Genomic DNA, 144,179 nt, shown 5'->3' on the forward strand with positions numbered 1-144,179 from the left:
AGATGCTTAAGATGTTGGTCGACTCCCATGGGCGTGACTGGGAGCGGTATCTCCCACACCTGTTATTTGCTTACCGGGAGGTTCCACAGGCCTCAACAGGATTCTCACCGTTTGAGCTCCTGTACGGGCGACGTGTGCGGGGCCCCCTGGCTCTGGTGAAAGAGGCTTGGGAAGGGGATTTGGCCACCCCTGGAGTGTCGGTTATCGAGTATGTCATGCGCTTCCGGGACAAAATGCAGGCCTTGACGCAACTGGTACACGACAATATGGCTCAAGCCCAGGCCGATCAGAAGCGTTGGTACGACCAGAACGCTTGTGAGAGGACCTACCAAGTGGGTCAAAAGGTGTGGGTACTGGTCCCCGTACCACAGGACAAGCTTCAGGCAGCCTGGGAAGGCCCATACCTCGTGTACCAGCAGCTCAACCCTGTGACGTACCTGGTCACCCTGGACCCTGCCCGTGGAAGGCGGAAGCCCTTCCATGTGAACATGATGAAGGCACATCATGAGCGGGAGGCATGTGCGCTCCCCGTGTGCAACCTGCCCGAGGAGGGAGAAGCGGAAACCCTCTTGGATATGCTAGCCCAGGTTAGGGCAGGCGGATCCATTGAGGATGTGGAGGTTGGCCACCAGCTCTTGGAGGACCAACGGTCCCAGCTGTGGGCCACCCTACACCCCTTCCGGGGGTTGTTTACCAACCAGCCCGGAAGGACTGACTTGGCTGTCCATCACGTGGACACTGGGGATCATCCCCCGATCCGGCGTTCAGCATATCGGGTCTCCCTGGAGGTGCAGCAACACATGCGCCAGGAGATTGACGAGATGCTGAAGCTGGGGGTGATCCAGGCATCCAACAGCGCTTGGGCCTCGCCTGTAGTCCTCGTCCCTAAGAAGGACCGAACCACTCGGTTCTGCGTGGACTACAGGGGGCTCAATGCTGTCACGGTCGCCGATGCGTACCCAATGCCACGCATCGATGACCTGCTCGATCAGTTGGCCGGGGCTCAGTACCTGACCATCATGGATCTGAGCCGGGGATATTGGCAGATCCCCCTGACTCGCAAGGCCAGGGAACGCTCTGCCTTTATTACCCCATTTGGACTGTACGAGTCCACGGTGATGCCATTCGGGATGAGGAATGCCCCTGCCACTTTCCAGCGGATGGTCAACACCCTGCTCAAGGGACTTGAAGGGTACGCGGCCGCGTACCTGGATGACATTGCCGTCTTCAGTCCCACCTGGGAGGACCACCTAGAGCACCTAGCACAGGTGCTCCGGCGGATCCACAGGGCAGGTTTGACCATCAAGCCGGGAAAGTGTCAGCTGGCCATGAGCGAGGTCCAGTACCTCGGTCACCGGGTAGGCGGGGGAACACTGAAGCCCGAGCCTGAGAAAGTGGAGGCCATCGCATCCTGGCCCACCCCCAGGACCAAGAAGCAGGTGATGTCCTTCTTGGGGACCGCTGGGTACTATAGGAGGTTTGTTCCATGCTATAGTAGCCTGGCAAAGCCCCTGACGGACCTCACCAAGAAGAAGCTGCCCTCTGCAGTCGATTGGACAATGGACTGCGAGACAGCCTTCCGGGCCCTAAAGGACGCCCTGTCCAGCCCGCCCGTGCTACAGGCAGCCGACTTCACGCGGCCGTTTGTAGTACAGACCGACGCCAGTGACTTCGGCCTCGGTGCGGTGCTCAGCCAGGTGGACTCTGCGAGCCAAGAGCACCCAGTCTTGTACCTGAGCAGGAAGCTGTTACCAAGGGAAGTGGCCTATTCCACAATGGAGAAGGAGTGCCTGGCCATAGTGTGGGCCCTGCAGCGTCTGCAACCCTATCTATACGGGCGCCACTTCATCGTGGAGACGGACCACAACCCCCTCAGCTGGTTGCACACCGTCTCTGGGACGAATGGGCGACTGTTGCGATGGAGCCTTGCGCTCCAGCAATACAACTTCACCATTCGCCACAAAAGGGGCCGTGACCACGGTAACGCAGACGGGCTGTCCCGACAAGGAGAGGTCGCGGACGGGCGCACGGGGGAACACCGGAGTGTGCTGCCCCCTAGCGCCCTCAAAAGGGGGGAGGTGTGAGGTAAATCCGGAGATATGACGATAAATCATGATATTCAAGTTATGTCAGGAAGCCCTCTCCTGGTGTCACCCCCCCTTTCCTTCACACAACTTGTTTAGCAACCCATCCCATGGCCATCTCCTGTGATATGGAAATTAGGTGATGTGGGAACAAAGGACACAGGATGACTCCCTGCCGTCACCCTGTAACAAGAGTTGTATCTCATTATAAGGCTCTGGAACTAGCCAGACAGAACGACTCCAGTAAAAAATGGTTCATATCTCGCAAGCCATATTTCCGATAAATATGGCAACCATAAAAATGGTGTCTCCGCATGCGGACGATGCCGGCACACCCTTTTTATGGGAGCAGGACATTGGGAAATGCCCCAGGCGTGATATCAGCCAATGGGGAACTGGCAGACAGGTCATGAGTCCCCTCGTTCTGTAGCTAAATTCATAACTGTCACAATGAGAGCATTGGCGTCCGCCTACGACGCTCCCAGGCAAAGTTATGGCCCATATTCCATGTTGTGGATTGTCCATAACTCAAGCCAGGGGTGGAGCAGTGCTCCCTCTGAGGTCACTAAGGTAGGAGGGGACCTGGATTTGCCCAGGTTGATAACCCTACTTCGGCCATTTTCCAGTGTTCTTTTCGCTGGGGGCACGTGTAGGAAACATCTGTGGGAAGGATCCTAGAAACCTGGGTACAGCGCCCCCCTGTGGCCAGACGCAACAAGGTAACTGCTGGAACTGTGTATGCCTGTTTGTAACCCATGCTTTGATTGTAACTGTACTCTGACATATGTATATTCTGTAGATTCCCTATTGTATATATTGTAGTTTCTAGTGTGCTTTAGGCTGATTAAATTATATAATTAATCTTGGGCTGTTCTGTTATCTCGATCTTGAATCCCACGTCTGTGTGTTCGGCTAATAGTTACCGTGAAGCGGTTGGTGGCAGCGAGTTTGTGCCAAGGATTATTGTGGGGAGGCCAGTGAGATTCGGGGAGATTTTATATATTCCGCCCGCGGAGGTCGGGGGGATATATACCCTACTCTCACCGGGGACCCTTCAATAATCGGCATAAGTAGTATAGCGGCCTCCTTGCTTATTGTCGGGCAATTCCATAATTGGCCTGACTATAAGAGGGGCGCTAGAGAGCGCATCACGTGCTCTGTCGGTCGGGAGGTATAAAGGAGGGGTGACCCCCACTTGTTACCCCCCGATTGTGACGTACTGGTAGCCAGCGCGGGGGATTTCTGAGTGACCCCCCCGGTGGTTTGTGACATTCCCCATAACGTGATGCTCCCCATCCTGAGAATACCAGCCTTCAGCTGTGTGGCTTTATCTTCGCTGGTATCAAAATTGGGGGGGGGGGGCATGTCGTTTTTTTTTTTTTTAAATTATTTATTTATTTTACTGCAAGATATAGACCCGCCCACCGGCAGCTGTGATTGGTTGCAGTGAGACAGCTGTCACTCAGCTTGGGGGCGTGTCTAACTGCAACCAATCATAGGCGCCGGTGGCGGGGAAAGCAGTGAATACGAGATTGAATAATGGGCGGCCGGCATTTTCAAATCAGGAGAAGTCGCTAGAGCAGTGTCACAGCCGTGCAGTGCCGCGCCCGTGATCGGTGAGTTGGTGAGAGTGAGTGAATGGGTCAGTGAGAGAGAGAGAGAGTGAGTGAGTGATTGATTTTCTGACAAGCAATGAATTTATATCACTTCTGGGCATGCTCAGAAGTAGAAACCGGATACGGTACATGCTTCCGGCGTTTGAAGCATGCCACCGTATCCGGCGCGCAAAGACTTTCATTATGCACTATGCCGCACAGAGCCGCACCCGGCGCCATGCAGTTTTTTTGCCGCTGGCAAAAAAAGTTCCTCTCTGCGTCCTGTGCGGCCGCCGGAGTGACGATTTTTGCCGCATCCAGCAAAAAACGGATTAAACACAAGTACATGCGGCACAATCCGGCGCTAATAAAAGTCTATGAGGAAAACCGCACCCGGCGGCAAAGAAACCGGATGCATTTTTCCCGCAAAGCGCCGCATTGTGCCGCACAGCAAAAACCTGATGTGTGAGCATACCCTTATTGACCTTGGTATGGTGGGTGCTGTTCAGTAACACTATGTAGTAGCATGTGTTGTTTCTGACTATAAGCCGCCCTCAGTAACATGTATAATGATTATTATGTTGATATTTTATTGTAATTTTTTTTTATTAGAGGAGGGGTGGGGCCCATTCAGACTTTTGATATGGAGCCCCATGATTTCTATGTACGTCCCTGCTTCAACCCTAACTTAATTTAGTAGGAGGGGTTATTGTCTCAATCTTAGACTTAGATCACTGGGTTTATCCCTGCTGCGATTGGTCCCACCACCATCCTCAGTTTCAACAACTTTTTTCTTTAGGCCTCATGGTATTTGGTGTTGACTGAGTGGAGTGTCCCTGTAAACATACTGTATATAGCATATGTGGCATCCCTGAGGCTTCAGGGGCCACAGGGTACTGCACCTCCATTAGGGTGTAGTACTTACCCTGGGTCCAAGGAAGGTTGGTACTGGTTTCCACTCACACATACATACAGTAACACTGGTTAAATGAAAAAAATTGATCCAGCACAGTTCCAGTAGATAAAATTAAAAGTCCTTTATTGGAAAAACATTAAAAGTCCATTATACCATGCTGTGAGGACGCGTTTCGGATTAACCGTCCTTACTCAGTTTCAACACATCTCACAATGAATCCAGACTAAAAACATATGGCACAGGACATGAGGTCAGCAATCAGTACAAAATTTGAATATGCAAATATACAAATTAATTCAACATTACACATGCAACCAAGCAAGGAAACGAACAAATACATTTTCAATAGAAATACATTACTTTTTTTATATTTAATCCAGATGGGACCCTCATTTGCATCTCAAAAATCCATTTTACTTCTTTATATTGTAACATTCTTTTTATGTCTCCTCCCCTCCTAGGTAGCAGAACCGTCTCTATGCCGCTAACCTGCAGGCTACTCAAATCACCTCCATGGACACTGAGAAAATGCTGGGAGGCTCCCGAAGGGCTCCTTGTTGAATTATTTAGGACATCGTACACATGTTCCGATATTCTTTTTCTCAGTGTCCTGATGGTGTGACCTATGTACTGCAGTCGGCACATAGTGCAAGAAATCACATAAACGACATCCATAGAACTACAGTTTATCATTGTTCTGATGCTATATTGCTTGCCATTGGTATATGATGAAACATTCTTTGTGTTAGTAACATATTTACACAAACCGCACGTTTTTCCACCGCACTTATATGAACCGTTTACTGACAACCAATTTAATTTATCTGGTTTTCTTGGATTTGTTCATATGATCACTGGGGGACAATAATGCGCCCAATGTAGCGTTCTTTTTTAACAAATTTAACACCTCCCTCCAGTATGCGGTTTAAAGTTTCATCAGCCAACAAAACCGGTAAGAATTTTCTCACAATGTGCATATGTCATAGTAGTTCTTACGGAATTTAGTTGAAAAAACTGGTTGCACATTGTGAGAATTTCCCTTTTTGTTATGTTCAAGGTACTGCTCTCTAGATTTGGAGCTCACTTTTGTTTTAGATCTTTCCAAATTTTTTTGGGAGTAACCCCTAGCAACAAACCGTCTGTCTATTTCCCTATACTCTTGCTCCAAATCAGACATCTTTGTACAGCAGTGTTTAGCCCTTAAGCCCGCTTTACATGCTGCAATGTATCTTACAATGTGTCGGCAGGGTCACGTCGTAAGTGACGCACATCCGGCATCGTAAGGTACATTGCAGTGTGTAACAGCTACGTACGATTGCGATTGAACGGTAAAACGTTTATCGCACGCACGTTTTCCTTTCCTCATGAATTGCACGTCAGATTGTTCATCGTACCCGGGGTAGCACACATCGCAGTCTGTGACTCCCCGGGAACGATGAACAGATCGGTAATGCGGAAGGAAGGAAGTGGGCGGGATGTTTTCGTCCCGCTCAGCTCCGCCCCTCCGCTTCTATTGGCCGGCTGCTGCGTTACGTCGCTGTGATGCTGAACATCCCTCCCACTCCAGGAAGTGGACATTCACCGCCCACATCGAGGTCATATGGACGGGTAAGTACGTGTGACGGGGGGGTTACTCGTATGTGCGGCACATTCAACAAATTGAACGTGCCGCACATACGATGGGGGCGGTTACGATCGCATACGATATCGTATGCTGGATCGTAAGGTGTAAAGCAGGCTTTACATATTCCCCAGTAGGGATATTTTCCACTACAAACCTTGGATGGCAACTAGTCGCATGTAGGATTGAATTTCCTGCTGAGGGCTTGCGCTATAATTTACAATCAATAATATCCTTCTCCATGTTTCCCATCAGTACCATGTCCAAAAATTGGATTTGCAGTGGATCACTCTGATATGTGAATCCCAGGTTGTTATTAATTAATTAAATAAAATACAGTAACACTGGGTTGCCCTCCACAAAGGGGACCGGGCCAGGGTCGGGTCACAGTAGGGGGACACTACAGCGGTTGGGTTTACAGGATGTCACTGCACCAGGGGCTCCCTGATCCACTGGAACCGGGGACTCAGGGTCAGGGAGAAGCAACCACCAGGGGGGGAGCCAGGAGCACACAGTGGGAAGAGGTTGACCTAGTGAGAGTAGTGAACCAGCCGGTGGCAGCGGCTGGGTGCAACAGCTTGGAACACACAACACAACTACAACAAAATGAGAAGAGAACAGCTTCAGACACATAGCAGAGCGGAAGTGCCGTGAGCAGCTCTATAGGCCAAGGCATTCGACACGGTCGTTGGGGCGAAGCAGGTGGCTACTATCACAGGACCAGCATTGTCGGGGTACAGAACCTTAGGGCTTCCAACTCTGAAAGGGCCGCGGGAACTGCTAGAAAAATCACCGGACCTGTCCCACTGAGTCTGCAGCCAAATAGCATATAGGATCTAGAGCTGAGGTCCTCGACCAGCCCCATATCGGAACTGCGCTATCAGCATACAGAACGGGACACTTTACTGACACCGGGATCCCCAAGTGCTTCACGCCACGGGGATCCGATACTTAGCGCATAAAAGGAGGATGGGCCCATAGACTGACACACACCGGATCTGACCTACAGGATTCGGGATCAGCTGGAGCCCATCGTGGCGAGACCGGTACTCTGGGGCAGCGCCTGAACTGCTTGTGAGTAAAAGACCTGGAAACGCAGCCCCTGTCTCTGCCTCTCCTTTATTGTCGCCCAACACTGTGGCGCCAACGAAGACTACCACCACCCTCGCACGTGCTCCATCATCCTCTCCAGGGTAACCCCGCTCCACCTGTGGGAAGCAACACCATCCCGGCTGCGACCCTCACCATCAGCCCCGGAGAGCAGCACCCGCAGCGGCGGCCCATCCCTGGCCGCTTACCACAGGTGGGGTCACGATTCTAAAAGACTTTCGTAGTCATCACTACCACCCCTATCCTCCATCCTGCCTCCCGTCCACCACGTTCCCTCCCTCCTGTAAGTCTCAGGGTCACGAAACTGGGCCTGGCCAGCCTGTGATGACGAAGAGGATCTGCACCCCTGGCCCGGCGATGTGTTGGGTGAAAACCCCTTGACCCTGGGGTGTTACACATACAGTGGCCATTGGTAATGTTGCAGTTTCTACATACCTCCCAACTTTTGAAGAACAGAAAGAGGGACAAATGATTAGTCAAGTAGACCAGCTGCCTTCTCTCCTGACAGGAGCAGCTTAGATGCATGTATTTTTATGCACTGAGCCGTTCCTCTCACGAGAGCAGGTGGACGGTCCGGGCAGTGTGATCCGATAATCATGCAAGTCACACTGCAGCCTTATGTAGCTTCACTTTGACATGTTGCTTTTTGTGTGAACTGGGTGTTCCTGATGTAAAAAGAGAACAAAACTATGGATAACATGTTCCAGAGTACTGAGAGACAGACAATTGACCAAAGTATAGAGTGATCAACTGAATACGGGTCCTGGGAGAGAACATCTAGCAGTACGGACCCGAGTTTACAACTCAGAGAGGTAACGGGCCAAGATGGAACAGAGAACATGAGATGAAGTGAGTGCCCCGGATGGGAGTTCCCTAAGTGTCAGCAAGCGAAGTTTGGTTGCACTGTAATCAGTTCCTTTAAGAGGAAGATAGGACATGGAACTGCAGGTTAAAAATATAACTTTCACAAACAGGACTGTTGTACTAATCTGGGTTGTGGTGAAGGAAGCGAGACTGGTGGAAGCAGGAAAAAGTGAAGTTGGAGAAGTAAAGAGACTGTGTGTAGAGATGCTCTGTGTTAAAGAGGAAACGTATGAGAAGTTATGCATGCGCTATCTACTGTAGATAGTTGTCTTCAAGTAGCTGTCGAGTATCGCTATGTGCACACATTAAGTATTTGGTGCAGAAACGTCTGCACCATTTCTGCAGCTGTTAGCAGGAAAAATTTAGCGGCAAAAACGTGCAGTTTTGCTACATTTTTCACTTTGTTTTTGATGCGTTTTACATGTTTGTGGGACAGATTTTTCCCACTATTTAGGCCTCGCTCACACGAGCGTATGAATCGGCCCGAGAGCAGAGAGAAGATCTCGCATTGCACTCGGACCAATGTTAGTCAATGGCAGAGCCGATGGTCAGTTTTTTCTCATCCAGATTCTGGATTAGAAAAAAGTTGCAGCATGTTGCGAGTGGATGAGTAAATTGTGCGAGACTTCCCAATACAAGTCAATGGATGTGGAAAAAAAAGGACACCACAGAGGCCGTCCTCGTGACACTACATTACCATGCTGTAGCATAGAACACTATGAATGGTCCAGGAAATGAATAATAGTTGCTGAGTAAAAAAAGATTGCACACAGACAGCACATAGATGACAATGGAGGAAAAAAAACAATCTACTGTTCTGGATGGAAATTGGACTGACTTTTAATCTGCATCAAAAATGCTGAAAGAATTAACCTCCTACAGATTGAAATCTGCAAGGACAAAATAAGCAACGTGTACGTGAGACTTCTGGATTCTCATTCGCTTTTCTGGCATCAGGAAATTATGATAAATCTAATATATAAAGCTCAGTGTATGTATGTGTGTGTGTGTGTATGTCCGCTGAAGTAAATCGCACCGTCGCATTTACAATCATGAAATTTTGCACAGACACTCCATGTGACCCAGGGAACGTCCCAGACTATCTTTTGATGGGAAATGTTAACCCCGCGCTTTACAGTTACTCTCAAAAATCCTGCCTCCATTAATCTGAATGGAGCTGGGAGATACGGGCTATTAATAGCAACTGCCAGTGGTTGCTAGCTATAGGAACAAAATAAACTGGTAGTATAAGAAGCTTATGTGTGAGTGACAGACAGAAAAAGACAGACAGACAGAGACAGACAAGGAAAGAGACAGAGAGATTGAGACAAAGACAGCCCGGGCAAAGAGACAGCCCAGGCAAAGAGACAGCCCTGGAAAGAGACAGACGGACAAAGAGACAGACGGGCAAAGAGACAGACTGGGCAAAGAGACAGACGGAGAAAGAGACAGACGGGCAAAGAGACAGCCGGGTAAAGAGACAGACTGGCAAAGAGACAGACTGGCAAAGAGACAGACGGGGAACGAGACAGACCGATAGAGAGAGACACAGACACAGACAGACACAGAGATAGAGACACAGAGATAGAGAGAGACAGACAGAGAGACTGATACAGACAGATAAAACGGATACAGACAGAGACAGACACTCAGAGACAGACACTCAGAGACAGACACTCAGAGACAGAGAGAAACTCAAACAGAGATAGTTACTATCCCGGGCAACTCCCGGGTACTACAGCTAGTCTGATATAAAAACAAAAAAACACAAAAAGAAACTAGACAAATCTGCAATGTGTGCACAAGCCCTAAAGCACTGTTTATTTGGTACTGGTGGTCTCACTCACTGATTTCCACAATATCTGGTCCTCATAAGCCGAAGTCATTGGCATCATGTGGCCTGCAAAGGCGTAACGCCCTCATATCACAAGTCCACACGCCCAGACAGGACCCATTCTTTCATGTAACGTGCCGGGGTGCCAGAGACGACTACCTCGCCTACAGCTACCATCCTGACACCTGCAGAAAAAAATCAGTAAGAAAAACGCAACATTTACACTACATGTGAACACAGCCTCAGGGTTACATTTTTATTACTTTTTTTTATGCATTTAATAGAGAAAAATAATGACGTCATGTTTTTCCTGATCACCATGAATAATCTGTGTGGCTTGTTACGATTACAGTGACATGAAATGTCTCCATGTTAGTCGCTGATTTGTGATATTCACTTTTTAGTTTCTTTTTTAAACAAGCGTATTTGCATTGTCATTATTGTTTTTAATTTTTTTTTTTGTTAGGATTTTATAGGAAGAAGAAAAAATTCTCTATATTATTCTCCCTTCAGAATAGAGACATATAAATACATTGCAATGTACTATGTATCTCTATGTACCAGTAGACTGTATCTGTGGAGTCAGAGGCTGCATTGCAGCTTCAGGTATAGAGAAGTGTCTGAGTGATGTCACTAGAGCCTGGCGCTTATGTCTTTAGCTTTTGCTTCAAATTATAGAGGCTGTGGGTTCAAGTCCTACGGAGACTCAAATAAAAAAGAGAAAATTATATTTTTGCAATTTTTTTTTATTACTTTTTTAAGTAATTTTATACAAACAAATAAATCTGACTTTTTTTCATCTCTAGAATACAGTGACAGAGAAATACAATACTGTGTACAGATGTATCACTATGTATAATCCCCTTTCAGGTTTATTGTCTGCAATACAGCTCAAGTATAGCAAATTCTCTTATCTTCTTCATTGTGGGCAGAGGCTCATAGTTGCCTGCAAAACTGAAGAAAATTTGTTTTTATTAATTTATGTGTGTAGAGATGCCAAACCACCCCCCAAGGAGAAGGATCTATGGAGCGTGTTATGGTACAGTGATGGAGGGAAAAAGAGGGATATAGCACCAGACTTACTCTGGGAGTGGCGTGACTAAGTGCCTACCCAGTCTTCACCAGAGCCTCTGATGGTGAGGTTGGACTTCTCTGATGATACCGTGTTTCCCCGAAAATAAGACAGTGTCTTATATTAATTTTTGTTCCCAAAGATGCACTAGGTCTTATTTTCAGGGGATGTCTTTTTTTTCCATGAAGAAGAATTCATATTTATTGTTGAACAAAAAAAAATGAACATTTTTTATTTACTGTACAGTAGTTTTCATCACAAACCAGCATAAACAGACAAACTGTGAATCCTATCAAGAATTTCTTGTTACTACCATTATTTCCATGTACAGCATGCCCTGGTGTTCTGTTTGGCGGGCATGCTTCCAAACAAAAACTTTGCTAGGTCTTACTTTCAGGGGAGGCCTTATATTTAGCAATTCAGCAAAACCTCTACTAGGTTTTATTTTTAGGGGATGTCTTATTTTAGGGGAAACAGGGTAGGTACGAGGTACCACTCCAGGGCAGCTTCTGGTTGTCGTGCTCCACCAAGGCAGCTGGTCAGTGCAAGGCAAGACAGGAAAAGGGATACATTGCCAGTAGGGAAGGAAATGGACGGACATCCCCTGACACTCTAAGAAACCTTGAGATCCCTAACATGCAGGGGTGGGATTCAAATTTTTAACAACAGGTTCTCTGTAAACCCCGCCCATTTGAAAACCACACCCACTTTGTTAGCCACACCCATTTTCACGCACTTTCCTCAACCAAAAATCCAAGCAATTTAAAGTATAATCTCTTTCCCCTTCTTCCCCTCCTCTACCGTCACTCTCCTGTCCAGTACCAGTTGTTCCTGTCACTGTCACTCTTATTGTATTATATGGTTTTTCTACAGTTTTTAAAAATTATTACTAAAATTTATTGCTAAATTGGAACGGACGACCTTCCCCATACAGATCCCGTCCCATGTGGTCTCTCCCCCCCTGCAGATCCCATCCCATTATGGCCTCTTTCCCCTGCAGATCCCATCCCATTATGGCCCCTTTTCCCCTGCAGATCCCATCCCATTATGGCCCCTTTTCCCCTGCAGATCCCATCCCATTATGGCCCCTTTTCCCCTGCAGATCCCATCCCATTATGGCCCCTTTTCCCCTGCAGATCCCATCCTATTATGGCCTCTTTCCCCTGCAGATCCCATCCTATTATGGCCCCTTTTTCCCCTGCAGATCCCATCCTATTATAGCCTCCTCACCCCCTGCAGATTCCATCCCATTATGGCCCCTTTTTCACCTGCAGATTCCATCCCATTATGGCCCCTTTCTCCCCTGCAGATCCCATCCCATTATGGCCCCTTTTCCCCTGCAGATCCCATCCCATTATGGCCCCTTTTCCCCTGCAGATCCCATCCTATTATGGCTCCTTTTCCCCTGCAGATCCCATCCTATTATGGCCTCTTTCCCCTGCAGATCCCATCCTATTATGGCCCCTTTTTCCCCTGCAGATCCCATCCTATTATGGCCCCTTTCTCCCTGCAGATCCCATCCTATTATGGCCCCTTTCTCCCTGCAGATCCCATCCTATTATGGCCCCTTTCTCCCTGCAGATCCCATCCTATTATGGCCCCTTTCTCCCTGCAGATCCCATCCTATTATGGCCTCCTCTCCCCATATAGCCACATATAGTAACAGTGCCCATCTTATGCGGCCCCTCTCCCTGCAGCTTCGGCTCACTGAGCGGCTTACCTGATCCAAGCAGCACCGGCTTCTCCTGTGTCTCCCGTCCTCCTCCGCGGCTCTCTGCAGTCACAGTGACGCTGACAGATGGCAGGAGGAGGAGCTCCCTCCTCACACTGCCGTGACCTCTGTAGCGTCATCGCGTCTCTGCACGCCGGGTCAGAGAGCCGGGGCTGTACTGAACCAGGAAGTGCGGCACGGAGGTATGCAGATTCATTTGTGCTAGAGTCTTAAAGAGACACTAACACAAATGAATACAGGGAACCGGATCGCCAGAGCTGTTTCTTGCCGGTTCTGGGAATCGGCTGCTATTTTAACAACCGGTTCTCCAGAACCGGACAGAACCAGCTGAATCCCACCCCTGCTAACATGCCTAGATGGGTTCTTTCACCCGGGCGGCAATCACATTCCTATCCCTGTCTTTCCCTAAGCATGGCCCTGTCTAGTGTGCAGGGCAGCGGGTACACTAGTCCCGCTCTAGGTTAGAAATAGAAAGGGGATAAGACAGATAGGCGTAAATGAAACAACAATCGTATGGGGCACACTAAACTACAGGAAGGAGTAAAGGGATCTACAGTTACAACTCCAAAAACAACTCTTAGGGCCATTTCACACATACGGTTTTTCGCCGGATTGCCAGATCCGGCGCACTCCAGTACAGTGTGATACAGTACAATGGCAGCGCGGCAACTTCACATGCTCCGGTCACATGACAACATGTGACCGGAGCTTGTCGCGCTGCCATTGTACTGTATCACACTGTACTGGTGTGCGCCGGATCCGGCAAAAAGCCGGATGTGTAAAACGGCCCTTAGTCAACAATTCCGCTTCTGAGGCCTAGGAACAAGAAAGGTATCACTGGCAACTCCTTGACCTGACCTAAGAGGGGAATATTTATAGCAGAGGAGAATTGGAAACTCAGAACAGCTGATTCCCGGCCTTTCATCCTGAGTTAGGAGACCAGAAAAACTGCTTAACCCTTGCAGCTTCAGATCAAGGAGAATCTGCACAGCCAGCACTATTAGGCCTCCTTCACACGTGCATGTCTTCGGTATGTGCGACATCCGTTTTCACGCATACCAGAGACACAGACACACGTAGACCCATTAAAACCAATGGGTAGGCACACACGTGCATGTTTTCACATGGACCGTGTGGAGCATATTTGTGTCCGTGTGCTCCAAATGAAGATGTGACGCCCCAGGGCAATGGCATACTCGGTCCCGAGCGTATTGTGAACAGGGGAGTCGTGGTTATGGCAGATGCCCGGTTCCGTGACCCCGGGGGTCGATCCGGAAAAGGGTGAAAAAGTAGGAAAATAAAAGTAAAATAAATAAAAGTTCCTGGGGCGATTCTAGCCACACTGGGACTGCAGTTTAAACTGTTTTTTACTCACTGTTCTGGTACCGCCACCCGGGTGGTGCTGGTTTTCAAGTGTTCCCTCACCCTTTGTTACCAGTGCCAGTTAGTGACCTGGTGAGCTGCCCTCCATGCACACCTTGTTTTTTTGGTGGGTCCCCGTGGCCTAAGGCTTCCTAGGATCCCCTCCGTTTCACAGTCTTTGCCTGTATAGCAGGCAGCCTGGACAATTTAATGGGCTGGACTCCTGTCCCTGTCCCCAGGTCCCCTCTTTGTTACTTTGCTCCGGACACTCAGGTTGGTGAGGGATCCTGATGATCCCCTCACCTGGCAGATTTAACAGGTAGCTTGAAGTGTACTCCCGTTCAATAGTTTTGCACCCCGCCTGTGCTGGATGCTGTGGTCCTGGTCCCACACTCCTCTGGCAACCCTGGGTTCCTTGCACACTGGTTCCTTACTCCACAGCAACTCTCCTCCTTTTTAGCTCCAGTTCTTTCTTCAGGTTTTAACACCTCTCTCCTCACTTTCGCTCACGTCCTCCTCACTCTTAACTGACATCTTCCTCGCTCTCAACTGACTTCAGTTCCCGCTCTCTGTTCAGGTTCAGACCCTCCCGGGTTTCTAACTTACCGATTGGATGAGCGCCCTTCCAATAGGCGGCTTCCATCAGGCCCGTCTCTAAGTTGTCTCCAGGCAGGGAAAAGGGGTTGTGTGTTTGTGTGTTGTGTTGTCACCGGCACTGGTACACCAGGGTTTGGGTTGTCCAGAGTTGGTTACATATTTTGTGCCACCTGATACTTCAGGGGTGCTAGATAGACATGTCTGTTTTTCTCCGGTAGCGTGGATGTCACATGGCCGGCGCACTGATGTGCTCTGTGTGACATGTAGCTGAGAAAGCACACGCCTGTGAAATAAAATGCTTCTCTATACTCACCTGTCTCCACCGCTGATATCTTCAGCACTGCTGTCACTTGCTTCCGACCCCTGCTCATTATGCTTATTGCATAATCACTGCACCCCTTGGAAGCAGCAGCGTCAGACACAACAGCACCATGGACAGGTAAGTATAGAAGTATATGCTGTCAGTGTGCTATGCAGATGTCACACGGATAGCACACTGACAGCACACACTGAACACACACACGGACACATACACACACATATAGGCACCTACACCACGAGTGTGTTTTGCATGTAGATGTGAAAGAGGTCTTAACATGTGTATGTGTGTGTGTAATCCTGCGCTGCTATCTGAAATAGAGGGGATTACTTGTGGTACCCATGTGATAGAGCCAGTCTAAAGCTGGGTTTACACACTGCAACATCTCAAACGACATCGCTGTAACGTCACCGGTTTTGTGACGCAATAGCGATGTTGTTTGCGATGTTGCAGTGTGTGAAACCTATCAGCGACCTGGCCCCTGCTGTGAAGTTGCTGATCGCTACAAATCGTTCAGGACCATTCCTAGGTCCTTTGTTTCCAGCTGTGCAGCATGCATCGCTACAAAGTTTCAGTGTGTGAAGACTTTGCAGCGACTTTGTAAGCAACTTCCCTTTCAAAAAGCTGCTTATCAACGTCCCCAACAACCAGCTAGGTCGCTCTGCAGGTCCGGATCGCTGTTGAGTTGTTGGCCAGGTTTGCCTGTTTGACAGCTCACCAGCGACTTATCAGAGACTTAGGGAGGTCGCTGTTACGTCACAAAACCGGTGACGTTACAGCGATGTCCTTTGCGATGTTGCAGTGTGTAAACCCAGCTTAAGGGAGTGAGAGTAAATTGGGACAAAAGCCCTGATGTGCTATCACAGTGGGACTGAGCCCTCAAATCGGAACAGGCCCGCTGTCCCAGCACGGTTGGGAGTTATGTAATGGTATATTATCACTATGGTATATGTTAGTAATATGTTATGGTCTTGTGACATTTGTCTGTTATATTGTAATATTAAATCTTAGTTAGTGGTATTATTGGAAATATAGGTCTCATAGTAAATCTTCTCTCCAGACAGGGTAATAATAATAGAGAACCCCATCTGGGGCTCAGGGGTGAGAATAGCATGAGCCTGTGTTTTCCAATGTCAGTGCTGACTTTCAGTCAGTCTTTCACTGATTGCAGATTAGATTCAGTTTTGAACATGACAAGAAAAGAGTGCACAGCCTCATACCAGTGAATTATCGAAATATGAAGCATTAAAGAAAGAAGGCCCCAAGTGTCCCTAACGTCCTCCTAAAAAACAGACTCTACCAAAAGTCAGGCCTGAATTTCTGGGTTATGGGATGCCAGAATTCTCCGCAGCCCCTCTCCCTGTGAGGGAGTGAGAGCTCTGCTGGGTACTGTACTAAGCTGTTTTGAATGTTGATATCATCAGATTGTTGACCGTCCAATTACATCATTGTAAATTGCGGCGGTGCTGGGTTAGTGCAAAGAGTGAAACCTCACCCTCGCACAGTGAGAGGTACTGCGGAGGGGTGAGGGATCCCATGCTTCATGCCGGGTTGTCCTGGAGACTTATCAGCACTTTTGACAATAACTTATATTTGGTAAAATTACTAGTCTGGGGCTGTCAACTCTCTATTATTAAATTAAATGGCAGCGTCAAATGGGTGATCAGTACTCTTTAAGTCATATAATAAGAATGCTAGCAGTAGGATCAGTGACCCAAAGGTGGATATAATTATAGGTGCAGGGGTTGCAATCCGTGGCGTAACTAGAGTTTGATGGGCCCCGATGCAAAGTTCAGACCTGGGCCCCCCCTCTCCACGTACACCGACACTTTGGGTATGGGATAATGACGCTGACACTTGGCTCTTACCCTCAGCACCCAGGTTTCCCATGATCTGAAATCCCTCTATTAGCACCCAGCTTTCCTATGTTCTGATATCCACCTTGTCCTTGGCACCCAGCTTCCCCATGCTCTGTTATACATCTTTCCCGCAGCACCCAACTTTCCCATATCAGAGCATGGGAAAGCTGGGTGCCGAGAGAAGGTGCTGAGAGATGTATAGCAGAGTATGGGAAAACTGGGTAGTGAGGGAAAGAGCCTTTTTTCCTCAGCACAAAACGTTCCCATCCCCTGCTTGTATCTTTGTCCCCCCCCCTTGTATATAGTTCTCCAAATACTATAATGGCCCCCACATAGACTTCCATATAGTATAAAGGGTCCCACATAACCCTTCATATATTAGAATGCACCTTCATAGTCTTCTATGTATTATAATGCATTTCCCATAGTTCTCCATGCATTATAATTCACCCCATAGTCCTCCATATATTATACTGCCTCACATAGTCCTCCATATATTATAATGCACCCCCACAGTCCTCCATGTATAAAGTAACCCTCATAGCCCTCCAATTATTATAATGAATTTCTCATAGTTCTCCATGTCTTATAAATCACCTCATAATTCTCCATATATTATACTGCACCACATAGTCCTCCATAATTCATCCCCATAGTCCATGTGCAAGGTAGGCTCCATAGTCCTTCATATATTATAATGTAGCCCCATAGTCCTATATATATTATAACACAACCCCATAAAACTTAGTATTGTATTATGCAGCCCCATACTCCATGTATAATGCACCCCTGTATTCCATGAATAAGGTGTCCTTCATTTTGTATTATGCAGCACCATACTCCTTCATGTATAATGCACCCCTAGTCCATGTATAAGGTGTCCTTCATGTTGTATAATGCATCCCCATAAACTTCCATATATAATGCAGCCTACTAGACCTCCATGTATAATACACCCCTATAGTCCATGTATAAGGTGTTCTTCATGTTTATTATGCAGACTCATAGACCTCCATATATAATTCAGCCCCCAAGGCCTCCATGTAGAATAATGCAGTCAGCCTCCCCAGGCCTCCATGTAGAATAATGCAGCCAGCCTCCCCAGGCCTCCATGTATAATGATGCAGCCAGCCTCCCCAGGCCTCCATGTATAATGATGCAGCCAGCCTCCCCAGACCTCCATGTATAATGATGCAGCCAGCCTCCCCAGGCCTCCATGTATAATGATGCAGCAAGCCTCCCCAGGCCTCCATGTAAAATGATGCAGAAAGCCTCCCCAGGCCTCCATGTATAATAATGCAGCCAGCCTCCTCAGGCCTCCATGTATAATAATGCAGCCAGCCTCCTCAGGCCTCCATGTATAATAATGCAGCCAGCCTCCCCAGGCCTCCATGTATAATAATGCAGCCCTCCCAGGCCTCTGGCCACCGTGTACTCACTAATTTATATATATAAAAAAAACGCCAACAAATACTCACCTCTCTCCTCGTTCCCCCACTGCTCTGTCCTCACCTATCTCCTCCTTCCACCGCTGCTCCGTCCTCGCCTCTCCTTGTTCCCCCACTGCTCCAGTCAGCGTCCTCCCATCCTGCGCTCTGTGCTCTCAGCACAGCAGTCGCAGAGGAGTGACATCACCTCGCAGGCACAGGGTGAGAATGATGATACATAGAGCGGCGCCGGCCACTCTATGCTTCATCTTTGCTGTGCGCGATGATGGGGGAGGGTGGCCCTGTGCCGCCGCTGACACCAGGCAAGGGGGCCCGGTGTCAGTGGCGGGACTGGGTCATATAGCGGCCACGTGGTCTGCGACAGAATAGCGCAGCTCCTCTCTCACTGAAAGGAGCTGGCTGCTAATCTGCCAGGCGGCGTGGGCCTCTAACCTGCTGGGCCCGGTCGCAATGGCGACCCCTGTGACCGCGTTAGTTACTCCCCTGGATGCAATCGCACCCAGGCACTCGAGTCTAAGGGGACCAAACTGTCCTTTTAGCTCATATTAAAAGATCTGCCCTATTACAGACCCATGATAGTTAGGTGCTGTCACGATCCCAGGGTCCTGGCGCCGTCTGTCACTCACCGCTCCGGTTCCCGTTCCTTCTGCCCGCGGCTGCCCCCCTCACTCTCCCTCCTCTGCATCCTCCGTGCCTCCTGCCCGCCGGTCCCGGCGTCTCCCTGCGACCCAGGACACTCTGTCTGGTCCCCCTGCATCTCCTGCACCGCTTCCTGCTCTGGTCTCCGGCACACGAGCTTCACGCATGCGCATTAGGGCGCGCGCGCGTTCACTCACCTCTTCTTAAAGGTTCAGCGTCCCAGAAACAGGATATGGTCAATTACAGGTACAGGGTACATTAGGACTTCCTTTCCATGTGGGCGGTGCCTGATTAACGTGTTCCCATAGCTAGGTGTTCAGGTCCCTCTGTGTCTTGTACCCAGATTAACCCTGTCTCTTCCGCAGAGCCCGTCTGCTGTCCTGACCTGGTCCCAGAGTGCCGATTACCCAGGAGGTGTCCCGGTGACTGTTTGCTGAGGATCCTTCCATCTCCCGTCAGCCTGAACCCGTCACCTGGACTTTACCTGGAAGCTCCAGCCTGCATGTCCTGGATCCGGACCCCGTCGGCTGTGACTACTCGGCACCTGTACCCGGTTCCCGTCATCTGTCCTGCCTCCGGTTCCTGTTGGACTATTAGTCATCTCCCGTGCCGATCTCTGAAGTACCCGTACCCCGTACTCCCTGTGTTCCGGCTGCCATGCATTTAGGCCCTCTGGTGGGGTGACCAGACAGTCCCTGTATAGGGGTTAGCTCTTGGTTGCCTCTCTGGGGGAGTCCGCTGCACGGTCCCGTGAATCCACCTCCAGGACGTTACAGTTTGATCAGGCCATGGATTCCACCGGAGCACAAGCATCCTAGCTGGCCGGATTACAACAAGAACTGGTACGACAACGCGAGACCCAATCTCGCATGCTGGCCTTTATGTCGTCAGTGGACACTAGCCTGACTAATCTCCAAGCAACAGCCACATCCCTGTCAGATCAGAATGCGGCAGCGGCTTCCATAGTGGCTTCTTCTTCAACCTCGAGACTCCGCCTAGCTTCTCCGCCCTTGTAGGCCGGGGATCCCAAGACCTATAGAGGTTTTTTAAATCAATGCTCCCTGCATTTCAAGTTGCTTCCGCATTTCTTTGCCTCTGATCAAGCAAAGGTGGCCTTTCTGATGTGCCATTTGGAGGATGAAGCATTGGCCTGGATAAATCCCTTATGGGAGAAGGAAGATTCGGTGACTACCAACATCCGGGAATTCCTTGAGGCTTTCCATAACACCTTTGATGAACCGGGACGCACCACCACGGCCACCTCTTCCCTCCTCCGACTACACCAAGGAACCCTAACAGTTGGCTAGTATGCCATCAAGTTCCGCACGCTTGCCTCTGAGTTAGGGTGGAATAATGAGGCATTGACAGCAACCTTCTGGGAGGGCCTCTCCGGTCGCATCAAGGACGAGTTGGCCGGTCGTGATGTTCCTCCTACCTTGGATGGTCTGGTCTCTCTAGCAACCCGGATTGATCTCCATTTTCTGGAACGGTCCAAGGAAGTATCCCGGGAGAGACAACCGACACGTCATGCCTCCACGTCGCAGAGGTCCACCGCACCTCAATCAGTGCCACCCGGCAACTCTACTCCTGAACCTATGCAAATAGATCGTCTAGGACAAGCTGAACAATGCCGAGCGGAGCGGCTCGTCAAGTGTCTGTGCTTCTACTGTGGAAGTGATACATACCTGCTTCGTTCCTGCCCCGAGAAGCCGGGAAACTCCAAAGCCTAGGGTTGGTGGGAGAGGCCACCCTAGGTACCGGAACCCTTTCGGACCCGGTTACGCTGACCGTCCAAGTGACAGCGGAGGAGACTCGGTTCACGGCAGAGGCGTACCTTGATTCAGGGGCAGCGGGCAATTTCATCCAACAGGCTACGGTGGACAAATACCGGGTACCTGTCATCCCGCTTTCAAAACCCCTTGTGATCGCTTCCGTGGATGGGAAACCCCTATCTGAAGCCGTGTTGCTTATTACCAAAACCGTGGAACTCCGTATTGGCGCTCTGCATACCGAAAGGATTGCTCTATATGTCCTCCCGAAACTGGCTTCATGAACCCGTCGTCAGTTGGCATTCTGGAGAAATTACCCGTTGGGGCCTGTTTTTTCACGAGAACTGTCTGCAGGCTGTACGGCCCGTCCATCAGTCTCCAGCACTGGAGTCCCTACCGGGACTGCCTTCTGCATATTGGTCGTTTGCGGACGTTTTTGAAAAGAAGGAGGCAGAGGTGTTACCGCCACATCGACCCTACGACTGTGCCATTGACTTGCTGCCAGGCACTACCCCTCCTCGCGGACGGATCTATCCCTTGTCCCCTGCCGAGGCTCATGCCATGTCGGACTACATTGCAGACAACCTGGCAAGGGGGTTCATCAGGAGATGCTCGTCTCCTGCAGGAGCAGGGTTTTTCTTAGTCAAGAAGAAAGAAGGTGACTTACGCCCTTGCATCGACTACCGGGGCTTGAACCAGATCACCGTAAAGAATAAATATCCTCTACCTCTGATCCCGGAGCTATTCGACCGGCTCAGGGGGGCCCGTATCTTCACCAAGATAGACCTTCGCGGAGCTTACAACCTGGTCCGTATTCGCCCAGGAGACGAATGGAAAACGGCATTCAACACCCGTGACAGGCACTACGAATACTCTGTGATGCCCTTCGGCCTCTCTAACGCCCCGGCTGCCTTCCAGGAACTGGTGAACAATGTTTTCAGGGATATTCTCTATGTCTGTGTGGTCATATATCTGGACGATATCCTAGTTTATTCCCCACACTTGCTGACCCACAGAAAAAAACGTACGACTCGTTCTGCAAAGGCTCAGGGAGAACCGTCTGTACGCAAAGTGCGAAAAGGGTGTCTTTGAACGGTCGTCCCTTCCCTTTCTGGGCTACGTGATTACCGACACGGGTCTGCAGATTGATCCCGAGAAGGTGTCTTCTATCCTCAAGTTGCCTCCTCCCTCCGGACTGAAAGCCATCCAACGCTTCCTAGGCTTCGCCAATTATTATCGCCAGTTCATTCCCCACTTCACTGCTCTGACGGCGCCTCTCTCCGCCTTGACCAAGAAGGGGACCAATCCGAAAGACTGGTCACCTGAGGCCAACGCCGCTTTCTGTTCCTTGAAATGGGCGTTTGCCTCCTCTCCCGTTCTCCACAGACCAGAGTTGAACTGCCAATTTGCCTTGGAGGTGGATGCTTCCTCCTCAGGAGCCGGGGCCGTGCTCATGCAGAAGTCGTCCACCGGGAAGATGGTCACCTGCGACTTCTTCTCCAAAATATTCTTGTCACCGGAACGCAACTACACCATTGGCAATCGGGAGCTCCTAGCTGTCAAATTGGCTCTGGAAGAATGGCGGTATCTGTTGGAGGGTGCTGTATACTCGGTTATTATCTACACCGACCATAAAAACCTGGAGTACCTGCGATCCGCTCGGAGACTCAACCCGAGACTAACCCGTTGGTCTCTGTTCTTTGCCCAGTTTGACTTCCAACTGCATTTCCGGCCTGCGGACAAGAAGGTCCTTCGTTCCGGTAGAGCAAGAGGATGAGACAAACCAGTCCATCATTTGTCCTAATAAAGTCATCCCGATGGCTCCCGTCACTCTGGCACAGTTACCCCCTGGGAAGACTCTCGTCACGGAGAATGACAGACTAAAAGTCCTTCAGTGGGGGCATTCTTCGAAAGTGGCCGGACATACCGGTCAGAAGAAAACTTGGAGCGCTATTGTCCGTCACTATTGGTGGCCGTCTCTCCGTAAGGATGTCATCTCTTTTCTCTCCGCTTGTCCATCCTGTGCCCGGAACAAGACGCCAAAGCACTTGCCCTATGACCGTCTCCTGCCTCTGCCGATTCCCTCCGTTCCATGGCAACACATTGCCATAGATTTTATCACGGACTTACCTTTGTCCTCCGGACATACGGTCATCAGGGTCATGGTGGATCGTTTCTCGAAGATGGCTCATTTCGTCCCCATGGTCGGACTGCCCTCTGCCCAGGAGCTCGCTGATGCCTTCATTCAGCATATCTTCCAGCTGCACGGCTATCCCTTGCATATAGTGTCCGACAGGGGAACTCAGTTAACCTTGCGCTTCTGGAGGGCGCTCTGTGAACATCTGGGAGTATCTCTGGACTTTTCCTCGGCCTACCATCCCCAGTCGAATGGCCAAGTGGAACGTGTCAACCAGGTCCTGACTTCCTTCGACACTACGTCAACGTCCATCATGACGACTGGTCCACGCTTCTTCCTTGGGCTGAGTTCTCCCATAATCATCACGTCAGTGAATCCTCCTCCAGCTCTCCCTTCTATGTTGTCTACGGTCTTCAGCCTTCTGTTCCATTACCGGTATCCTCGACTTCTGATGTTCCCACTGCAGATGCCCTGTCCAAAGACGTCTCCAATATATGGAGTACCGTTAAAACTTCCCTTGAACGTGCTTCCGCCCAGATGAAAAAACATGCGGACAAGAGATGCCTTGACCCTCCTTACTTCTCTCCTGGGGATTTGGTATGGCTTTCCTCCAAATTGTAATACTATTGTATGTACTGAGGATTCCGATTGCGTTAGGGCAATGACAACCAGAGACGAGTTCTTGGTGCAAGAACGTTTATAATATGCAACCGACAATATGTACATAAACAGAACAAAAACACAGTAGAACATAAACACAGGAAATACCTTCCAGGATCGGAGCGAAGGTGAATTCCCGGGGCCACGCACCGGACTCCCCCAGGGAGACCACCAAGAGCGAACCCCTATACAGGGACTGTCTGGCAATCACCCCAGAAGGTCTAAATGCGCAGCAGCCGGGACACAAAGGGCAATAGGTATAGTCCAAAAATGTCCGTACGTGATGAGAGTCCAGAGTGGTTACGAAACGGAAGGAACCGGGCAGAAGTGCCGACCAAAGACGGGAGACGGAGTCCGGGCACAGCTTGATGAGACCAGGTGAAGTCCAGAGTCGGTGTCGGTTGTTTTTCAAGAGGATCCAAATATCAATCAGGAACCAAGAGCAGCAGGGCAGGAGTACACAGGAAGCAGTATAATCAGGCAACTGGACTAAGCTTAGGGGCGGCTTTTAAACAGATGAACAGGAAGTAGGGCAACAGAACAGAAAACTCCATGTTAAAAAAGGGCAAGCTCCTTTAAAAGAAAACTGGAAATCCCGGAACTCTGACAGTACTCCCCCCCCCCCCCAGAAATGGCCTCAGGACGGATCAGGGCCCGGCTTGTCTGGGTACCTCCGATGAAACTGAGCAACCTTCCGGGGCGCTCGAATGTTACCCACAGGTTCCCAGGAATCGTCCTCGGGGGAGTACCCCTGCCAACGTACCAGATACTGAAGCTGATGCTGATGGAGCCGGGAGTCAATAATGTCCTCAACCACGAACTGCTCCTGGCCATCAACCATCACAGGCGGAGGAGGAGGCATGATACGACCATGAAACGTATTAGGGGACACAGGTTTGAGTAGAGAAACATGAAAGACCGGGTGTACCTTTAAATGGTGCGGCAACCTCAGCCGACAGGCCACAGAGCTCACGATCCCGGTGATCTTAAACGGACCGATGAATTTCTGCCCCAGCTTCTGCGAAGGAACACCCAATTTCAGATTTTTGGTGGATAACCACACCGAGTCCCCTACCTTATACATGGGTGCCTGTTTCCGGTGAGTGTCTGCCGACTTCTTGTAACGCTCCTGAGCCGAAGCCAAAGAGTCCTTTAAAACATCCAGATTCTGTCGTAGCTCCATCATTCTGTCCTCCACCGCTGGCACCGAAACCGCCACCGGTGACCTAGGCAAAACATTCGGATGGTAACCCAAGTTAGCGAAAAAGGGCGTTACCTTAGTGGAGCTGCTCTGAGTGTTGTTATACGAGAACTCCGCCAAAGGAAGCAGCTTCAACCAATCATCCTGCAGATGGCTGACATAACATCGTAGGTACTGCTCCAGGGTTTGATTAGTCCGTTCGGTTTGCCCATTTGTCTGAGGATGGTATGCAGAAGACAAACAGACATCAATACGGAGTGCCGAACAAAACCCCTTCCAGAATTTAGACGTGAACTGCACGCCCCGGTCAGAGATGATCTCATCTGGTACCCCATGCAATCGAAATATATTCTGGATAACCAAATCCACTGTCTCTGCGGCTGAGGGAAGACCGGTACATGGAATAAAGTGAGCAGCTTTGGTCAACCGATCCACCACCACTAAAATGGTATTGTTACCGCCTGAGACTGGCAACTCCACAATAAAATCCATTGAGATGGATCCCCAAGGGCGAGATGGAACGGGTAACGGTTGAAGGAGTCCCGTAGGAGCCACACGAGGGACCTTGCACCGGGCACAAACCACACATGAGTGGACATAGTCTTTCACATCCTTTAAACAGGTTGGCCACCAGAAAAAACGACTCAAATTCCTGCGTCTTCTGTACCCCCCTGTGACCTGCCAACACGGAGTCATGGACCAATTTAAGAACCCGAAGTCTTACAGCCTCCGGGACATAAATACGTCGCTCTCTCAACCACACACCATTCCGAAGGACAAGAGTCACATCATTCGGGGGGGCAGCAAGAAATACATCACCATCATAGACCAGCTTGATGTCCTTCCACAAGTCCTGGTCCTGGATTACTCCAACGAAATTGGCATCTGATAACACGGTCTGAGACGGGGTTCCAGGCACGGAGTCCATGGCGTGGATTCGGGACAAGGCATCGGCTTTCCCATTACGTGACCCTGGACGGTATGTAACGATAAAATTGAACTGGTTAAGGAACAAGCTCCAACGGGCTTGCCGTGGAGACAGGCACCTGGCAGATTTAAGAAATTCCAGGTTACGATGATCTGTGAGAACTATCACTTGCTGCGCTGCTCCCTGTAAGTGGTGTCTCCATTCCTTAAAAGCTGAAATAATCGCCAACAATTCCTTGTCCGCAATGTCATAGTTCTTTTCTGCAGGGGACAACCGGCGAGAAAAGAAAGCACACGGGTGCAAGAGACTCTTGTCCCCAGTCCTTTGGGAAAGGATAGCCCCTAATGCATAATCGGAAGCGTCGACTTCCACAATAAAGGGGAGTGCGGGATTCGGGTGTATTAGTATGGGTGCTGAGGTAAAACAAACCTTGAGACGATTGAAAGCTTCCTGGGCCTGGGCAGACCACACAAACGTCTGTCCTTTCTTGGTTAACAGAGTGATAGGACGGACGATCTCTGAAAAGTTACGGATAAAGCGTCTGTAAAAGTTAGCAAAACCGACAAAGCGTTGTACCTCCTTGATGTTTCCCGGTTCCGGCCAGTCTAGAATTGCTTGTACCTTGCCAGACTCCATGTTCAGTCCCTGAGGAGAGATGACATATCCTAAAAATTCTATTTTTGAGCAATGGAATTCGCACTTCTCCAGTTTAATATACAGGTGGTTATCCCTCAGACGGGTAAGTACTGTCTTGACGTGCTCCTGGTGTTCCTGTAGGGAATCAGAAAAGATCAAGATATCATCCAGGTAAATCACCATGAATTGGTCCATTATATCCCTAAAAATATCGTTGACTAGGTGTTGGAAAGCCGCAGGTGCGTTACAAAGTCCAAAAGGCATAACTAGATACTCATAATGTCCATACTGACATCTGAACGCTGTTTTCCACTCATCCCCGAGACGTATGCGGAGTAGATTATATGCCCCACGGAGATCCAATTTAGTGAATATCTTTGCCTGTTGAACTCTCTCCAATAGTTCAGGAATCAACGGTAACGGATACCGGTTCCGGATGGTTATCTTATTTAGTTCCCGGTAGTCGATACAAGGTCTCAGAGTCCCCTCTTTCTTTTTCACAAAAAAGATGGGTGCCCCTGCTGGTGAGGTAGAAGGGCGAATAAATCCCTTGGCTAGACTTTCATCGATGTAATCTTTTAGTGCTTGTAACTCAGGTGCCGCCAACGGGTAGACATGACCAAACGGGATCTCTGCCCCTGGGAGTAAGGGGCACTTTGCACAATGCGACATCGCAGGTGCGATGTCGGTGGGGTCAAATTGAAAATGACGCACTTCCGGCATCGCATGCGACATCGCAGTGTGTAAAGCCTAGATGATACGATTAACGAGCGCAAAAGCGTCGTAATCGTATCATCGGTGCAGCGTCGGCGTAATCCATGATTACGCTGACGCGACGGTCCGATGTTGTTCCTCGCTCCTGCGGCAGCACACATCGCTGTGTGTGAAGTCGCAGGAGCGAGGAACGTCTCCTACCGGCCTCACTGCGGCTTCCGTAGGATATGCGGAAGGAAGGAGGTGGGCGGGATGTTGACATCCTGCTCATCTCCGCCCCTCCGCTCTGATTGGCCGCCTGCCGTGTGACGTCGCAGTGACGCCGCACGACCCGCCCCCTTAACAAGGAGGCGGGTCGCCGGCCACAGGGACGTCGCACGGCAGGTGAGTGTGTGTGTGAAGCTGGCGTAGCGATAACTTTCGCTACGCCAGCTATCACCACATATCGCTGCTGCGACGGGGGCGGGCACTATCGCACTCGGCATCGCAGCATCGGGCTGCGATGTCGTAGTGTGCAAAGCCCGCCTTAGTCTATGGGACAATCATACGGTCTATGCGGGGGAAGCCGATCTGCTTTTCTTTTGTCGCATATATCAGCGAAGTCATGATAAACCGGGGGTAGAACAGGTACCTGTACAGTGCCCTCCGCCTTCGGTGTTACTGGAACCGGTACAGTTGGACTAATGGTCGGACCACTCTGGGGTGGGAAGGATATTTCTTTAGTCTCCCAATCGATGACTGGATTTGTAGACTGCAGCCAAGGAATTCCTAAAATTATCGGAAAATGGGGAGAAGAAATTAACATGAAAACAAAGGTCTCCTGCTGACCTGGTTTCATCACGCATTCTAGGGGTACTGTCTCCCGATCAACTGGTCCAGAAACTAATGGAGAACAGTCTACCGTCTCCATGGTAACCGGTGAGGATCTTTGTTGAGTCCGGATACCGTGTTTCCTGGCAAAAGAAGAGTCCATGAAATTTCCCCCTGCCCCAGAGTCTATCATAGCAGATGTAGGAATTAACTGTCCCTCCCACCGTATCTGAATGGGAAGCGAGCAATGGGTGTTTTTCCCTTCTGAGTCCTTAGGTGAAGTTGACATTACAGTCAAGGGAAATACCGCATCCAGGTGTCCACTTGCCTCAGAGATATCTGACTCTGCGTCCGTGTTGTCACACTCTGCCATTGCTGCCAGTACCTTATTTGGGCGATTTGGACGTTTTGGGCAGTCAATCAGGAAATGGTCTGATTGACCACAATAGAAACACAAACGCTCACGGAGCCGGTGTTCACGACGTTCGTTGGTCTCTCGCTTTTGTAGAGAGTCCACTTGCATAGGAACATCCTCGGCCTCCCGTGGCGTCTTGAGAGCGGGTTCTCTAGAAGGAAACGCAAAGTTGGTTACCCGGTTTACAGCTGCCCATTTTTCTTGTCTACGTTCCGTCAAGCGGGTATCGATACGCACACAGTGTTGGAGAAACAGTTCAAAATCCCGTGGAGATTCGGAACGAGTTAACTCGTCCTTGATGGTACCGGACAAACTCTTTCTGAAAACTGACAATAACGCATTGTTTCCCCAGTCGGTGTCTACCACTAACCTTTTGAACTCGGTGGCGTATTCGACGACAGACCGCTTTCCCTGACGTAAGGAAAGGAGAGCCTATTCAGCGGTAGCACGGCGATTAGGATCATCAAACATTTGCGCCATTGCTGTTAAAAAGTCATCCAGGTGATTTAAACGGATATCACGGTTCTCTATCATCGGATTAGCCCAAGCCAGTGCTCGGGAGGTTAACAACATGATTATACAGTTAGGTCCAGAAATATTTGGACAGTGACACAATTTTCGCGAGTTGGGCTCTGCATGCCACCACATTGGATTTGAAATGAAACCTCTACAACAGAATTCAAGTGCAGATTGTAACGTTTAATTTGAAGGTTTGAATAAAAATATCTGATAGAAATTGTAGGAATTGTACACATTTCTTTACAAACACTCCACATTTTAGGAGGTCAAAAGTAATTGGACAAATAAACCAAACCCAAACAAAATATTTTTATTTTCAATATTTTGTTGCGAATCCTTTGGAGGCAATCACTGCCTTAAGTCTGGAACCCATGGACATCACCAAACGCTGGGTTTCCTCCTTCTTAATGCTTTGCCAGGCCTTTACAGCTGCAGCCTTCAGGTCTTGCTTGTTTGTGGGTCTTTCCGTCTTAAGTCTGGATTTGAGCAAGTGAAATGCATGCTCAATTGGGTTAAGATCTGGTGATTGACTTGGCCATTGCAGAATGTTCCACTTTTTTGCACTCATGAACTCCTGGGTAGCTTTGGCTGTATGCTTGGGGTCATTGTCCATCTGTACTATGAAGCGCCGTCCGATCAACTTTGCGGCATTTGGCTGAATCTGGGCTGAAAGTATATCCCGGTACACTTCAGAATTCATCCGGCTACTCTTGTCTGCTGTTATGTCATCAATAAACACAAGTGACCCAGTGCCATTGAAAGCCATGCATGCCCATGCCATCACGTTGCCTCCACCATGTTTTACAGAGGATGTGGTGTGCCTTGGATCATGTGCCGTTCCCTTTCTTCTCCAAACTTTTTTCTTCCCATCATTCTGGTACAGGTTGATCTTGGTCTCATCTGTCCATAGAATACTTTTTCCAGAACTGAGCTGGCTTCATGAGGTGTTTTTCAGCAAATTTAACTCTGGCCTGTCTATTTTTGGAATTGATGAATGGTTTGCATCTAGATGTGAACCCTTTGTATTTACTTTCATGGAGTCTTCTCTTTACTGTTGACTTAGAGACAGATACACCTACTTCACTGAGAGTGTTCTGGACTTCAGTTGATGTTGTGAACGGGTTCTTCTTCACCAAAGAAAGTATGCGGCGATCATCCACCACTGTTGTCATCCGTGGACGCCCAGGCCTTTTTGAGTTCCCAAGCTCACCAGTCAATTCCTTTTTTCTCAGAATGTACCCGACTGTTGCTTTTGCTACTCCAAGCATGTCTGCTATCTCTCTGATGGATTTTTTCTTTTTTTTCAGCCTCAGGATGTTCTGCTTCACCTCAATTGAGAGTTCCTTAGACCGCATGTTGTCTGGTCACAGCAACAGCTTCCAAATGCAAAACCACACACCTGTAATCAACCCCAGACCTTTTATCTACTTCATTGATTACAGGTTAACGAGGGAGACGCCTTCAGAGTTAATTGCAGCCCTTAGAGTCCCTTGTCCAATTACTTTTGGTCCCTTGAAAAAGAGGAGGCTATGCATTACAGAGCTATGATTTCTAAACCCTTTCTCCGATTTGGATGTGAAAACTCTCATATTGCAGCTGGGAGTGTGCACTTTCAGCCCATATTATATATATAATTGTATTTCTGAACATGTTTTTGTAAACAGCTAAAATAACAAAACTTGTGTCACTGTCCAAATATTTCTGGACCTAACTGTACATAACACTTTTGACCGGTCAGAACGGTAATCAGCATGTACATCAAAAAATAGTATACACTGGTTAACAAATCCACGAAATTGACTACGATCACCACTGAAACGAAATGGGGGTAACCTAGGCATACCGGCAGCTGATACGGACGTAGTGGGGGCGGCTTCCTGAGCCTCCACTCTGGTTTGCAAATCCTGAATAGCCGGACCCAGTACCTGATGATCATGGCCCAGCTGTACCTCCACATCTCTAAGCTTAGTTTGCACCGCCTCCATCTCCTGCTGCAAGGAGTTAATCATGGAAAAAAGCTGATCTACTCGTGTCTCAGTCATTGCCCCAGCGAAATCCTCTTAGTGGCCTGAGTATAATGTAATACTATTGTATGTACTGAGGATTCCGATTGCGTTAGGGCAATGACAACCAGAGACGAGTTCTTGGTGCAAGAACGTTTATAATATGCAACCGACAATATGTACATAAACAGAACAAAAACACAGTAGAACATAAACACAGGAAATACCTTCCAGGATCGGAGCGAAGGGGAATTCCCGGGGCCACGCACCGGACTCCCCCAGGGAGACCACCAAGAGCGAACCCCTATACAGGGACTGTCTGGCAATCACCCCAGAAGGCCTAAATGTGCAGCAGCCGGGACACAAAGGGCAATAGGTATAGTCCAAAAATGTCCGTACGTGATGAGAGTCCAGAGTGGTTATGAAACGGAAGGAACCGGGCAGAAGTGCCGACCAAAGACGGCAGACGGAGTCCGGGCACAGCTTGATGAGACCAGGTGAAGTCCAGAGTCGGTGTCGGTTGTTTTTCAAGAGGATCCAAATATCAATCAGGAACCAAGAGCAGCAGGGCAGGAGTACACAGGAAGCAGTATACTCAGGCAACTGGACTAAGCTTAGGGGTGGCTTTTAAACAGATGAACAGGAAGTAGGGCAACAGAACAGAAAACTCCATGTTAACAAAGGGCAAGCTCCTTTAAAAGAAAACTGGAAATCCCGGAACTCTGACACAAATACATCCTGTTGAAGATTCCATCTTACAAGTTGGGTCCGCGGTACATCGGTCCTTTCAAGGTCGTCAAGCGGATCAATGAGGTCTCATACAAACTGCAGCTCCCAGCCACAATGCGGATCCTGCACTCCTTCCACGTCTCCGTGCTCAAGCCAGTCGTCCTTGGCCCCTTCTCCTCTGATGCCGGTACTCCTCCTCCTCCTATTGCTGACGGTGATGTGTACGCGGTAATAGATATAGTGGCCATGAAGACCGTGCGGGGTAAGCAGTTCTTCCTTGTTAATTGGGAGGGCTACGGCCCCGAGGACCGGTCCTGGATACCCAGGGAGAACGTTGGCACTCCTCTTATACGTGACTTCTTGTCCTGGTTGCGGAGAGGGGGCGTGAGGGAGGGGGTACTGTCACGCTTCCCGGGTCCCAGCGCCGTCTGTCACTCACCGCTCCGGTTCCCAGTCCTTCTGCCCGCGGCTGCCCCCCTCACTCTTCCTCCTCTGTGTCCTCCGTGCCTCCTGCCCACCGGTCCCGGCGTCTCCCTGCGACCCAGGACACTCTGTCTGGTCCCCTTGCATCTCCTGCACCGCTTCCTGCTCTGGTCTCCGGCACACGAGCCTCGCGCATGCGCATTAGGGCGTGCGCGCGTTCACTCACCTCTTCTTAAAGGGCCAGCGTCCCGGAAACAGGATATGATCAATTACAGGTACAGGGTATATTACGACTTCCTTTCCATGTGGGTGGTGCCTGATCAACGTGTTCCCATAGCTAGGTGTTCAGGTCCCTCTGTGTCTTGTACCCAGATTAACCCTGTCTCTTCCGCAGAGCCAGTCTGCCGTCCTGACCTGGTCCCAGAGTGCCGATTACCCAGGAGGTGTCCCGGTGACGGTTTGCTGAGGATCCTGCCATCTCCCGTCAGCCTGAACCCGTCACCTGGACTTTACCTGGAAGCTCCAGCCTGCATGTCCCGCTGGATCCGGACCCCGTCGGCTGTGACTACTCGGCACTACTCGGCACCCCATCATCTGTCCTACCTCCGGTTCCCGTTGGACTATTAGTCATCTCCCGTGCCGATCTCTGAAGGACCCGTACTCCGTACTCTTTGTTTTCCGGCTGCCGTGCATTTAGGCCCTCTGGTGGGGTGACCAGACAGTCCCTGTATAGGGGATAGCTCTTGGTTGCTTCTCTGGGGGAGTCCGGTGCACGGTCCAGTGAATCCACCTCCAGGATGTTACAGGTGACCACAAGCTCCAAGTTACTACCTGTGCTCGAAAAATAAAGGTGCAGCCACTGCCACACAATCGAGGTTGTCAACTATCCAGTAATTCATGAACAGTCCATAAAAATATGAAACATTTTTTCCCGTTCAAAGAAAAAAATGTACATTGTTTTTGAATGTGAAGGATCTTGTACAATTATCTAGGATTATCCTTTCATAGCAGACAATGAATACATCGGAGTCTCCATAGCAAAATTATGGGCTGCAGACATAGATCAGCAGAAATCCTCACCATTTATTAGAGGTCTCTAACATATCCACATCAGCGGTATTTTGCCGCAGGCCAGATACAGTACAAATGCGTTTCAGCTCAATTTACCTCCAATGGAGTCCAAAAAAATATTTTCTGGCAGAGAATATTTGTAAAAACAGTGGGGAAAAAAGAAAAAAAATGAAACTGGCAACCCTGTGTTCGAGTCATGCATGGCTCTCCATCAGTGCCAGCCTTTATAGTGCCCAGGGCATTGCTCTCCATCAGTGCCAGCTTTTACAGTGCCCAGGGCATTGCTCTCCATCAGTGCCAGCCTTTATAATGCCCAGGGCATTGCTCTCCATCAGTGCCAGTCTTTATAGTGCCCAGGGCATTGCTCTCCATCAGTGCCAGTCTTTATAGTGCCCAGGGCATTGCTCGCCATCAGTGCCAGCCTTTGTACTGCCCAGGGTTTACAATCTGACGAATTTTTATGGACCGTTTATCAAAAAAATAACAATGATTTTTATGGACACAATGGAAAACTATGATAAATCTTTATGATTATAAGTAATCGATGTCTACAGCCCATAATTCTGATATGAAGACACCAGCTGCGCTCACTGGAGACAGTACGAGATGATAATTATGTCGAGGGTGGGGGCCAGCTTTCCCCGTCGCGGTGGCTGCTCGGGGAGATCGCGCTCGGATCCGGTGCCTTCTCCTCGGTGGCTCGAGCGGGCCGGACTTGGGGCTCGAGCAGCGCTCCTTGCCCACGAGTGAAAAGGGAGGAGAGTTGGATTTTTGGGATGGATGGAGTGTTCGTGACGCCACCCACGGGTTGTGGTGATGGTGGGCACCACCGCTGCTGGTGACAGGGTTCCCGGGAGCAATGGCGGGAGAGCAGCTAGTTGTTAGCCCTCCGTGGGTAGGGGCGGTTGGTCCCGGGGCCCGGTAGGCGGTTGGATTCCTCGGGATGGGTTCTGGCAGGGTGCAGGGTCGCGGTGCAGCGCAGCGCGGTGCCGGATGGCACTGGTGTACTCACTCAGACACAGATGGACAGAGTCTCTGGTAAACCAAACGGCTGGATGGACAGGGCCCGCAGCTGGCTGCGGTGTTCTCCCTGGACGGGTTGATGGTGGCTGTCGTTCCCTGCACCTGTGTTTTGTGTTTTGACTCTAATGCCTAGGCACCGGGAGTCCGCTCCCCGACGTATGTGTGCCAGAGGAGCCCGTTTGCCCGCAGATGCTGGCCCTTTGGATCTCTGGCCCTTGGCGTTGGCACTTATCCGGAACGGTTGGGCTGTTGCTTTCAATCGGGACTTGGGTGGGAATGGACCCCTGAGGTCCAGACCGCAATCAGAGAATTTGACTAAAGGTTGGCTTTAAGCCTAGTCGGGGTCTGAGTACCCTGCCTGGTGCTTGGCTCCAATCTGCTCCCCGATTCGGTACCGGCGGGCCACCGCCCAACCTCGGTCCTACGGTTCCGCTGACCTTCGCCAACTCCTGCAGACGGCCACCACCGTCTGCCGACCTTACTGAATGTGCCTGGGTTCCCAGACACCAACAGTTTTCACTCCTCACTCACTACAGACCACAACTGGACTGACTACTGTGTTTTTCCCGCCTCCAGGCTGTGAACTCCTCGGTGGGTGGGGCCAACCACCTGGCTCCGCCCCACCTGGTGTGGACATCAACCCTGGAGGGTGGCAACAAGGGTTTAATGTTTGACTGGTGTGACCTGTCCAGGGAAGGGGGGTGTCTGGTGTTGTGTAGTGACCTGTGACCCCTGGGCTCCAGGGCATCACAACTACATTCAGAATAATCTGCAAGCTTCTTCAGCTTAAAAAAAAAATCTCATTTTTTTTACATACGGGGCAAAAAAGTGCCATATTTTTACGGACTGTCCTGGAATTTCTGGGTGGTTGGCCTCCCAGGTAATGCCCTCATAACTGTGCCAGCTACTAGTGCTCCCATAACCGTGCCAGACGTCTAGTGCCCCCATGACCGTGCTAGCCACTGATGCCCCCATAACCGTTCCAGCCACTAGTGCCCCATAACGGTGCCAACCACTGGTGCCCCCTAACTGTGCCCACCACTGGTACCCCCCTAACTGTGCCAACCACTGGTGCCCCCTAACTGTGCCAACCACTGGTGTCCCCATAACTGTGCCAACCACTGGTGTCCCCATAACTGTGCCAACCACTGGTGTCCCCATAACTGTGCCAACCACTGGTGCCCCCCTAACTGTGCCCACCACTGGTACCCCGCTAACTGTGCCAACCACTGGTGCCCCCCTAACTGTGCCAACCACTGGTGTCCCCATAACTGTCCCAACCACCCTTGTCCCCTGTGCCAACCACTGGTACCCCCCTAACTGTGCCAAACACTGGTGTCCCCATAACTGTGCCAACCACCCTTACCCCCTAACTGTGCCAACCACTGGTACCCCCTTTGGAGACACGGGGCTCAGTGGGTGCTCTCGTCCACTAAAACCCGCCGCCTTTAGAAAGACAGCGTGGCTCAGGGCTCATCCCAACTGAACGCCGGCCTCCTTAACCGTGGGCATAACACTACTCAGACAACTCAGGGTGAGGGAACCACAATAATTAGACTTTATTGGATCCCCAATCAATTAACGGCACATAACACATAACCAGCAAAACACACAAATGTAACAGGCAACAGAGTCTCACCCTTCCGCTGGCTCACCAGGGATTTAGAATGTCCATGCCTCAGAGCTTCCAGGGCCGCTTACTCCAGTCAAACAGCACCCCGCTTTTGGCGGGCACCCACCGAGAAAGGAATAATGCCAGATTCAGGAAGCTGTGTGAGGTCTGCAAAGTCTGTAACAGGTGACTGAACTGTCCCAACCTGAGTGTCCTCCTTAGGTAGTCCTGGTTTGATGTTCCAATCCTGGCAGCCGGAGTCGAAATCCCTAGGCTGTGGATATGGTCTCCAACCGGAACCGGAGTCCCTAGATTGAAGCCATAAGATATCCTGATCCTCTAGTCAGCTCCGAAGAGCTTAGACTGGATCCATCAGCATCCAACAACCTTCATCAACCCTGGTGGCTTAAAGAAGTCCCTTTTATAGCCATAACTTTCCCTTAAGATACACTGCGTCCTCATCGATTGGTTGGACAAGATTGCTTCTCCCATTGGATGAATTTCAAGCTGCATGGATAATGTTCATTTAAATGATGTGCATAGAAAGACTCAGTGTATCTACATGGAGTCGGCAAGTCACCGACTAGACAATGGCTACTAAGGTAATTACATTATCAATACACAACTACAATACAATGATTACTGGAAAAGTCTGGAGAGCAATAGCTAAGCAAACATGACTTAGCACACATAAGAACAATAGTCTGGCTGAATGTTAAGAAACTTTAACCCATGAGAGTCCATGTCGTCACCCCCCCCTAACTGTGCCAACCACTGGTGCCCCCCTAACTGTGCCAACCACTAGTGCCCCCATAACTGTGCATTGTACCTTACTAATTTTCCATGCTATTTTTTCTGCATTACTTTTATGGTGAGGTTGGGGCAATGGAAACCAGAAGTAAAATACAACATTTTAAGACCTTTATTCTTCCCACCTTCCCAGGACATTGAGGTGACATTCCTGGGGCTCCGGTACGTGCCGCCGCCACCGCGCAGGAATGCTGCAGGACCGTACTAGTCCCCCGTACAGAAAATAGTCCTGACCCCAGTCACGGGGGGCGTGGTCACAGGCGCCGCCTCTCGCCTCACCTGCGTGACGTCAGCAGGGTTGTCCATCAGGAAGTGCGGGAGACAGTATGGAGCTGATTTCTTCGTGGTCTCCAGACACGGTCAGCGGCTACTTAGAGGGTGAGTACAGAAGGAGTTGACACTGTATACAGTGCTGTGGAAGGCGTGTGTGGACGGTGTCCTGGGGTAACAGCAGGGAGGGTGTGCCTGATATTGGAGTGCTAGGAAAGCCCTGGTGGTCGGGAGGTGACTGATCGCTGCAGTATGTGTGTTATCCGCAGGTCTGGACCCCACAGTACAGCATTACTCCTTCCAGGGCTGGAGTATCTCTGGGCAGAACCTGCTGGACCTCTCCCCTCAGCATCTGGATGCCCTCGGAGTCAGGAGCATTGGACACCAGGAGATATTTCTGGAAGCTGTGGAACAGCTGTGCGCCTTGGTAAGGATGTAATAATGCTGAAGGGTGTGTGACGACATGGACTCTCATAGGTTAAAGTTTCTTAACATTCAGCCAGACTATTGTTCTTATGTGTGCTAAGTCATGTTTGCTTAGCTATTGTATCTCCAGTCTCTTCCAGTAATCATTGTATTGTAGTTGTGTATTGCTAATGTGATTACCTTAGTTGCCATTGTCTAGTCGGAGACTTGCAGGCTCCATGTAGATATCCTCAGTCTTTCTACCTACATCATTTAAATGAACATTATCCATGCAGCTTGAAATTCCTCCAATGGGAGAAGCAATCTTGTCCAACCAATCGATGATGACGCAGTGTATCTAAGTGGAAGGCTGTGGCTATAAAAAGGGACTTCTTTAAGCCACAAGGTTGTTGATGAAGGTTGATGGATCCAGTCTAAGCTCTTTGGAGCTGACTAGAGGATCAGGACATCTTATGGCTTCAATCTAGGGACTCCGGTCCCGGTTGGAGACCATATCCACAGCCTAGGGATTTTGACTCCGGCTGCCAGGATTTTAACATCAAACCAGAACTACCTAAGGAGGACACTCAGGTTGGGACAGTTCAGTCACCTGTTACAGACTTTGCAGACCTCACACAGCTTCCTAAATCTGGAGTTATTCCTTTCTCAGTGGGTGCCCGCCAAAAGCGGGGTGCTGCTGGACTGGAGTAAGCGGCCCTGGAACCTCTGAGGCATGGACATTCTAAATCCCTGGTGAGCCAGCGGAAGGGTGAGACTCGGTTGCCTGTTACATTTGTGTGTTTTGCTGGTTGTGTTATGTGCCGTTAATTGTTTGGGGATCCAATAAAGTCTAATTATTGTGGTTCCCTCACCCTGTGTTGTCTGAGTAGTGTTACGCCCACGGTTAAGGAGGCCGGCGTTCAGTTGGGATGAGCCCTGAGCCACGCTGTCTTTCTAAAGGCGGCGGGTTTTAGTGGACGAGAGCACCCACTGAGCCCCGTGTCTCCACAGGGTGCATGGACGTATCCGCCCAGCCGATGGGGTGCAGCGGTATCCGACACACCTGGGCCCTGGTTTCCGAGTGGGTAGGAGCACCTACCGTCACACCTGGGCCCCGGTGGCAGGTGCTTGTACCCACTCGGACACCGGGGCCCAGGTGTGACGGCAGGTGCTTGTACCCACTCGGACACCGGGGCCCAGGTGTGACGGCAGGTGCTTGTACCCACTCGGACACCGGGGCCCAGGTGTGACGGCAGGTGCTTGTACCCACTCGGACACCGGGGCCCAGGTGTGACGGCAGGTGCTTGTACCCACTCGGGCACCGGGGCCCAGGTGTGACGGCAGGTGCTTGTACCCACTCGGACACCGGGGCCCAGGTGTGACGGCAGGTGCTTGTACCCACTCGGACACCGGGGCCCAGGTGTGACGGCAGGTGCTTGTACCCACTCGGACACCGGGGCCCAGGTGTGACGGCAGGTGCTTGTACCCACTTGGACACCGGGGCCCAGGTGTGACGGCAGGTGCTTGTACCCACTCGGACACCGGGGCCCAGGTGTGACGGCAGGTGCTTGTACCCACTCGGACACCGGGGCCCAGGTGTGACGGCAGGTGCTTGTACCCACTCGGACACCGGGGCCCAGGTGTGACGGCAGGTGCTTGTACCCACTCGGACACCGGGGCCCAGGTGTGACGGCAGGTGCATGTACCCACTCGGACACCGGGGCCCAGGTGTGACGGCAGGTGCTTGTACCCACTCGGACACCGGGGCCCAGGTGTGACGGCAGGTGCTTGTACCCACTCGGACACCGGGGCCCAGGTGTGACGGCAGGTGCTTGTACCCACTCGGACACCGGGGCCCAGGTGTGACGGCAGGTGCTTGTACCCACTCGGACACCGGGGCCCAGGTGTGACGGCAGGTGCTTGTACCCACTCGGACACCGGGGCCCAGGTGTGACGGCAGGTGCTTGTACCCACTCGGACACCGGGGCCCAGGTGTGACGGCAGGTGCTTGTACCCACTCGGACACCGGGGCCCAGGTGTGACGGCAGGTGCATGTACCCACTCGGACACCGGGGCCCAGGTGTGACGGCAGGTGCTTGTACCCACTCGGACACCGGGGCCCAGGTGTGACGGCAGGTGCTTGTACCCACTCGGACACCGGGGCCCAGGTGTGACGGCAGGTGCTTGTACCCACTCGGACACCGGGGCCCAGGTGTGACGGCAGGTGCTTGTACCCACTTGGACACCGGGGCCCAGGTGTGACGGCAGGTGCTTGTACCCACTCGGACATCGGGGCCCAGGTGTGACGGCAGGTGCTTGTACCCACTCGGACACCGGGGCCCAGGTGTGACGGCAGGTGCTTGTACCCACTTGGACACCGGGGCCCAGGTGTGACGGCAGGTGCTTGTACCCACTCGGACACCGGGGCCCAGGTGTGACGGCAGGTGCTTGTACCCACTCGGACACCGGGGCCCAGGTGTGACGGCAGGTGCTTGTACCCACTCGGAAACCGGGGCCCAGGTGTGACGGCAGGTGCTTGTACCCACTCGGACACCGGGGCCCAGGTGTGACGGCAGGTGCTTGTACCCACTCGGACACCGGGGCCCAGGTGTGACGGCAGGTGCTTGTACCCACTCGGACACCGGGGCCCAGGTGTGACGGCAGGTGCTTGTACCCACTCGGACACTGGGGCCCAGGTGTGACGGCAAGTGCTTGTACCCACTCGGACACCGGGGCCCAGATGTGATGGCAGGTGCTTGTACACACTCGGACACCGGGGCCCAGGTGTGACGGCAGGTGCTTGTACCCACTCGGACACCGGGGCCCAGGTGTGACGGCAGGTGCTTGTACCCACTCAGACACCGGGGCCCAGGTGTGACGGCAGGTGCTTGTACCCACTCGGGCACCGGACCCAGGTGTGACGGCAGGTGCTTGTACCCACTCGGACACCGGGGCCCAGGAGTGACGGCAGGTGCTTGTACCCACTCGGACACCGGGGCCCAGGTGTGACGGCAGGTGCTTGTACCCACTCGGACACCGGGGCCCAGGTGTGACGGCAGGTGCTTGTACCCACTTGGACACTGGGGCCCAGGTGTGACGGCAGGTGCTTGTACCCACTCGGACACCGGGGCCCAGGTGTGACGGCAGGTGCTTCTATCCACTCGGACGCCGTGGTGCACACAATGAGTATAGACTCTGGTGTGTATTATTCATTGCTGGTGCCTATGCACACTGATAGTCTTATTTCCCCTTTCTATCTACAGTCATGGCCAAAAGTTTTGAGAATGACACCAAAATTATATTTTCACATGATCTGTTGCCCTCTGGTTTTTATTTGTGTTTGTCTGATGTTTACATCACATACAGAAATATAATTGCAATCATATTATGAGTACCAAAAGGTTATATTGACAGTTAGAATGAGTTAATGCAGTAAGTCAATATTTGCAGTGTTCACTCTTCTTCTTCAGGACCTCTGCAATTCTCCCTAGCATGCTCTCGATCAACTACTGGATCAAATCCTGACTGATAGCTGTCCATTCTTGCATAAGCAATGCTTGCATTTTGCCAGAATTTGTTGTTTTTTGTTTGTCCACCCGTCTCTTGATGATTGCCCACAAGTTCTCAATTAAGATCTGGGGAGTTTCCAGGCCATGGACCCAAAATCTCTATGTTTTGTTCCATGAGCCATTTAGTGATCACCTTTGCTTTATGGCAAGGTGCTCTATGCTGGAAAAGGCATTGTTGGGCGCCAAACTGCTCTTGGACAGTTGGGAGAAATTGCTCTTGGAGGACATTCAGGTACCATTCTTTATTCATGGCTGTGTTTATAGGCAAGACTGTGAGTGAGCCGATTCCCTTGGCTGAGAAGCAACCCCACACATGAATCGTTTCAGGATGCTTAACAGTTGGCATGAGACAAGACTGGTGGTAGCGCTCACCTCTTCTTCTCCTAATAAGCTGTTTTCCAGATGTCCAAAACAATCGAAAAGGGGATTCATCTGAGAAAATGACTTTACCCCAGTCCTCAGCAGTCCACTCCCTGTACCTTTTGCAGAATATCAGTCGGTCCCTGATGTTTTGCTGTTAAGCTGATCACTCTTTATGACATTCTGGAGTATATGCAAATTACCATTAGAAAAACTTAAGCAGTAGACTTTGTAAAAATTAATATTTGTAGCATTCTCAAAACTTTTGGCCATGACTGTAGTTGTTTCTTTCTTTTCTAGCACTATGAGCTGCACAGTGAGACGCTGAGGTCCCTCACTGACAAGCTGTATGGAGTCTCGCAGTCCTTGTCCTCGCACATCCTCCTCCTCAGGAAGGCTTCTTCACTGTCCCAGGCCCTGGCTCTGTCTCCCACCCAGAAGCAGCTGGCTTGTATCATAGACATCGTCTCTGCAGCACGAGGCCTCTTCTCCTGGCTTAACAGGTATTTGGGGGGGTGAGGAATCCTAAGAATGAGGGGACTGCACTGGCTCCGCACTGCTTTCCCTGTTCTGCCGTGGTCCTTGGCTACCGCTGATTAGAAAGCCATGGCACAGAACTGTGGAGGATTTTATACATTACTTCCCATATACCTGCGCTTTAAGAGGTCACTCAGTGATACCATACTACACTATATATATAATGAGGACCTAATGTGATATTATTATCTAAAATATTTGTAAGGTTCTGCAGAATATGTTGGTGCCATAGAAATGAAATCAATGTTATGCGTGGCCTAAAAACAATCCATATACTAAGCAGAAAGGAAAAACCATGCCCATAAAATCAACCTGATCTTCTGTTTCTGGGGAGGGGGCTGGCTTTTCATCTACCAGTTATAAAGTGGTTGTCCACTACTCGTACAACCCCCTTCTAATTTTGGGTTGCTGGTGAGAGTGGCATAAAACTGTAAAAAAAAAAGTCATCTAGAATAAAAGCCTCAACCTGTTATATACCTGTGTCTGCCATCTTTTCCTCCCTATTGTTAGTCTCTCATTGTGCTCTATGATACTGATGTGTTGTAGAATCTTTTTTATTTCTTTAGTAACTCCTGCTAATTTACCAGATTGGTTACCGGAGTCCGGAGAGTTTGGCATCCCAGAGGTCACCGTAGTAACCTGCCAGATGTAATACTCGGCTGCATTCTTGCACAGATTATCTCAGCACTAGAAATTTCAGGCACAGCTAGATTTTGTCATCCATAGCCAATGCAAGGTAGTATGGACTGTCCTACATTATCGGGTGTCGACGGGACCCTGACAGTTTATTAACTCCTTACTGCCTTGTGGTGCCATAGTACATTGATTGCAGGTCGGGAGCGAAACTCCGTTCATCTGAACATAGCTTTATATTCAAAAAAACTGTTCCTTTTCATCTATACACAAAGTACTGCAGCCATATACAGGCTATGTATACACACTGCTGCTTTTTATTCTATTCCGTTGCTTCTGAAATGTCTTTTTTCTTTTTAATTTCTTGGTTTGGCAATGGCCGTGTTCAATTAGCTGCCCAAGTCCTACAACACAGTAGCAATGCGGGACAGGAGCGATGCCACTAGCATTAATTGTGGATCCTGGCTGTATGATACAGCCAACACCTAGGACAGAGCCTAGTACACTGCTGCTGGAGTTGGCCAGGGCAGAAGTAGGTTAAGAAAACACATGTAAGGGAATATATTTCACCCATTCCTGCCTGTTTGTTTCCTTTCTTCAAAAATATCTACTTTTAGCTTTGAAAGGGCTCATGTATTATAGAATGAATTGTAGATTTGAGTGACGCCAGATCAAATCAGTGGCACCTTTATCAGTGATTGTGTAAGGGCCCATATGTTCCCTGCTATCCACCCCCACACAGTATCCACAGCTGATGGACAGTCCACAGACATGGTCTTGGGGATAACAGTTGCTTTAATATAGCAGGAACAAAGCAAATCAATACGGAATATATGTTTCACAGTCTCTCGTGGGTAGGCCATGGCAAATACAGCTTGGAGTTGAGTGCTGAAGTGCAATTAGGGTACTGAAGCTTTAAGTGCACGATTTGTTTCAGAATTAATACTTTAAGGTGGCTTTACACACTGCAACATCGCAAACGACATCGCTGTAACGTCACCGGTTTTGTGACGTAATAGCGACCTCCCCAGCGACATTGCAGTGTGTGAAACACATCAGCGACCTGGCCCCTGCTGTGAAGTTGCTGATCGCTACAAATCAATCAGGACCATTCTTTGGTCCTTTGTTTCCCACTGTGCAGCATGATCGCTAGAAAGTTTCAGTGTGTAAAGGGGACTTTACAGCGACTTTGTTAGCGACTTCTCTTTCAAAAAGCTGCTTTACAACGTCCCCAATGACTAGCTAGGTCGTTCTGCAGGTCCGGATCGCTGTTGCGTCGTTGGCCAGGTTTGCCTGTTTGACAGCTCACCAGCGACTCACCAGAGACTTTAGGGAGATCGCTATTACGTCACAAAACCAGTGACGTTACAGCGATATCGCAGTGTGTAAAGGGGCCTTTAGGTTCAGAGTCTCTTGAGTTTAGAGGGTAGATATAAGATTGTACAGACCTGGAGTCCTGGGGTTAATTTCACTGCTAGTTCAGACACGTGCAGTACTTGTAAGAAAATGAAGACAGTTGCCCAGCGTGCTACGGGGAGCGGACGGCTGGTGCGTGGACAATGGCATGAAAGCCACTAATATTGCAGTGGGGCGGGAGACCCTCAAACTTCCCCAATATGCATGCAGTAGGGTCTGGTATATACTCAGTATGCCCTACTGTCTGAAGAGATGCACAATGTCAGGATAGGAAGCCTTCAGCATATTGGCTGCAAAAATCAGGAAATGATGAAATTCTAGGCCTCGGGCCTAGGAGGAGTCTTGTGGTGAAGAGATTCTCCACATAATGTCTTCCCTCAGAGGAGACTCAGCCAGAACCAGCTCATTCCAGTTGTTTCTAGACAGAGGCTGGAGAATAGCTCCACCTATTGAGCCATGTGACCAAGAACTAGCCAATAGGATAACACCCAATGAACACTTCAGATTCTTACAGTTTTCACCAGTAGATGGTGCTAGAACACAACAAATGAAAAATGCTTTACTTATAACATATAGCATAATATTACATATAAGTAAATGTACTTAAAGAAACAGACACAATCTGGACCGGGCCACTACAATTGCTGCAGTTTAGACCAGGGTGGATTTGATTTAAATCTAACTGATTTTAATCACGATTTAAATCACGATTTAAATCACTAGTCAGTAAGGCTTGATTTAAATCAGTGATTTAAATCAAACTTTCTACCTAAACTAGTTCTTGCTACTTTAACATGCAAGTAGATGAAGATTTTTAGAATCACTTTTTATATTACTTTTATCTCCCCAGTTTAATGGGTTAATCATTCATATTTGGACACCACTGTTCTGTTGTACTTAGGAAGGAGAAAAATAATCCTGACCTTAATAACAATTTAAATAGATTTATTCAACTGAAACAATAACAACATTACAGCATAAGTTATTTGCTTAAACAAACATCCATGTTTGTTAACTAATTTGGCTAAACAAAATATATATATATTTTAAGAAACTTAGACTGTCAGCCCAGCCGACACATGAAAAACTTAAATACTACTGTCCCTGCTGTCCTCTGTAGCTCACTTGTCGTCATCTCCGCACTGGAGGATAATGGGTTCCTGGTCACTTGGTTTGATTTTTCCCAAATGTTTAGCAGTTTAAAGGGATTTCCCCATCCAAATCCACAAGTCGACAGTTGCTGTGAGGTTTCTACGATGTCGGGAACCACGGTTAGTTATTCCAAGTATGTGATATGTATACTCCCGGCCGAATCTGACTATATGAGTGCAGCCTCACTCAATACGCTTGCATTTAGTGAGGCTGAGCCCATCTAGTTGGATTCTTGCATATCGCGTAGTCGAGAATCCAGCCAGTGCACAATAGCTGAAGAGTTGTGGATTTGGATCTGACAACCCTTTTAATGTGTGTTGCTTTTTCTGATCCACCTTTTTATGGATCTGTAATCACGCTTCAATATCATAGCAATGTCAAGACTGCTGCATCCTTTTTAAGACTTTTGACAATTTTGAACTTTTTCGAGTCAGTTACAGCTCTTTGGCCCATTTTGTATAAAGGGTGTATATATCCTTAGGCCATATTCTCCCTCATTACATAAATACACATCACAGGATCCGCTTCATGCAATTTGCATTCAACTATATTCAGCTTAAAGTTGGAAAATGTGTATAAAAATGATATGGTCAAAATCCTCACTAGTCCAATAATTCTGCAGTGTGTTATTGTATACTTTGTGTATAATTACATTGTGAATTCTATCTCCAGGTATCTGTTCACACGCCTGAATGACTACTCCGCTAGTCGGGATGTTATTGCTCTGTGTGTAGAGCTGGCAGAGCTGCTTCATAAGGTATGGAATGGGAATATTTTCTATATATTTCACCTTCACTCAATGTTTTTGAGCTGTTTATAAGGAGACACAGACTCCCTTTTATAGTGCCAGCCTGTAGTGGCGTTACGTATTCAGATGTGACCCTTGCAGGATCTAATTGTTTGACCAATGTCTTTCCTGAGTATGAACATATATCTGTAAATATTATCTTTTAATATACAGTATTGTTTTTTATAATGGAGACAAAATAATCCAGGTTTCATGTTACAGTAATTATTAAAAGGAATTTTTCACACCTTTTTTGAAGGTCAGAATGCAGCTGGAGCGGACAGCAATTTTTGTGTTGTCTTTTGTGTCTCTGTGGTGTAGTTTTTGGGAACGTTACATTTTAAAGGGAACTTGTCACCAGATTTGACAACTATAATCTGTGGCCACCATCACGCTCTTATATTCAGCATTCTAATTGTCTGTATATAAGAGACCAGGCTGCTGTATAGAATGTAAAAGTCACTTTATAATACTCGCCTAACGGGCGCTGCAGTGCAGACCGGTCGGATGGATGTCTCCATTCTCTGTTCCATTCCGGCGCCGCCTCTTTTGGCCATCTTTGTACTCATTCTTCTGAAGCCTGGGTGCATGACTCATCCTACGTCATGCACGCTATCCGGCACTGAGGTCCTGCGCAGGCGCACTACAATACTTTGATCTGCCCTGCTCAGGGCCAATTCTGACGCTTTGCCTCAGTGCCTCAGCTCTTTTTGATTGCCCTCGTGTGGTGGCATTTGGGTTGATGGTAGTTTTGGATGGTGTCACCTGTGTAGTGTTAGCTGGTATCAAGCCCTGGTGTTAGTAAACGAGAGGTGTCTATGAGACACCCCCAGTACTAACCCAGTAAGTGAAAATACTTACACTTTCCCTGGTTCACCATTTTATTTAAAAAAAAAAAAATCCATGCAGGTCCGACATAGTCCAGGGAAGGATACATAAAAGAGAAACATAAGACACTATCTTTCCTTTATAACTTTATTAGCAAGCAAAGTTGCCTGCTCTGACCTAGTCCAGCGGTTCCCACGACTTTGCTCAATTACGTGGATGAAATGCCTAGAACCTCAGATTACCAAAGATTACTTGGAACTGCAGAACAAGGCTCCATACGCTTTGAGCAGCAGCTAATCCTGAATCAAGTAACATACCATGAGATCCAGGACACTGATGACCGGTGACATCAGGATCATCACCGTTAATCACTGTGATGAGCGTTGATATTCCTGACGTCATCAGTGTCCTGGGTCTCGGTGCGTAGCATGAGCTGGGACTGGCTGCTGCTCAAAGCCTATGGCGCCTCATTCTGAGGTTTCATTACCTTTGATCCAGGTAATTAGAGAAATATTGTGGGAACGCTAGACTACATGGAAGCGTGGAACTTTGCTTTCTAATAAATTTGTGAATGAGTCTTTAATTTCTCTCTTGGGTCTTTCAGGTTTCCATTTGTGGACTACATCGGAATCCTTGGTCTAATACACAGCTCTCAATTACGAACACTAGGGCTTGATGACAGCTGACACTACACAGCTGACATCAACCCCCACTAACATTACCTCGATTGCAATCGGAAAGAGCCGAGGCGAAGCGCCAGAATTAGTGCTTCTATTGTGATGTGCCACTTCTGGGGCACCTGCGAGTTGGTATTTTTAGGCTGGGAAGGGCCCAATAACCATGGACCTTCTCACCCTGATAATATCAGCCTGCAGCTGTCTGCTTTACCTTTGCTAGTTATCAGAAAAAGGGTGGGGGAACCCCACTTTGAATGAATGAATTAAAAAATCATTCATTCATTCATGCATCAAAAACGGTCCACTCTCTCCATCTATTATTTGTAGATCTGACAGATAAAGATACTCACTTCTCCAACGATTGATGTAAAATTCCTTTATTTGTACATCAATTCAATGGCATATACATATTAATACCATTTAAATGGGTGAATGTGTAGAATGCCAAAAACAGACCCAGGACACAATGTAAAAAACATTATTTTCTGAATCACACCATCACAGTGGTTGTATAAATAATATTTAACGCAATATAATAGCAATATAAAGCGAAAAGAAAGTCAACAGGGTGTGTGTGAATAATTGCTCTTAAGTGTGAAAGTATTGGAGTCTCACAAAGGGAGAACTTAGCCAGTGCAAACAAATGAGCAGACCAAGGTGCATAATCAAGTAATAACCACACAACCATTATAATATGTTTAATACAACTGTAACCAGTGCAGGAGAATAGTTACCACAGGAATGTGCCCCGGGGATGCCCAGGGGCAATTTGACACTAATATTGAAACGGATGCCAAATAGGTTTTTATTATCCATATCTATAGCATTCGCTGCTGTCTAAAAACCATGGAAAATGTGTACAAAAATGCAGCAAATCCGCAATCCTCTTTAGGCCCTGTGCGCACTGGAAAATGGAATTTTCTCAAGAAAATTCCGCAGGCACTGAAAGATTACCACGCCCGCGGTAAAAAACCGCGGCAAACCACACCCAAAAACCGCATGCGGTTTGCCACGGTTTCACCGCGGTATTGTTCGCGGTATTGCCGCGGTTTTGACGCGTGCGGGTTGGTACATGTGCTTTATTGCATTCAATGTAATAAAGCACATTGAAAAAAAAAAAAGAAAAAAAAAATCATTTCCTTCTTAGATAGTAGATGGATAAAGAGACAGAAGAATAGAGGGATAGATAAACAGATAGATAGATAGAGGGATAGATAGAGGACAGATTGCTGCATTTCCCACGGTCGGCAGTGAGTTCACATTACCGGCCGTGGGAAATGACCGGTAATTACCTCTGCTGTCTCGCTGCGAGGCTGCATTCAGCAGTGTCTGTGTCAGTCGTGGATGGATGTAAGCATCGCAGGACGTGGATTACGCCGGAGCTTTGTTTCGGGAGGGGTTAATAAAAGGGATTTTTCGGTGTGTGTGTTTTTTCACTTTACTTACGGGTTGATCATGTCAGCTGTCTCATAGACGCTGCCATGATCAAGCCTGGAGTTAATGGCGGTAATCCGCCACCATTAACTCCTTGTATTACCCTGACTGCCACTGCTACACGGCGGCAGGAAGAGCCGGGGACACGCCGTTACTGCCGCATAATGCATGCGACAGTCCCGGGGCAGCTGCGGCTGATATTCTCGGCTGCGGGAGGGGGAGTGAGGCGGGGGACATTAACCCTGCCCCTCTCCCTCTCCAGCCTGAGAATACCGGGCCTCCGCTGTGTGCTTACCTCGGCTGGACGGTAAATATACAGCGGAGCCCACGTGCTTTGTTTTCTATATTTCCGTTTGCTTTCTATGTGTGTTCTATGTGTCTGTGTCTGTGTTCTATGTCTGTGATGTCTGTGTGTGTCTGTGATCTGTGTGTGTTTACTCTCTGCTTTGCTTCCTCTTCCTGTAATGACATCACTTCCCTGCAAAACCGCAGGCAAGCGATGTACATTACCGGAGGTAAACCGCGAAATACCGCAGGGAATAACGCAGGAAAACGCAGTGAACCGCACATAATTTGCTGCCTGCGTTATTCCCTGCGGGATTTCACGATTACAATGCAGTCAATGGAGTGAAATACCGCAGCGACGTGCGGAAAAGAATTGACTTGCAATTGTTTTTGCTGCGGGAATCCCACAGCAAAACATGCAGCTGTCAAAATCCGCCTAGTGCGCACAGGATTTTTTTCCCCATAGGTTTTGCTGGTGATTCACTGCAGAGATGTTTTGAACATTTTCTGCAGCGAAACATGCAGCAAATCCGCGGAAAATCCGCGGCAAAATCCGGTAAGTGCGCACAGGGCCTTATAGTTGCGTTTTTATATAGGATTTTTTTAATGTCTTCATTGAAGTCAGTGCGTGATCAAGCGCTGTAAAAATGCTGAAAGAATTCACATGCTACAGGTTTTTGTTTTGTTATTTTTTGTACCAAACCTGCAAGCTACAAATTAGCAGTGTGTGTATGACACTTGAAGATTCTCATTGATATTGCTGGCATCAGGATTCCCTTCAAGTTTTGTGACAAATCTGCACTAACAAATGCATAAAAATAAAAACACATGAGCACACAGCCTTAAAGTTTGCTCAACAACATTTAGACAAGCCTGTGAAATAATGGGAGAATTGAACTCTTTGGATGCCATAATGCCATAATACACACCATGTTCAGAGGCCAAAAGGCACTGCATATCACCCCAAAACACCATACCAACAGTGAAGTTTGAAGGTGGGAACATTATGATGTGGGGCTGTTTTTCAGCATATGGCACTGGCAAACTTCAAATAGTTCAAGGAAGGATGAATTGACAAATGTACGGACAAATTCTTGATAAGAATCTGCTTCCATCTACCAGGATGATGAAGGTAAAACAAGGGTGGATATTTCAAGATGATTCCAAAAACACAGACATGAAACTCTCAATTTGTTTCAAAGGAAAAGAAAAAAAAAAAAGCTGCTACAATAGCACAGCCAATGACTGGACCTGAATCCAATCGAAAATTTATGGAAGGAACTAAAGCTCATAGTTCATAGAAAGAGCCCACAGGACCTTCAGACTTTGAACAGTTTTTGTGCAGGAGAATGGACCAAATCACACCTGAGCAATGTATGCCCCTAGTTTCTAGTTTCTCCATATGGGAGGCATCTTGAAGCTGTTAACACAAACAAAGGCTTTCGTATGAAGTATTAAATGTCAGTATGTAAAGTACTTTTCCACCTTGTCACTTCTGACATGTCTCTCAAGTTTTGTAATTTATGGACATTTATGGTTTTATTTCTTTGCCTATTTGGATCGGATGGGTTGTGTGTGTGTGTGTGTGTGTGTGTGTATATGTCACGCTCCCCGGGTCCTCACCCCCGTTCCCCGGCTCACCTGCCACGATCTCCGCTTCCCAGTCACCGGATTCCGTCCGTCCCAGGGCTCCGGGCCCCCGATCCCGGCGCCCGACAGCTTCCCTGGACCTGGCCGGCTCCCCTGCGTCCTCCTCGCAGCCTCCTTCCCTGGCTTCTGGCACCCGGGCGGCGCGCATGCGCATTAGGGCGCGCGCGCGCGGTCACTGACCCTTTCTTAAAGGGCCAGCGTCCATTAACAGGAAATGAGGTTGCACAGGTACAGGGTATATAGGGGGTCATTGTCCAAGGGGGCGGGGCCTGATCTTCGTGTTCCCTGAGCTAGGAGTCAGGTCTCTTGGTGTTTATGTGCCTGTACTCACCTATCTGTCTTTATAGAGCCGTACCTGCCTCGCCATCCAGTCTGCCGTGTCCTGATCCCCGCACGCTGTCCGTCTGCCATCTGACAGTCCGTACCATCCCGGATCCCTGCGGTGACCCGTCATCTTGCTCCAGAGGTTCCGGACCCCGCCTGATATCACCTCGGCCTCCGAACCTGAGCTACGTCACCAAGACCACCTTCTGTGACTCCGTGGTCCCTGGGACTCCTCCGCTGCCTTCACTTGCACGGACTGTTCTACTGCCCATCAGTGCTTCAGCTGCCGGACTCCCTACCACCATCTCAGAGAGTTCGGTCCAGTGGATCCACCTCCTGGGTCTGCCCGACCGCCCGGCCGTGACAGTAAGATCAGGCCATGGATCCCGCTGCTGCACTAATGGCCCTGCAAGAGGAACTCCAACGCCAGCGTGAAGTCCAGACCCGCATGCTGCAATTCATGACCTCCGTGGACACCCGCCTGTACACATTACAAGCATCAATGACGCCTGCGGCACCCAGGTCCCCCGCCAGGCAAGCCATGGCTCCCGTACCAGTGGCAGCCTCTTCAGATGCTTCCCGACTCCGTTTGGCGTCACCTCCTCGGTATGCTGGAGATCCCAAGACCTGCAGGGGCTTCATAAACCAATGTTCCCTTCACTTCACGCAGCTGCCACATCTGTTCGCCTCCGACCAAGCCAAGGTCGCCTTTATAATGTCCCACCTAGAGGGCGAGGCGCTGGCGTGGATGAACCCCTTGTGGGAGAAGGAGGACCCCATGACCAAGGATCTTCAACAGTTCCTACAGGCCTTCCGCAGTACCTTTGACGAGCCAGGACGCGCCTCTGCCTCTGCTTCATCACTCCTCCGCCTACGTCAAGGGACACTGACGGTGGGTCAATACGCCATCCGTTTCCGCACTTTGGCTTCAGAACTCGGGTGGAATAATGAGGCCCTAACAGCCGCCTTCTGGGAAGGACTCTCGAGTCGCATCAAGGATGAGTTGGCGGGTCGGGACGTGCCCTCCACCCTAGATGCACTGATCGCCCTAGCAACTCGTGTGGACATACGGTTTCAGGAGCGCTCCAAAGAGCTATCTCGGGAGAGACGCCCGGTACGGCATTCTCCTCCTCCGCAGAAGTCCTCCGTTCCTCAGTCATCAACAGCTGGGATTCCCGTCCACGAGCCCATGCAGATCGACCGAGTGCGGCAGTCTGAACGACGTCGAGCAGAGCGGCTCGCCCAGGGCCTCTGCTTTTACTGTGGTGAGGACACCCACCTGCTACGCTCCTGTCCAGAGAGGCCGGGAAACTCCAAAGCCTAGGGTTGGTAGGAGAGGCCACCCTAGGTGCTGGGACTCTCTCAGACCCGGTTATGTGGACTGTGCAAGTGTCAACTGGAGAGACGCGGTTCACGGCTGAGGCCTATCTTGATTCCGGGGCAGCAGGCAATTTCATCCAGCAAGCCACCGTGGATAAATACCAGGTGCCTGTTATCCCACTCAACAAGCCCCTGGTGATTGCCTCTGTGGATGGGAGACCCCTTTCTGACACCATCTCCTGGACCACCAGGCCGGTTGAACTGCGCATCGGTGCTCTTCACACCGAGAACATCGTCTTCTACGTCCTTCCGCACATGTCCCATCAGATCCTGCTGGGCCTTCCATGGTTACGGACTCACGAACCATCAGTCAGCTGGGGCACTGGCGAAATCACCCGCTGGGGTGCTTCGTGTCATGAGAGATGCCTAAAATCCACACAACCCATCCGACGACCTCCGGTTCCTGAGAACCTACCGGGGCTGCCCTCGGCTTATTGGTCCTTTGCTGATGTCTTTGATAAAAAAGAATCCGAGGTACTGCCGCCACATCGCCCCTACGATTGTGCCATCGACCTGCTCCCTGGAACAACGCCACCACGAGGACGGATATATCCTTTGTCTCCAGCCGAAACAAGGGCTATGTCTACTTACATCTCAGAGAGCCTGGCTAGGGGATTCATTCGGAGATCCTCCTCTCCTGCTGGAGCAGGTTTCTTCTTTGTCAAGAAAAAAGAGGGCGATTTACGTCCCTGCATCGACTACCGGGGTCTGAATCAGATCACTGTTAAGAACAAGTACCCTCTGCCGCTCATCCCCGAATTGTTTGACCGGCTTAGAGGAGCCCGTCTGTTCACCAAGCTGGATCTTCGGGGTGCTTACAATCTGGTGCGCATCCGCTCTGGTGACGAATGGAAGACCGCGTTTAATACGCGCGATGGACATTATGAGTACTGCGTGATGCCCTTCGGCCTGTGTAACGCTCCTGCCGTCTTCCAAGAACTGGTGAACGACGTGTTCCGAGACCTCCTCTACACCTGTGTGGTAGTATATCTAGATGACATCCTTGTCTTCTCTCCGGACCTCCCAACCCACAGAGAGCACGTACAGCTGGTTCTACGACGACTAAGAGAGAACCGTCTGTACGCAAAGTATGAGAAGTGTGTCTTTGAGCAGTCTTCTCTCCCCTTTCTGGGGTACATCATCTCTGAGACTGGACTGCAGATGGATCCCAAGAAGGTCTCCGCCATTCTCAACTGGCCTCCCCCTTCTGGACTGAAGGCAATCCAACGCTTCCTGGGATTCGCCAACTACTACCGCCAATTCGTCCCTCACTTCTCTGCTCTGACTGCTCCACTTTCCGCTTTGACTAAGAAAGAGGCAAATCCAAAGGACTGGTCGCCTGCGGCCGACGCCGCGTTTGGCTCTTTGAAGCGGGCTTTTGCTTCCTCGCCTGTACTTCACCGTCCGGAGCTAAACCGCCAGTTCACCTTGGAGGTGGATGCCTCCTCCTCAGGAGCCGGAGCAGTGCTCATGCAGAAGTCCTCCTCCGGGAAGATGGTGACTTGCGGATTCTTCTCCAAGGGCTTCTCAGCGCCTGAACGCAACTATACCATCGGGGACCGAGAGCTCTTGGCAGTCAAACTGGCACTGGAGGAATGGCGCTACCTCCTGGAAGGTGCAGTGTATCCCGTGATCATCTACACGGACCACAAGAACCTAGAATACCTGCGGTCCGCTCAGCGACTGAACCCACGGCAAGCCAGGTGGTCCTTATTCTTTGCCAGGTTCGACTTTCAGCTTCACTTCCGACCCGCGGACAAGAATGTACGCGCTGATGCCTTGTCCAGGTCTTTCATGCCCATGGAGCAGGAGGAAGAGACTACCCAACCCATCATCTGTCCTAGCAACATCATTCCGGTGGCCCCTGTCACCCTAGCCCAGATACCGCCCGGGAAGACCTATGTCTCCGATACCGACAGGCAAAAAGTGTTACACTGGGGTCATGCCTCAAAAACAGCCGGGCATGCTGGTCAGAAGAGAACATGGGGTGCGATTGTACGCCATTACTGGTGGCCATCCCTTCGCACGGACGTCGCTGCTTTTGTCTCTGCCTGCTCCTCCTGTGCCAGGAACAAGACGCCCAAACACTTGCCCCATGGCCGTCTTCTGCCTTTACCGATACCCTCAGTCCCGTGGCAACACATAGCAATGGACTTTATTACGGACTTGCCATTATCCTCCGGGCACACAGTCATATGGGTCGTGGTTGATCGATTCTCCAAAATGGCCCACTTCGTTCCTATGGCCGGACTGCCCTCTGCTCAGGAACTCGCGGAAGCCTATATACATCACATCTTCCGCTTGCATGGCTTTCCATCCCACATAGTGTCCGACAGAGGAACTCAGTTCACCTCCCGCTTCTGGAGGGCTCTATGCAAACATCTGGGAGTGACTCTGGACTTTTCTTCTTCTTACCATCCTCAGTCTAACGGCCAAGTGGAGAGGGTCAATCAAATCGTGACCTCATACCTACGTCACTATGTCAACGCCCATCACGACGACTGGTCCTCGCTTCTGCCTTGGGCTGAATTCTCCCATAACCACCACGTCAGTGAGTCATCCTCCGAATCTCCCTTCCATGTTGTTTACGGACTCCAGCCCGCCGTCCCATTGCCTATATCCCCTTCCTCGGATGTCCCGGCTGCTGATACTGCAGTTCGTGACTTTGCTACCATTTGGGACTCTGTCAAGGCGTCCCTTGGGCGCGCTTCCCAGCGGATGAAGAAACACGCTGACAAGAGACGTCTGGATCCTCCGTGTTTCTCTCCTGGAGATCTCGTCTGGCTTGCCTCCCAGTACATCCGCCTGAAGATACCATCCTACAAGCTGGGTCCTCGCTACATCGGGCCGTTTAAAGTCCTCAACAAGATCAATGAGGTCTCCTACAAGCTACAGCTCCCGGCCACGATGAGGATACCCAACTCATTCCACGTCTCCCTGCTCAAGCCGGTTGTCCTTGGTCCCTTCTCCGCTGCTGCCAGTCCGGTCCCTCCACCTATTGCCGATGACGACATCTATGCGGTAAGGGATATCGTGGCCATGAAGACCGTACGAGGTCGACAGTTCTTCCTGGTGGACTGGGAAGGGTATGGTCCTGAGGATAGGTCCTGGGAGCCCAGGGAGAACGTGGGCACTCCTCTTATCCGTGCCTTCATGTCCCGGTTGCGGGGAGGGGGGCGTGGGGGGGGGGGTACTGTCACGCTCCCCGGGTCCTCACCCCCGTTCCCCGGCTCACCTGCCACGATCTCCGCTTCCCAGTCACCGGATTCCGTCCGTCCCAGGGCTCCGGGCCCCCGATCCCGGCGCCCGACAGCTTCCCTGGACCTGGCCGGCTCCCCTGCGTCCTCCTCGCAGCCTCCTTCCCTGGCTTCTGGCACCCGGGCGGCGCGCATGCGCATTAGGGCGCGCGCGCGGTCACTGACCCTTTCTTAAAGGGCCAGCGTCCATTAACAGGAAATGAGGTTGCACAGGTACAGGGTATATAGGGGGTCATTGTCCAAGGGGGCGGGGCCTGATCTTCGTGTTCCCTGAGCTAGGAGTCAGGTCTCTTGGTGTTTATGTGCCTGTACTCACCTATCTGTCTTTATAGAGCCGTACCTGCCTCGCCATCCAGTCTGCCGTGTCCTGATCCCCGCACGCTGTCCGTCTGCCATCTGACAGTCCGTACCATCCCGGATCCCTGCGGTGACCCGTCATCTTGCTCCAGAGGTTCCGGACCCCGCCTGATATCACCTCGGCCTCCGAACCTGAGCTACGTCACCAAGACCACCTTCTGTGACTCCGTGGTCCCTGGGACTCCTCCGCTGCCTTCACTTGCACGGACTGTTCTACTGCCCATCAGTGCTTCAGCTGCCGGACTCCCTACCACCATCTCAGAGAGTTCGGTCCAGTGGATCCACCTCCTGGGTCTGCCCGACCGCCCGGCCGTGACAGTATATATATATATATATATATATATATATATATATATATATATATATATATATATATTATAAATTGCCTTATTCTGTCTGTCTGTCTGTCTGTCTTACTCCAAAATTCTGTCGTTGCCGTGACAAGCGTCTCATTGGCCACTCGCCTTGGCTCCGTCCCTCCGCACGGTTTGGCCACTCGCCCAGGCTCCGCCCCCCACACGAATTGGCCTCTCGCCCCGGCTCCCTGCACGCATTGGCAACTCGGCCACGCCCCGCCCCCTCACGCATTGCACGCTCACTCTGGCCCCGCCCCCCACACACATTCCCCGATCCGACACGGAGCCCCGACTCCCAGGTGAGTGCTGTACCCCCAGGAGCCCACACCAGCGTACCCCGGCAACCCAGCCGACACATACCCTCGCATTGCTGGGGTTGCCGGCGTACGCTGGTATGGGCTCCCGTGCGTTCGGGGGCGGGGTACGCTGGTAACCATGGTATACATCGGCTAATATTGTGTAGCATGGTTACCAGCGTATGCCGGCTCCCTGCCCATTCAGATCGTTGGTCTCCCGCTGTCACACGCTGATGCGTGCTGCACAGCAGGAGACCAACAAGTGACCCAGCACTGTTTCTTTCAATACTTACCTGATGTGTACCATGCTTACTAGCATACCCCGACTCCCGGCACACGTACGCTGATAACAATGTTACACATCAGGTAACTATGGAAACCGCTTTGCATAGTTGCCCCCTCGGCCACGCCCCCACACTCTGCCACGCCCCCACACTCTGCCCCTTTCGGCCACGCCCCCACATGATTGACCACACCCCCACATGCTTGGCCACGCCTCCCCGCTCGGCCACGTCAGCCCCGCTCGGACACGCCCCCCCACACACATTGGGCACCTATACACCTCCCCCCAGGACTACTCCACCTATCAGACACCTCTCCTCCAGGACTACTCCTCCTATTATACTCCCCTTCCCCAGGACTACTTCTCCTATTATCCTCCTCTCCCCCCAGGACTACTCCTCCTATTATACTCCTCTCCCCCCAGGACTCCTCCTCTTATTATCCTCCTCTCCCCCCAGGACTACTCCACCTTTTATCCTCCTCTCCCCCCAGGACTACTCCTGCTATTATCCTGCTCTCCCCCCAGGACTACTCCTCCTATTATACTCCTCTCACCCCAGGACTACTCCTCCTATTATCCTCCTTTCTCCCCAGGACTACTCCTCCTATTATCCTGCTCTCCCCCCAGGACTACTCCTATTATCCTGCTCTCCCCACAGGACTACTCCTCCTATTTTACTCCTCCCCCCAGGACTACTCCTCCTATTATACTCCTCTCTCCCCAGGACTACTTCTCCTATTATACTCCTCTCCCCACAGGACTACTCCTCCTATTATCCTTCTCTCCCCACAGGACTCCTCCTCCTATTATACTCCTCATTTCCAGGACTACTCCTCCTATTATTCTTCTCTCCCCCCAGGACTCCTCCTCTTATTATCCTCCTCTCCCCCCCAGGACTACTCCACCTATTATACTCCTCTCCCCCCAGGACTACTCCTGTTATTATCCTCCTCTCCCCCCAGGACTACTCCACCTATTATACTCCTCTCCCCCCAGGACTCCTCCTCTTATTATCCTCCTCTCCCCCCCAGGACTACTCCACCTATTATACTCCTCTCCCCCCAGGACTACTCCTCCTATTATCCTGCTCTCCCCACAGGACTACTCCTCCTATTACACTCCTCTCACCCCAGGACTACTCCTCCTATTATCCTCCTTTCTCCCCAGGACTACTCCTCCTATTATCCTGCTCTCCCCACAGGACTACTCCTCCTATGATACTTCTCTCACCCCCAGGACTACTCCTCCTATTATGCCGGCTCCCTGCCCATTCAGATCGTTGGCCTCCCGCTGTCACACGCTGATGCGTGCTGCACAGCAGGAGACCAACAAGTGACCCAGCACTGTTTCTTTCAATACTTACCTGATGTGTACCATGCTTACTAGCATACCCCGACTCCCGGCACACGTACGCTGATAACAATGTTACACATCAGGTAACTATGGAAACCGCTTTGCATAGTTGCCCCCTCGGCCACGCCCCCCACACGCTGCCCCCCCTCGGCCACGCCCCCACATGTTCGGCCACGCCCCCACATGCTCGGCCATGCCTCCCCGCTCGGCCACGTCTGCCCCGCTCGGCCACGCCCCCCCACACACATTGGGCACCTATACACCTCCCCCAGGACTACTCCACCTATCAGACACCTCTCCTCCAGGACTACTCCTCCTATTATACTCCCCTTCCCCAGGACTACTTCTCCTATTATCCTCCTCTTCCCCCAGGACTACTCGTCCTATTATACTCCTCTCCCCCCAGGACTACTCCTCCTATTATCCTGCTCTCCCCCCAGGACTACTCCTCCTATTATACTCCTCTCACCCCAGGACTACTCCTCCTATTATCCTCCTTTCTCCCCAGGACTACTCCTCCTATTATCCTGCTCTCCCCCCAGGACTACTCCTCCTATTATACTCCTCTCTCCCCAGGACTACTCCTCCTATTATCCTCCTCTCCCCCCAGGACTACTCCACCTATTATACTCCTCTCCCCCCAGGACTACTCCTCCTATTATACTCCTCTGCCCCCCCAGGACTACTCCCCCTATTATACTCCTCACCTCTAGGACTACTCCTATTATACTCCTCTCTCCCCAGGACTACTTCTATTATACTCCTCTCACCCCAGGACTACTCCTCCTATTATCCTGCTCTCCCCACAGGACTACTCCTCCTATGATACTCCTCTCACCTCCAGGACTACTCCTCCTATTATCCTCCTCTCCCCACAGGACTACTCCTCCTATTATCCTCCTCTCCCCCCAGGAATACTCCTCCTGTTATACTCCTCTCCCCCAGGACTACTCCTCCTATTATCTTCCTCTCTCCACAGGACTACTCCCCCTATTATACTCCTCACCTCCAGGACTACTCCTCCTATTATACTCCTCACCTCCAGGACTACTCCTCCTATTATCCTCCTCCTCCCCCCAGGACTACTCCTCCTATTATACTCCTCTCCCCCCAGGACTACTCCCCCTATTATACTCCTCACCTCCAGGACTACTCCTCCTATTATCCTCCTCTCCCCCCAGGACTACTCCCGCTATTATACTCCTCTCCCCCCAGGACTACTCCCCCTATTATACTCCTCACCTCCAGAACTACTCCTCCTATTATCCTCCTCTCCCCCCAGGACTACTCCCCCTATTATACTCCTCTCCCTGCAGGACAACTCCTCCAAAACACACAGACACCCACACAAACCGCGCAATACACACAGCACCAAACACACACAACGCTGCAGACACACAGCGCTCCACAAACAACGCAACACACACAACGCAACACACAGCACCACACACACACACAACGCTGCAGACACACAGCACTCTACAAACAACGCAACACACAAACACCGCTCTCACACACCCCCACCCAGACAACACCCAGAACATTTACAGCGCACTACACAAATACTTGGCAACTACAGACAACATCTATAAATATATATAACAAAAAATCATACAGTAACTACAGAATAAATTCTAGAATACCCGATGCGTTAGAATCGGGCCACCTTCTAGTATATGTATATGTATATATATATATATATATATATATATATATATATATATATATATATATATATATATATAATATGAGAGAGAGAATTAGTACAGACCAAAAGTTTGTACACACCTTCTCATCTCTAGAATAACTGTTAAGAGGAGACTTTGTGCAGCAGGCCTTCATGGTAAAAATAGCTGCTAGCAAACCACTGCTAAGGACAGGCAACAAGCAGAAGAGACTTGTTTAGGCTAAAGAACACAAGGAATGGACATTAGGCCAGTGGAAATCTGAGCTTTGGTCTGATGAGTCCAAATTTGAGATCTTTGGATCCAACCACTGTGTCTAGGTAGAAAAGGTGATTGGATGGACTCTGCATGCCTGGTTCCCACCGTGAAGCATGGAGGAGGAGGTGTGATGGTGTGGGGGTGCTTTGCTGGTGACACTGTTGGGGATTTATTCAAAATTGAAGGCATACAGAACCAGCATGGCTACCACAGCATCTTGCAGTAGCGTGCTATTCCATCTTGTTTGCGTTTAGTTGGACCATCATTTATTTTAAAACAGGACAATAACCAAAAATACACCTCCAGGCTGTGTAAGGGCTATTTGACTATGAAGGAGAGTGATGGGGTGCTATGCTAGATGACCTGGTCTCCACAGTCACCAGACCTGAACCCAATTGAGATGGTTTGGGGTGAGCTGGACCGCAGAGTGAAGGCAAAAGGGCCAACAAGTGCTAAGCATCTCTGGGAACTCCTTCAAGACTGTTGGAAGACCATTTCCGGTGACTACCTCTTGAAGCTCATCAAGAGAATGCCAAGAGTGTGCAAAGCAGTAATCAAAGCAAAAGGTGGCTACTTTGAACAACCTAGAATATAAGGCCTTGTGCCCACAGGGCGTTTTTAGGCCTTGTGCCCACAGGGCGTTTTTACAACGTTTTTTTCTAGCGTTTTTCATTGCTTTTTTTAATCAATAAAAGCAAGGAAAAAGTATCCCAGCAAAGTCTGAGAATCGGGACTTGCTGTGCCCACGTTGCTTCTTTTTCAGTTGCTTTTTTTCTTGCTGAAAAAAGAAGCAACATGTCAATTGTTTTAGCGTTATTTCCTGCTTTTTTCCCCAATTGACTTCAATGCAGTCAGGGAAAAAAGCAGGAAAAAAAACGCATGTGTAATGCCCACGTTGCTTTATATTTTATGAGTTTGGGCGTTTTTTAGGTAGAAAAGAAAGCTATTGCTATGTAGATTCCTTCATAGAAGAAAGCAACATAGCCAGCATTGGCAGCTATTTCCTTATCTCCCATTGTTTACCACAACACCTCTGTAGAGACACCCCACTGACATCACAAGGTAAAGAATTCATCACAGCGGGGGATCTCCAGGAAATCCTCCTGCATGAATTGTATACACCTTGTGACATCCCAGAACTTGTACAGTGAGGTGTCCCGGTAAACAATGCAGGGACCCCAGCTGATGTCACAAGGTAAAGAGTTCATCTCAGAGGTGATCTCCAAGAATGCAGGGGGCATTCCTCGGTAATCCCCCTGCATGAATTGTATTCACCTTGTGACATCCCCCGCTGACTTCACAAGGTGAATAGTTCATCCCAGCAGGGGATCTCCAGGAAAGCCCCTGTAATTCTCCAGCATGAATTGTATTCACATCCTGATATCCCCGGACTTCCCTGCAAAGAGATGTCGCGGTAAAACACCGCAAGAATATTGAATGCCTGGTGCACAGCCTATGCAACATAAATGCAGGGAACCCCCCGCTGACATCAAGGTGAACCCCGAAAAACCCCGGTGATCCTCCTGCATGAACTGTGTTCACCTTGTGCCGTGCACCAGGCATTCAGTATTCTTGCAGTGTTTTACCGACACCACTCTACAGGGAGGTCACAAGGTTAATACAGTTCATGTAGGAGGATCACCGGGGTTTCCTGGAGATCCGCCGCTGGGATGAACTCTTTACCTTACCCACCTCTCTGCAGACTCCCAAGTCATGTCCGATGGGCTCAAGGACCTGCCGGTAAGCAGCTGATTGTTTACGTCTAGTGGTGAAAAGCCTGCCGGCTTTTTAACAAGCAGAAGATGAATCAGCTGATCTTCGCTGAACTTAAACGATCGGATGATGCTATCAGGTGATAGCATCAGCTGCTTACCAGCGGGTCCTGGAGCCCATGGGACTTTTAAACAATTAGCTGATGTGTAATCTGATTCAGGTCCTTGAACCTGTGTCAGGTTCAAAGACCTGAATCCAATATCATCTGATGAGAAGGCAAACCGATCAGATGATGATGATGATCTGATCAGTTTGCCTTCTGATCAGATGATATTGGATATTGGATCCGGATTGGACATCGCGGGACCCTCGACCCAGGACTACGGCGGAGGGGGGTTCTTTAGTTCAATAAAGATGGAGTCACTCACTGGGGAACGCAATTTTTTAGGAGTTAGGTCATACAACTGTTCTTAATTAATTTTTGGATGCTGAATCCAGAAATGATCTCAGTTTTTCTCTATCACGTCACGTTTTTGAACTATAGGATTTTTGTCTTCTCAAAAATATGTAAACTACTGTACCTAAAAAGTGTTTTTTTTTAAATAGTACAAATATGAACAAAAAATGAAATATATAAGAAATAGGCATGACAAATGTTTTTTAACACTATCATGTTTATATGACTCTATATCAGTCGAATTGTACTGAGATAACAAGTCTTATTACAGAAATCAGTGCAATTGTGCTTCTATGGCAGGTAAGTTAAGGAGGAAAAACTTGATGTGATAGAAAAAAACTGACTACATTTTTGGAATCAGCATGCCAATTTTAGTATAAATCAGCTCAAAAACCTAACTCAACAGAAATTTTTCAATCTCCATTTTGGAATAAAAGTGACAGGAAAATGATGATCCATTAGATCGTTTACCGGCGCCGTTATTCACCAGCTCATGCAGGTGAATAGCGGCACCGGGAATCAGGTACTCAGAGATCACTGTTGCTATAGTAACTCGCTCATTAGGTTACTATGGCAACAATGGCAGTGGTGATGTCACCGCTTACCAACCCGCAGTCTCTGCTCACTCATTGAGTGATTAGACAGCACGAGGAGCAGAAGCGTTCTTCCTCCCCCGTGCTTTCTGATGTAGCAGAGCTAGATCGGTGACAGAAGACCAGGATCGAGGAGGGGGGAGAGAGGGATTAATAAAGATGGGAGTCCCTAAGTGTGTCTGTGTATTTATTTCTAATAAAGTATTTTTTCTGTGTGGTGTATTTTTTTAACCCTTTATTGGAGATTCTTAATGGCCGGGTCATACTTGGCCTGACATTAAGAATCTCGGACTTAATACCAGGTGGTAAAACAAAGCTGGTATTAACCCCTTATTACCCAGCGTGCCACCCGACAGGTCCGCTGAGAGAGTTGGACACAGCGCCAAAGATGGCACTTCTATGAAAGCACCATTTTCTGGGGTAGCTGCAGACTGCAATACGCAGCAGGGGGCCCAGAAAGCTTGGGCCACTCTGTGCTGAAGATTCCAGTCCATAGCTGTCTGGTTGTACCTGGCTGGACACAAAAATTGGGCGAAGCCCACGTCATTTTTTTAGATTTTTGGCAAAAAAACTCAAGGAAAAAGGGCGTCCCTGGATTTTCCATTGCCAGTGAAGGTAACACCAAGCAGTAAGGGTTAGCAGCTAGTAGCTGTTTGGGTTACCCTTAGCTAGCAATAGAAAATGCAGCGGGAGCCTACGCATTTTTTTTTCTTTACCCCTAACCCTTTTGGGTTATGTGTTTGTTTTTTATATTTTTTTAAATAAATTAAAAAAAAAAATAAAACCAAAAAATCGACATGGGTTTCGCCATATTTTTGTATGCCAGGCAGGTACAGCAGGCAGGTACGGGCTGCTCCCAACCCCCAGCTGCCTATTTGTACCCAGCTGGGAACCAAAAATATAGGGAAGCCCTTCTTTTTAATTATTTCATGAATTTCAAAAAATAATTTAAAAAAAAAAAATGACGTGGGCTTCACCCAATTTATGTGTCCAGCCAATTACAACTACGGTAGGCAGCTGGGGACTGGAATCCGCAGCATAGGGTGGCCCAAGCTTTCTCTGCCCCCCCCCACTGCGAATTGCAGTCCGCAGCCACCCGAGAAAATGGCGCGTTCATAGGAAGCGCCATCTTCTGGCGCTGTATCCAACTCTTCCAGTGGCCCTGGTATCGGGTGGCTCGCTGGGTAATAATGGGGTTAGGGCTAGCTGTGTATTATCAGCTGGCCCTAAGCCTGAAATTCATGGTCTCACACCAATATTAGACATAGCCACCATGAATTTCTAGTAAGGATAATAAAAAACACAACACACAGAAAAATATTTTTTATTAGAAATGAAACACATCACAATTAGTGACTCCATCTTTATTGAACTAAAGAACTCCCCTCTGCCGTAGTCCTGGGTCGAGGGTCCCAGGATGTCCAATCCGGATCCAATATCTGATCAGAAGGCAAACTGATCAGATGATGACACATCATCTGATCGGTTTGCTTTCTGATCAGTTGATATTGGATTCAGGTCTTTGAACCTGACACAGGTTCAAGGACTTAAATCAGATTACACATCAGCTGATTGTTTAAAAGTCACATGGGCTCCAGGACCCGCCAGTAAGCAGCTGATGCTATCACCTGATAGCATCATCCTGATCGTTTATGTCCAGCGAAGATCAGCTGATTCATAATCTGCTTGTTAAAAAGCCGGCAGGCTTTTCACCGCTGGACGTAAACAATCAGCTGCTTACCGGCAGGTCCTTGAGCCCATTGGACGTGACCCAGGAGACTGCAGAGAGGTGAGTAAGGTGAAGAGTTCATCCCAGCGGCGGATCTCCAGGAAACCCCGGTGATCCTCCTACATGAACTGTATTCGCCGCTCTCAGCTGTCAGTGCCGGCTCCCTGCACACGTAGCAGAGTACACATCGGGTAATTAACCCGATGTGTAGTGTGGCTAGGAGTGCAGGGAACAGGGAGCTGGCACTGGCAGCGTGAGAGCGGCGGACGCTGGTAACGAAGGTAAATATCGGGTAACTAAGGGAAGGGCTTCTTGGTTACCCGATGTTTACCGTGGTTACCAGCGTCCGCAGAAGCCGGCTCCCTGCTGCCTGCACACGTAGCAGAGTACACATCGGGTAATTAACCCGATGTGTACTGTGGCTAGATGTGCAGGGAGCCAGCGCTAAGCGGTGTGCGCTGGTAACCAAGGTAAATATCGGGTTGGTGACCCGATATTTACCATAGTTACCAAGCGCAGCATCGCTTCCACGTGGCACTGGGGGCTGGTCACTGGTTGCTGGTGAGATCTGCCTGTGTGACAGCTCACCAGCAACCCATGTAGCGACGCTCCAGTGATCCCTGCCAGGTCAGGTTGCTGGTGGGATCGATGGAGCGTCGCTTTAGGGGTGCTTCACACATAGCGAGATCGCTACCGAAATCGCTGCTACGACACGGTTTTGGTGACGCAATAGTGACCTCATTAGCGATCCAGCTGTGTGTGACACTGAGCAGCGATCTGGCCCCTGCTGCAAGATCGCTGCTCGTTACACACAGCCCTGGTTCGTTTTCTTCAAAGGCGCTCTCCCGCTGTGACACACAGATCGCTGTGTGACAGCGAGAGAGCGACGAAATGAAGCGAGCAGGGAGAAGGAGCCGGCATCTGGCAGCTGTAGTAAGCTGTAACCAGGGTAAACATCGGGTAACCAAGGTGGTTACCCGATATTTACCTTAGTTACCAGCCTCAGCAGCTCTCACGCTGCCTGTGCTGCCGGCTCCGGCTCTCTGCACATATAGCTGCAGTACACATCGGGTTAATTAACCCGATGTGTACTGTAGCTAGGAGAGCAGGGAGCCAGCGCTAAGCAGTGTGCGCGGCTCCCTGCTCTCTGCACATGTAGCTGCAGTACACATTGGGTTAATTAACCCGATGTGTATTGTAGCTAGTAGAGCAAGGAGCCAGCGCTAAGCAGTGTGCGCGGCTCCCTGCTCTCGCGGTTATGATCGCTGCTTCGGCTGCTGTGTTGGACAGCTAAGCAGTGATCATAACAGCGACTTACAAGGTCGCTGTTACGTCACAGAAAATGGTGACGTAACAGCGACCTCGTTGTCGCTGTCGCTTAGTGTGAACCAACCCTTAGGGGTGCTTCACACACAGCGAGCTCGCTGCCGAGATCGCTGCTGAGTCACGCTTTTTGTGACGCAGCAGTGACCTCATTAGCGATCTCGCTGTGTGTGACACTGAGCAGCGATCTGGCCCCTGCTGCGAGATCGCTGCTCGTTACACACAGCCCTGGTTCGTTTTCTTCAAAGGCGCTCTCCCACTGTGACACACAGATCGCTGTGTGTCACAGCGAGAGAGCGACAAATGAAGCGAGCAGGGAGCAGAAGCCGGCGTCTGGCAGCTGCGGTAAGCTGTAACCAAGATAAACATCGGGTAACCAAGGTGGTTACCCGATATTTACCTTAGTTACCAGCCTCCGCAGCTCTCACGCTGCCTGTGCTGCCGGCTCCGGCTCTCTGCACATGTAGCTGCTGTACACATCAGGTTAATTAACCCGATGTGTACTGTAGCTAGGAGAGCAAGGAGCCAGCGCTAAGCTAAGCGGTGTGCGCTGGTAACTAATGTAAACATCGGGTAACCATACCCGATGTTTACCTTAGTTACCAGTGTCCGCAGCTTCCAGACGCCGGCTCCGTGCAAGCGCAGCGTCGCTTGCACGTCGCTGCTGGCTGGGGGCTGGTCACTGGTCGCTGGTGAGATCTGCCTGTTTGACAGCTCACCAGCGACCATGTAGCGATGCAGCAGCGATCCTGACCAGGTCAGATCGCTGGTCGGATCGCTGCTGCATCGCTAAAGTGTGAAGGTACCCTTACTGTGGGATTTCCTGGAGATCCCCCACTGGGATGGACTTGTGACGACAGCGTGAGTCCCTGCAGAGGTGTCCCGGTAAACAATGGGAGATAATGAAATAGCTGCAGACACTGGCTATGTGGCATTCTTCTATGAAGGAATGTACATAGCCATAGCTTTCTTTTCTCCCTAAAAACGCCCAAACGCATAAAATATAAAGCAACGTGGGCATTACACATGCGTTTTTTCCTGCTTTTTTTCCCTACTCCATTGAAGTCAATTGGGGAAAAAAGCAGGGAAAAACGCTAAAACAATTGACATGTTGCTTCTTTTTTCAGCAAGATAAAAAGCAACTGAAAAAGAAGCAACGTGGGCACTGCAAGTCCCGATTCTCATAGACTTTGCTGGGATGCTTTTTCCTTGCTTTTATTGATTAAAAAAAGCAATGAAAAATGCTAGAAAAACACCCTGTGGGCACAAGGCCGAAAAGAAGCATGAAAAGAAACATGAAAAGAAGCATGAAAGCATGAAAAAAGCATAAAAGCATGAAAAGAAGCACAGAAAAAAAGCTGCTTTTTTTGTGCTGAAAAAAAGCACCGTGGACTCTTTTCATGCTTTTTTTCCTGCTTTTTTTGTTACTATTGAATGCTTGTTTCAGCTCATTAAAGTTGGATATGAAAAAAAAGGTGTTCTGATATTATTTCCTTCTTCAACCCATTTTCTTCAATCTCCATTTTGGAATAAAAGTGACAGGAAAATGATGATCCATTAGATAGTTTACCAGCACCGCTATTCACCGGCTCATGCAGGTGAATAGCGGTGCCGGGAATCAGGTAGTCAGAGATCACTGTTGCTATAGTGACTCGCTCATTAGGTTACTATGGCAACGGTGGCAGTTGTGATGTCACCACTTACCAACCCGCAGTCTCTGCTCACTCTTTGAGTGATTAGACAGCACAAGGAGCAGAAGCGTTCTTCCTCCCCCGTGCTTTCTGATGTAGCAGAGCTAGATCGGTGACAGAAGATCAGGATCGAGGAGGGGTGAGAGGGAGTAATAAAGATGGAGTCCTCAAGTGTGTCTGTGTATTTATTTCTAATGAAGTATTTTTTCTGTGTGGTCTTTTTTTTTTTTAACCCTTTATTGGAGATTCTTAATGGCTGGGTCAAACTTGCCCTGACATTAAGAATCTTGGACTTAATAACAGCTGGTAAAACAAAGCTGGTATTAACCCCTTATTACCCAGCATGCCACCCGGCACCAGGTCCGCTGGGAGATTTGGATACAGCGCCAAAAGATGGCACTTCTATGAAAGCACCATTTTCTGGTTCAGCTGCAGACTGCAATACGCAGCAGGGGGCCCAGAAAGCTTGGGCCAATCTGCGCTGCGGATTCCAGTCACTAGCTGTTCGGTTGTACCTGGCTGGACACAAAAATTGGGCGAAGCCCACGTCTTTTTTTTTTTTTTTTTTTTTAGATTTTTGGCATAAAAACTCAAGGAATAAAGGTTTCCCTGGATTTTCCATTGCCAGTGAAGGTAACACCAATCAGCAAGGGTTAGCAGCTAGTAGCTGTTTGGGTTACCCTTAGCTAGCAATAGAAAATGCAGCGGGAGCCTACACATTTTTTTTTTTTTACCCCTAACCCTTTTGGGTTGTGTTTTTTTTTTTTTGTTTTTTTTTTAATAATTTAAAAAAAAAATCCAAAAAATCGACATGGGTTTCGCCATATTTTTGTATGCCAGCCAGGTACAGCAGGCAGGTACAGGCTGCCCCCAACCCCCAGCTGCCTATTTGTACACAGCTGGGAACCAAAAATATAGGGAAGCCCTTCTTTTTAATTATTTCATGAATTTCATAAAATAATTAAAAAAAAAAAAAAAAAATGACATGGGCTTCACCCAATTTATGTGTCCAGCCAATTACAACTAGGCAGCTGGGGACTGGAATCCGCAGCACAGGGTGGCCCAAGCTTTCTGCCCCCCCCCCCACTGTGAATTGCAGTCCGCAGCTACCCCAGAAAATGGCGCGTTCATAGGAAGTGCCATCTTCTGGCACTGTATCCAACTCTTCCAGTGGCCCTGGTATCGGGTGGCTCGCTGGGTAATAATGGGATTAGGGCCATGTTTGTATTAACAGCTGGCCCTAAGCCTTAAATTCATGGTGTCACGCCAATATTAGACATAGCCACCATGAATTTCTAGTAAAGATAATAAAAAACACAACACAGAGAAAAATATTTTTTATTAGAAATAAAACACAACACAATTAGTGACTACATCTTTATTGAACTAAAGAACCCCCCCTCCGCCGTAGTCCTGGGTCGAGGGTCCCGCAATGTCCAATCCGGATCCAATATTATCTGATCAGAAGGAAAACTGATCAGATGATGACACACCATCTGATTGGTTTGCCTTCTCATCAGATGATATTGGATTCAGGTCTTTGAACCTGACACAGGTTCAAGGACCTGAATCAGATTACACATCAGCTGATTGTTTAAAAGTCCCATGGGCTCCAGGACCGGCTGGTAAGCAGCTGATGCTATTACCTGATAGCATCATCCTATCGTTTAAGTTCAGCGAAGATCAGCTGATTCATCATGTGCTTGTTAAAAAGCCGGTAGGCTTTTCACCGCTGGATGTAAACAATCAGCTGCTTACCGAAAGGTCCTGGAGCCCATCGGACGTGACCCAGGAGACTGCAGAGAGGTGAGTAAAGGCCCAGTCACACTAAACAACTTACCAGCGATCCCAACAACGATACAACCTGATTGGGATCACTGGTAAGTTGCTAGGAGGTCGCTGGTGAGATGTCACACTTATTAAGCGACGCTCCAGCGATCCCACCAGCAACCTGACCTGGCAGAGATCGCTGGAGCGTCGCTACACGTGGAAGCATGCTGCGCTTGGTAACTAAGGTAAATATCGGGTAACCAACCCGATATTTACCTTGGTTACCAGCGCACACCGCTTAGCTCCCTGCACACCTAGCCACAGTACACATCGGGTTAATTACCCGATGTGTACTCTGCTGCATGTGCAGGCAGCAGGGAGCCGGCTTCTGCGGATGCTGGTAACCACGGTAAACATCGGGTAACCAAGAAGCCCTTCCCTTGGTTACCCAATATTTACCTTCGTTACCAGGGTCCGCCGCTCTCACACTGCCAGTGCCGGCTCCCTGTTCCCTGCACTCCTAGCCACACTACACATCGGGTTAATTACCCGATGTGTACTCCAGCTACGTGTGCAGGCAGCAGGGAGCCGGCACTGACAGCTGAGAGCGGCGGACGCTGGTAACGAAGGTAAATATCGGGTAACCAAGGAAAGGGCTCCTTGGTCACCCAATATTTACATTAGTTACCAGCGTCCGCAGAAGCCGGCTCCCTGCTCACTGCACATTTAGCTGTTGCTCTGTCGCTGTCACACACAGCGATGTGTGCTTCACAGCGGGAGAGCAACAACTAAAAAATGGTCCAGGACATTCAGCAACAACCAACGACCTCACAGCAGGGGCCAGGTTGTTGCTGGATGTCACACACAGCAACATCGCTAGCAAGTTGTGCCTCAGCAGTGATGTTGCTAGCGATATTGCTTAGTGTGACGGTACCTTTAGGTGAAGAGTTCATCCCAGTGGCAAATGTCCAGGAAACCCCAGTGATCCTTCTACCTGAACTGTATTCACCTTGTGACATCCCCGGACCTCCCTGTAGAGTGGTGTCGGTAAAACACTGCAAGAATACTGAATGCCTGGTGCACGGCACAAGGTGAACACAGTTCATGCAGGAGGATCACCGGGGTTTTTCGGGGTTCACCTTGACGTCAGCGGGGGTTGCCTGCACTTATGTGGCATAGGCTGTGCACCAGGCATTCATTATTCTTGCGGTGTTTTACCACGACATCTCTTTGCAGGGAAGTCCGGGGATATCAGGAGGTGAATACAATTCATGCCGGAGAATTACCGGGAGCTTTCCTGGAGTTTCCCCGCTGGGATGAACTATTCACCTTGTGACGTCAGCGAGGGTCCCTGCATTGTTTACCACGACACCTCGCTGTATAAGTTTGGGGATGTCAGGAGCTGAATACAATTCATGCAGGAGGATTACTGGGGGATTTCCTGGAGATCCCCCGCTGGGATGAACTCTTTACCTTATGACGTCAGCGGGGGTCTCGGCAGAGGTGTAGCGGTAAACAATGGGAGATAAGGAAATAGCTGTTTCTGTTTATCCTGACTTGCCCTACATCTTTTTATATATTTTAATAATTTTTGTTTAATAAAATTTGATTATTGTATAAAATCTCATTTTATGGGTATCTATACCCAACACATATTCCCTAGCCGGTACTTTTAGTTGATAGGTAGTAGTCCAACATAGATTTTGAAACACGGACATGTGGCATAATATATAACGGCCTTGCTGTTACATGTAATCCGTTTTTTAATTTGAAATGTTCTGCCACCCGATAAATCAACAAACTACAGTACGTATAATGTTGGAACAAGCGATGCATTCGCCATATGAACACATCCACAATAGGGGTATAATTAATATTACCTAGAAATGTGTTATCACCACCGCCCCATAATGACTACGCACTAGATGGTCCCATAGGTTCCTAGAACGACGTACAATAATATTCGGTTATGATTTTAGGTAATATAGGTTCAGCCTGTAGTATAACCCATGCCTTTTCAAGGCATTGTCTCATATCTTTAAACTAAGCATGATAATCTGTAATAAACCTGACCTGATCAGCTGATCCAGGGCCCCCAGCAGAATAGAGAAGAATATTTGGCACAATAGTAGACCTGTTTCACCATCCGTTTAGTGTAGCCATGTTCCCTGAACCTGCTTATCGGGTCAAGGGCCAGTTTTTCGAAGTCTAGGTCAGTAGCGCACACACTATGCAGACAGAGAATATGTCTCATAAAAACATACTGTACCATGAATCGGAGGTAGGATAAAAAGGTGTGTAATAGTATATTGTTGCAGGTTGGTTTTCTAAACAGATCTATAATATGTCATTCATATCTCTTTTTACAGTCACATCCAAGAAATCAATCTGATTTTTGGATGACTGATAAGTGATGTAGATGTTGCTTCAATTGGAGTTAATTATATCCATAAACGATGAAAGAGATTGTTCAGATCCCTCCCAGATCAGGAAAATATCGTTGATGTACCGCGCCCAACATAGGACGTAGTCCATTGATGGCTTCCAATCTGACAGGAATAGGTACTTCTCCCACAGCCCTAGGAACAGGTTGGCATACAATTGTGAAAAAATTGCACCCATTGTAATTCCCTGGAACCTCCTACAGTCTGTCCTCCAACATAATTATTTTATTTTTAACAGGACTTTTTTTCATCAGGTGTCACAAATCATAACGGGTAAAAAATGTGAGCCTGCTTACGCTGACATCATGATGGGTTGGTGGATGCAGGTGCATGTATACCCATCAAAGTCTTTCCTAAATTATGTTTTGAAATGGCTTAGACTAATTGAAGATATTCTTTTTTTTTTTTTTTTAGGACAGGACCAGAGGACTTTTGTATCCAATTCATTGAGAACCTGAATGAAAACCTATAGCATATCTGGTTGATCCATCATCTTTCTAAAGATGATGTTGGATTTAAGGCTAAGTTCGCACACTGCGTTTTTTTGACGCTGCAATTTTGAGCATTTTTGGCAGCTAAAAACGCACAAAAACGCACCTGCGTCGAAAAAACGCATCAAAAACGCATGCGTTTTTACCGCGATTTGGTGCGTTTTTGGCTGCGTTTTGCTGCGTTTTTCCAATGCATTGCATGGGGGGAAAACGCAGAAAAACGCAGGAAAGAATTGACATGTCCATTTTTTTTTTTCAAGCTCAAAAATGCAGCTTAAAAAAACAGTTGTATGCGGACAGCAAAATTGAAAACTCATAGACTTTGCTGGGGAAGCAAAGTCATGCAGTTTTGAGGCCAAAACGCACCCGAAAAACGCGCAAAAACGCCGCGAAAAACGCACTGTGCGCACATAGCCTATAGCTTTGCTGTAATTATGGGAGGATTGACACAAAGCTTTTTTGGAGACCTACAACTATCAATAGCTTTACAGACTTCTTAAGTCTTCATCCAAATCATACCAAAGCGGATAAACCAGTTGAACAATTCCTGCATCTTAGAGGCAGTTTTTGTAAGGAGACAGACTTCACATTTGGGGCACAAGAGTATGCAGCACCTTTCTTGCCACCCATTTCTTGGATCACCACACTGGTAAGTACATGTGATTGCAAATATTTGGGGTAAAAACATCTTCCCAAAAGGAAGGGGAGGGTGTGCGACGAGGTTCCTCTTTTGCTTTCTTCTTAATCTCATTGGAACCTTGAGCTCCAGGCTAAGGCCCCTTGTGGCAATAATGACCACCTCTTTATTTAGTTTTATAAGGAATAATATAGTTTTTGGTTTGTGCAAGTGTACACTTATTTAGTCCACAAACTTTATTCTCAACACCTATCTTTTCCTCTTCCTCCAACCTTTACTTCCTTACTCTTCTGTACTGGGTTTTATTTTTTACTTATCTGGGTTCACACTTGTTTTGTCAATGCACTTTTATTTCCTAGAACTTCTACCTTTTCCCCCACCTTTCACGTTCCCCCTCCCTTTTTTTTGTTTCAAGCCAGATGGTCTTTATGACTTTTTTTGCTTACTTTGCTAACTTTTTTACATTTTTACCATAGGTTATCTTTGGCCCTCCTTACATAATAATAAACATCTTGGACTCCAGTGAAGGTCTTGGTTTTGGAATTCCTGTGCATACTGGCTGAATGACCTCTTTGGGTTTTCAATATTGTGACTTTCTCCTGTGGACCCCGGTTTTTGGCCACCCTTTTTTCGAGCAGACATGGAGCGTTGCTTTGATTTCTGATTCTATGGAACTTTTTTTCTACATTTTCAGATATTTATGTATGTTTATTTACGGACACATGTTATGCTTTTTGGTTAATCTTTTATTTCATTCAGTATATAAATTTTGTACACTGATTTTTTAAGATATTTGACTCCATTACATGTTTATTCTCACAACTTCTCTCTATGGTATTTCTTTTTTGTTTTTTTGTTCCTTTATATTCAACTTGGCTATATGTATGATTGGAAATATCACATTTCTTGTTACATGCAGCTTTAAATGTCAGTGTTTAATCTTTTCCTTCAATTCTTCTTTTCTGTATCCACCCATGGAAAGGGCATTTTGCTCTTTGGTCATTGGCCCCAGTTCATTATATGTACATAGTAGTGCTCATTCATTTTGTTTATTGGTCACTCCTCACAATTTGTTTTTTAATGAATTTACCTACACTTTTTATTTCATGTCCATAGTTTGGCTTAGATCCAGTTAATTACATTTCATCTTCTATTGGCTAGCTACTATTCATTTTGCACAGACACTTTGTGCTGCCTAGCTTAAATTTAATCTGTCAGCAGGGTGTTGCTATGTAATCTGAAGACAGCATGCTGTAAGGGTTAACATTCAGATTTCAGCCTTGCGCCTTTTATCACAGTGTGTTTTTGTTTATCTGCGATGTTAGTTTAAGCTTCCCTAGCCTTATCATTAGGCGGACTGAGGAACATGTGAGCTCAAGTCCGACTCTGCTTCCTCTGGGATTAACAACTTCTGTGTAAAGAAATGTACACTGAAAGCCTGGTGTGGGTGGGGGCAGCTTTTATACGCTCTGCAACATGCTAAAACGAAAATCTTTGATTGTTTCAGAAAGGCTGTAGCCAGTAATGTAAGTGATACATCTTTAGATTCAGAGTCTCTTTGCCTACATCATGCTGCTCTCAGATGAGGTATCAACAACCTGCTGACAGATTCCCTTTAATATCTGTGAGACAAACCGTACACATGCATCGACTGTCCTAAAGATTTATAGGCAAACAACCATGGTAGTCGTATTTAGATCATGGATAGATTCGGCCTTTACAACTGTGAACCTAGTTTGTGTTTTTAGAAGTTTAATATAAGTGTATATATCATGCTAGATATCTAGCCATGTTTGTTATTGGACTGTTTTACTTTCTCTCTTTTGCATATGTGCTCTGCTCATCATATGTATTATCATGTGCTAATCATTTGCATTCCCAACTAATGTTATCCATTACTAATTTGGTTTTGTGAAAGAGGCACCCAGGTGATGGTCGGCAGGGCTCAACTCTCCTTTCTCAATCTGGTGTTGTGCATGTGTCCTTCCCCGGCTGAGGAGTGGGACACTTACTTGCATCTTCAGTAGCCCAGCCGCCACCCACAGATCGGTCACTGTCATAGATGTAGTTGGGCAACACATCACAGAAACAATTTCCTTTTAACTAAAACATCTTTATTTAGCACAAATCTTCCTGAGAGATACCTTCACAATAGACTTTCCAGGACAGACATGCCACTTTCCTCCTGTGTTACTGACACCCCCCAGGGCTGTGGGGTACTCGGTTCCAGGCTGTATATTACTGGGGTATTTCACTGGGTGGCCGTTGCCTGGTTCCGTGACCCTGGGAATCACTTAAAAGGGGTTTTGTACAAGGGAAAAATAAAATAAAGAGTTTTTCGTGACACCACTTGCAGTATGCGGCTATATGGGGAAAGCCGCCGCTGCAAAGTTTCTCACTGCTGGAGCTGGTGGTATTGGGCAGCTTAGGTGTGATGGCTCTCCGCAAGTAGAGCTAGGCCCCAGGGAGGATGATGGTGGTTATAGCATATAGGTGCAGGTGTAGGAAGAATTCAGACAACACAGGGGCTGCAGTTTAACTTGTGCTTTACTCACTATTTTGGAGTTGCTGGTACCCGGTTTGTGCTGGTCTTTACCAATCCGATATTCCCTCTGTTCCAGTGCTGGTGTAGTGAACTGGTGAGCTTTGCTTCCATGCACCTTGTAGTAGTTCGTGGGTCTCCGTGGCTTTTGTGCGTTTTTGGGGGTCCCCTCCTGTTGTCTCCGTCCTGGCCCATACGGCTGGCAGCTTGAACCTCTCTTGGGTTGGACCTCTGTCCCCGTTTCCAGGTTCCCTCTCTGCTGCTGTACCCCGGACACTAATGTCGGCAAGGTCCTTGATAGTCCCCTTCCCGGGCAGATTGTTATCAGGTGAGCCTAAAGCGTCTTCCTAAACTAGGACTCTGTACCCCGTTGGTGCTTGGTCCAGTGAGTACTTGAGCCGTATTCTCCCTGGCAACCGCTCTCCTTTTTACTCAGTAGTCACTTCACAGTTTCCGCCAGCACATCAATTTCTGACTGACTATCTGTCTTTTCACTGTTCAACTGACAAGATGTCCATTGTCCGTCCACTCCATTGACTAGTCCCTCCCCCTCCCCCCAGGTTTCTGACTAGTGGATTGGATGTGTCCCAGCCTATAGGTGACCACCCGTCAGGTCCATCTCTAACCTCTTACCCAGTCTGGGGAATAGGGCATGGATTTGTGTGTTGTGTTAGTTACCAGCACTGGTCTTCCAGGAATCCGGGGTTTGATGTAGTACCCTGTGGCACCTGACACTCGGGGGCGCCACATTACCGTGCTGCTGCTGCTGCTCTATGTGGTAACCTTCTGTGTAGCCCTTGCTCTGGGTATTAATTCTCCAGCAGCCGAGTCTGACTTCTGTGTTCCCTGTCTCTTGCCTTTGTGGTTTGCCATGCCCATAGGACACAATGGAGGATACCTCCTGAGGCCTTTGCAGACCCCAAAATACAGCCTTAGTCCCAGGAACCCCTATGTAAAACTCCACTGACTTTCTGGCCAGTCTGCCTAACCAACTTTCTGCTCCTCCCAGTGTGTTTTGTTTGCTAGGCTACCACAGTATCAATATCTAGCCAGCAAACACCTGCACATAACATTTCCTATTGCTAACACACTATCTACTATTTAACCCTGTCCTGCACACTTGGTCCCTACGTTGCACTCAATCTTATCTTGAAACATTCTATATTGTTATTTCTATGGCTGGTATATATCTATAGTTTACTCCATACCATCCTACTTAACATTCTTATACTTTACATAATGACAATACAATATTTTTCTGCAATAAAATACCTTACACAAAACACTTTATATACTAACACACCCTAGAGGTCAGAGTAGGAGAATCCGCAGTAATGCACTTAAAAGGTATATATACATACATCTAAGCACCGTATACAATCAGTAGGAGTGGGGCTATCTGCCTCAAAAGTTTAGGGTCACTTACATATTTCCTTATTTTTGAAAGAAAAGCACATTTTTTTCAGATATACACTATACATTCTTAATGTGGTAGATGACTATTCTAGCTTCAAATGTCTGGTTTTTAATGCAATATCTACATAGGTGTATAGAGACCCATTTCCAACAACCACCACTCCAGTGTTCTGATGATACATTGTTTTTGCTAACTGTGTTAGAAGGCCTAATGGATGTTTATAAATCCCTTGAAAACCCTTGTGCAAGAAGGTTAGCACAGCTGTAAACAGTTTTGCTGATTAGAGAAGCTATACAACTGACCTTCCTTTGAGCTAGTTGAGAATCTGGAGCATTACATTTGTTGTTTCCATTAAACTCTCAAAATGGCCAGAAAAGGAGAACTTTCATGTGAAACTTGACAGTCTATTCTTGTTCTTAGAAATGAAGGATATTCCATGCGAGAAATTGCCAAGAAACTGAAGATTTCCTACAACGGTTCAGATGAGAGCACAAACAGGCTCTATCCAGAGTAGAAAAAGAAGGTGGAGGCCCCTCTGCACAACTGGGCAACAAGACAAGTACATTAGAGTCTCTAGTTTGATAAATCGACACCTCACAGTTCCTCAACTAGTGGCAGCTTCATTAAATAGTACCCGCAAAACGCCAGTATCTACAGTGAAGAGGAGACTGCAGGATGCTGGTTTTCAGTGCAGAGTGGCAAAGAAAAAGCCATATCTGAGACTGGCTAATAAAGGGAAAAGATTAATATGGGCAAAAAAACACAGACATTCGACAGAGGAAGATTGGAAAAAGTGTTGTGGACAAACAAATCAAAGTTTGAAGTGTGTGGCTCACACAGAACATTTGTGAGACGCAGAACAACTGACAAGATGATAGAGTGCCTGACTCCATCTGTCAAGCATGGTGGAGGTAATGTGATGGTTTAGGGTTGTTTTGGTGCTGGTTAAGTGTGAGATTTGTACAAGGTAAAAGGGATTTTGAATAAGGAAGGTTATCACTCCATTTTGCAACGCCATGCCATACGCTGTGGACAGCGCTTGATTGGAGCCAATTTCATCCTACAACAGGACAATGACCCAAAGCACACCTCCAAATTATGCATGAACTATTTAGGGAAGAAGCAGGCAGCTGGTATTCTATCTGTAATGGAGTGGCCAGCCCAGTCACCAGATCCCAACCCTATTGAGCTGTTGTGGGAGCAGCTTAACCGTATGGTACGCAAAACGTGCCCATCAAGCCAATCCAACTTGTGGGAGGGGAAAAGCATGGGGTGAAATATCGCCAGATTACCTCAGCAAATTAACAGCTAGAATGCCAAAGCTCTGCAAAGCTGGAATTGATGCAAAGGGAGCATTCTGTGACGAAAGCAAAGTCTGAAGGAGAAAAGTATTATTTCAAGTAAAAATCATTATCTCTAGCCTTGTCACTGTCTGGACTATATTTTCTATTCATTATGCAACTCAGTTGATAAATAAAAGTATGATTTTTGATGGAAAAGCAAAATTGTCTGGGTGACCCCAAACTTTTGAACTGTAGTGTATATTGTGTATGATTCTATGTGTATATTATTTTGCATGCACTTAGTGTGATTCTGTTTATACCTTATTTCATGTACGCATGTGCACATGAAACCCTCGGCCATGCATTGCTGGGAATGCTTTGTATGGATTTACTTTACCATATGGAGTCTATCTACACTGCTCATGCCTGTTACGTTTTTTTTTCTATCTTATATTACCCAACCTAATTTATGTTCTACTATATAATTGACTCTTGGTCACTTGCCATTACCTCTGATGGAGCTATCTTGGAATTGTGTTGCTTGGGAATGAACTCACCTCCCCCCAATGTTTGTTTTTCATCTCTTTATTTTGCTTGCTCACTAACCATTGCCATTTATTTTGGTTTCTTTACGATCATGTTTTACATTGTATATAATACTTACTGGTTTGTTATTGCACTGTTATGTTTATGGTTATGAGCAGTTATGTTTTTGCTTGCTATTTTTTTCTCTCTATATGTTTGTTAAATATTTTATTTGCCATGATTTACTGTAGGGGGGGCTTGTTGATTTTTTTTTTTTTATAATCATATTGTTTTTGCTTTTAGAAGTTTGTTGTTGGTTGCCCCCAATAGATATTTACTGTTTAGAGGTATAGTCTTTCATGTGTGTTCATCTGTCTCCTCTTAGTATGAATTGAATAAATAGGGTACTATTGTTTTTCATTGAGTTTGCGTTTTGTACTTCTTTTTCTTTCTGGTATGTCGTGTATTAAATAAAACTGCTTTGTTTTAGATCCTTCCTGTTACTTCCTGTTAATAAAACTTTATTGGTAAAGTCATGTGCGGGTTACATGAGTTTTTAGTGCATTTCTGCTGGGCATGCTGTTTCTATAAATCCTATTCCCTATGCTGGAACTATAATATGGTATGTTTTTTAAGGCAAAAAATTACAGTATAAAAAAGCATAACAAATATTCATCATGGGAACTTGGCCTTAAAATTCTATGGGCATTTTCAAGTTATTTCATGGTCACATGCATGTCGTGAGCAAAATATTAGTATTGACCGTAATGTTTAGATACCTGGAGGGACTACTGTAGGTAACATGTGTACCTAGTGTGGGGACAGTAGGCTGGTGGCACCACAATGAGGAACAATGCATGAATCAATGGCATTATTGGGTCTAGGGCTACATGAAGCTGTCATTCTCAACATACAGTCATGGCCAAAAGTTTTGAGAATGACACCAAAATTCTATTTTCACATGATCTGTTGCCCTCTGGTTTTTAATTGTGTTTGTCTGATGTTTACATCACATACAGAAATATAATTGCAATCATATTATGAGTACCAAAAGGTTATATTGACAGTTAGAATGAGTTAATGCAGCAAGTCAATATTTGCAGTGTTGACCCTTCTTCTTCAGGACCTCTGCAATTCTCCCTGGCATGCTCTCAATCAACTTCTGGATTAAATCCTGACTGATAGCTGTCCATTCTTGCATAAGCAATGCTTGCATTGTGCCAGAATTTGTTGGTTTTTGTTTGTCCACCCGTTTCTTGATGATTGCCCACAAGTTCTCAATGGGATTAAGATCTGAGGAGTTTCCAGGCCATGGACCCAAAATCTCTGTTTTGTTCCATGAGCCATTTAGTGATCACCTTTGCTTTGTGGCAAGGTGCTCCATCATGCTGGAAAAGGCATTGTTGGGCACCAAACTGTTCTTGGACAGTTGGGAGAAGTTGCTCTTGGAGGACATTCAGGTACCATTCTTTATTCATGGCTGTGTTTTTAGGCAAGACTGTGAGTGAGCCGATTCCCTTGGCTGAGAAGCAACCCCACACATGAATCGTTTCAGGATGCTTAACAGTTGGCATGAGACAAGTCTGGTGGTAGCGCTCAACTCTTCTTCTCCTAATAAGCTGTTTTCCAGATGTCCCAAACAATCGAAAAGGGGATTCATCTGAGAAAATGACTTTACCCCAGTCCTCAGCAGTCCACTCCCTGTACCTTTTGCAGAATATCAGTCGGTCCCTGATGTTTTTTCTGGAGAGAAGTGGCTTCTTTGAGCAAGGCCTGTGTGAGGCAAATCCCGGGATATGAAGATGAATTATGACTCCAGTCATAATCCCTCATCACTCCCTGGCAGAGCCCCCTCCCTTCTTGTTCTCAGTGTTCCACTTACACCTCCATGGCCATGTCCTGTGATATGGAAATTAGGTGGCTTAGGGACAATGGACACAGGATGACTCCCTGCCGTGACCCTGTAGTGGGGGCTGCTAGCTAGTTAGCAAGGCTATGGAAATAGCCAGACAGAACGACTCCAGTAAAAAATGGTTCATATCTCGCAAGCCATATTTCCGATAAATATGGCAACCATAAAAATGGTGTCTCCGCATGCGGACGATGCCGGCACACCCTTTTTATGGGAGCAGGACATTGGGAAATGCCCCAGGCGTGATATCAGCCAATGGGGAACTGGCAGACAGGTCATGAGTCCCCTCGTTCTGTAGCTAAATTCATAACTGTCACAATGAGAGCATTGGCGTCCGCCTACGACGCTCCCAGGCAAAGTTATGGCCCATATTCCATGTTGTGGATTGTCCATAACTCAAGCCAGGGGTGGAGCAGTGCTTCCCTGTGAGGTCACTAAGGTAGGAGGGGACCTGGATCTGCCCAGGTTGATAACCCTACTTCGGCCATTTTCCAGCGTTCTTCTCGCTGGGGGCACGTGTAGGAAACATCTGTGGGAAGGATCCTAGAAACCTGGGTACAGCGCCCCCCTGTGGCCAGACGCAACAAGGTAACTGCTGGAACTGTGTATGCCTGTTTGTAACCCATGCTTTGATTGTAACTGTACTCTGACATATGTATATTCTGTAGATTCCCTATTGTATATATTGTAGTTCTAGTGTGCTTTAGGCTGATTAAATTATATAATTAATCTTGGGCTGTTCTGTTATCTCGATCTTGAATCCCACGTCTGTGTGTTCGGCTAATAGTTACCGTAAATCGGTTGGTGGCAGCGAGTTGTGCCAAGGATTATTGTGGGGAGGCCAGTGAGATTCAGGGAGGTTTTATATATTCCGCCCGCGGAGGTCGGGGGAATATATACCCTACTCTCACCGGGGACCCTTCAATAATCGGCATAAGTAGTATAGCGGCCTCCTTGCTTATTGTCGGGCAATTCCATAATTGGCCTGACTATAAGAGGGGCGCTAGAGAGCGCGTCACGTGCTCTGTCTGTCGGTCGGGAGGTATAAAGGAGGGGTGACCCCCACTTGTTACCCCCCCGATTGTGACGTACTGGTAGCCAGCGCGGGGGATTTCTGAGTGACCCCCCCGGTGGTTTGTGACATATTGGTGGCAGCAGTGGGATCGAGATAATAGTGTGTGTGAGTGTGAGACCCATACTCCCAGACACTAAAGACTGCCTGCAGCAGCTGTGGCTGCTGGGGTCTTCAGACCAGCTCAACACTAGAGTGTCAGAGTGCAGATACTGTAAGGTGTGTGGAGGCATCAGGTGTCAGTTCTGTGTCAGTGACCAAAAGTCTGCAAGAATGGCTGATGGCACCAGGAGCAGAGCTATGCAACTGGCCAATGCTAAGGCAGGAGCCGAAGAGAGGGAGGACGGTGGTGTGGACAGCAATGAGGAGGTTGCCCACGAGTCCTCCAGGAGCTCGACGCCAGAAAACCGTTCTGCCGAGGACATTGCGCAACCTGGCACTGCTGGACAAGATGAGGAGGAGCTCACCCAAGGTTCCTCAACGAGCCAGATGCCAGCCCTCCGCTCTGAAGGGGACAGTGAATCGCCTAGCTCTGCAGCGTGCCGCAGATCACCACGTGCCATTCCACCGAGCCTGGGAGGCTCGGATAGCCTTCTTCAAATGGCTATGGCCCTTCTCCAGGCTGGAGACCAGAAGGGCTACAAGGAACTCCTGGCAGAGCGCAGGGCAGAGCGGCAGGCAGCGCGTGACGCTGAGGCTGCGGAGCGGCACGCAGAGCGTGAGGCTGCGGAGCGAGAGCGGCAGGCAGCGCGTGAAGAGCGAGAGCGACAGGCAGACCGTGACTACCAGCTGCAGCTAGCTCAGCTCCGGCCCTCATCAGCCACACGTGACCTTCGAGACACCAAACTTCCAAAGGTCCGTGTTGAGGACTTCCCAGTGCTGGAGAAGGATGGAGACTTGGACTCTTTCTTGACTGCTTTTGAACGGACTTGCTTGCAGCACCATCTGGACAAGGACCAGTGGGCCAAATACCTGACCCCCCGTTTAAGGGGTAAGGCCCTGGATATCCTTGGTGACTTGCCTGCTGAGGCAGATCAGGGCTACGACACCATCAAGCGGGCCCTGATCCAACAGTACAACCTCACTCCAGAGTCCTACCGCAAGAAGTTCCGGAGCCTACAGAAGGGACCAAAGGACTCCTGGGCTGACCACCGGCGGGCACTTGCCCGAGCTGCCGACCACTGGACCCAAGGCCTGCAGCTTTCCACCGGACCGGAGATCCTGGACTTGTTCATCACGGAGCAACTCTTGTGGAACTGCCCTGAGGATCTCTGCCAGTTCATCCGAGACCAGAAGCCAAAGGGGTCCACGGCTACAGCTGCCCTTGCCGATGACTACACCAACAACCGGGCCCCTGAGGCCAGGAGAGCGGCCACCAGCAGCACCTGGAGAGGGGGTAAGATGAATTCTGCGACTGCCCCACCTGCCCCTAGACTGCAGGGGGTGTCCCCCTCAACTCCCCTCTCCAGGCCCGTGGCGGAACCAAGACGGTGCCACCAGTGCAACCTACCTGGACACTTCAAGGCCATGTGCCCTCAGCGCCCCAAGCCCCCGGCTCCGTCCCCGTCCCAAGGGCCGCCCAAGGTGTATTGTGTGGGTGGGGGTGGTGGTAGGTCCCTGGACAGCTTCCAACCTGTCACCGTCGGCCGGTCTGTGACCATAGGACTGCGAGACAGCGCCTCGGAGGTGACTCTGGTGCGGCCTGAGATGGTGTCCCCCCAAGACTTGATCCCTGGAAAAACCCTCGCTGTCTCCGGGATTGGAGGCATTGACCCGGCGCTGCCTGTTGCTGACATTTATGTGGACTGGGGCGCAGGGCGAGGGGTGAGGGAGGTGGGGGTAACTGATCGGATCCCCGCAAACGTGCTACTTGGGACAGATTTGGGGCAGATAACCTCCCAGTTTGGGCCCCAACCAAGGGCTGAACCTTCAGCCCGTACTGACATGCCTCCGGACAATGTTAATGTGTTATCTATGAATGATGTAAGGGAGGAGGGAGTGAACTCTGATATTTCTGCTTGCATAGACACCATAGACACACACACAGCTGCAGCTGTGACAGGGGAGGGGGTCAGAGAAAGGTGTGACAATGCCTCTACAAGTAATCAGCCTGTGAGCTGGGATCTGTTGCCCTCTGCAGGGATAAGCAGAGAGCAGGGTGCTGCAGGGGGAGGACCAGTGTGTGGGGTGGGGGCTACCACAGCAAATGTGGGGTCCCCAGAGATTTCACAGCGGGGTTCTGTTGCTGCAGGAGGGGAACAGGCAGGTGAGATTGGGGCCGGTCCAGGAGCGGAAGTGCTCCCAGGTAAGATCTCGGTGCATGGTTCCCCCACAACCGGGGTGTCAGGAAGCCAGGTAGGTCTGCCTGAACCGGCGACTTGGTCAGGAACGGAGGAGGAGCAGGCACGACCCACGGTCGCAGCGGCTGTGGCCGCTGTCACCCGCAGTGGGAGTGCTGGAAGCCAAGGGGCCTCCCGGAGGTCCGATAGCTCTTCCCCTTCTGACCAAGTGGCAGCCGAGTCAGGTGGAGGCCAGGACACAGGTCCCGGGGTACTGACTGAAGATGTGACAGTCTCGTCGATTCTGGCCACATCTAGTCAGGGGTTTCAGGCAGCGTTAGAAGCTGACGACAGCCTGAAAGCTCTTAAGGAGCAGGCGGCACAGCCTCCCTCGGACTCGGACCCGGAGCGAGTGGTCTGGGACCAAGGACGGCTGTACCGGGCCACGGTCCAGCAGGGTTCACCGGAGGCGTGGCCCCGGGACCGACAGTTGGTGGTACCCTATCCGTTCCGGACGGAGTTGTTGCGGATCGCACATGAGATTCCGATGGCCGGACACCTAGGGATCACTAAGACCAAGGCCAGGTTAAACCAGCATTTCTACTGGCCAAAAATGGGGGCCGATGTGGCTGCCTACTGCCGTTCGTGTGAAACCTGTCAGAGAGTGGGGAAGGCGGGGCCACGCCCCAAAGCCCCACTGGTATCTCTGCCAATCATCGATGAGCCTTTCAGGAGGGTGGCTGTGGATCTGGTCGGCCCGCTGGCCATCCCCAGCAGCTCCGGGAAACGCTTCATACTGACGGTAGTGGACTATGCCACCCGGTACCCAGAAGCAGTGGCCTTGTCGTCCATTCGGGCTGACAAGGTGGCCACCGCATTGCTGGAGATTTTCTCCCGAGTGGGTTTTCCCCAGGAAATGCTCACTGACCGGGGGACCCAATTCATGTCCCAGCTGATGGAGGCCCTCTGTAAGCAAGTCCAGGTGCGACATCTGGTGGCCAGCCCGTACCATCCACAGACTAATGGCCTGTGCGAGCGGTTCAATGGCACCTTAAAGCAGATGCTTAAGATGTTGGTCGACTCCCATGGGCGTGACTGGGAGCGGTATCTCCCACACCTGTTATTTGCTTACCGGGAGGTTCCACAGGCCTCAACAGGATTCTCACCGTTTGAGCTCCTGTACGGGCGACGTGTGCGGGGCCCCCTGGCTCTGGTGAAAGAGGCTTGGGAAGGGGATTTGGCCACCCCTGGAGTGTCGGTTATCGAGTATGTCATGCGCTTCCGGGACAAAATGCAGGCCTTGACGCAACTGGTACACGACAATATGGCTCAAGCCCAGGCCGATCAGAAGCGTTGGTACGACCAGAACGCTTGTGAGAGGACCTACCAAGTGGGTCAAAAGGTGTGGGTACTGGTCCCCGTACCACAGGACAAGCTTCAGGCAGCCTGGGAAGGCCCATACCTCGTGTACCAGCAGCTCAACCCTGTGACGTACCTGGTCACCCTGGACCCTGCCCGTGGAAGGCGGAAGCCCTTCCATGTGAACATGATGAAGGCACATCATGAGCGGGAGGCATGTGCGCTCCCCGTGTGCAACCTGCCCGAGGAGGGAGAAGCGGAAACCCTCTTGGATATGCTAGCCCAGGTTAGGGCAGGCGGATCCATTGAGGATGTGGAGGTTGGCCACCAGCTCTTGGAGGACCAACGGTCCCAGCTGTGGGCCACCCTACACCCCTTCCGGGGGTTGTTTACCAACCAGCCCGGAAGGACTGACTTGGCTGTCCATCACGTGGACACTGGGGATCATCCCCCGATCCGGCGTTCAGCATATCGGGTCTCCCTGGAGGTGCAGCAACACATGCGCCAGGAGATTGACGAGATGCTGAAGCTGGGGGTGATCCAGGCATCCAACAGCGCTTGGGCCTCGCCTGTAGTCCTCGTCCCTAAGAAGGACCGAACCACTCGGTTCTGCGTGGACTACAGGGGGCTCAATGCGGTCACGGTCGCCGATGCGTACCCAATGCCACGCATCGATGACCTGCTCGATCAGTTGGCCGGGGCTCAGTACCTGACCATCATGGATCTGAGCCGGGGATATTGGCAGATCCCCCTGACTCGCAAGGCCAGGGAACGCTCTGCCTTTATTACCCCATTTGGACTGTACGAGTCCACGGTGATGCCATTCGGGATGAGGAATGCCCCTGCCACTTTCCAGCGGATGGTCAACACCCTGCTCAAGGGACTTGAAGGGTACGCGGCCGCGTACCTGGATGACATTGCCGTCTTCAGTCCCACCTGGGAGGACCACCTAGAGCATCTAGCACAGGTGCTCAGGCGGATCCACCGGGCAGGTTTGACCATCAAGCCGGGAAAGTGTCAGCTGGCCATGAGCGAGGTCCAGTACCTCGGTCACCGGGTAGGTGGGAGAACACTGAAGCCCGAGCCTGAGAAAGTGGAAGCCATCGCATCCTGGCCCACCCCCAGGACCAAGAAGCAGGTGATGTCCTTCTTGGGGACCGCTGGGTACTATAGGAGGTTTGTTCCATGCTATAGTAGCCTGGCAAAGCCCTTGACGGACCTCACCAAGAAGAAGCTGCCCTCTGCAGTCGATTGGACAATGGACTGCGAGACAGCCTTCCGGGCCCTAAAGGACGCCCTGTCCAGCCCGCCCGTGCTACAGGCAGCCGACTTCACGCGGCCGTTTGTAGTACAGACCGACGCCAGTGACTTCGGCCTCGGTGCGGTGCTCAGCCAGGTGGACTCTGCGAGCCAAGAGCACCCAGTCTTGTACCTGAGCAGGAAGCTGTTACCAAGGGAAGGTGCCTATTCCACGATGGAGAAGGAGTGCCTGGCCATAGTGTGGGCCCTGCAGCGTCTGCAACCCTATCTATACGGGCGCCACTTCATCGTGGAGACGGACCACAACCCCCTCAGCTGGTTGCACACCGTCTCTGGGACGAATGGGCGATTGTTGCGATGGAGCCTTGCGCTCCAGCAATACAACTTCACCATTCGCCACAAAAGGGGCCGTGACCACGGTAACGCAGACGGGCTGTCCCGACAAGGAGAGGTCGCGGACGGGCGCACGGGGGAACACCGGAGTGTGCTGCCCCCTAGCGCCCTCAAAAGGGGGGAGGTGTGAGGCAAATCCCGGGATATGAAGATGAATTATGACTCCAGTCATAATCCCTCATCACTCCCTGGCAGAGCCCCCTCCCTTCTTGTTCTCAGTGTTCCACTTACACCTCCATGGCCATGTCCTGTGATATGGAAATTAGGTGGCTTAGGGACAATGGACACAGGATGACTCCCTGCCGTGACCCTGTAGTGGGGGCTGCTAGCTAGTTAGCAAGGCTATGGAAATAGCCAGACAGAACGACTCCAGTAAAAAATGGTTCATATCTCGCAAGCCATATTTCCGATAAATATGGCAACCATAAAAATGGTGTCTCCGCATGCGGACGATGCCGGCACACCCTTTTTATGGGAGCAGGACATTGGGAAATGCCCCAGGCGTGATATCAGCCAATGGGGAACTGGCAGACAGGTCATGAGTCCCCTCGTTCTGTAGCTAAATTCATAACTGTCACAATGAGAGCATTGGCGTCCGCCTACGACGCTCCCAGGCAAAGTTATGGCCCATATTCCATGTTGTGGATTGTCCATAACTCAAGCCAGGGGTGGAGCAGTGCTTCCCTGTGAGGTCACTAAGGTAGGAGGGGACCTGGATCTGCCCAGGTTGATAACCCTACTTCGGCCATTTTCCAGCGTTCTTCTCGCTGGGGGCACGTGTAGGAAACATCTGTGGGAAGGATCCTAGAAACCTGGGTACAGCGCCCCCCTGTGGCCAGACGCAACAAGGTAACTGCTGGAACTGTGTATGCCTGTTTGTAACCCATGCTTTGATTGTAACTGTACTCTGACATATGTATATTCTGTAGATTCCCTATTGTATATATTGTAGTTCTAGTGTGCTTTAGGCTGATTAAATTATATAATTAATCTTGGGCTGTTCTGTTATCTCGATCTTGAATCCCACGTCTGTGTGTTCGGCTAATAGTTACCGTAAATCGGTTGGTGGCAGCGAGTTGTGCCAAGGATTATTGTGGGGAGGCCAGTGAGATTCAGGGAGGTTTTATATATTCCGCCCGCGGAGGTCGGGGGAATATATACCCTACTCTCACCGGGGACCCTTCAATAATCGGCATAAGTAGTATAGCGGCCTCCTTGCTTATTGTCGGGCAATTCCATAATTGGCCTGACTATAAGAGGGGCGCTAGAGAGCGCGTCACGTGCTCTGTCTGTCGGTCGGGAGGTATAAAGGAGGGGTGACCCCCACTTGTTACCCCCCGATTGTGACGTACTGGTAGCCAGCGCGGGGGATTTCTGAGTGACCCCCCCGGTGGTTTGTGACAGCCTGGTTTCAAGGAGGGCAGCAAAGAGTCTCGGCCTCACAGTGTGTGCAGAAGCACTCACACCAGCCTGCTGCCATTGCTGAGCTAGCTCGGCAATGCTGGTAGTCCGATCCCGCAGCTGAAACAGTTTTAAGATACGGTCCTGGCGTTTCCTGGACCTTCTTGGGCGCCCTGGAGCCTTTTTGGCAATAATGGAAGCTCTCTCCTTAAAGTTCTTGATGACGCGATAGATTGTTGACTGAGGTGCAATCTTTGTAGCTACGATACTCTTCCCTGTTAGGCCATTTTTGTGCAGAGCAATGATGGCTGCAAGTGTTTCTTTAGAGATAACCATGGTTAACTGAAGAGAAGCAATGATACCAAGCACCAGCCTCCTTTTAAAGTGTCCAGTGTTGTCATTCTTAATTAATCATGACTGATCGCCAGCCCTGTCCTCATCAACACCCACACCTGTGTTAATGGAGCAATCACTAAAACAATGTTAGCTGCTCCTTTTAAGGCAGGAATGCAATGATGTTGAAATGTGTTTTGGGGGTTAAAGTTCATTTTCTTAGCCAATATTGACTTTGCAAGTAATTGCTGTTAAGCTGATCACTCTTTATGACTTTCTGGAGTATATGCAAATTGCCATTAGAAAAACTTAATTTTTACAAAGTCCACTGCTTAATATTTGTAGCATTCTCAAAACTTTTGGCCATGACTGTACTTCTCCTCAGGCCTCAGTAGGCGGGGTATAGTGATGACTGAGCCAGTCCATGATCAAGCAGGAGTAATTTATGTTGCTAAGGCTTTATTCAGACACCAATGTTTTATATTCATGCAGTCTGTTTGTTGTTGTTTTTTTTTTTTTTTACAGCTAGCACACACAATCATATTATATTATTTGGGGTTATGTCAGTTTTTCTTGTACAATGATGGTCCACTTAAAAAAAAAAAAAAAGACAGACATCGTACTCTGATCTGTTTTACAGACAGAACATAGTCATTCAAGTGAACAGGTCAGTGATAAAAAGGAAAGCAGACAAATGGGAAAAAAAATTACAAGGATTAAAAAAAAAATAAAAAAATAAAAATAGTTTTGTTTTGTATGGACACTGATGTGTGAAAAAGGCCATATCCAAAGACTGCTGGAGCCAGAGAAAGGATGATGACCTCTGTTAAATCAGTCTTCCAAGCTGCAACTCACAAACCCCTAAGGCATGTGGTTATTTTAGCCTTTAGGGAACAGTGTATTTTATTTATTCTTTTTTCATCATAGTGCCAAACTTTCAAGTTTTTTTATGCCATTAGTTAAGGCTAAAATGAATGTCTGGAAAATGATTAATTTTCTGCGCTGCTGATGGACAAGATACACAGAATGTGAAAAGGAAACGCCAGGTAGATATAATCCAAGCAGTTTATTGTGTGTTTCGAAGTATAAAACTTCTTCTTCAGGACAGAAATTACTAAGTGTTAGGGAAATACATGCAGCCGACCCACTCCTGTCAGGAGATTGTGCGCCGTGCCGGGTGATGCCGATGCGAGGCTCACACGAGTCATATGCAAGTGGAATCGTACCCTTAGGGTACGGTTCCACTTGCGTACAAATAATCACTTCGATACTCACCCAGAAAAGTGGGATGAGTATCATGCGTATGGTCTGCGGTTTTTTTTTCACCTAGCATCCGTATGACATGTGAGTGCTATGCGAGTGTAGAGGGTTTTCCTCATCTAGTATCATGCGTATGCCATCCGTATAACATATGTATGACATGAGTATGTAATGCCATGCGATATTTTTCTTGCACCCATAGACTTGCATTAGAAAGTCTGGTGCGATCTACGCAGCATGCTGCGATTTGATCCTCAGCATGATTAGAGCTGAGGAAAAAATAGCAGAAGGGCACTGCCTGATTGATTATCACTGGTGCGAGTGCAATTCATTGTTTTATCGGATTGCACTCATCTGTGAAAACCGCAAGTGGAACCATACCTTCATAGTAGTTTCTGTACTGGAGAAGATGTTTTATACTTCAAAACATATAGACATAAACTACTTGGATTATATCTACCTGGCTTGTCCTCCTCAAATCCTGTGTCTCTTGTCCATCGGCAGTGCAGACAATCAACCTTTCTTTTGCCCGACATCAAACTTGAACGCTTGGCACAGCGATGAATAATCAACCTTTCTTTTCCTGACTTCTATTTCTGCAATACGAGGGTCCGTAGCAGCCATACCTTTGAGTGTATTCCTGGGTTGTGGGTACACAACCCCCACCAGGTGAGCACTCAGTAATTCAGCAATACTGCTTCTCCCCCCCCCGATAAGACCCTATTTGCTCTGGTCTTTACTGATTTCCATTATTTTAGGCTATATATTATGTGTTTAAAAACTTGAATATTTTTTGTGGGGTAATGGACAAAACAATTCCATAGTTTTTGTTGTTTTTTTTACAGCATTCATTGTGTATCAAAAATTACATGTTAGCTTTACTGAACCATCCATGAAAATTGAGGAGAAAAAAAAATTGCTGGACAAGAGGGATCAACCAGAACATTGTATAGATAATATTTTATTGATACAAAAAATGTTTATATACAATACAAACACACAAGAAGAAGTGACTGGTTAAAAACACTTAAAACAGTCAAAAAATGAGACATACCATGATTAAACCCACAATAAAGGTATAGACAATGAATCCCTGCGCAAATATAAGCAGGACCTACAACATAATATGTAATTAAGCCAATACAGATACAGATATAAGCACAATCAGATATCAGTTAAAGTGCAAAGCGATGTTATAGTACTGCCAACACAAAATCTGACACCACCATCAGGCCCTATAATATGACAACCATATACCCTGGTAAATAAATAGAAAATTCTTCAAACAATAAATAGTCCTGGTAAAACCAAAAAGGGTCACAAACAGGGTCAGGAGTATAAAACCTGTTGTTGTATATACATTCTTCCTAAAAAAAAAAAGGTATATTACCAATAACCAAGGGTTAAATCAGATATTGGGTGGCCCAGGGATCTGTATGAATGGGATGTTGCCGCCCCACACGTATCGCCACCGGATGTGGCTTCCTCAAGGGTGGAAAGAGAATGAGCAGAGTCACTACTGGTCGAGTGCATTTTATACATCTAACACAAGTGTTCTGAGGACTCACCAGCTGAAGGTACTGATTACGGCTGCATGGACAAGAAGTATTTAAATGTGGCAGCCCTGGGGCTTTAGTCACCACAGGCCATTACATTTCATTGCTTGGACTCGGGTGATGAAGTTATGAGTTAATCACTGGTGTGGTTTATTTCACTTACACAAAACATCTAGCCATGAGTCACCACTTACACAGGAAGCTGGACAGTCTGCGGAATTCCAGGTTACCCGGGCAACAGACACTAAGAGTCATCCCAAGGGTGGGGGCACTGAGTGAGGAAGAGAAACTCAAATAGTTTTAAGTTCAATTCAGTCTGGGAGAGAGCAGACAGCCTTAAGAGAGGAAGGAGAGCAAGGCTGGTCCTGGGGACAGAAGACTGATGGACTTTGTCCCAGGACCAGGGGCCACAACACCACACTGAGGCTGCAGGAATGAGACTGATATAGGGAGAGAGGCGACCGGTGGAGATGATGAGACAGAGGAGACATGGTAGCTGAGGTCGAGCCTAACTGTTCCCTATAGTGCCAGCGCAGTCGGGGTGCAGAGCCCTCGGTTGGGAAAACCTTCATGGACTCTAACATATCTGCAGGGGAAGGGGATTCCAAGTCCCATTTCCCACTACCCACTTTCCCAGAGCACAGTGACATATAGGCTCTGGGGTCAGGGCTAAGGTCTGACCCCATGGAGAGGATCCATGCCACCAGCATACGGGATGGGACATGTAACACAGACAGTAGGGTCCCCAAGTTGTTTCAAGCCACGGGGATCCAGAACCAAGCGCAAGGAGGAAGGTCTCACACTTTTCCACAGAAACCGGTGATTGCCTCCGATTCACCCGGGACCGACTGGGATCCATCCATTGCGGCAGAAAGCGGCACCTCCAGGGAGCTTTAAGAACTGTGAGTAAAAGGAACTTTGAACTGCAGCCCCGGTGTTGTCCTTGTCATTGCCGCTGCCCCGCGCTTCAGCCCCATCAGCCGTCCCCGTTGCTCTCATCCTTCCTGTGGCTCTCTCCACCTGTGGGAAGCTGGACTATCTGGGCTGCTTTAACATCAGCCCCAGAGGAGAGCAACATCACGCAGCAGCGGCCGATTCCTGACCGTGCACCACGGGTGGCGCTGCAAAGCATCCCCCATTCCCATCCAACACCGCTCCTGGAAGAAGAAAAATCACAGGAAGGGTTCGCAGCGGGGGAGGCCAGGACCCACATCGCCACTACAGCCGGTGACACTCTTCCCAGGGACCCTTCACCCTCCTTTCATCCTCTTTTACACCGGATACCCGTTCATTTGTCCTTTACATGTAGCTGACGGGACCTCAGGAGTTACTCATCAGCGGGCCAGTGGTTTTGTGGGGTTGCTGTGACTGGTCTGATCCGGCTCAATCTGGTGATGGCGTCTAAGGTAACACCGCACATGCAATGTAACAACCAGGATCGTAATCCGGAAATGACGTATCAGGTAACATCACGCATGCCCGAGAAACCTGGGTATGCCCAGTGCAAACAAAAAGTCACATAGCCGGAATCAAACTACAAGACCAGCGCATCAGAACTATGTGTCTACTTGTATGGTAACCTGGCAACCTGAAGATGACGTATCAGCTAACAACGTGCATGCCCAAGAAATCTGGACATGCGCAGTGCAACCAGAAAGGCACGTTGCCGGTACTTAGGTCTGCAGAATTCGCTGCCTGTAATGAGAGAGCTCAAGCAGTAAAATACACCAGGCTGAATAGCCACATAAGTCAATAGACTGCCTCTATATCATCCCCACAGAGAACTTTATGAGTTCAAAACCTATGAGAAACTAATCATTTTATTAGGCAACACAAATGAAGAAAGAAGAATTCCAAGAGAGTTCTCCTTTAGAAACACACCGCAGCCTAAAGGTGGCTTTACACACTACAAGATCGCTAAAGCGATCTCGTTGGGGTCACGGATTTTGTGACGCACATCCGGCCGTTTTAGCGATGTCGTTGTGTGTAACACCTATGAGCGATTTTGAATCGTCGCAAAAACGTTCAAAATCGCTCATCGGTGACATGCCCCCCTCTTCCCAATTATAATTGCTTCTGCAGTAATGATGCTGTTTGTCGTTCCTGCGGCAGCACACATCGCTATGTGTGACACTGCTGGAACGACAAACATCTCCTTACCTGCGGCCACCGGCAATGAGGAAGGAAGGAGGTGGGCGGGATGTTGCGTCCTGCTCTTCTCCGCCCCTCTGCTTCTATTGGCCGGCGGTTCAGTGACGCTACTGTGACGTCGCTGTGACGCTAAACTAACCGCCCCCTTAGAAAGGATGCGGTTCGCTGGTCACAGCAACGTCGCAGAGCAGGTATGTACGTGTGACGCTGCCGTAGCGATAATGTTCGCTACGGCAGCGATCACATATCGTGCCACCGACGGGGGCGGGTGCTATCGCACGCGACATCGCTAGCCGATGCTAGCGATGTCGCAGCGTGTAAAGCGGCCTTAAGAGTTAAATGAAATCTGTCACCACTTTGACTTCTCTACACTAGTAATATGGGCATAGATGGTATAGAATGCTGACAATAGTCTTACCATTATGTCTCCTATCAGAAGCCTTGTTGTGGAAATATCATTTATGTAAATTAGCTCTTCCTGGAAGATAACTCTGCCTCTAGTAAAGCTGGGTTTACACACTGCAACATCGCAAAGGACATCGCTGTAACGTCACCGGTTTTGTGACGTAACAGCGACCTCCCTAAGTCTCTGTTGAGTCGCTGGTGAGCTGTCAAACAGGCAAACCTGGCCAACAACGCAACAGCGATCCGGACCTGCAGAGCAACCTAGCTGGTTGTTGGGGACGTTGATAAGCAGCTTTTTGAAAGGGAAGTTGCTAACAAAGTCGCTGCAAAGTCTTTCACACACTGAAACTTTCTAGCAATGCATGCTGCACAGCGGGAAACAAAGGACCTAGGAATGGTCCTGAACGATTTGTAGCGATCAGCAACTTCACAGCAGGGGCCAGGTCGCTGATGTGTTTCACACACTGCAACATCGCAAACGACATAGCTATTGCGTCACAAAACCGGTGACGTTACAGCGATGTCGTTTGAGATGTTGCAGTGTGTAAACCCAGCTTAAGTATTTTAAATAAAATGGGCATGATTTATTTAGACAGTGTTATCACAAGGGGGTTTACAGCATGAAAGAGGACACAGATAAAAGAAGATAAGCAAGTGAAGCATTAATGAGCGCTCACATGGGAGGAAGCCACAGAGTGAGAAAAAAAAAGTCTGGCTTTTAAAGATTAATGCAAAGTGATTCACTATGCAAGTAGTAACATCACAGGGAGGTAATATGTGATAAGGTAAATTGAAAGGGTTATCCAGGTTATTTTGCCTTTGTTTTTTCATTTCACTACTGGGCTATAAAAGGGTAGGTAAGAAGGTAGCAACTACCTAACTGTACTGCTGTCAGACCCTCTCCCCAGCTCACGGCAGTTATGTGACCACCGCTGCTGGGATTTTGCTGCTGCTTTCTGTGATGTCACGTAGATAGGGGCAGGACCTTGTTGACAGGCATCACAACCAACGACATGTTGCCGCCCTGTTGCGTGGGTAAAGTGCGTCGGAGTTCCCGCCCCCTTCCCCACACCCTCCCACACATTCTGTAGTGCAGTGGTCTCAAAGACACTGTCCGCATGCTGCATATGGCCCCTGATGCTTCTTGCAGCGCGCAGGCCTCTGGCCCCCTTGATGATCGATCGCTGGCTGTGCTGGAGGCCCGTGCAGTCAGCACTTTATATCAAATGACAGATTACCGGGTGCTGCGCAGATGCGAACTCTCTCTATGATCAGCCACCGGCCAATCAGAGGCCAGCAGCCTATCATTGGAGAAGCTGTATAGAGAGCTTGTCCCTGCGCAGCACCTGGAAATCGGTCATCTGGTATAAAGAGCTGTCAGCAGCGGCCCTTACACTGGCAGCGTTCACCAAGGGGGCTGTGGGCTGCAAGAAGTAAATAGTAAATCAATGGAACGGAGGACACGTGAGGAAAATTTATCTTTGTCTTTTTGATTGTGTCTCTAGAATGGTACAATATGGGACAATTCCACAGGATGGAGAGCATTGCTACAAAAAGAGGACCAGGAAAGGGACATTATTACAAGAAGAGAACCAGGAAAGGGGGTCATTACTATAGGATGAGCAGGATGGGCACTATACTGCAGGATGGGTACATTACTACAAGATGGGAACAAGGATGTGGTACATTATTACAGGATTGAGGCATTACTATGCGATGAGCACAAGGATGGTCACATTACTACATTATACAGTATGTGCCAACATTGTCCTCTGCTAGAGGTCAGTGTTGGGCAGAATACTGAGCCAATGAGTGTGCAGAGGGTGGGGCTGGACAGTGAGTCGGGCAGTGCCAGCTCTGACTGAGGTTTGGTAACCAAAGACAGGAAAAAGTCAAGTTTGCTTGAGCTGCAGGTAAATAAAGAGGCTGCAGAGAATAAATGTGATAATTCAAGAGGAACAAAAGTCAGAAACAAAAAAAAAAAAGTAGGGATGGTTAGATAACAATACAGCACAGATTAGCTTAAAAAAAAAAAGTTGGCATTTATGTCGGACAACTTCTTTAAGTGACGTGACTTGGAGAAGGAGGATGAGAAGTAGAAAGGAAACCTGGGATTATACAGTGCTTTCAGAGGCTTACTTAATAGGGAGCCCTAGTGTAAGGAATTAGGCATGCTGGCCAGTGCGAGAAAATATCCATTGTAATATATAGAAGGATATTTAATGTTGTATCCTCCCTGGGGAGCATTAAATAGAATGGGTGCCATATGACGACTCAGGAGATCATTTCATTGAACGGAGAATAATCCCCCAGATCTGCAGCAACATATTCAGAAAAGGAGAACTTGAAGAGAAATTGATGAAATAACTGGGGAAAGTGAAAAAGAGCCACAAAGAACCATACTATCATAGAAAAACCATCCAGGTAAGTAAAGGGAATATAACAACATGAAGATTTTCATATAAAGATATTGTGAATTAATAATTTAAACAGAATTGCAATATTTTATTATATATCCACCAGTACAAAACTCTGTCTAGAGCTATATAGTCCAAATTTAGGTGTTCTATGAAAATATCATCACCATACCTCATTACTAATATTTCCCGATTTTCATTTAAAATTGCACAAAAATAAAGGATTTTGAAATGTCGTGATAGTTTGTGACACTAATTCATTGTTAGCATTGTAAGCACCTTCTTCATACGGGTTCTAATACCATAATTACTAGATGGGGACCGTCTTTCTTTCTTCCCCTCCCTTTTTTTAGATATATTAATTTTAAATCCTGTTGCTATCTCCCTTTTTATCACATTAAACTGGTTTAATGTTGTTCACTTTATATAAATGAATTCTCTCTACTGTCAATGAACATGTGATAAGCGACCAGTCATGTGACGGTCATTTACTCACGTGACCTTTTTTTATACAGCAACAACCTATATAAGGATGTATTTTGATCACTTTTCAATATACATTGCTATTGTTGGTTCCTGAAGAAAGAGCATGCTAGCTCCGAAACGCGTAGAACTATGAACAATAAAACCTGCCGATTTTAAATGAGTCTATCCAGCAGTGCAACATTAAAACCCCTCTTTCCTGCTGTGCTGAGTTACTTCTCATTTGGCTGCAGCAGCCGGTTTTCCACGCTATCAAGTGATCTACAGTAGTTGTGACTTGCACAACTTTCCCAGATGAGTGATTCTCTGTACCCTCTTATACTGGTTTCACTAGGATAAGGTGGCAGGTTTGCGCCTTTTAGTGTTTTCAGCTCCCTTGTTCAGAAAATTATTCCAATTACACATGTTTTGTTATGCACATGTTTATTTCCTTTGTGTGTATTGAAACAACACAAAAAAACTGAGGGAAAAATGGCAAATTGGACATAATTTCACAGAAAACCCCAAAATGGGACAAAATTGTTGACACCTTTGCAAAATTGTGGGTAAACAACTTTGTTTCAAATATGTAATGCTCATTCAAACACACCTGAAACCAGATAGAAAGGGAACAAGTTAACTCACTCTTTGCATTGTGTGACTGTGTGTCACACTTAGTATGGACAACAGAAAGTTGAGAAGAGAACTGTCTGAGGACTTGAGAACAAAAATTGTTGAAAAATATCAACAATATAAAGGTTCCTTGTCCATCTCCAGAGATCTTGATGTTTCTTTGCCCATGATGTACATCATAATTAAGATGTTTACAACCTATGGCACTGTAGCTAATTTTGCAGGGCGTGGATGGCAGAGAAAAATTGATGAAAGGTTGCAATGCAGGATAGTGGTGAATAAGCAGCCCCAATCAAGATCCAAAGAATTTCAAGCTATCCTGCAGGCTTATGGTGCATCAGTGACAGCTAACTATCGACATTTGAATGAAATGGCAGGAGACCCAGGAGGACCCCACTGCTGACAAAAAGAAATAAAGACCATAGACTACCATTTGTCTCCTGGAGTAGGCATAGTGTATTAGAGTGATTCTAGCCTTACAGTCCTTGTTAGTGTGTATTATTCTTAATATTCTCTAATAACACAATATTGGCTAAATTTAGAGTATGTTTTGCTTTTGGAGAAGGGATAGTGTATTACAGACATGTAAGCAGAGAATATAGCCCTTGCAGTTGCATCACAAAAAATCTTCTATTGTATAATACTGCTCTTATCTGCATTTAGTGTAGGGCAAGCTGCTGGAGAAGGGATAGTGTATCAGAGGCATGTGTTTAGGGATTCTAGACTTAGACTTTGCTGCTGATATGTTAACCCACAAATCCTTTATAAGGCTATTTTAAATCTATTCTATTTTAATTCTAATGCACCAAGCTTGCAAACAAAATGAATGAATTGGAGACTCTTATGTCAACCATGGATTATGATGTGGTGGGCATTACGGAAACCTGGCTGGATGAAAGCCATGACTGGGTGACAAACATACAGGGTTATAGTACATTTAGGAGGGACAGGAAAGACAAAAAAAGGTGGTGGGGTGTGTATATTTATCAAATCTAACCTAAAACCTGTGTTTAATGATGACATTGGGGGGAACAGCAACAATGTAGAGTCAGTATGGGTAAATGTACATGGGGAGGAGAATAATGGAAAAATGCTAATTGGAGTTTGCTATAAGCCTCCTAACATACTTGAACAAATAGAGGGTGAAATGCTGGAACAAATTGAAAAGGCAGCTAATAATAATAATCGGGTTCTTATGGGGGATTTCAACTATCCAGACATACAGTGGGACATAGAATCTTCTGGTTGTGCTAAAAGCTGTAAATTCTTATCTACTATTCAAGACCATTTCCTCTCTCAGATGGTAGATGAACCGACGAGGGGAGATAATTTGCTAGATTTGGTCCTGTCAAATAGACCGGATACAATTTCAGATCTACAGGTCCGGGAGCACTTGGGCACCAGCGATCATAATATGGTAAGCTTCAACGTAATATTCAATAAAACATTTCAAAGGGGAAATGCAAAAACGTGGAATTTTAGGAAAGCTGATTTCAACAATTTAAGGGAAGAGCTTAAATGTGTAGATTGGGACAAAGTCATGGTAACTGGGGATACTGAACATAAATGGGGAAAGTTTAAGGATATATTGCTAGAGTCCTGTAAAAAACTTATACCCTCTGGTAATAAAACGTCCCGGAATAAAAAGAAACCACTATGGATAAATAAGACTGTACAAAGTATAATAAAACAAAAACAAAGGGAGTTTAAAATCTTGAAGGCTGAGAATACAGAAATAGCATTGCAGGAGTATAAAGATATCAATAGGCAATGCAAAAAAGAAATCAAACAAACAAGCAAAACTAGCTACTGAAACAAAAATCACCAATGACATTAAAATAAATCCCAAAATCTTTTATAAATACATTAATGCCAAAAGGAAAACAAAGGATAGCATTGGCCCCTTAAAATATAATAACAAGTTAGTTATAGAGGACAAACAAAAGACTGAGATATTAAATAGGCATTTCTCATCTGTGTTCACCAAGGAACTGACTGTACCAGGCATCATTCAACAAGTGAAAAATCAAAGTTCACCACCCGATATAATTAATTTAACACAAGAAGAAGTACGCCTACGTCTGAGTAAATTAAACATTGACAAATCCCCAGGGCCAGATGGCATTCATCCACGAATATTGAGGGAATTGAGCTCCATAATTGACAGACCGCTGTATCTCATCTTTTTAGACTCGCTTGTAACAGGGTTGGTGCCTCAGGATTGGAGGATTGCTGATGTGGTACCGATATTTAAGAAAGGTAAGAGGGTAGATCCAGGCAACTACCGTCCAGTAAGCCTGACATCAGTAGTATGCAAAGTTTTTGAGGGCATTTTAAGGGATGACATGCAAAAATATGTTGCAGAAAATAATATAATAACTGACAGACAGCATGGATTCATGAAAGATAAGTCGTGTCTAACCAACCTGTTGGGGTTCTATGAGGGGGTAAGTGCAAACCTGGATATTGGTAATGCAGCTGATGTGATTTATTTGGACTTTGCAAAGGCATTTGATACTGTACCACATAATAGCCTTATACTAAAGCTCCAGAAGCAAGGACTGGGGGAAACTATATGCAACTGGGTAAGGAATTGGCTAAAAGATAGGAAACAAAGAGTAGTCATAAATGGAACATTCTCTAAATGGGCCAAAGTCAGCAGTGGGGTGCCGCAGGGATCTGTGCTAGGACCAATTCTTTTTAATCTCTTTATTAATGACCTTGTGGATGGGATTGATAGTAAAGTGTCAGTCTTTGCTGATGACACCAAACTATGTAGGATATAAAAACTGACCTTGATAGTATAATATTACAAAAAGATCTAGATAAGATGTCAGAATGGGCAGATACTTGGCAAATGAGATTTAATGTTGATAAATGTAAAGTAATGCACCTAGGACGGAGTAATCCTATAACTGCGTATACATTAAATGGAAGTAAACTCGGGACTACAGAACAGGAGAAGGACTTGGGTATTCTCATTACAAATAAGCTGAGCAGCAGCACTCAATGTCAAGCAGCAGCTGCAAAAGCAAACAAGATTCTAGGGTGTATAAAAAGAGAGATTAGATCCTGCGATCCCAACGTATTATTACCCCTCTATAAATAACTTGTAAGGCCACATCTGGAATATGGGGTCCAGTTTTGGACTCCACATTTTAAAAAGGACATTCAGAAGTTAGAGTCAGTTCAAAGGCAGGCAACTAGACTACTACAAGGAATGGAAGGCCTCCCATATGATGACAGGTTGAAAAAGTTAGATATGTTTAGCTTAGAAAAAAAGACGTCTCAGAGGAGATCTCATTTATATGTATAAATATATTTGTGGTCAATATAAAGGACTGGCACATGACTTATTTCTTCCGAAGACAATACTAAAGACCAGGGGGCACTCACTGCGATTGGAAGAAAAGCGATTCCGGCAGCTAAATAGGAAAGGGTTCTTTACAGTTAGAGCAGTCAGACTGTGGAATACCCTACCACAAGAGGTAGTAATGGCAGATACTATAACAGCTTTCAAAAAAGGGCTGGATGATTTCCTCAGTACACACAACATTGTTGGTTATAAATGACTTAGTGACCAAATGTAGAACTGGTGGAGGAAGGTTGAACTAGATGGACCTAGGTCTTTTTTCAACCTTAGTAACTATGTAACTATGTAACTATATCAGCTGGCAGGCATGAAAGAGCAACCCATCACAGGCCAGTGAGCCACATGTAGCTCTCTAGCTACAGTTTGGGTACCCCTGCTCTAAAGAGTTTGAGCAAGGACTGCCTGTTTACCCTCTAAAGATTTTGATCGAGGACCTTTGTTGATCCTCTAAAAATTTGGAGCGAGGGCCGCATGATGACCTGTTGATATGGTGGTGTAGGAGGACAAGAAAAAGAGCAAACCATGAACCATATACCATTTTTGGGGTAGAAAGGGGTGCATGGAAATACACCAGAAAAAAAAGGAACACCTACATTTTGGCCTGGGAACTTGCTGAATGTGGGTGCCCCCCTTCTCTATCTTCCTGCCTGTTGTGATGCTGTGGATCCTTCTCTTCCCTCCTCCTCCCTATCTCTCCCCACCCACATCCCTCTACCCCTCATCCTTCTGACCACCCACATCCCTGCCCCTTCTCACCCCTCCCTCCCACCCTCTTTACCTTAGCCCTCCCTCCAACCCACTGGCCAACTACTGACGCACAGCTGGCTTTAAAGGCGAGGCCTTATTGTGAGGTCAACGGGCATTATGACATGCCACGCTTGCCTTAAAAAGCTTGGCTGCATTATGACACATTACACATTAGTGTTCCATATCTTGCTACTGACTAGCCAAAAGAGAAAAAAAAGTCAAACAAACAGAACTTTATTAACAAAATTTAAAAGGAAGTTTTTAATTTTTTTTTTTAAGTTTTGCTTTTCCAAATTATTATTTTTATTAATAGTAATTAACATTATAATGGCCATTATTATCATACATTGCATTGCCATACATAGCTTTTTACAATACATTAATCAGCCATCGCTGTCCCCAATGAGGCTCATAAGCTAAAATCCCATCATGACATTTCTTTTTGCAACTGCATCTTGAAAGTCAAGAAACAAGTGCTCCCTCCACCAGAGGGAGCCCACAGATCAGGAAAAGACCTCATCATTATCCTAAGAAAACACAATTAGCAGCTAACATTAATTGGAGTGGAAGCAGACAAGACCACTAGCTGGCTGGTGTGTGTGCAGCCAAGTAGCAAAGATCAAATGCATTTAAGTAACAGCTAATTGTACTGTGCTATATCTGCATGTTATCACACCACCTATATACTAGTTACTATGAATAGACCTAACCATTTAGTATAGCGAGGCACACTTAATACAATTCAGCAACATCTCCAAGGAGAAAAATGGTGCAAACAACATAAATAATGATAACTCAATTGTATTTACAATATACAATATTAATATTAAAAAACTATTAAAAAAGCAAGGCGTCCATATACAAGGATGACCTCACCACCAAAGTGAATTGGTATAATGCATTACAGTCATAGATTATATTTTATATTATGTATAATAATATCATGCATAAAAGAGTGGGCAAGGTAAGGAGATGATTGAAATTGTTGTTACCATCTATCATCAAACTAGTAGCTCCACTAGTAAACATTTAAAGAGTAACTTAAAAGGTTTGGTCTGAAGGCAAAGTAATTTTCATTCTAAATCCCTCTCTACTTAGTGCCAAATAATTTTTTTAAATATACTTGCATTAATAATTTCCTATCCTGTCCCTTGATGACGCTTCATTTCAGGGAGGGGCAGAGGCTGTGGCAGTGACTGCAGCCTCCGCCCCACGATAACGCTTCTTTCAAGTATCCCAGCATGCACCATGCTCTAGGATTCTCAAAAGAAGGGTCATCAAAAAGGTCCATTAATTCTTAGACTGGTGCAGTAATGTGTCCTGAGACTCCCATAGGTGAAGTGCACGGCTCAGGAGACAGGACTCTGACTTGCTACTTAATCCGCGCTGCTCTGTCTGCTCTCCTGCACTTTCCTAATAGGTATTTGGAGCAATTGTGGGGGACTCGGGACCGGGTTCCCCTCAGATCTGCTCAAAATTAAATACCCTAAAACATATAAAATAATTTCTAAAACATTAAGTTGCTCTTTAAGGTGCGTTTACACTGCTAAGGATTATTGATCTACCTCAACAAGCTGTCAATCACCTGATGCAGGAGCAAAATATCTGTCACCCACAAAATGCCGATCACCCTACACAAATATTCATAATAGGGAACATCGCCCATAGAAAAATCACACCAGGTGTATACAGCCGAATACAGAAATCACACCAGGTGTATACAGCCCATACAGAAATTACACCAGGTGTATACAGCCCAAACAGAAATCATACCAGGTGTATACAGCCCATACAGAAATCACACCAGGTGTATACAGCTCAACTTAACATTTGATAAAAGATTCACTTTTGTTTATGGCATAGGCCACTCCAAAAAAAAAAAATAAAAAAAAAATAAATAAAATAGAAGTTTTTTTTATTGTTAGGTTACATTGTTTCTACCTGGCTGGCATGATTTTTATATGGGCTGTATTCCCTAAAAGATGTTTGTACAGTTTAATTGGCATTTGGGGGGGGTAACAGACGCCTTTAAATATCTTTCTTGGCCGCACATTGTCCTGTGAACACATGCTGCCAAGAGCAATGCTATTCTATGTGCACAGGACGATCATGGTAAAGATCGTACTGTGCACATGAAAGTGCGGTCACAGGCTCAGCAGCTGTTAAACCATTGACCATCTGCTGGCTATAGATCAGCGATCACTTAAAACCTGCATTAGCCAATGTGTTTAGCCATCACCTGCATTTATCCATCTTCAGACCTCGGTACCTGGCGCCATGATCCCTTCATATCCACAGCTCGTCTCTGCAGACCTCCATCTTCTCTGCAGCACATCACGACACAGTGCCCTTAAAAAAAACATGCCATTAAAAAAATAAACCATGCTGTTCTCTAAATAAGCACCCAAAATAAATAACTGTCCCTCACTTTAATACCTGCACAAAAAATGACCCCCACACTGTCTATATTATGGTACATGGCTTCCACACTGCCCCCTTTATATACCACACCGTCTCCCCTCATGAGTTACAACCACTACACCCTCCTCACTTAGGAACTACGATTTCCAAACTGTCTGCACCACGATGCCCCCTATTCGAACTATCTCCCACACAGACTTCTACATACTGAGCCATGTTGCCCTTTTCTATACTGAGCCCACCCCATGCTGCCCCCTTTTCCACGGTGATTCCACCCCGCAGGCTGCCCCCTGCCCCATACAGATCACACCCCATGCTATGAGCCTATACAGAGCCAACTATATGAACCCCCTTTATCATACAGAGCGCTCCCTCTGCTACTGCCACCTGCCCCATAGAGATCTCCCTCCATGCACCCCCTTTTCCCATACAGAGTGCTCCCTATACTGCTGCCCCATAGAGATCCCCTTCCATGCACCCCCTTTCCTATACAGCGCGCTCCCTGTGGCTGCTGCCCCCTGCCCCATAGAGATCCCCCTCAATGCACCCCCTTTCCTATACAGCGCGCCCCCAATGGCTGCTGCCCCTGTCCCATAGAGATCCCCCTCCATGTACCCCTTTCCTATACAGCGCGCCCCCTATGGCCGCTGCCCCTGCGCCATAGAGATCCCCCTCCATGTGTGGCGCCCCAGGACCTGGTCGCCACAACAGCATTGCCCCTTCCAAAGGGTTAATGCTGAGCCTGGAGGTAATTGGGAGGTCCATTGGCCAGCAAGTTTAACATCCAACGCAGTTCTCCCTCCGGCCAGCAGGGGGAGCTCTGAACCTGGAATTCCAGGGAGCATTCCTCAAGTCTGACCTGAGGGAGGAAGTAGCAGTCAGTCTGTAGAGAGAAGTGATAGCGAGCAGACGCAGAGTGTGCTGTCCTGTGGATCTGGGGCCTAGAGCTGAAGCAGCTTGGCCCAGGGACGCAGGAGTAGCAGAGAAGAGACTCGGACATCGGAGTCTGTGGCCACCAGGGCTTAAAATATTCCCTGGTAGCCGAATCCGAAGGGCAGGAGAGCTGCAAGCACCTGGCCCATAAACAGCCCGAAGGTACAGCTGCAGCATCAGGGCCCGGTGAGGACTCCAGCAGAGAAGCACCAGAGAGGGCCTGCGCAGCCTACCACAGAGGGAAAGGGACGTACCACCGGTCCCAGCAGCAAGAGGGCCATTGCTAGATCCATAGAGCAGGGTCCTATCATAGTAAAGAAAAGAACAGGAGTAGGCCTCATACTCAGCTGGCCAGAAAGATCACCCCAAGAACTTCCAGGCCGACCGGATCCCCTTCACCACCTGTGACGGTCTCCCAGGACTGGACTGTTCTTAAAGTAAAAGAGGAGAAGGTAAAGAGACTGTTTGTGCCTGGTTCTTTCATTGCCTGTCGGCCCTGCACCGTGTTATCCACACAACACCATAGACTTTCACGAGCACCAACTGTGCCCCGGGGCACCGCTCCACCTGTGGGGAGCAGTACCACCATTGCTGCCATTACATCACCCTGGAAGTCTCATACAGCAGCAGCGGCTTAATAGCCGCATACCACAGGTGGAGTCACGAACACAAACTTTAATTCATCAGCCATATTTAACTGACACCCACCAGGGCCACGGAGTCAGGCCCGCCACCACTGACTACCTCCGGACTAGTCCGGCCCGGCACCGGGTGTCCCATAGCCCTGGGGTGGGCGAGTCAATTTTGGCGTCACAAACAGGATTTCGTGCCCGGTCCCACGGGGTACTGTGCGCCTGCAGAAACTGTGCTTAAAAGACTGTTACTGTTTGCAAACTGCCGCCACCATTAGCCTCGCTGAGCGCAGGAAGAAAGGGGGGGGCGTGCATGACAAAGAGCGCGAAGGGAGCGCGCCATCAGAGCAGAGCGCCGTTAACCCTGCGCTACCCGGAAGAGATTGTAAAAAGAAAGCGGAGCCTGGTAAGGTTCACTAAGGTGGAGGAAGATGTCCGACACCGAGGGAGAGCCGGTGGCTGTAGTAGTTCAAGACGCAGCAGCGCCGGCCGATATAATCCCAGTCGCCGTCGCCCCGGCCCCCGCTGTAGCGCCGGTAATGCCGATCACAATGCCGTACATCCCGGGAGCAGAATGGCTGCCGCAGTACTCCGGGGAGTCCCATACCCTGAGCGACTTCAGAGAAAGGCTGCACAGCTTGTTCATAGTGTATCCACGGATTGAGAGTCAGAAGGTGGGCATATTAATGGGGCAGCTAGCCGGCGCGGCCCAGCGTGAAGTGAAGTCCTGGCCTGATACAGATAAAGGGACAGCAGCCCAGATACTGGCCAAGTTAAAGAATACTTTTGACACCCGCACCGCAGCAAAAATAAAGATGAGATTCTTTGGGTGCAAACAACGGGCCACAGACAGCATAAGGGACTATGCCTTAAACTTGCAGGAGGCCCTGAAAGCAATTAAACAGGTGGACCCAGAGAGTGTACGTGAAGAAGACAAACTCCTAACTGATCAGTTCATAGAGGGGCTCCTGTCAGACGCCCACAGGACCCAGCTGCGTATCATGGTCCTGCAGAACCCTGCCCTGGACTTTGCAAAGTTTAAGGACCAGGCCATCCGGGTACTGAGAGAATCTACACCGAATGACCCAGTACCCCTCCGGCCTCTTGCTATCACGTACCCAGGTGTGGTGCCTGCAACACGAGCCGCTGCAGGGGCTGAGGCGCAGTCCCTGGATAAGGATCCCACTGCAGAGCTCAGACAGCAGGTCCAGGAGCTGACCAAGACTGTAGCTGCCCTTGCCAGGACCGTGCAGTCTCTACAAGTGACCCCATCGCCTGCAAGAATCGAGTTAGCCTCCAGCCCAGATGACGTCCCATGGATGCGACAGAGGAGGATTCCGCCGACCCGAGGAAAAGATACAGACCAGTATGATTCAACGGGACAACTGATCTGCCGCCGCTGCAGTCAGGCGGGCCATATTGCAAGACACTGTCCTTTAAATGGGCCGAGCCTGGGGCCAGGAGCCAACCCCCAGGTGTAAGGAAGCCCGGCTCAAACCCCAGTCGCAGCAAGTATGTGGGAGGACGCCCGGCCCTTCCTATTGTGCTGGATGGGATCCCTTTGAATGCCCTCCTGGATACGGGGTCCCAGGTAACAACCATCCCTTATAAACTGTACAAAAGATATTGGGCTGATTCAGACATTGACCATGGTCCAGATGATGATTTAACAATTGTGGCCAGTAATGGTCAGCCCTTACCTCAAATTGGGTATAAAGAAGTAACCATTAAAAGGGAACCTGTCATCAGAAATTTCGCCCAAAAGCTAAAAGATTCCCCCTCTGCAGCTCCTGGGCTGCATTCTAGGAAGGTCCCTGTTATTATTGTGCCCCATGTGAGACCAAAATAAAGCCTTTATAAAGTTCTACCTTTTTGTATGCAGCTTCTGTAAATGTGTCACGGGGGTGGGCTCTCTGCCGTCCGTTATTCTGCCTCCTGGTCCTGTATGCCGCCCCCATCGCTCCTTTCCATATCTGATGCACCGCCCACTGCTCCAGCCATCCCCGCGCATGCCCAGTGCCAGTCTCACAGGACTGAGCAGTGTGACCGCTGGTGACGTGTGCGCAGGCAAGTGATTATGGGCGGGACTGTGACTGTTATCAGCAAGTACCCGCCCATAATCTCGTGAGCGCGCAAACCTCTCCAGCGGTCACACTGAGCTCAGTGTAGATGCTAGACTGTATGGGCTGCTTCCAGGGATGACGTCCCTTTGTCATGTGATAGTATTTTGAACACGCCCCTATCACATGACAAAGGGACGTCATTCCTGGAAGCAGCCCATACAGTCTAGCATCTACACTGAGCACAGTGTGACGCTGGAGAGGTTTGCGCGCTCACGAGATTATGGGCGGGTACTTGCTGATAACAGTCACAGTCCCGCCCATAATCACTTGCCTGCGCACACGTCACCAGCGGTCACACTGCTCAGTCCTGTGAGACTGGCACTGGGCATGCGCGGGGATGGCTGGAGCAGTGGGCGGTGCATCAGATATGGAAAGGAGCGATGGGGGCGGCATACAGGACCAGGAGGCAGAATAACGGACGGCAGAGAGCCCGCCCCCGTGACACATTTACAGAAGCTGCATACAAAAAGGTAGAACTTTATAAAGGCTTTATTTTGGTCTCACATGGGGCACAATAATAACAGGGACCTTCCTAGAATGCAGCCCAGGAGCTGCAGAGGGGGAATCTTTTAGCTTTTGGGCGAAATTTCTGATGACAGGTTCCCTTTAAAGTGGGGCGGGTAGAATTGCCATGTCAGGGGATGATAATTGTAGATATTGATCGCAAAGAATCTGACCCACTGCTAACCATTGGTACAAATGTGATAGAAAATTGTATTGCCGAAGTGATAATTTTGTTGCAACAGGCGTCTGAAACTGCCAGCTCCGGGCAGCAGCGTGCCCTACAGAGGGAGATCAGAGCCCTGATGAGGAGGCAGCAGGTAGAGCTGGCCAGAGGAGAAATTGGCAGTGTGAGGGTAAGTGACCCCCTCCCCATTGCAATACCCCCAAGAAGTGAAATGTTGATATGGTGTCGGGCAGCAATAGGCCTCAAGGGTCAGGATTACCATGCCTTGGTAGAACCGGTGTATTCAGACAGTAGGCCTGGAGTCCTGATAGCCAGAGGGGTAGCAGACGTCCGCAAGGGGAGAGTGCCCGTCCGTGTCCTGAATTGTGGGGAGGAAGCCAAATTGCCACTGTAGCAAAACTGTACACTGTCAGTAACAATACCATCAAAGCAGTGGAACCCTTGATCCCGTCCGACCAGGCGGAATACAATGGCTCCAAGGGGCAGCTGGAAGACTGGTGCCAAAAATTACATGTGGGCACCGACTCCACCCCCTCACACCAAAAGCATGGGGTTTACCGGGTGGTACAGGAGTACGAGCGGGTCTTCAACAAACACCCCCTAGATTTTGGGCAGGTAAAAGGGGTTAAACATCAAATCCCCACGGGTGATCATCATCCCATTAAAGAGAGATACCGCCCTGTACCCCCAGCACAGTATCAGCGTGCCAAAGAAATGTTACGGGAAATGAAGGAGGCTGGGGTTATCAGAGATAGTTGTAGCCCCTGGGCAGCTCCACTAGTGCTCGTAAAGAAAAAAGATGGTACAATGAGAATGTGCGTAGATTACAGACAAATTAACCGCATTACACATAAAGATGCCTATCCACTACCCAGAATAGAGGAGTCACTAACAGCCTTAAAGTCAGCTAACTATTTCTCCACCTTGGATCTCACCAGTGGGTATTGGCAGGTTCCCGTGGCAGAGGCGGACAAGGAAAAAATACTGCATTCACGACACCAATGGGCCTCTGCGAGTTCAACTGTATGCCATTCGGGCTCTGAAACGCCCCAGGGACATTCCAAAGGTTGATGGAGTGCTGCTTGGGCCACCACAACTTTGAAACCGTGCTGTTGTACCTGGATGACGTCATAGTCTACTCCAAGACTTATGAAGACCACCTGAGGCACTTAGCAGAAGTGTTTGAGTCCTTGTCGGAGTATGGCCTGAAGATAAAGCTGTCCAAATGTCACCTCTTGAAGCCAAAAGGTACAGTACCTGGGTCATGTGGTCAGCGCAGAAGGTGTGGCACCTGATCCGGAGAAAGTCACCGTAATCAAGGACTGGCCAAGACCCACCACGGTAAAGGAGGTGCAGCAGTTCCTTGGGCTGGTGGGCTACTACCGAAGGTTCATTGATGGTTTCACCAAGATAGCAGCGCCTCTTCAAGATCTCCTGGTGGGCCAGCCCAAGAAGGCTAAGAAGCAAAGCCCTCCATTTGAATGGAACAGACAAATAGAAACATCTTTTGTCTGGCTAAAAGGGGCTCTCACGGGAGAAGAAATTCTGGCCTACCCTGACTACAGCCAGCCGTTTGTACTGTACACAGACGCCAGCAACGTGGGCCTGGGAGCGGTTCTGTCCCAGGTGCAGGGAGGCAGAGAGAAGGTGATAGCTTCCTGCTGGCGTAAGCTTCGTCCCACAGAAAGGAATCCAGAAAACTACAGTTCCTTCAAGCTGGAGTTCCTCGCTATTGTTTGGGCAGTGACTGTACGCTTCAAGCACTATCTGGCGTCGGCCAAGTTCACCATCTTCACGGACAACAATCCGTTGACAGATCTGGCAACAGCCAAGCTAGGTGCGTTGGAGCAGCGATGGATGGCCCGGCTGTCTAACTTTGACTTTACCATCAAGTACCGGGCTGGCAAGAAGAATAACAATGCTGATGCGTTGTCCAGAATGCCTCACTTACCCAAGTCTGGAGAAGACCTGGATGAACTCGAAGAGATAGAGTTACCGGCTTTCCATCACCAAGGTGTTTCCCAGTGTGAGCATGCTGTAGGAGAGAAGCGCTCGAGCCAGCACGAGGTCTCGGTCAACCCATTACTCCACCATAATTGGGAAGAGACACAGAACGGTGACCCGGCCGTGCGATTGGTCAAAGAAAAGCTAGCACAAGCTGAGACCCATCTTGGCCCAGATGCTCCAGAAGAAGCCCAGCAGCTGTGGAAGGAGAGGGGATGACTGTTCACCTACCAAGGCAAGCTCTGCAAGAGATATGTCAACTGGCGAACGAATGAACTCGTCTGGCAGATAGTGGTCCCACAGAGGGATGCTCCAATGGTCCTAGCAGCTTACCATGATAACGCAGGACACTTCGGGTGGAAGAAGTTGGAGACCCTACTCCGCGATCGGTTCTACTGGGTGCACATGAGAGACAGTCGAGAAGTGGTGCCGAGACTGTGGTCCGTGTAACCTGAGGCAGAAAGATGATGCCAGCCAGAGGTCTCCCCTACAGCCAATTGTCACGAAGCAGCCCCTGGAGTTGGTGGCCCTGGACCACGTGAAGCTAACACCAAGCCGGTCAGGCTATGTTTACGCTCTCACCATTGTGGACCATTACTCTCGTTTCCTGGTAGTAGTGCCTGTGAAGGACCAGACAGCCAGAACAGCAGCTAGAGCATTTCAGGCATACTTTTGTCGACCTCACGGTTACCCTGAAAGGGTACTGACTGATCAAGATCCTGCATTCGAGGCAGAAGTGTTCCAAGAGTTCTGTAACATGTACGGTTGTAAGAAAATCAGAACAACACCGTACCACCCCCAAACCAATGGATTGTGCGAGAAGATGAACCATGTGGTTATTGATATGCTCAAGACTCTACCGCTGGAAGAAAGAAACCAATGGCCAGAGAATTTACCAGATCTGGTAGACCTGTATAACCATATTCCAGTAAATTCGACCAACTGCAGCCCTGCTTACCTGATGCGAGCAAGACCTGGCAAGTTACCTGTAGACTTGGAGATGGGAACTGTGTCACCTGAAGCAGTTCAAGAGATAGAAGATTGGGATACAGAGCGACAACAGCAGTACCGCAGAGTTCAAGAATGCGTAGAAAAGAGCCTGTCCCAAGCAAGAACGAGACAAGAACGGAACTACAATCAAACAGCCCCAGCAACTCCCTTAGCACCTGGAGAACAGGTCCTCAAGAAAAAGTGGAGGGCGCATAAATTAGATGATCAGTGGGAGAATGAACCCTACACCATTATTCCCTCCAACTTTGACAATAGTAAGGTATGCCTCATAAGCAAAGATGAAGGCAAGACCTATCAAGCAGTTTCTCGAGACCGCCTGAAAGCGTGCCCTGAACGGTGCAGAACCCAAAAAGAAGTAGAAGTACAAGAAAGTCCCCAAAGTCAAGAAAAAGAGGAAGAGATGATCCAAACAATCCTTGGAAAATTCCCCAAAACATGGACCCGAATAAACAATGCCATAGTGGTACCAGTCTTGACGTTCCCGCAGTTGGTCGATCCAGAAACAGAAGAGGTTCCAGATCCACCTAAAGAACCGTCCGCTCCAACACGAGATGACACGCCAGCAGTGGAACAGGAGAATCAACCCCCCTGCCAGTGGTAAACCTGCTGTACCCTTGGCGAATCTGAGACCCCGTAGGCAACCAACACGCATACCTGTCAGGGTTAGGCCTACCAGTGACACGGAGGGGGCAGACACTCCAAGTAGTCAGGGACAAACCCCAGAGCTACGCCGTACCCAACGTAGCACTCGGGGACAGCCCCCTCCAAGGTATAGAACATAGAAAGTAAAATACCTAACAGAGTGTAAATAGTTATGTGAAAATGTCTGGTATGTAATGTTTTGTTTTAGGTGATTAAGTAAATGGACAATTGGGCCACTGGACTATGGGTGGCCAACACCTAGCTGTACATAGTTAGCACCAGTGTGCTCAGCACCCCTGAAGAAAAACCCGTCCGGCGTGCATAGAGTGGGGTCATCAATGCTCTGACGCACGCCCAGAGCCTACGTTGGGGGTTTGATCGCAGCGGGTCCCCCATGGAGCAGTGTAATGGACACCCGGCAGGGAGCCACACTGGACTCTAATAGTAGTGTTTAAGTTTGTAACGTTTAAGTAATGCGCCTCTCATAATGGGATGAAATGTTGTACAGTCCGGGAGTACTGAATTTAACTAAGGGGGAGTGTGGCGCCCCAGGACCTGGTCGCCACAACAGCATTGCCCCTTCCAAAAGGGTTAATGCTGAGCCTGGAGGTAATTGGGAGGTCCATTGGCCAGCAAGTTTAACATCCAACGCAGTTCTCCCTCCGGCCAGCAGGGGGAGCTCTGAACCTGGAATTCCAGGGAGCATTCCTCAAGTCTGACCTGAGGGAGGAAGTAGCAGTCAGTCTGTAGAGAGAAGTGATAGCGAGCAGACGCAGAGAGTGCTGTCCTGTGGATCTGGGGCCTAGAGCTGAAGCAGCTTGGCCCAGGGACGCAGGAGTAGCAGAGAGGCAGAGAAGAGACTCGGACATCGGAGTCTGTGGCCACCAGGGCTTAAAATATTCCCTGGTAGCCGAATCCGAAGGGCAGGAGAGCTGCAAGCACCTGGCCCATAAACAGCCCGAAGGTACAGCTGCAGCATCAGGGCCTGGTGAGGACTCCAGCAGAGAAGCACCAGAGAGGGCCTGCGCAGCCTACCACAGAAGGAAAGGGACGTACCACCGGTCCCAGCAGCAAGAGGGCCATTGCTAGATCCATAAAGCAGAGTCCTATCATAGTAAAGAAAAGAACAGGAGTAGGCCTCATACTCAGCTGGCCAGAAAGATCACCCCAAGTACTTCCAGGCCGACCGGATCCCCTTCACCACCTGTGACGGTCTCCCAGGACTGGACTGTTCTTAAAGTAAAAGAGGAGAAGGTAAAGAGACTGTTTGTGCCTGGTTCTTTCATTGCCTGTCGGCCCTGCACCGTGTTATCCACACAACACCATAGACTTTCACGAGCACCAACTGTGCCCCGGGGCACCACTCCACCTGTGGGGAGCAGTACCACCATTGCTGCCATTAAATCACCCCGGAGGTCTCATACAGCAGCAGCGGCTTAATAGCCGCATACCACAGGTGGAGTCACGAACACAAACTTTAATTCATCAGCCATATTTAACTGACACCCACCAGGGCCACGGAGTCGGGCCCTGCCACCACTGACTACCTCCGGACTAGTCCGGCCCAACACCGGGTATCCCATAGCTCTGGGTTGGGCGAGTCACATGCACCCCCTTTCCTGTACAGTGCGCCCCCTATGGCTGCTGCCCCTGCCCCATAGAGATCCCCCTCCATGCACCCCCTTTCTATACAGCTCCCCCCTATGGCTGCTGCCACCTGCCCCAGAGAGATACCCCTCCATGCACCCCCTTTCCTATATAGAGCGTTCCCTATGCTGCTGCCCCTGCCCCATAGAGATCCCCTTCCATGCACCCCCTTTCCTAAACAGCGCGCCCCCTATGGCTGCTGCCCCCTGCCCCATAGAGATCCCCCTCCATGCACCCCCTTTCCTATAGAGCGCGCTCCCTATGGCTGCTGCTTCCTGCCTCAGAGATCCCCCTCCATGCACCCCCTTTCCTATACAGCGCGCTCCCTATGGCTGCTGCTCCCTGCCCCATAGAGATACCCCTCCATGCACCCCCTTTCCTATACAGCGCGTTCCCTATAGCTGCTGCCCCTGCCCCATAGAGATCCCCCTCCATGCACCCCCTTCTCTATACAGCGCTTCCTATGGCTGCTGCCCCTGCCCCATAGAGATCCCCCTCCATGCACCCCCTTTCCTATACAGCGTGCCCCCAATGGCTGCTGCCCCTGTCCCATAGAGATCCCCCTCAATGCACCCCCTTTCCTATATAGAGCGCTCCCAATGCTGCTGCCCCTGCCCCAAAGAGATCTCCTTCCATGCACCCCCTTTCCTATACAGGGTGCCTCCTATGGCTGCTGCCCCCTGACCCATAGAGATCCCCCTCCATGCACCCCCTTTCCTATACAGCGCGCTCCCTATGGCTGCTGCCCCCTGCCCCATAGAGATCCCCCTCCATGCACCCCCTTTCCTATACAGCGCGCTCCCTATGGCTGCTGCCCCCTGCCCCATAGAGATCCCCCTCAATGCACCCCCTTTCCTATACAGCGCGCTCCCTGTGGCTGCTGCCCCCTGCCCCATAGAGATCCCCCTCCATGCACCCCCTTTCCTATACAGCGCGCTCCCTATGCTTCTTCCCCCTGCCCCATAGAGATCCCCCTCCATGCACCCCCTTTCCTATACAGCGTACCCCCTATGGCTGCTGCCCCTACCCCATAGAGCTCCTCCTCCATGCACCGCCTTTCCTATACAGCGCGCCCCCAATGGCTGCTGCTCCTGCCCCATAGAGATCCTCCTCCATGCACCCCCTTTCCTATACAGCGCGCCCCTATGGCTGCTGCCCCTGCCCCATAGAGATCCCCCTCCAAGCACCCCCTTTCCTATACAGCGCCCGCCCTATGGCTGCTGCCCCCTGCACCATAGAGATCCCACTCCATGCACCCCCTTTCCAATACAGCGCGCTCCCTATGGCTGCTGCCCCATAGAGATCCCCCTCCATGCACCCCCTTTCCTATACAGCGCGCTCCCTATGGCTGCTGCCCCTGCCCCATAGAGATCCTCCTCCATGCACCCCCTTTCCTATACAGCGCGCTCCCTATGGCTGCTGCCCCATAGAGATCCCCCTCCATGCACCCCCTTTCCTATACAGCGCGCTCCCTATGGCTGCTGCCCCTGCCCCATAGAGATCCTCCTCCATGCACCCCCTTTCCTATACAGCGCGCCCCTATGGCTGCTGCCCCTGTCCCATAGAGATCTCCCTCCATGCACCCCCTTTCCTATACAGCGCGCCCCTATGGCTGCTGCCCCTGTCCCATAGAGATCTCCCTCCATGCACCCCCTTTCCTATACAGAGTGCTCCCTATACTGCTGCCCCTGCTCCATAGAGATCCCCTAACATGCACCCCCCTTTCCTATACACCGTGCCCCCTATGGCTGCTGCCCCCTGCACCATAGAGATCCCCCTCCATGCACCCCCTTTTCTATACAGCGCACTCCCTATGGCTGTTGCCCCTGTCCCATAGAGATTCCCCTCCATGCACCCCTTTTACAATACAGAGTGCCCCCTATGGCTGCTGCCCCTGTCCCATAGAGATCCCCCTCCATGCCCCCCCCTTTCTATACAGCGCGCCCCCTATGGCTGCTGCCCCTGCCCCATAGAGATCCCCCTCCATGCACCCCCTTTCCTATACAGCGCGTTCCCTATAGCTGCTGCCCCTGCCCCATAGAGATCCCCCTCCAAGCACCCCCTTTCCTATACAGCGCCCGCCCTACGGCTGCTGCCCCCTGCCCCATAGAGATCCAACTCCATGCACCCCCTTTCCAATACAGCGCGCTCCCTATGGCTGCTGCCCCATAGAGATCCCCCTCCATGCACCCCCTTTTCCTATACAGCGCGCTCCCTATGGCTGCTGCCCCCTGCCCCATAGAGATCCCCCTCCATGCACCCCTTTTCCTATACAGCGTGCCCCCTATGGCTGCTGCCCGTCCCATAGAGATCCCCCTCCATGCACCCCCCCTTCCTATACAGCGTGCCCCCTATGGCTGCTGCCCTTGCCCCATAGAGATCCCTGTTCATGTACCCCCTTTTCTATACAGCGCGCCCCCAATGGTTGCTGCCCCTGCCCCATAGCGATCCCCCTCCATGCACCCACTTTCCTATACAGCGCGCCCCTATGGCTGCTGCCCCTGTCCCATAAAGATCTCCCTCCATGCACCCCCTTACCTATACACGCGTTCCCTATAGCTGCTGCCCCTGTCCCATAGAGATCCCCCTCCATGTCCCTCCATGCACCCACTTTTCTATACAGTGCTTCCTATGGCTGCTGCCCCTGCCCCATAGAGATCCCCCTCCATGCACCCCCTTTCCTATACAGCGTGCCCCCAATGGCTGCTGCCCCTGTCCCATAGAGATCTCCCTCCATGCACCCCCTTTCCTATACAGCGCGTTCCCTATAGCTGCTGCCCCTGTCCCATAGAGATCCCCCTCCATGTCCCTCCATGCACCCCCTTTTCTATACAGTGCTTCCTATGGCTGCTGCCCCTGCCCCATAGAGATCCCCCTCCATGCACCCCCTTTCCTATACAGCGTGCCCCCTATGGCTGCTGCCCCTGTCCCATAGAGATTCCCCTCCATGCACCCCCTTTCCTATACAGCGCGCTCCCTGTGGCTGCCGCCCAATGCCCCATAGAGATCCCCCTCCATGCACCCCCTTTCCTATACAGCGCGCTCCCTATGGCTGCTGCCCCCTGCCCCATAAAGATCCCCCTCCATGCAACCCCCTTCCTATACAGCGCGTCCACTTTGGCTGCTGCCCCTGCCCCATAGAGATACTCCTCCATGCACCGCCTTTCCTATACAGCGCGCACCCAATGGCTGCTGCCCCTGCCCCATAGAGATCCCCCTCCATGCACCCCCTTTCCCATACAGCGCGCCCCTATGGCTGCTGCCCCTGTCCCATAGAGATCTCCCTCCATGCACCCCCTTTCCTATACAGAGTGCTCCCTATACTGCTGCCCCTGCTCCATAGAGATCCCCTTCCATGCACCCGTTTACTATACAGAGTGCCCCCTATGGCTGCTGCCCCTGTCCCATAGAGATACCCCTCCATGCACCCCTTTTCCTATACAGAGTGCCCCCTATGGCTGCTGCCCCTGTCCCATAGAGATCCCCCTCCATGCACCCCTTTTCCTATACAGAGTGCCCCCTATGGCTGCTGCCCTTGTCCCATAGAGATCCCCATCCATGCACCCCTTTTCCTATACAGAGTGCCCCCTATGGCTGCTGCCCCTGTCCCAAAGAGATCCCCCTCCATGCCCCCCCTTTCTATACAGCGCGCCCCCTATGGCTGCTGCCCCTGCCCCATAGAGATCCCCCTCCATGCACCCCCTTATCTATACAGCGCGTTCTCTATAGCTGCTGCCCCTGCCCCATAGAGATCCCCCTCCATGCACCCCCTTTTCTATACAGCGCTTTCTATGGCTGCTGCCCCTGCCCCATAGAGATCCCCCTCCAAGCACCCACTTTCCTATACAGCGCCCGACCTACGGCTGCTGCCCCCTGCCCCATAGAGATCCCACTCCATGCACCCCCTTTCCAATACAGCGAGCTCCCTATGGCTGCTGCCCCCTGCCCCATAGAGATCCCCCTCCATGCACCCCCTTTCCTATACAGCGCGCTCCCTATGGCTGCTGCCCCCTGCTCCATAGAGATCCCCCTCCATGCACCCCTTTTCCTATACAGCATGCCCCCTATGGCTGCTGCCCATCCCATAGAGATCCCCCTCCATGCACCCCCCTTCCTATACAGCGTGCCCCCTATGGCTGCTGCCCTTGCCCCATAGAGATCCCCGTCCATGCACCCCCTTTTCTATACAGCGCGCCCCCAATGGCTGCTGCCCCTGCCCCATAGCGATCCCCCTCCATGCACCCACTTTCCTATACAGCGCGCTCCGTATGGCTGCTGCCCCCTGCCCCATAGAGATCCCCCTCCATGCACCCCCCTTCCTATACAGCGTGACCCCTATGGCTGCTGCCCCTGCCCCATACAGATCCCCCTCCATGCACCCCCTTTTCTATACAGCGCGCCCCCAATGGCTGCTGCCCCTGCCCCATAGCGATCCCCCTCCATGCACCCCCTTTCCTATACAGCGCGCCCCTATGGCTGCTGCCCCTGCCCCATAGAGATCCCCCTCCATGCACCCCCTTTCCTATACAGCGCTTCCTATGGCTGCTGCCCCTGCCCAATAGAGATCCCCCTCCATGCACCCACTTTCCTATACAGCGTGCCCCCTATGGCTGCTGCCCCCTGCCCCATAGAGATCCCTCTCCATGCACCCCCTTTCCTATACAGCGCGCCCCCAATGGCTCCTGCCCCTGCCCCATAGAGATCCCCCTCCATGCACCCCCTTTCCTATACAGCGCGCCCCTATGGCTGCTGCCCCTGTCCCATAAAGATCTCCCTCCATGCACCCCCTTTCCTATACAGAGTGATCCCTATACTGCTGCCCCTGCTCCAGAGATCCCCCTCTATGCACCCCCTTTCCTATACAGTGCGCCCCCTATGGCTGCTGCCCCTGTCCCATAGAGATCCCCCTCCATGCACCCCCTTTCCTATATAGAGCGCTCCCTATGCTGCTGCCCCTGCCCCATAGAGATCCCCTTCCATGCACCCCCTTTTCTATACAGCGCGCTCCCTATGACTGCTGCCCGTCCCATAGAGATCCCCCTCCATGCACCCCTTTTCCTATACAGAGTGCCCCCTATGGCTGCTGCCCCTGTCCAATAGAGATCCCCCTCCATGCACCCCCTTTCCTATACAGCGTGCCCCCTATGGCTGCTGCCCCTGTCCCATAGTGATCCCCCTCCATGCACCCTCTTTCCTATACAGCGTACCCCCTATGGCTGCTGCCCCTACCCCATAGAGATCCCCCTCCATGCATCCCCCTTCCTATACAGCGCGCCCCCTATGGCTGCTGCCCCTGCCCCATAGAGATCCCCCTCCATGCACCCCCTTTCCTATACAGCGCCCCCCTATGGCTGCTGCCCCCTGCCCCATAGAGATCCCCCTCCATGCACCCCCTTTCCTATACACCGTGCCCCTATGGCTGCTGCCCCCTGCCCCATAGAGATCCCCCTCCATGCATCCCCTTTCCTATACACCGTGCCCCTATGGCTGCTGCCCCCTGCCCCATAGAGATCCCCCTCCATGCATCCCCTTTTCTATACAGCGCGCTCCCTATGGCTGTAGCCCCTGTCCCATAGAGATCCCCCTCCATGCACCCCTTTTCCTATACAGAGTGCCCCCTATGGCTGCTGCCCCTGTCCCATTGAGATCCCCCTCCATGCACCCCTTTCTATACAGCGCGCCCCCTATGGCTGCTGCCCCTGCCCCATAGAAATCCCCCTCCATGCACCCCCTTTCCTATACAGCGAGTTCCCTATAGCTGCTGCCCCTGCCCCATAGAAATACCCCTCCATGCACCCCCTTTCCTATACAGAGTGCTCCCTATACTGCTGCCCGTGCCCCATAGAGATCCCACTCCATGCACCCCCTTTCCTATACAGCGCCCACCCTATGGCTGCTGCCCCCTGCCCCATAGAGATCCCACTCCATGCACCCCCTTTCCTATACAGCGCCCGCCCTATGGCTGCTGCCCCCTGCCCCATAGAGATCCCACTCCATGCACCCCCTTTCCTATACAGCGCGCTCCCTATGGCTGCTTCCCCCTGCGCCATAAAGATCCCCTCCATGCACCCCTTTTCCTATACAGTGCGCCCCCTATGGCTGCTGCCCCTGTCCCATAGAGATCCCCCTCCATGCACCCCCTTCCTAAACCGCGCGCCCCCTATGGCTGCTGCCCCTGCCCCATAGATATCCCCCTGCATGCACCCCTTTTTCTATACAGCGCGCCCCCAATGGCTGCTGCCCCTGTCCCATAGAGATCCCCCTCCATGCACCCCCTTTCCTATATAGAGCGCTCCCTATGCTGCTGCCCCTGCCCCATAGAGATCCCCCTCCATGCACCCCCTTTTCTATACAGCGCGCTCCCTATGACTGCTGCCCGTCCCATAGAGATCCTCCTCCATACACCCCTTTTCCTATCCAGAGTGCGCCCTATGGCTGCTGCCCCTGTTCCATTGAGATCCCCCTCCATGCACCCCTTTTCCTATACAGAGTGCCCCCTATGGCTGCTGCCCCTGTCCCATAGAGATCCCCCTCCATGCATCCCCCTTCCTATACAGCGCGCCCCCTATGGCTGCTGCCCCCTGCCCCATAGAGATTCCCCTCCATGCACCCCCTTTCCTATATAGAGCGCTCCCTACGCTGCAGCCCCTGCCCCATAGAGATCCCCTTCCATGCACCCCCTTTCCTATACACCGTGCCCCTTATGGCTGCTGTCCCCTGCCCCGTAGAGATCCCCCTCCATGCACCCCCTCTCCTATACAGCGTACCCCTATGGCTGCTGCCCCTGTCCCATAGTGATCCCCCTCCATGCACCCCCTTTCCTATACAGTGTACCCCCTATGGCTGCTGCCCCTGCCCCATAGAGATCCTCCTCCATGCACCGCCTTTCCTATACAGCGCGCCCCCAATGGCTGCTGCCCCTGCCCCATAGAGATCCCCCTCCATGCACCCCCTTTCCTATACAGAGTTCTCCCTATACTGCTGCCCCTGCTCCATAGAGATCCCCCTCCATGCACCCCCTTTCCTATACAGCGCGCCCCCTATGGCTGCTGCCCCATAGAGATCCCCCTCCATGCACCCCCTTTCCTATACAGTGTGCCCCCTATGGCTGCTGCCACCTGCCCCATAGAGATCCCCCTCCATGCACCCCCTTTCCTATACAGTGTGCCCCCTATGGCTGCTGCCACCTGCCCCATAGAGATCCCCCTCCATGCACCCCCTTTCCTATACAGCGCTTCCTATGGCTGCTGCCCCTGCCCCATAGAGATCCCCCTCCATGCACCCCCTTTCCTATAGAGCGCACCCCCTATGGCTGCTGCCCCTGCCCAATAGAGATCCGCCTCCATGCACCCCCTTTCCTATACAGAGTGCTCCCTATACTGCTGCCCCTGCTCTAGAGATCCCCCTCCATGCACCCCCTTTCCTATATAGAGCGCTCCCTATGCTGCTGCCCCTGCCCCATAGAGATCCCCTTCCATGCACCCCCTTTCCTATACACCGTACCCCTATGGCTGCTGCCCCCTGCACCATAGAAATCCCCCTCCATGCACCCCCTTTTCTATACAGAGTGCCCCCTATGGCTGCTGCCCCTGCCCCATAGAGATCCCCCTCAATGCACCCCCTTTCCTATACAGCGCGCTCCCTGTGGCTGCTGCCCCCTGCCCCATAGAGATCCCCCTCCATGCACCCCCTTTCCTATACAGCGCGCTCCCTATGCTTCTTCCCCCTGCCCCATAGAGATCCCCCTCCATGCACCGCCTTTCCTATACAGCGCGCCCCCAATGGCTGCTGCCCCTGCCCCATAGAGATCCTCCTCCATGCACCCCCTTTCCTATACAGCGCGAACCTATGGCTGCTGCCCCTGTCCCATAGAGATCTCCCTCCATGCACCCCCTTTCCTATACAGCGCGCCCCTATGGCTGCTGCCCCTATCCCATAGATATCTCCCTCCATGCACCCCCCTTTCCTATACACCGTGCCCCCTATGGCTGCTGCCCCCTGCCCCATAGAGATCCCCCTCCATGCACCCCCTTTTCTATACAGCGCACTAACTATGGCTGTTGCCCCAGTCCCATAGGGATCCCCCTCCATGCACCCTTTTTACTATACAGAGTGCCCCCTATGGCTGCTGCCCCTGCCCAATAGAGATCCCCCTCCATGCACCCCCTTTCCTATACAGCGCGTTCCCTATAGCTGCTGCCCCTGCCCCATAGAGATCCCCCTCCATGCACCCCCTTTCCTATACAGCGCTTCCTATGGCTGCTGCCCCTGCCCCATAGAGATCCCCCTCCAAGCACCCCCTTTCCTATACAGCGCCCGCCCTATGGCTGCTGCCCCCTGCACCATAGAGATCCCACTCCATGCACCCCCTTTCCAATACAGCGCGCTCCCTATGGCTGCTGCCCCATAGAGATCCCCCTCCATGCACCCCCTTTCCTATACAGCGCGCTCCCTATGGCTGCTGCCCCTGCCCCATAGAGATCCTCCTCCATGCACCCCCTTTCCTATACAGCGCGCTCCCTATGGCTGCTGCCCCATAGAGATCCCCCTCCATGCACCCCCTTTCCTATACAGCGCGATCCCTATGGCTGCTGCCCCTGCCCCATAGAGATCCTCCTCCATGCACCCCCTTTCTAATACAGCGCGCCCCTATGGCTGCTGCCCCTGTCCCATAGAGATCTCCCTCCATGCACCCCCTTTCCTATACAGAGTGCTCCCTATACTGCTGCCCCTGCTCCATAGAGATCCCCCAACATGCACCCCCCTTTCCTATACACCGTGCCCCCTATGGCTGCTGCCCCCTGCACCATAGAGATCCCCCTCCATGCACCCCCTTTTCTATACAGCGCACTCCCTATGGCTGTTGCCCCTGTCCCATAGAGATCCCCCTCCATGCACCCCTTTTACAATACAGAGTGCCCCCTATGGCTGCTGCCCCTGTCCCATAGAGATCTCCCTCCATGCCCCCCCCTTTCTATACAGCGCGCCCCCTATGGCTGCTGCCCCTGCCCCATAGAGATCCCCCTCCATGCACCCCCTTTCCTATACAGCGCGTTCCCTATAGCTGCTGCCCCTGCCCCATAGAGATCTCCCTCCAAGCACCCCCTTTCCTATACAGCGCCCGCCCTACGGCTGCTGCCCCCTGCCCCATAGAGATCCAACTCCATGCACCCCCTTTCCTATACAGCGCGCTCCCTATGGCTGCTGCCCCATAGAGATCCCCCTCCATGCACCCCCTTTTCCTATACAGCGCGCTCCCTATGGCTGCTGCCCCCTGCCCCATAGAGATCCCCCTCCATGCACCCCTTTTCCTATACAGCGTGCCCCCTATGGCTGCTGCCCGTCCCATAGAGATCCCCCTCCATGCACCCCCCTTCCTATACAGCGTGCCCCCTATGGCTGCTGCCCTTGCCCCATAGAGATCCCTGTTCATGTACCCCCCTTTTCTATACAGCGCGCCCCCAATGGTTGCTGCCCCTGCCCCATAGCGATCCCCCTCCATGCACCCACTTTCCTATACAGCGCGCCCCTATGGCTGCTGCCCCTGTCCCATAAAGATCTCCCTCCATGCACCCCCTTTCCTATACAGCGCGTTCCCTATAGCTGCTGCCCCTGTCCCATAGAGATCCCCCTCCATGTCCCTCCATGCACCCCCTTTTCTATACAGTGCTTCCTATGGCTGCTGCCCCTGAACCATAGAGATCCCCCTCCATGCACCACCTTTCCTATACAGCGTGCCCCCTATGGCTGCTGCCCCTGTCCCATAGAGATTCCCCTCCATGCACCCCCTTTCCTATACAGCGCGCTCCCTGTGGCTGCCGCCCAATGCCCCATAGAGATCCCTCTCCATGCACCCCCTTTCCTATACAGCGCGCCCCCAATGGCTCCTGCCCCTGCCCCATAGAGATCCCCCTCCATGCACCCCCTTTCCTATACAGCGCGCCCCTATGGCTGCTGCCCCTGTCCCATAAAGATCTCCCTCCATGCACCCCCTTTCCTATACAGAGTGATCCCTATACTGCTGCCCCTGCTCCAGAGATCCCCCTCTATGCACCCCCTTTCCTATACAGTGCGCCCCCTATGGCTGCTGCCCCTGTCCCATAGAGATCCCCCTCCATGCACCCCCTTTCCTATATAGAGCGCTCCCTATGCTGCTGCCCCTGCCCCATAGAGATCCCCTTCCATGCACCCCCTTTTCTATACAGCGCGCTCCCTATGACTGCTGCCCGTCCCATAGAGATCCCCCTCCATGCACCCCTTTTCCTATACAGAGTGCCCCCTATGGCTGCTGCCCCTGTCCCATAGACATCCCCCTCCATGCACCCCCTTTCCTATACAGCGTGCCCCCTATGGCTGCTGCCCCTGTCCAATAGAGATCCCCCTCCATGCACCCCCTTTCCTATACAGCGTGCCCCCTATGGCTGCTGCCCCTGTCCCATAGTGATCCCCCTCCATGCACCCTCTTTCCTATACAGCGTACCCCCTATGGCTGCTGCCCCTACCCCATAGAGATCCCCCTCCATGCATCCCCCTTCCTATACAGCGCGCCCCCTATGGCTGCTGCCCCTGCCCCATAGAGATCCCCCTCCATGCACCCCCTTTCCTATACAGCGCCCCCCTATGGCTGCTGCCCCCTGCCCCATAGAGATTCCCCTCCATGCACCCCCTTTCCTATACACCGTGCCCCTATGGCTGCTGCCCCCTGCCCCATAGAGATCCCCCTCCATGCATCCCCTTTCCTATACACCGTGCCCCTATGGCTGCTGCCCCCTGCCCCATAGAGATCCCCCTCCATGCATCCCCTTTTCTATACAGCGCGCTCCCTATGGCTGTAGCCCCTGTCCCATAGAGATCCCCCTCCATGCACCCCTTTTCCTATACAGAGTGCCCCCTATGGCTGCTGCCCCTGTCCCATTGAGATCCCCCTCCATGCACCCCTTTCTATACAGCGCGCCCCCTATGGCTGCTGCCCCTGCCCCATAGAAATCCCCCTCCATGCACCCCCTTTCCTATACAGCGAGTTCCCTATAGCTGCTGCCCCTGCCCCATAGAAATACCCCTCCATGCACCCCCTTTCCTATACAGAGTGCTCCCTATACTGCTGCCCGTGCCCCATAGAGATCCCCCTCCAAGCACCCCCTTTCCTATACAGCGCCCACCCTATGGCTGCTGCCCCCTGCCCCATAGAGATCCCACTCCATGCACCCCCTTTCCTATACAGCGCCCGCCCTATGGCTGCTGCCCCCTGCCCCATAGAGATCCCACTCCATGCACCCCCTTTCCTATACAGCGCGCTCCCTATGGCTGCTTCCCCCTGCGCCATAAAGATCCCCTCCATGCACCCCTTTTCCTATACAGTGCGCCCCCTATGGCTGCTGCCCCTGTCCCATAGAGATCCCCCTCCATGCACCCCCTTCCTAAACCGCGCGCCCCCTATGGCTGCTGCCCCTGCCCCATAGATATCCCCCTGCATGCACCCCCTTTCCTATATAGAGCGCTCCCTATGCTGCTGCCCCTGCCCCATAGAGATCCCCCTCCATGCACCCCCTTTTCTATACAGCGCGCTCCCTATGACTGCTGCCCGTCCCATAGAGATCCTCCTCCATGCACCCCTTTTCCTATCCAGAGTGCGCCCTATGGCTGCTGCCCCTGTTCCATTGAGATCCCCCTCCATGCACCCCTTTTCCTATACAGAGTGCCCCCTATGGCTGCTGCCCCTGTCCCATAGAGATCCCCCTCCATGCATCCCCCTTCCTATACAGCGCGCCCCCTATGGCTGCTGCCCCCTGCCCCATAGAGATTCCCCTCCATGCACCCCCTTTCCTATATAGAGCGCTCCCTACGCTGCAGCCCCTGCCCCATAGAGATCCCCTTCCATGCACCCCCTTTCCTATACACCGTGCCCCTTATGGCTGCTGTCCCCTGCCCCGTAGAGATCCCCCTCCATGCACCCCCTCTCCTATACAGCGTACCCCTATGGCTGCTGCCCCTGTCCCATAGTGATCCCCCTCCATGCACCCCCTTTCCTATACAGTGTACCCCCTATGGCTGCTGCCCCTGCCCCATAGAGATCCTCCTCCATGCACCGCCTTTCCTATACAGCGCGCCCCCAATGGCTGCTGCCCCTGCCCCATAGAGATCCCCCTCCATGCACCCCCTTTCCTATACAGAGTTCTCCCTATACTGCTGCCCCTGCTCCATAGAGATCCCCCTCCATGCACCCCCTTTCCTATACAGCGCGCCCCCTATGGCTGCTGCCCCATAGAGATCCCCCTCCATGCACCCCCTTTCCTATACAGTGTGCCCCCTATGGCTGCTGCCACCTGCCCCATAGAGATCCCCCTCCATGCACCCCCTTTCCTATACAGTGTGCCCCCTATGGCTGCTGCCACCTGCCCCATAGAGATCCCCCTCCATGCACCCCCTTTCCTATACAGCGCTTCCTATGGCTGCTGCCCCTGCCCCATAGAGATCCCCCTCCATGCACCCCCTTTCCTATAGAGCGCACCCCCTATGGCTGCTGCCCCTGCCCAATAGAGATCCGCCTCCATGCACCCCCTTTCCTATACAGAGTGCTCCCTATACTGCTGCCCCTGCTCTAGAGATCCCCCTCCATGCACCCCCTTTCCTATATAGAGCGCTCCCTATGCTGCTGCCCCTGCCCCATAGAGATCCCCTTCCATGCACCCCCTTTCCTATACACCGTACCCCTATGGCTGCTGCCCCCTGCACCATAGAAATCCCCCTCCATGCACCCCCTTTTCTATACAGAGTGCCCCCTATGGCTGCTGCCCCTGCCCCATAGAGATCCCCCTCAATGCACCCCCTTTCCTATACAGCGCGCTCCCTGTGGCTGCTGCCCCCTGCCCCATAGAGATCCCCCTCCATGCACCCCCTTTCCTATACAGCGCGCTCCCTATGCTTCTTCCCCCTGCCCCATAGAGATCCCCCTCCATGCACCCCCTTTCCTATACAGCGTACCCCCTATGGCTGCTGCCCCTACCCCATAGATATCCTCCTCCATGCACCGCCTTTCCTATACAGCGCGCCCCCAATGGCTGCTGCCCCTGCCCCATAGAGATCCTCCTCCATGCACCCCCTTTCCTATACAGCGCGACCCTATGGCTGCTGCCCCTGTCCCATAGAGATCTCCCTCCATGCACCCCCTTTCCTATACAGCGCGCCCCTATGGCTGCTGCCCCTATCCCATAGATATCTCCCTCCATGCACCCCCCTTTCCTATACACCGTGCCCCCTATGGCTGCTGCCCCCTGCCCCATAGAGATCCCCCTCCATGCACCCCCTTTTCTATACAGCGCACTAACTATGGCTGTTGCCCCTGCCCCATAGAGATCCCCCTCCAAGCACCCCCTTTCCTATACAGCGCCCGCCCTATGGCTGCTGCCCCCTGCACCATAGAGATCCCACTCCATGCACCCCCTTTCCTATACAGCGCGCTCCCTATGGCTGCTGCCCCATAGAGATCCCCCTCCATGCACCCCCTTTCCTATACAGCGCGATCCCTATGGCTGCTGCCCCTGCCCCATAGAGATCCTCCTCCATGCACCCCCTTTCTAATACAGCGCGCCCCTATGGCTGCTGCCCCTGTCCCATAGAGATCTCCCTCCATGCACCCCCTTTCCTATACAGAGTGCTCCCTATACTGCTGCCCCTGCTCCATAGAGATCCCCCAACATGCACCCCCCTTTCCTATACACCGTGCCCCCTATGGCTGCTGCCCCCTGCACCATAGAGATCCCCCTCCATGCACCCCCTTTTCTATACAGCGCACTCCCTATGGCTGTTGCCCCTGTCCCATAGAGATCCCCCTCCATGCACCCCTTTTACAATACAGAGTGCCCCCTATGGCTGCTGCCCCTGTCCCATAGAGATCCCCCTCCATGCCCCCCCCTTTCTATACAGTGCGCCCCCTATGGCTGCTGCCCCTGCCCCATAGAGATCCCCCTCCATGCACCCCCTTTCCTATACAGCGCGTTCCCTATAGCTGCTGCCCCTGCCCCATAGAGATCTCCCTCCAAGCACCCCCTTTCCTATACAGCGCCCGCCCTACGGCTGCTGCCCCCTGCCCCATAGAGATCCAACTCCATGCACCCCCTTTCCTATACAGCGCGCTCCCTATGGCTGCTGCCCCATAGAGATCCCCCTCCATGCACCCCCTTTTCCTATACAGCGCGCTCCCTATGGCTGCTGCCCCCTGCCCCATAGAGATCGCCCTCCATGCACCCCTTTTCCTATACAGCGTGCCCCCTATGACTGCTGCCCGTCCCATAGAGATCCCCCTCCATGCACCCCCCTTCCTATACAGCGTGCCCCCTATGGCTGCTGCCCTTGCCCCATAGAGATCCCTGTTCATGTACCCCCTTTTCTATACAGCGCGCCCCCAATGGTTGCTGCCCCTGCCCCATAGCGATCCCCCTCCATGCACCCACTTTCCTATACAGCGCGCCCCTATGGCTGCTGCCCCTGTCCCATAAAGATCTCCCTCCATGCACCCCCTTTCCTATACAGCGCGTTCCCTATAGCTGCTGCCCCTGTCCCATAGAGATCCCCCTCCATGTCCCTCCATGCACCCCCTTTTCTATACAGTGCTTCCTATGGCTGCTGCCCCTGAACCATAGAGATCCCCCTCCATGCACCACCTTTCCTATACAGCGTGCCCCCTATGGCTGCTGCCCCTGTCCCATAGAGATTCCCCTCCATGCACCCCCTTTCCTATACAGCGCGCTCCCTGTGGCTGCCGCCCAATGCCCCATAGAGATCCCCCTCCATGCACCCCCTTTCCTATACAGCGCGCTCCCTATGGCTGCTGCCCCCTGCCCCATAAAGATCCCCCTCCATGCACCCCCTTTCCTATACAGCGCGCTCCCTATGCTTCTTCCCCCTGCCCCATAGAGATCCCCCTCCATGCAACCCCCTTCCTATACAGCGCGTCCACTTTGGCTGCTGCCCCTGCCCCATAGAGATACTCCTCCATGCACCGCCTTTCCTATACAGCGCGCACCCAATGGCTGCTGCCCCTGCCCCATAGAGATCCCCCTCCATGCACCCCCTTTCCCATACAGCGCGCCCCTATGGCTGCTGCCCCTGTCCCATAGAGATCCCCTTCCATGCACCCCCTTTCCTATACAGAGTGCTCCCTATACTGCTGCCCCTGCTCCATAGAGATCCCCTTCCATGCACCCGTTTACTATACAGAGTGCCCCCTATGGCTGCTGCCCCTGTCCCATAGAGATCCCCCTCCATGCACCCCTTTTCCTATACAGAGTGCCCCCTATGGCTGCTGCCCCTGTCCCATAGAGATACCCCTCCATGCACCCCTTTTCCTATACAGAGTGCCCCCTATGGCTGCTGCCCCTGTCCCATAGAGATCCCCCTCCATGCACCCCTTTTCCTATACAGAGTGCCCCCTATGGCTGCTGCCCTTGTCCCATAGAGATCCCCATCCATGCACCCCTTTTCCTATACAGAGTGCCCCCTATGGCTGCTGCCCCTGTCCCAAAGAGATCCCCCTCCATGCCCCCCCTTTCTATACAGCGCGCCCCCTATGGCTGCTGCCCCTGCCCCATAGAGATCCCCCTCCATGCACCCCCTTATCTATACAGCGCGTTCCCTATAGCTGCTGCCCCTGCCCCATAGAGATCCCCCTCCATGCACCCCCTTTTCTATACAGCGCTTTCTATGGCTGCTGCCCCTGCCCCATAGAGATCCCCCTCCAAGCACCCACTTTCCTATACAGCGCCCGACCTACGGCTGCTGCCCCCTGCCCCATAGAGATCCCACTCCATGCACCCCCTTTCCAATACAGCGAGCTCCCTATGGCTGCTGCCCCCTGCCCCATAGAGATCCCACTCCATGCACCCCCTTTCCTATACAGCGCGCTCCCTATGGCTGCTGCCCCCTGCTCCATAGAGATCCCCCTCCATGCACCCCTTTTCCTATACAGCGCGCCCCCTATGGCTGCTGCCCATCCCATAGAGATCCCCCTCCATGCACCCCCCTTCCTATACAGCGTGCCCCCTATGGCTGCTGCCCTTGCCCCATAGAGATCCCCGTCCATGCACCCCCTTTCCTATACACCGTGCCCCTTATGGCTGCTGTCCCCTGCCCCATAGAGATCCCCCTCCATGCACACCCTCTCCTATACAGCGTACCCCTATGGCTGCTGCCCCTGTCCCATAGTGATCCCCCTCCATGCACCCCCTTTCCTATACAGCGTACCCCCTATGGCTGCTGCCCCTGCCCCATAGAGATCCTCCTCCATGCACCGCCTTTCCTATACAGCGCGCCCCCAATGGCTGCTGCCCCTGCCCCATAGAGATCCCCCTCCATGCACCCCCTTTCCTATACAGAGTTCTCCCTATACTGCTGCCCCTGCTCCATAGAGATCCCCCTCCATGCACCCCCTTTCCTATACAGCGCTTCCTATGGCTGCTGCCCCTGCCCAATAGAGATCCCCCTCCATGCACCCACTTTCCTATACAGCGTGCCCCCTATGGCTGCTGCCCCTGCCCCATAGAGATCCCCCTCCATGCACCCCCTTTCCTATACAGCGCGCCCCTATGGCTGCTGCCCCTGTCCCATAAAGATCTCCCTCCATGCACCCCCTTTCCTATACAGAGTGATCCCTATACTGCTGCCCCTGCTCCAGAGATCCCCCTCCATGCACCCCCTTTCCTATACAGTGCGCCCCCTATGGCTGCTGCCCCTGTCCCATAGAGATCCCCCTCCATGCACCCCCTTTCCTATATAGAGCGCTCCCTATGCTGCTGCCCCTGCCCCATAGAGATCCCCTTCCATGCACCCCCTTTTCTATACAGCGCGCTCCCTATGACTGCTGCCCGCCCCATAGAGATCCCCCTCCATGCACCCCTTTTCCTATACAGAGTGCCCCCTATGGCTGCTGCCCCTGTCCCATAGACATCCCCCTCCATGCAGCCCCTTTCCTATACAGCGTGCCCCCTATGGCTGCTGCCCCTGTCCCATAGTGATCCCCCTCCATGCACCCTCTTTCCTATACAGCGTACCCCCTATGGCTGCTGCCCCTACCCCATAGAGATCCCCCTCCATGCATCCCCCTTCCTATACAGCGCGCCCCCTATGGCTGCTGCCCCTGCCCCATAGAGATCCCCCTCCATGCACCCCCTTTCCTATACAGCGCCCCCTATGGCTGCTGCCCCCTGCCCCATAGAGATCCCCCTCCATGCACCCCCTTTCCTAAACACCGTGCCCCTATGGCTGCTGCCCCCTGCCCCATAGAGATCCCCCTCCATGCATCCCCTTTTCTATACAGCGCGCTCCCTATGGCTGTAGCCCCTGTCCCATAGAGATCCCCCTCCATGCACCCCTTTTTCTATACAGAGTGCCCCCTATGGCTGCTGCCCCTGTCCCATTGAGATCCCCCTCCATGCACCCCTTTCTATACAGCGGGCCCCCTATGGCTGCTACCCCTGCCCCATAGAAATCCCCCTCCATGCACCCCCTTTCCTATACAGAGTGCTCCCTATACTGCTGCCCGTGCCCCATAGAGATCCCCCTCCAAGCACCCCCTTTCCTATACAGCGCCCGCCCTATGGCTGCTGCCCCCTGCCCCATAGAGATCCCATTCCATGCACCCCCTTTCCTATACAGCGCCCGCCCTATGGCTGCTGCCCCCTGCCCCATAGAGATCCCCCTCCATGCACCCCCTTTCCTATACAGCGCGCCCCCTATGGCTGCTGCCCCTGCCCCATAGATATCCCCCTGCATGCACCCCTTTTTCTATACAGCGCGCCCCCAATGGCTGCTGCCCCTGTCCCATAGAGATCCCCTTCCATGCACCCCCTTTCCTATATAGAGCGCTCCCTATGCTGCTGCCCCTGCCCCATAGAGATCCCCTTCCATGCACCCCCCTTCCTATACACCGTGCCCCCTATGGCTGCTGCCCCCTGCACCATAGAAATCCCCCTCCATGCACCCCCTTTTCTATACAGCGCGCTCCCTATGACTGCTGCCCGTCCCATAGAGATCCTCCTCCATGCACCCCTTTTCCTATCCAGAGTGCGCCCTATGGCTGCTGCCCCTGTCCCATAGAGATCCCCCTCCATGCACCCCTTTTCCTATACAGAGTGCCCCCTATGGCTGCTGCCCCTGTCCCATAGAGATCCCCCTCCATGCATCCCCCTTCCTATACAGCGCGCCCCCTATGGCTGCTGCCCCCTGCCCCATAGAGATTCCCCTCCATGCACCCCCTTTCCTATATAGAGCGCTCCCTACGCTGCAGCCCCTGCCCCATAGAGATCCCCTTCCATGCACCCCCTTTCCTATACACCGTGCCCCTTATGGCTGCTGTCCCCTGCCCCATAGAGATCCCCCTCCATGCACCCCCTCTCCCATACAGCGTACCCCTATGGCTGCTGCCCCTGCCCCATAGAGATCCTCCTCCATGCACCGCCTTTCCTATACAGCGCGCCCCCAATGGCTGCTGCCCCTGCCCCATAGAGATCCCCCTCCATGCACCCCCTTTCCTATACAGAGTTCTCCCTATACTGCTGCCCCTGCTCCATAGAGATCCCCCTCCATGCACCCCCTTTCCTATACAGCGCGCCCCCTATGGCTGCTGCCCCCTGCCCCATAGAGATCTCCCTCCATGCACCCCCTTTCCTATACAGAGTTCTCCCTATACTGCTGCTCCTGCCCCATAGAGACCCCCCTCCATGCACCCCCTTTCCTATATAGAGCGCTCCCTATGCTGCTGCCCCTGCCCCATAGAGATCCCCTTCCATGCACCCCTTTTCCTATACAGCGTGCCCCCTATGGCTGCTGCCCCTGTCCCATAGAGATCCCCCTCCATGCACCCCCCTTCCTATACAGCGTGCCCCCTATGGCTGCTGCCCCTGTCCCATAGAGATCCCCCTCCATGCACCCCCCTTCCTATACAGCGTGCCCCCTATGGCTGCTGCCCCTGCCCCATAGAGATCCCCCTCCATGCACCCCCTTTTCTATACAGCGCGCCCCCAATGGCTGCTGCCCCTGCCCCATAGCGATCCCCCTCCATGCACCCCGTTTCCTATACAGCGCGCCCCTATGGCTGCTGCCCATGCCCCATAGAGATCCCCCTCCATGCACCCCCTTTCCTATACAGTGTGCCCCCTATGGCTGCTGCCACCTGCCCCATAGAGATCCCCCTCCATGCACCCCCTTTCCTATACAGTGTGCCCCCTATGGCTGCTGCCACCTGCCCCATAGAGATCCCCCTCCATGCACCCCCTTTCCTATACAGTGTGCCCCCTATGGCTGCTGCCACCTGCCCCATAGAGATCCCCCTCCATGCACCCCCTTTCCTATACAGCGCTTCCTATGGCTGCTGCCCCTGCCCCATAGAGATCTCCCTCCATGCACCCTCTTTCCTATAGAGCGCACCCCCTATGGCTGCTGCCCCTGCCCAATAGAGATCCGCCTCCATGCACCCCCTTTCCTATACAGAGTGCTCCCTATACTGTTGCCCCTGCTCTAGAGATCCCCCTCCATGCACCCCCTTTCCTATATAGAGCGCTCCCTATGCTGCTGCCCCTGCCCCATAGAGATCCCCTTCCATGCACCCCCTTTCCTATACACCGTACCCCTATGGCTGCTGCCCCCTGCACCATAGAAATCCCCCTCCATGCACCCCCTTTTCTATACAGAGTGCCCCCTATGGCTGCTGCCCCTGTCCCATAGAGATCCCCCTCCATGCATCCCCTTTCCTATACAGCGCCCGCCCTATGGCTGCTGCCCCCTGCCCCATGGAGATCCCACTCCATGCACCCCCTTTTCTATACAGCGCGCCCCCAATGGCTGCTGCCCCTGCCCCATAGCGATCCCCCTCCATGCACCCCCTTTTCTATACAGCGCGCTCCCTATACTGCTGCCCCTGCCCCATAGAGATCCCCTTCCATGCACCCCCCTTCCTATACACCGTGCCCCCTATGGCTGCTGCCCCCTGCACCATAGAAATCCCCCTACATGCACCCTCTTTTCTATACAGCGCGCTCCCTATGACTGCTGCCCATCCCATAGAGATCCTCCTCCATGCACCCCTTTTCCTATACAGAGTGCCCCCTATGGCTGCTGCCCCTGTCCCATAGAGATCCCCCTCCATGCACCCCTTTTCCTATACAGAGTGCCCCCTATGGCTGCTGCCCCTGTCCCATAGAGATCCCCCTCCATGCACCCCCCTTCCTATACAGCGCGCCCCCTATGGCTGCTGCCCCCTGCCCCATAGAGATTCCCCTCCATGCACCCCCTTTCCTATACAGAGCGCTCCCTACGCTGCAGCCCCTGCCCCATAGAGATCCCCTTCCAAGCACCCCCTTTCCTATACACCGTGCCCCCTATGTCTGCTGTCCCCTTCCCCATAGAGATCCCCCTCCATGCACCCCCTCTCCTATACAGCGCGCTCCCTATGGCTGCTGCCCCTGTCCCATAGAGATCCCACTCCATGCACCCCCTTTCCTATACAGCGTGCCCCCAATGGCTGCTGCCCCTGTCCCATAGTGATCCCCCTCCATGCACCCCCTTTCCTATACAGCGTGCCCCCAATGGCTGCTGCCCCTGTCCCATAGTGATCCCCCTCCATGCACCCCCTTTCCTATACAGCGTACCCCCTATGGATGCTGCCCCTGCCCCATAGAGATCCTCCTCCATGCACCGCCTTTCCTATACAGCGAGCCCCCAATGGCTGCTGCCCCTGTCCCATAGAGATCCCTCTCCATGCACCCCCTTTCCTATATAGAGCGCTCCGTATGCTGCTGCCCCTGCCCCATAGAGATCCCCTTCCATGCACCCCCCTTCCTATACACCGTGCCCCCTATGGCTGCTGCCCCCTGCACCATAGAAATCCCCCTCCATGCACCCCCTTTTCTATACAGCGCGCTCCCTATGACTGCTGCCCGTCCCATAGAGATCCTCCTCCATGCACCCCTTTTCCTATCCAGAGTGCGCCCTATGGCTGCTGCCCCTGTCCCATAGAGATCCCCCTCCATGCATCCCCCTTCCTATACAGCGCGCCCCCTATGGCTGCTGTCCCCTGCCCCATAGAGATCCCCTTCCATGCACCCCCTTTCCTATACACCGTGCCCCTTATGGCTGCTGTCCCCTGCCCCATAGAGATCCCCCTCCATGCACCCCCTCTCCTATACAGCGTACCCCTATGGCTGCTGCCCCTGTCCCATAGTGATCCCCCTCCATGCACCCCCTTTCCTATACAGCGTACCCCCTATGGCTGCTGCCCCTGCCCCATAGAGATCCTCCTCCATGCACCCCCTTTCCTATACAGAGTTCTCCCTATACTGCTGCCCCTGCTCCATAGAGATCCCCTCCATGCACCCCCTTTCCTATACAGCGCGCCCCCTATGGCTGCTGCCCCCTGCCCCATAGAGATCTCCCTCCATGCACCCCCTTTCCTATATAGAGCGCTCCCTATGCTGCTGCCCCTGCCCCATAGAGATCCCCTTCCATGCACCCCTTTTCCTATACAGCGTGCCCCCTATGGCTGCTGCCCCTGTCCCATAGAGATCCCCCTCCATGCACCCCCCTTCCTATACAGCGTGCCCCCTATGGCTGCTGCCCCTGCCCCATAGAGATCCCCCTCCATGCACCCCCTTTTCTATACAGCGCGCCCCCAATGGCTGCTGCCCCTGCCCCATAGCGATCCCCCTCCATGCACCCCGTTTCCTATACAGCGCGCCCCTATGGCTGCTGCCCATGCCCCATAGAGATCCCCCTCCATGCACCCCCTTTCCTATACAGTGTGCCCCCTATGGCTGCTGCCACCTGCCCCATAGAGATCCCCCTCCATGCACCCCCTTTCCTATACAGTGTGCCCCCTATGGCTGCTGCCACCTGCCCCATAGAGATCCCCCTCCATGCACCCCCTTTCCTATACAGTGTGCCCCCTATGGCTGCTGCCACCTGCCCCATAGAGATCCCCCTCCATGCACCCCCTTTCCTATACAGCGCTTCCTATGGCTGCTGCCCCTGCCCCATAGAGATCCCCCTCCATGCACCCTCTTTCCTATAGAGCGCACCCACTATGGCTGCTGCCCCTGCCCAATAGAGATCTGCCTCCATGCACCCCCTTTCCTATACAGAGTGCTCCCTATACTGCTGCCCCTGCTCTAGAGATCCCCCTCCATGCACCCCCTTTCCTATATAGAGCGCTCCCTATGCTGCTGCCCCTGCCCCATAGAGATCCCCTTCCATGCACCCCCTTTCCTATACACCGTACCCCTATGGCTGCTGCCCCTGTCCCATAGAGATCCCCCTCCATGCATCCCCTTTCCTATACAGCGCCCGCCCTATGGCTGCTGCCCCCTGCCCCATAGAGATCCCACTCCATGCACCCCATTTCCTATACAGCGCCCGCCCTATGGCTGCTGCCCCCTGCCCCATAGAGATCCCACTCCATGCACCCCCTTTTCTATACAGCGCGCCCCCAATGGCTGCTGCCCCTGCCCCATAGCGATCCCCCTCCATGCACCCCCTTTTCTATACAGCGCGCTCCCTATACTGCTGCCCCTGCCCCATAGAGATCCCTTTCCATGCACCCCCCTTCCTATACACCGTGCCCCCTATGGCTGCTGCCCCCTGCACCATAGAAATCCCCCTCCATGCACCCTCTTTTCTATACAGCGCGCTCCCTATGACTGCTGCCCGTCCCATAGAGATCCTCCTCCATGCACCCCTTTTCCTATACAGAGTGCCCCCTATGGCTGCTGCCCCTGTCCCATAGAGATCCCCCTCCATGCACCCCTTTTCCTATATAGAGCGCTCCCTACGCTGCAGCCCCTGCCCCATAGAGATCCCCTTCCATGCACCCCCTTTCCTATACACCGTGCCCCCTATGGCTGCTGTCCCCTTCCCCATAGAGATCCCCCTCCATGCACCCCCTCTCCTATACAGCGCGCTCCCTATGGCTGCTGCCCCTGTCCCATAGAGATCCCACTCCATGCACCCCCTTTCCTATACAGCGTGCCCCCAATGGCTGCTGCCCCTGTCCCATAGTGATCCCCCTCCATGCACCCCCTCTCCTATACAGCGTACCCCCTATGGATGCTGCCCCTGCCCCATAGAGATCCTCCTCCATGCACCGCCTTTCCTATACAGCGCGCCCCCAATGGCTGCTGCCCCTGCCCCATAGAGATCCCCCTCCATGCACCCCCTTTCCTATATAGAGTTCTCCCTATACTGCTGCCTCTGCTCCATAGAGATCCCCATCCATGCACCCCTTTTCCTATACAGCGTGCCCCCTATGGCTGCTGCCGCTGTCCCATAGAGATCCCCCTCCATGCACCCCCCTTCCAATTCAGCGTGCCCCCTATGGCTGCTGCCCCTGTCCCATAGAGATCCCCCTCCATGCACCCCCCTTCCTATACAGCGTGCCCCCTATGGCTGCTGCCCCTGCCCCATAGAAATCCCCCTCCATGCACCCCTTTTCCTATACAGAGTGCTCCCTATACTGCTGCCCGTGCCCCATAGAGATCCCCCTCCAAGCACCCCCTTTCCTATACAGCGCGCCCCTATGGCTGCTGCCCCTGCCCCATAGAGATCCCCCTCCATGCACCCCCTTTCCTATACAGTGTGCCCCCTATGGCTGCTGCCACCTGCCCCATAGAGATCCCCCTCCATGCACCCCCTTTCCTATACAGTGTGCCCCCTATGGCTGCTGCCACCTGCCCCATAGAGATCCCCCTCCATGCACCCCCTTTCCTATACAGCGCTTCCTATGGCTGCTGCCCCTGCCCCATAGAGATCCCCCTCCATGCACCCTCTTTCCTATACAGCGCACCCCCTATGGCTGCTGCCCCTGCCCAATAGAGATCCGCCTCCATGCGCCCCCTTTCCTATACAGAGTGCTCCCTATACTGCTGCCCCTGTCCCATAGAGATCCCCCTCCATGCACCCCCTTTCCTATATAGAGCGCCCCCTATGCTGCTGCCCCTGCCCCATAGAGATCCCCTTCCATGCACCCCCTTTCCTATACACCGTACCCCTATGGCTACTGCCCCCTGTCCCATAGAGATCCCCCTCCATGCATCCCTTTTCCTATACAGAGTGCCCCTATCCCATAGAAATCCCCCTCCATGCACCCCTTTTCCTATACAGAGTGCCCCCTATGGCTGCTGCCCCTGTCCCATAGAGATCCCCCTAAATGCACCCCTTTTCCTATACAGTGTGCCCCCTATGGCTGCTGCCCCTGTCCCATAGAGCTCTCCCTCCATGCACCCCTTTTCCTATACAGAGTGCCCCCTATGGCTGCTGCCCCTGTCCCATAGAGATCCCCCTCCATGCACCCCTTTTCTTATACAGAGTGCCCCCTATGGCTGCTGCCCCTGTCCCATAGAGATCCCCCTAAATGCACCCCTTTTCCTATACAGTGTGCCCCCTATGGCTGCTGCCCCTGTCCCATAGAGATCCCCCTCCATGCACCCCTTTTCCTATACAGACTGCCCCCTATGGCTGCTGCCCCTGTCCCATAAAGATCCCACTCCATGCACCCCCTTTTCTATACAGCGCGCCCCCAATGCCTGCTGCCCCTGCCCCATAGCGATCCCCCTCCATGCACCCCCTTTTCTATACAGCGTGCCCCCTATGGCTGCTGCCCCTGCCCCATAGCGATCCCCCTCCATGCACCCCGTTTCCTATACAGCGCGCCCCTATGGCTGCTGCCCATGCCCCATAGAGATCCCCCTCCATGCACCCCCTTTCCTATACAGTGTGCCCCCTATGGCTGCTGCCCCTGCCCCATAGAGATCCCCCTCCATGCACCCCCTTTTCTATACAGCGTGCCCCCTATGGCTGCTGCCCCTGGCCGATAGAGATCCCCCTCCATGCACCCCCTTTTCTATACAGCGCGCCCCCAATGGCTGCTGCCCCTGCCCCATAGCGATCCCTCTCCATGCACCTCCTTTCCTATACAGCGCGTTCCCTATAGCTGCTGCCCGTGCCCCATAGAGATCCCCCTCCATGCACACCCTTTCCTATACAGCACGCCCCCTATGGCTGCTGCCCCTGCCCCATAGAGATCCCCCTCCATGCACCCCCTTTCCTATACAGCACGCTCCTATGGCTGCTGCCCCTGTCCCATAAAGATCTCCCTCCATGCACCCCCTTTCCTATACAGAGTGCTCCCTATACTGCTGCCCCTGCTCCAGAGATCCCCCTCCATGCACCCCCTTTCCTATACAGTGCGCCCCCTATGGCTGCTGCTCCTGTCCCATAGAGATCCCCCTCCATGCACCCCCTTTCCTATACAGCGTGCCCCCAATGGCTGCTGCCCCTGTCCCATAGAGATCCCCCTCAATGCACCCCCTTTCCTATATAGAGCGCTCCCTATGGCTGCTGCCCCCTGCCCCATAGAGATCCCCCTCCATGCACCCCCTTTCCTATACAGCGCGCTCCCTGTGGCTGCTGCCCCCTGCCCCATAGAGATCCCCCTCCATGCACCCCCTTTGCTATACAGCGCGCTCCCTGTGGCTGCTGCCCCCTGCCCCATAGAGATCCCCATCCATGCACTCCCTTTCCTATACAGCGCACTCCCTATGCTTCTAACCCCTGCCCCATAGAGATCCCCCTCCATGCACCCCCTTTCCTATACAGCGTACCCCCTATGGCTGCTGCCCCTACCCCATAGAGATCCCCCTCCATGCACCCCTCTTCCTATACAGCGCCCCCACTATGGCTGCTGCCCCTGCCCCATAGAGATCCTCCTCCATGCATCGCCTTTCCTATACAGCGCGCCCCTAATGGCTGCTGCCCCTGCCCCATAGAGCTCCCCCTCCATGCACCCCCTTTCCTATACAGAGTGCTCCCTATACTGCTGCCCCTGCTACATAGAGATCCCCTTCCATGCACCCCCTTTCCTATACACCGTGCCCCCTATGGCTGCTGCCCCCTGCACCATAGAGATCCCCCTCCATGCACCCCCTTTTCTATACAGCGCACTCCCTATGGCTGTTGCCCCTGTCCCATAGAGATCCCCCTCCATGCACCCCTTTTACTATACAGAGTGCCCCCTATGGCTGCTGCCCCTGTCCCATAGAGATCCCCCTCCATGCACCCCTTTTCCTATACAGAGTGCCCCCTATGGCTGCTGCCCCTGTCCCATAGAGATCCCCCTCCACGCACCCCTTTTCCTATACAGAGTGCCCCCTATGGCTGCTGCCCCTGTCCCATAGAGATTCCCATCCATGCACCCCTTTTCCTATACAGAGTGCCCCCTAAGGCTGCTGCCCCTGGCCCAGAGAGATCCCCCTCCATGCACCCCCTTTTCTATACAGCGCTTCCTATGGCTGCTGCCCCTGCCCCATAGAGATCCCCCTCCATGCACCCCCTTTCCTATACAGCGCACCCCTATGGCTGCTGCCCCTGTCCCATAGAGATCCCCCTCCATGCACCCCCTTTCCTATACAGCGCGCCCCCTATGGCTGCTGCCCCACAGAGATCCCCCTCCATGCACCCCCTTTCCTATATAGAGCGCTCCCTATGCTGCTGCCCCTGCCCCATAGAGATCCCCCTCCATGCACCCCCCTTCCTATAAAGCGCGCCCCCAATGGCTGCTGCCACCTGTCCCATAGAGATCCCCCTCCATGCACCCCCTTTCCTATACAGTGTGCCCCCTATGGCTGCTGCCACCTGCCCCATAGAGATCCCCCTCCATGCACCCCCTTTCCTATACAGCGCTTCCTATGGCTGCTGCCCCATAGAGATCCCCCTCCATGCACCCCCTTTCCTATACAGTGTGCCCCCTATGGCTGCTGCCACCTGCCCCATAGAGATCCCCCTCCATGCACCCCCTTTCCTATACAGCGCTTCCTATGGCTGCTGCCCCTGCCCAATAGAGATCCACCTCCATGCACCCCCTTTCCTATACAGCGCGCCCCCAATGGCTGCTGCCCCTGCCCCATAGAGATCCCCCTCCATGCACCCCCTTTCCTATACAGCGCGCCCCCAATGGCTGCTGCCCCTGCCCCATAGAGATCCCCTCCATGCACCCCCTTTCCTATACAGCGCGCCCCCAATGGCTGCTGCCCCTGCCCCATAGAGATCCCCTCCATGCACCCCCTTTCCTATACAGCGCGCCCCCAATGGCTGCTGCCCCTGCGAGATCCCTCTCCATGCACCCCCTTTCCTATACAGTGTGCCCCCTACGGCTGCTGCCCCTGTCCCATAGAGATCCCCCTCCATGCACCCCCTTTCCTATATAGAGCGCTCCCTATGCTGCTGCCCCTGCCCCATAGAGATCCCCTTCCATGCACCCCCTTTCCTATACACCGTGCCCCCTATGGCTGCTGCCCCCTGCACCATAGAAATCCCCCTCCATGCACCCCCTTTTCTATACAGTGCGCTCCCTATGACTGCTGCCCATCCCATAGAGATCCCCCTCCATGCACCCCTTTTCCTATACAGAGTGCCCCCTATGGCTGCTGCCCCTGTCCCATAGAGATCCCCCTCCATGCACCCCTTTTCCTATACAGAGTGCCCCCTATGGCTGCTGCCCCTGTCCCATAGAGATCCCCCTCCATGCACCCCTTTTCCTATACAGAGTGCCCCCTATGGCTACTGACCCTGTCCCATAGAGATCCCCCTCCATGCACCCCCCTTGCTATACAGCGCACCCCCTATGGCTGCTGCCCCCTGCCCCATAGAGATCCCCCTCCATGCACCCCCTTTCCTATATAGAGCGCTCCCTACGCTACTGCCCCTGCCCCATAGAGATCCCCTTCCATGCACCCCCTTTCCTATACACCGTGCCCCCTATGGCTGCTGCCCCTGTCCCATAGTGATCCCCCTCCATGCACCCCCTTTCCAATACAGCGTACCCCCTATGGCTGCTGCCACTACCCCATAGAGATCCCCCTCCATGCACCCCCCTTCCTATACAGCGCGCCCCCAAAGGCTGCTGCCCCTGCCCCATAGAGATCCCCCTCCATGCACCCCCTTTTCTATACAGCGCGCCCCCAATAGCTGCTGCCCCTGCCCCATAGCGATCCCCCTCCATGCACCCCCTTTCCTATACAGCGCGCCCCTATGGCTGCTGCCCCTTCCCCATAGAGATCCCCCTCCATGCAACCCCTTTCCTATACAGTGTGCCCCCTATGGCTGCTGCCACCTGCCCCATAGAGATCCCCCTCCATGCACCCCCTTTCCTATACAGTGTGCCCCCTATGGCTGCTGCCACCTGCCCCATAGAAATCCCCCTCCATGCACCCCCTTTCCTATACAGCGCTTCCTATGGCTGCTGCCCCTGCCCAATAGAGATCCGCCTCCATGCACCCCCTTTCCTATACTGCGCGCCCCCTATGGCTGCTGCCTCCTGCCCCATAGAGATCCCCCTCCATGCACCCCCTTTCCTATACAGCGCGCCCCCAATGGCTGCTGCCCCTGCCCCATAGAGATCCCCCTCCATGCACCCCCTTTCCTATACAGTGCGCCCCCTATGGCTGCTGCCCCTGTCCCATAGAGATCCCCTTCCATGCACCCCCTTTCCTATACACCGTACCCCATGGCTGCTGCCCCCTGCACCATAGAAATCCCCCTCCATGCACCCCCTTTTCTATACAGCGCGCTCCCTATGACTGCTGCCCGTCCCATAGAGATCCCCCTCCATGCACCCCTTTTCCGATACAGAGTTCCCCCTATGGCTGCTGCCCCTGTCCCATAGAGATCCCCCTCCATGCACCCCCTTTCCTATACAGAGTGCTCCCTATACTGCTGCCCCTGTCCCATAGAGATCCCCCTCCATGCACCCCCTTTCCTATACAGAGTGCTCCCTATACTGCTGCCCCTGTCCCATAGAGATCCCCCTCCATGCACCCCCTTTCCTATACAGCTCCCCCCTATGGCTGCTGCCACCTGCCCCATAGAGATCCCCCTCCATGCACCCCTTTTCCTATACAGAGTGCCCCTATGGCTGCTGCCCCTGTCCCATAGAGATCCCCCTCCATGCACCCCTTTTCCTATACAGAGTGCCTCTATGGCTGCTGCCCCTGTCCCATAGAGATCCCCCTCCATGCACCCCTTTTCCTATACAGAGTGCCTCTATGGCTGCTCCCCTGTCCCATAGAGATCCCCCTCCATGCACCCCTTTTCCTATACAGAGTGCCCCTATCCCATAGAGATCCCCCTCCATGCACCCCTTTTCCTATACAGAGTGCCACTATTGCTGCTGCCCCTGTCCCATAGATATCCCCCTCCATGCACCCCTTTTTCTATACAGAGTGCCCCCTATGGCTGCTGCCCCTGTCCCATAGAGATCCCCCTCCATGTACCCCCCTTCCTATACAGCACACCCCCTATGGCTGCTGCCCCTGCCCCATAGAGATCCCCCTCCATGCACCGCCTTTCCTATACAGCGCGCCCCCTATGGCTGCTGCCCCTGCCCCATAGAGATCCCCCTCCATGCACCCCCTTTCCTATACAGCGCGCCCCCTATGGCTGCTGCCCCTGCCCCATAGAGATCCCCCTCCATGCACCGCCTTTCCTATACAGCGCGCCCCCTATGGCTGCTGCCCCTGCCCCATAGAGATCCCCCTCCATGCACCCCTTTTCCTATACAGAGTGCCTCTATGGCTGCTGCCCCTGTCCCATAGAGATCCCCCTCCATGCACCCCTTTTCCTATACAGAGTGCCTCTATGGCTGCTCCCCTGTCCCATAGAGATCCCCCTCCATGCACCCCTTTTCCTATACAGAGTGCCCCTATCCCATAGAGATCCCCCTCCATGCACCCCTTTTTCTATACAGAGTGCCCCCTATGGCTGCTGCCCCTGTCCCATAGAGATCCCCCTCCATGCACCCCCCTTCCTATACAGCGCGCCCCCTATGGCTGCTGCCCCTGCCCCATAGAGATCCCCCTCCATGCACCCCCTTTCCTATACAGCGCGCCCCCTATGGCTGCTGCCCCTGTCCCATAGAGATCCCCTTCCATGCACCCCCTTTCCTATACACCGTACCCCATGGCTGCTGCCCCCTGCACCATAGAAATCCCCCTCCATGCACCCCCTTTTCTATACAGCGCGCTCCCTATGACTGCTGCCCGTCCCATAGAGATCCCCCTCCATGCACCCCTTTTCCGATACAGAGTTCCCCCTATGGCTGCTGCCCCTGTCCCATAGAGATCCCCCTCCATGCACCCCCTTTCCTATACAGAGTGCTCCCTATACTGCTGCCCCTGTCCCATAGAGATCCCCCTCCATGCACCCCCTTTCCTATACAGAGTGCTCCCTATACTGCTGCCCCTGTCCCATAGAGATCCCCCTCCATGCACCCCCTTTCCTATACAGCTCCCCCCTATGGCTGCTGCCACCTGCCCCATAGAGATCCCCCTCCATGCACCCCTTTTCCTATACAG

At 51.1% G+C, this 144,179-nt stretch overlaps 1 protein-coding gene across 2 annotated transcripts; it reads left to right on the forward strand.

Moving 5' to 3' along the window:
• The first annotated feature begins 36,674 nt into the window (after nucleotides 1-36,674).
• On the forward strand, nucleotides 36,675-79,185 carry LOC142291362 (connector enhancer of kinase suppressor of ras 1-like). Of its 2 annotated transcripts, XR_012750462.1 has the most exons (6): nucleotides 36,675-36,890; nucleotides 37,052-37,209; nucleotides 41,417-41,619; nucleotides 45,527-45,611; nucleotides 72,199-72,924; nucleotides 73,389-79,185. XR_012750462.1 is itself a non-coding variant. In XM_075335832.1 (5 exons), exons 1-5 carry the CDS (start codon nucleotides 36,839-36,841, stop codon nucleotides 77,295-77,297), a joined length of 504 nt encoding a protein of 167 aa, XP_075191947.1. In that variant the 5' UTR covers nucleotides 36,676-36,838; the 3' UTR covers nucleotides 77,298-79,185. The 2 variants fall into 2 exon arrangements, 1 of the variants encoding a protein (XP_075191947.1); XM_075335832.1 differs by lacking the exon at nucleotides 72,199-72,924 and having other exon boundaries at nucleotides 36,676-36,890; nucleotides 77,292-79,185.
• Nucleotides 79,186-144,179: the final 64,994 nt, after the last annotated feature.

Source organism: Anomaloglossus baeobatrachus, chromosome 2 (assembly GCF_048569485.1).
Source record: "Anomaloglossus baeobatrachus isolate aAnoBae1 chromosome 2, aAnoBae1.hap1, whole genome shotgun sequence".
In the NCBI taxonomy this organism is placed as follows: Eukaryota; Metazoa; Chordata; class Amphibia; order Anura; family Aromobatidae; genus Anomaloglossus; species Anomaloglossus baeobatrachus.

Coding starts and splice junctions, on each gene's coding strand:
- LOC142291362 (XM_075335832.1), top strand. CDS start 36,839: ATGGAGCTGATTTCTTCGTGGTCTCCAGACACGGTCAGCGGCTACTTA. Junction 36,891..37,051: donor GGTCAGCGGCTACTTAGAGG/GTGAGTACAGAA, acceptor TGTTATCCGCAG/GTCTGGACCCCACAGTACAG. Junction 37,210..41,416: donor TGGAACAGCTGTGCGCCTTG/GTAAGGATGTAA, acceptor TTTCTTTTCTAG/CACTATGAGCTGCACAGTGA.